The sequence below is a fragment of the Dasypus novemcinctus genome, chromosome 31 (genome assembly GCF_030445035.2).
Source record: "Dasypus novemcinctus isolate mDasNov1 chromosome 31, mDasNov1.1.hap2, whole genome shotgun sequence".
Taxonomy (NCBI): Eukaryota; Metazoa; Chordata; class Mammalia; order Cingulata; family Dasypodidae; genus Dasypus; species Dasypus novemcinctus.
In genome coordinates this window covers 31,404,862-31,549,040 of record NC_080703.1, presented here as the reverse complement: position 1 = coordinate 31,549,040, position 144,179 = coordinate 31,404,862, and the positions used below count along the sequence as shown (strand labels likewise).

The window sequence follows — 144,179 nt, the reverse complement described above, 5'->3', positions numbered from 1 at the left end:
AGATGTGTTTGTATAAGTATAGAAGCAATCTGACTGAAGTCTTGCCCTCCAAGCTTATTGTTGCCAGACATTGCTTGGGTTCGAAACATTTCTCCTTGTTTATTCAGAATTGGCACATCTAGAGTTCCTCTGCCCAAATCCATCACCAATACATGAACACTGCCTTGTGGAGACCATAGGCCACAGCTGCCACAGGAGGTTCATTGCTTACTCTCAAAGTTAGCAGCTTCAATTGTCGAGGTTCTCTGTTTTAGATCAGATTCTGCAGGTACAGAAATAACAGCCTTGGCAACTGGCATTTCAAGATATTCCTCTGCCATTTTCTTTAGTTTTAACAATAGTAGAGAACTCACATATTCTGGGGAAATGGTGCCGGTCTCATTATTTGTCTCAGAAAATGTGACCATTCAATTTTTGTTTAAAACCTTAAATGGGTACTTGCCAATTTTAGCCTCCAGTTCTTCAGGGGGTAAAAATCTAGCCTATAAAGCTTTTGGCATCATATATAGTGTTCTGAGGATTTGAATCTGCCAGCTCTAAGCTTTCATATTCCACGTATACATCACTTTCAGTAAAAGTCACAATGCTAGGTAGGCTGATATGCCCATTTTTCGCGTGGAATGACTTTAACTTTTCCTGTGCCCAGGAAAAGACACCCCAATGGAATAGTGGTGATCCCAAGGTCAATGCCAATCAATTTAGGAGTAAGCAATGGCAGATACTGTTGTTTCATATAGCCAGCCAACAGGAGAGTCAAAAAGCTAATCCTACATGGTCATCTCTCTGGCCATCACAGCCCCCTCATCTATTTTTTAAATTGACTTATTGAATAACTTTCATAAGTTTACATGTCCCCATTTTTAGTGCATAGTTTGATGAGTTTTGACAAACATATGCATCTGTGTAGCCAATCAAGATATAGAATAGTCTCATCACTCCAAAGAGTTTCCTCATGTCAGTTTGGGACCATTTCCCCACGCCTGGCCCCAGGTAAACACTGCTCTGTTTTATCTCACTATAGATTAGCTTAGTCTGTTCCAGTATTTCATTAAATGGAATCATATAATATGTTGTGCTTTGTTCCTGGATTCTTTCATTAATTACAATATTTCATGTATTCATCCATGTTAGTAGATTACCCTTTTTATTGCATAGTAGTATTCTATTGTGTGGATATACCAATTTATTTATCCATTTACCTCCTGTTCCCAGTTAGAAGCAATTGTAAATAAAACTGCTATAAGTATTCTTATTTCTGCATTTTTATGAACATACGATTTCCTTTCTCTTTTTTTTGTTTTATTTTGTTTTTGATTTTTTATAAAAAGATTCATATAGAGGTAATGGAACTCTAAATTATATACGACATATTAATGTAATTCTCAGTATTACAATTTTTTTTCACTCTAATCCATATTTTATTCCTCCATCCTGTGGTCCCTGGGATGGTGACATCCACTCCACCTCTAAATTGAGAGGGGGCTTAGATCCCACATGGCTAATGGATAGGATACTCCTGCTTGCTGTTGTAGACTCTCTCAGTTCCTTCGTGTGGTGGTAGACCATCCTCACTTCCTTGTTAGCTGACCTGGGTAAGTGCAATACATTGGAGAGTGGGTGTTGCAATGCTGCTGCGGCTCAGGGCTCAGTTGGCACATGAACAGTCCAGAGATTCAAGTCTCTTGGGCATACACCACTCCAGTGCCAACCACAGGTTCAGTAATGTAAGAGAAGAGGCATGCGTAGAGAAGTCACATCTGAGTCCAACTCCATAACACTCAGGAGCACAAATTCCAAAGTGGGCCCACTGGAAAGGCACTGAACTCCAGAGCCATCAGCCATGACCAAAGGACCTGGGGGTCTCCATAGCCCTCAGAAGCACTGCTACCTGGGGTTGTGTCTACTTTGGCTGTCTCTGAGATCCTGCTGAAGCACGCATAAGCATGACCCCTCTGATGAACTCCTGACTCATTTTGAAGTCTCTTAGCTAAATAAACTCATTTGTCTTTATCATTTCCCCCTTTTATTCAAGGTCTTTTTTCTAGTTGCATCAGTAGCTGTAGCTTGGTAGTAATCCCTTGGCACCAGGGAGGCTCAACTTTGGGATTGATGTCCCATGCTGGGGGAAAGATAATGCATTTATATGCTGAGTTTGGCTTAGAGAGTGACCAAATTGAGCCACATGGAGGCTCTCAGGAGATAACTCTTAGACACCCTGCAGTTCTAGACCAAGTTGAAATTTCAAGTGCACAGGCTCATAAGCATAGCCATCAGTATCAAGCTCCCATCATGGGATCATTCTTCTTCACTGGTCTTTGCCCCTGCACTTAGGGGATTGTTGCTGTTCCATTGGGGAATGCAACAGAGCTCCCCAGGATGGGAACTCATCACTCACTCAGTTGTTGTGTGAAACTCTACCCTCTATGTCAATACCCAATGAACATCTGAACATATCTATATACCCTATATGCATGCCTTGGTGAACTCCCTCCCACCCATGCATCCCCCACCAATGACAGCCCACACCAGTGCTCCTTCTCTGCCATAGTTGAACCCTCTGTGATACAAAACTTCTTCAAAAATGAAACCTAATACATTGCCATATTCAAATAATGGGAAAATGAAATAGTAATGATAGGGTTAAAGATTAGAAATAAAATACTTAGTAATTTAGAAAAACTAAAGTAAAAAAGATTGAGATATTTAAAAAAATAAATTTTTTGACGTTTTGCCTTTCATCACTGTAATAGGTGTTGTCCTGTATGTACAGTGACAACACAATCTCTTCTATTTCTTCCTCAGTGTTTTGCACCTTTTTAAAAAAATGTCTTCAAAAAAGTTTTAGGTCAGTGTGAAGTCACATATAGAATATAGGGGAGTCCCATAAACCCAACATCCTCCCCTTTTTCCCCTTCCCCAGCAATGATCTTTTTACATATGGATGTTACATTTGCTACAACTGATGTGCAAATGTTGAAACATAGCTACTAACCATGGTTACATATGGTTTACATTATGATTTACATTTTAGACTATACAATTTTATAAATTTTTAGTGAAATTTAACATGACCTGTATCCATAATTGCACAATCATGCAGAACACATCCATTGCCCCCCAGTTACCCCTCTTCTATATATTCTATTCCTCTCGCCCCTCCCCTCAGGGCCCCAAGCTTCACTGCTTGAAGGACAAGATTCATAGATATTTGCAACAATGCTGAGGGCTTGACACACTAGTCTGTCCCCACTGGGAGCCACCCATGCACTCAGGAGACACCCTCCCTCTGAGAACATCAGGCCTCCCCAGGATGGGGGTACAACACTTTCCCACTCATTGTATGGGCCTCCACCCACTGATATAAGACACTATGACAAGAGGAACACTCACACACTCCCCAGAAACCTGCACCAGGTGCACCCTGTGCCAGATGCCCCCATAAAACCCCTTAAACCAGTAATCCTTCATCATTATATTTTCTAAAGAATTTTCTCTATATTATCATTTCAACCACACACCTATCTCCCATGATCACCTGCTCCTTTCCAACTCTCCCCCCAATTCCATGGACCATCTGACCCATTCTCCCAACCCTAGCCTCCCTCAAGCCTACAAAGCCCAACCCAATAGTATCCTTATGCCCTCGTCTTATCCCTTCCCTGCAGAACTACTTACTTCCACTTTATCACAGATTTTGCCCATGTGGATGTTGGCTCACAACCTTCCTCTCCCCCCAGTATCTCCTGCAAGCCTATCTTCCAGTCTCTCGCTCTCTGAGACAGACTGATTTGCTTAATTCATATTAGAGAGGTCTTGTAGTATTTGTCCTCAATGCCTGGCTTGCTTCACTCAACATAAGTTCCTCACAATTCATCCATCCATCTTATCCTGTGTGTTAATACTGTATTCCTTCTTATAGCTGAATAGTATTCCATTGTATGTATGTACCACATTTTATTTATCCATTCATCTGTTGATGGGCATTTGGATTGATTCCAACTTTTGACAATAGTGACCATTGGTGTGCATGTATATTTGTTTGTGTCCTTGTTTTCAGCTCTTCTGGGTATCTATCCAGTTGTGGAATTGCTGGGTCATATGGCAAATCTATAACTAGTTATTTGAGGAATTATGAAACTGTTCTTCACAATGGCCGGATCCTTCTACATTCCCACCAGCAGTGGGTGAGTGTTCCCTTTCCTCCACATCCTTTCTAACACTTGTCCTCTATTTTTTTAATAGTTGTCAGTCTAATGGGTGTAAGATGATATCTCATTGTAGTTTTGATTTGCATTTTCCTAATAGCTAGTGATGTTGAGCATCTTTCCATGTGCTTTTTAGCCATTTGTATTTCTTCTTTGGAGAAATGTCTGTTCAAATCTCTTGCCTGTATTTTAAATGGAATGTTTGTCTTTTTATTTATGAAATATAGGATTTCTTTTTATATGCTGGATATTAGGCTCCTATCAGATATATGGTTACCAAATATTTTTCTCCCATTGGGTAGGCTGTCTTTTCACTTTCTAGATAAACTCCTTTGAAGTGCAAAAGGTTTTAATTTTGAGGAGGTTTCAATTATCTATTTTTACTTTCACTGCTTGTGTTTTGGGTGTGAAGTTCATGAAGCCATTTCCTGTTAAAAGATCCTGTAGCTGCTTCCCTACATTGTCTTCCAAGGTCTTTATGGTCTTGGCTCTTATATTTAGATCTTTGATCCATCTTGAATTGATTTTTGTATAAGGTGTGAGATAGTATTCCTCTCTTATTCTTTTGCATTTGGATATCCAGTTCTCCATGTATCATTTTTTGAAGAGGCCATTCTCTCCCAGTTGAGTGGGCTTGGTGGCCTTGTTGAATATCAGATGACGTATATGCCAGGATCTATATCAGCACTCTCAATTCAGTTCCATTGGTCAGCATGTCTATCCTTGTGCCAATACCATGCTGTTTTGACCACTATAGCTTTGTAATATGTTTTAAAGTCAGATAGTGTGATTCTTCTGATTTCATTCTTCTTTTTCAATATGTCTTTGGCTATTCAGGGCCTCTTCTCATTCCAAATAAATTTCATGGTTAGTTTTTCCAGTTCATTAAAAAATGTTGTGTTGATATTCATTGGGATTGCCTTAAATCTGTAGATCAGTTTGGGTAGGATAGGCATCTTAATCATATTTAGTCTTCCAATCCATGAATAGGGAATATTCTTCCATTTATTTAAGTCTTCTTTGATTTCCATTAACAGTGTCATGTAGTTTTCTGTGTATAAGTCTTTTGCCTCTTTAGTTAAATTTATTCTTAGGTATGTGATTTTTAAATTTACTATTGTAAATGGTATCCTTTCTTGTTTTCCACCTCAGATTACTCATTCCTGGTGTACAGAAGTGCTACTGATTTTTGTGCATAGATTTTATAACCTGCGACTTTACTGAAATCATTTATAAGTTCTAGAAGCTTTGTTGTAGATTTCTCAGGGCTTTCTATGTATAAGGTCATGTTGTCTGTGAATAGTGAAATTTTGACTTCTTCCTTTCCAATTTGGATGCATTTTATATCTTTTTCTTGCCTCAGTGTTCAAGTAAGTACTTCTAACATAATGTTAAATAGGAGGGGAGATAGTGAGAATCCTTGCTTTGTTCCTGATTTTAGAGGGAAAGATTTTAGGATTTCATCATTGTATATGTTAGCTGTGGGTTTTTCATATAAACCCTTTATCATGTTCCAAAAGTTTCCTTCTATTCCTATCTTTTGTAGTGTTTTTACCAGGAAAGGGTGCTGTATTTTGTCAAATGCTTTTTCTGCATCTATAGATATGATCATGTGATTTTTTTCTTTCCATCTGTTTATGTGGTATACTACATTGTTTGATTTTCTTATGTTGAATTATCCTTGCAAACCAGATATGAAACCTACTTAGTCACAGTGTATAATTCATTTGATGTGTTGCTGAGTACGATTAGCAAGTATTTTACTGAGGATTTTAGCATCTAGGCTCATTAGAGAGATTGGTCTGTAATTTTCCTTTCTTGTGGTGTCTTTGGCTTTGGTATTAGGGTAATGTTGGCATCATAGAATGAGTTAGGCAATGTTACCTCTATTTCAATTTTTTGGAAGAGTTTAAGCAAGGTTGATGTTAGTTCTTTACAGAATGTTTGGTAGAATTCACCTGTGAAGCTCTAACCCTGGGCTCTTCTTAGTTTTAATGACTGATTCTCTCTCTTTACTTGTGATTAGTTTATTGAGATTATTGGTTTCTTCTTTTGTCAATGTAGGTTGCTTAAATGTTTTTAGGAATTTGTCCATTTCCTCTAAATTGTCCTTCTTGTTGGTATATAACTTTTCAAAGTATCCTCTTATGATACTTTGTACTTCTGTGGGGTCGGTGGTGATATCCCATTTCTCATTTCTTATTTTGTGTATTTGCATCTTCTTCCTTTTTTTCTTTGTTAGTCTCATCAAGGGTTTGTCAATTTTATTTATCTTCTCAAAGAACCAGCTCTTTGTTTTGTTTATTTTTCTAGTGTTTTCTTATTTTCTATTTCATTTATTATTGCGCTGATCTATGTTCTTTCTTTCTTCTTCCTTTGGGATTCGTTTTTTTTTACTAATTTCTGCAGTGGGCAGTTAGGTCTTTGATTTTAGCTCTTTCTTTTCTTTATGATATATTAATTTATGGCTATGCATTTCCCTTTCAGTACAGCTTCTTCTGTATCCCATAAGTTTTCATATGTTGTGTTGTCATTTTCATTAGTTTTAAGGTAGTTACTTATTTCTTTTGAGATTTCTTCCTTGACCCACTGTTCGTCTAAGTGTGTGCTGCTTAACTTCCATATCTTTGAGCCTAATCTTATTCTCTGACTCTTGCAGATTTCCAGCTTCATTCCACTATGGTCAGAGGAATTATTTTGTATGATTTCAATCTTTCTGAATTCATTGAGACTTTCTCTGTGGCCTAGCATGTGGTCTATCTTTGAGAATGATCCATGTGCACTTGAGAAGAATGTATATCCAGCTGTATTTTGGTGTAGTGGTCTGTATATGTCTATTAGGTCCAGATCCTCTAATATATTACTCAATTTCTTTGTTTCTTTGTTGATTCTCTGTTGAGATATTCTGTCTAATGGTGATAATGGTGTATTAAAGTCCCCCACTATAATTGTAGAGGCATCTATTTGTCCACTTAGTTTTCCAGTGTTTGCCTCATGTATTTTGAGGAGTCTGGTTAGGTGCCTAAATGTTTATGATTATTCTTTTTCTTGAAAGATTACCACTTTTACTAATATATAGTGTCCATATTTGTCTCTCAGAATAGTTTTGCATTTAAAGTCCATTTTGTCTGATATTACTATAGCTACTCCTCCCCTTTTTTGGTTATTGTTTGCTTGTAAGATTGTTTTCCAGCCCTTCACTTTCAACCTTCTTGAATCCCTGGATCTAAGATGTGTTCTTTGTAGACAGCATATAGATGGGTCATATTTCCTTATCCATTCTGCCAGTCTGTGTCTCTTAATCAATGAGCTTAATCCTTTAACATTCATTGTTATTACTCTCAAGGAATTATTTACATTAGCCATATTTTCTTTGGATTTGTGTATGTCATATGTTGTTTTTATTTCTCTTTTTGTCTTTTTAGTTGTTCTTACACTCTCCTCCAACTCTGTCTCTCCTGTTTTTTTCTTTCACTCTGTAGAACTCCCTTTAGTATTTTTTGAAGGGCAGGTTGCTTATTGGCATACTCTCTTAGTTTCTGTTCATCTGTGAATATTTTGAACTCTCCATCATTTTTGAATGCCATATTTGCTGGATAGAGTGTTGGCTGGACATTTTTTTTTTTAGTACCTTGACTATGTCATACCATTGCCTTCTTGCCTCCATGGTTTCAGATGAGAAAACAGCACTTAATCTTATTGAACTTCCCTTGTATGTGCTGGTTCTTTTTTCTCTTGCTGCCCTCATTATTTTCTCTTTGTTTTGAGCATTGGATAATAATTTGACAAGTATATGTCTTAGAGTAGACCTGTTGGGACTTATACTGTTTGGGGTGCACTGAACATTCTGGACATATATACATCTGTCTTCCCCAATAGGTTTGGGAAGTTTTCAGCCATTATTTCATCCAATGCCCCTTCTGTCTCATTTCCCTTCTCTTCTCCGGGGATGCCTATTATGTTTGTGCATTTCACATTGTCATTCAAATCCCTAAGTCCCTGCTGGATTTTTAAAATATTTTTGTCTATCAGTTCTACTATCTGTTTGATTTCAGATGTACTGTCTTCCACATCACTAATTCTTTCCTCTGCCTCTTCAAATCTGCTGTTACATGCTGAGAGTGTATTTTTTATTTCTTTGTGCCATTCATAACTGTCATATCTGTTATCTTTTTGTGTATGTTTACAGTTTTTTGGTATGCTCTCCAAGTGTTTTCTTAATATCCTTAATCTCTTTCTTCACTTCATTAAGTTGGTCCATGATATCTGTTTGGACAACTTTGATTAGTTGTTCAATGTTCTGCTGCCTCTTCCTGGTTTTCAGTTTGTTCATTGGACTGGGCCATGTCTTTTGTTTATTGGTATGGTCTGTAATTTTTGGTTGCTGTCTGGTCTTCATTTTATCTTGATGTGTTTGTTCAGTTGATTAACTTTTCTCTCTAGTCTCAGGTTTTATTTAGTTGCTGTTTTTTTGTGTGTGCTAAATTTTCTCTTTGACACTTTGTTTTTCTTATTCTATTTCCTTTTTGTTGTCTAAGTTCCCTCGAAGAGAAAAGATTAAGGCCAGGGAAAGCAAAAAAAGAAAAGAAAAAGTATAATAGTAATATTGATAGGAAAAGTTAGCAGAAGAACCATATAAGACCTAGAAGAATGAATATTAACTCATATAAGCAATGTAAAGTTAGTTATAGGATAAAAAAGTGGAGTACCTATAATGAAATGGTAAAGTGAATATGGACAAGAATATAGTATGAATTAAAAGGCCAGCATAATGAGGTGAGTGGGAAGGAGAAAATAAAGGATAAAAGCAGAAAGAGTTAATAAAAGATAGAAAACAGAATATAAGTGTTAGAAATGAAAAATCAGAAAAATTGGAGGCTAAACAAAGAGATGGAATGTAAGGACAACTACAGAAGGTGAAAGATAGAAAGACGTAGGAAGGAAAAGAGATAGCATTGGTGTCTAAAATCAGTACACACACAGAAAATAGGAAATAGAGGAAGAGGAAACACAGCAAACAAGAAGCAAGCTGGCAGTACTTTGAGCAATCACTCTTTTTGTCACACCCTCCCAGATCGATGCCCTGAAGCCTGCTGCTTTGTCAGTTCCCAAAACAGCTCACTCAGGCAGGATTTTGCACCTACTCAGCCATTTTTTTTTGTAGGAGAGAAGATGTGGGTGCACTTACTCTGACACCATCTTGCCCCTCCTCCTCTCCTTTCTCTTGGGTAAGTATTAGGAGTATAACTGCTTGACCATGTAGTAAATATATTCTATCAATATTGATTAATTGCTTTAAAGAAACTCCATGCCTATTTTAATCTGAATCTTCAGTGTTCCATTGGGTAGTATATTGTTTTATATTTTTTAATTGCTTAGTTATTTTAGGTCTTTCTTCCCTGCTAGATTATAAACTGAGGGTAGGACCTACAAGTTGTTTCATTCTTTCATTTTTTTAACTTAAAAAACACATTGCTGTAGGCACATAATAAATGATTTCTGGGTTATTATTTTATATTTTATCAATGACACTTCACTAAACAAAATTACCCCAAGTTTCAAGCTCTTTTGGATGAATGTATAAAGTGGAGTTTCACCAGATGTGTTTCAAGTAGACACAAATAGCAACAAACTCCCTTTTCCTTCTAGGTTACAGGGTTACAAAGTGAAGGACACCTGTGGAAACTATATCAGGAAATGGGTTCTCATGTCCACTGGGGCTGCAAAGTTGAAAGAAAGTAAGCCTACGGTTTCTGTGCCCATCTTTATCATTTGGGTAACTTCTGCCTGAAAATAAAGCTGGCACAGAAGAAAGACACATTTTCAGTGATATCTTGAGGAACTGGATCAAACCATGTCATCATGATCCAGCAGTACCATGGCTTATGCAAGTTTAGGATGTGTTTTATGACTTCTTATTGGAATAATTCTGTCAAATACATCATATATTAGTAATAGTAGCTCTGAATTAGCATCAACCTATATTAAAAGTGAAACGAAACAGAGAGATATTTTCCTTTGAACACATTGCCTTGGCCTCAGAGTCAAGGGTAATATGTTGCCAATTGTCTTTATGTTCCACCAGCAGTTAAAAAATGTAAAAATTATAAAGACACTGGATCTGCCTCCTAATATAACTAAAAAACGTTCCTAAAACTGAATTTGAAGTGGCTTCTCAATGCTGAAAAATATCAATAAGTAAGTTTCCCCATAAAGTTGAAATTAAGCCCCATGAGAAAAAGTGGTTAAGCATTGTTGCTATGGTGACACATAATTATAGCTATCTTACACAAGAGTACCATTAATACCAGCAAGATTGCCACTCTAGTTTGCTTCTTTGGCTTGAGTTTGCCAAATAATTGTCTACTTCATATCGGCCATGGGATCTTGGCCAAGATGTTTATTCTTGTTTCCTGCCTGGATCACTGCTTTGTCATTCCATAGACAATAACTTCATCTCGATGTGAAAAGGTTGATAAGGCTCACATAATAAACTTTCATCATTGCTTTGACTGAGTATGCTGAACAATTCCATTGTGAACTAACAGTTTAGAAGGAGTGTAACTGTATTGCTGGGCAGAGAGAGGCTTTCTCATTTAGGCCAGTTATGCTGACCTATTGCCATAGTGACACTGGACTGTTAGAGATCTTTTTCAGGTGCTCATTGCTTTCCGGGAAAATTCCCATTCGATCTGATAATTGTCAAACCGGGTATCTTCCCTAGCCCTAAGGAAAACCTGTCACATTATTAGTCAACATGTTCTGATTGGGAGAGAGCTCAGTCTATTTTATTTGTAGCAGTAATCTTAGTAACATATTAGCAAACTTGAATAAAGGCAGCAAAAATAGGACTAGGTCCTCCAATGAGAGATGACATTTTACCTCCTAAAGCTGTACAGTCTGGGAGAGATCTTAGGTGTATTTCAGCTTTTCAACTTTAAATTGAAGGCACCTCCAACTCTAATATCTTGAATACCATTTAGGAAACTCCTTTGCATCCGTCCTTTGCTGCAAAGAGGCCAAGGAAGCTTTGTGGGATGATGGACATGTTCCATATCTTAAATGGTGTGGTTGTACAGGGGTACACTTTGGTCAAAACTCATCATATGAAAAAGGCAAGCAAACAAACAAACAAAAAACTTCATCATACTGAACACTTAAAATCTGTATATTTTACTGAAGTAAATTATATCTCTATTAACAAAACGTTATGAACTACTCTTAACAACCCACATTTTATGCGTGAGACAACTGGGGCACAGAGAAGTCAAGAGACGATTCCCCCAAGCCCATTGTGGAAAATGGAAAACCTCTATGTTCCAATGACAGTTGCATTTTATCTTTTGAAAAGTAGTAAGATTTTCACCCTAACAATAATTGTAAGCCTGATACAGCTGTACGTAATACATTAGAAGGAAGAAAAAAGTAAAGAAAATGTCCCTCACATCCTGCTCTGTTTACGTGTACATTTACATGTAGGAGACAAGAGATAACTGGCAATGAGTAACTGTCATTTCCCTGGGAAAGCAAAGACAAAGGCTGTGTAGGCAGGAGGTCACGATGAGGCCACTCCATCGGCAGTGTTTGGAGACATCTGCTGTGTAGAGAATCTCAGATAGATGTGTTTCTTCACTGAGGTGAAAAATCTGACATAACTGCTTTCACAGTCTGTGAAGTTGTTCCTAGATCAGCACTTCCTAAACAGATCACTTAGCATCGTGATAAAAAACACAAATCTGAATCAATAGGTCTAGAGCAAGTCCCACAAATTAACAAATTCCCAGGGGATGCTTATGTCTCTGGTCCTTGGACTGCAGCTGGGGTAACAACAATGAGGATATTAAAGGTGAAGTGGAATCTGGAATTTTTTAAGGTCTCAAATTCTAGTGGCCAGCCAAAACCAGAACCCATGCTTATGAGTCTCTGTAGTTCTTCCCCATATAAGTTAAGAAACAAAATAACAAGATCTAGAAATCAATGTAAATATGTACCATCAGGGTTAGAAATTTGTTGTAGCCATTTATTCAAATTGGTGATTTAGAATTTTCTGAATGTGAGCAATGTGTTTCATTTTTTAAATTGCATTCCTTCTATGTACAAAGCTTTAGGTTTGTGTCTTCCTAAATTCCAATCTAGAAGTCACTCTTCTAATCAAGGATACATTTGGTACCTTGGAAATTGTAGCATGAAATAATGAAACCATAAGGGTGTTCAAAGACCACAACACACTTGTACACTCACATAAAGTTAGTTGTTGGCGTTGCCCTCAATATCTCTTGCCTCCTGGAATCCACACTATTTTGTAATCCACTCCTATATGGAATATGACTAACCTGTGCAACCATTGTGATAAAAAGACAGGTCATAAAAAATACATTCTGGGTTCTGTCTTGTCCACGCTTAAATTTGTCACTCTGAGGGAATACAGCCACCATGTTGTCAGGATGCTCAAACAGCTCATTGAGAGGCCCAATTAGACAGTCTTCCAACAGCCATGTGAGTGAGCCACCTTGGAAGTAGACCATCCAGCCCCAAGCTTTTCAAGCAATAGATAACTGCTACTGTGCTTAAAAAGAGGGAGGAGCTGTATTTGGCATATATAATTTTGATTGAGAAGAATAGAGTCTGGAGTAGGATCCCATCCCATCTGAACTAACTTTAAGAGTATAGGTTCTTCTATTTCCATGGTTACCAAGGCCCTATCCCCAAATAATGGTCTTTCTAGTAGAAGAAACAAGACAGAGATGTAAAATTGTAATTTGGAACAATTATTTTTTCCTTAATGAAGACAACCAATCAGCTGCATGATTTATTATTGGGTTATTATTGGTATGCTCAGATATGACTTGGTAAGAGCCTAGGATGGGATAATGGCAGGCAGAATAGACAGGGAAAGATAGTGATGGATTATTTTGAATAATTGATAGGATATCATGATGAATTGATTTGGAAGACAAACAAGAAAGAAGAATTGAAGACACAGACAAGATTTTTTTTGTCTATTAGAATGATACATAAAATTAAATGAAATGGATTACTCGGAAAAGATAAGTCAGGTTTATAAAGATGTGGAAGAGGACATAGGATTGTATTTTGAGTTATACTGAGTTTCAGTTAACAAGAAACAGGAGAAAATGCTCTTTGCTTTTGATTTTTACTGCCCATTTGGAGTATATAATGGTGCACACATATATATGTATTCATTCCCAAATCCAATTCCTGCAAAATAGGTTGAAATAGCCACTATATTTATTTTAACTATTTAAAAAAAAAACTTAATTGTTATGGACCATAGTTGGTGGTAATAGTCTGATGATATTCTCTCATAATCTGTAACAAATATTCTACCACAATGTGATGTGTTGGTAAAGGGATATTGTATGGGAATTCTACACATGTATATGATTGTTTTGTAAATTCCCAACTTCTTTAATAAAAGTATATTTAAAACAATTTAGTAAGCAGGAGATTTATCAATATGTTCAATGCCTCTGAGTCAGGATCTAAAATCCAGGTTTTCCCCATATCAACCTCGGGTTCTTTCCAGAGCCTGCTGTGGATACTGCATTGTTTGCATTGTTTGCTTCTTCACGTTGGCTATTGGTCCAGACCCCTGATGTCTGTATTTAATCATTGTTTTGAAATGGGAAAATGTTTGACTATATATTTCTGATAGGGTTTTTTTTTTTTAATTATTTATTTATTTTTTAAAAATTACATTCAAAAAATATGAGGTCCCATTCAACCCCCCGCCCCCACCCCCCACTCTTGCACCTAGTAAGTACATCTCTGAGCATCACTGCACCCCTAGTCAATGGTCCACATCATAGCCCACACTCTCCCATGTTCCATCCAGTGGGCCCTGGGGGGCTCTACAATGTCCCGTAATTGTCCGTGAAGCACAACCCAGGACATCTCCTTGCTGCGGCTTGCTCGGTCGGTAGAGGTGGGGTCTGGCTGCGGACGAGGGGTCGGTCCAGCTCTGGACGAGGGGTCGGTCCCGCTTGAGACGAGGGGTCGGTCCCACTTGGGACGAGGGGTCGGTCCGGCAGCAGACGAGGGATCGGTCTCACAAGGGGTGGCGCGGTTCGGCTGACGGGGTCGCCCGGCGAAGCCGGCGACGAAGGGGTCGCCCGGCGAAGCCGGCGACGAAGGGGTCGCCCGGAGAAGCCGGCGACGAAGGGGTCGCCCGGCGAAGCCGGCGACGAAGGGGTCGCCCGGAGAAGCAGGCGACGAACTGGGGACAAGGGAGGCCAGGCCCTTGTCGGGGGCTCTCAGGACTGGAGGGCGCACGGCAGAAGAACCACCGCGGAGACAAGGTAAACACGCAAGTCCACTTTACTGGGGGAGAGGCAACAGTTTTATAGGGGCTGGGGAAGGCTGATTGGTCGAAGCCATGCCCTGTTCTGATTGGTTGCCGGCGAAAGGTCAGTGGGCGGTACTGGATGGGGGAGGGGTGGTGGTTAGGGATTGGCTGTCGCTGTTGCTGGGGGAAGGGGCAGGGTTTAGGGATTGGTGGCTGCTGTTGCTGGGGTGGAGGGCAGACTTGAGTTTCCCGCCCACGCCTGGCTGTTGCTGCTGTCGGGGGAAGGGAAAAGGGTGGGCTGGGTTTTTCCGCCCACACCTGGCTGTTGCTGCTGTCGGGGGAGGGGAAAAGGGCAGACTGGATTTTTCCGCCTATGCCTGGCTGTTGCTGCTGTCGGGGGAGGGGAAAAGGGCAGACTGGAATCTTCTGCCCTGGGCCTGCCCAGGGAGAAAGAAGAAGAAGGGTGCTGCCCCACAAGGCATTGTGTGGCGCTATCCGGGAGGAGGGGCGGCCGCGGAAGCATGGCCGCCGAGAAGGGGAGACCCAAGGGCACTCTGCGCCCATGCCGAGCTTCCTTCAGGGGTGGCGGTGAGTCCGACCAGCCACCCTATTATGGGGGCAGCGGCTTGGCCTGCCGCGGCTGCTCCCCCGCCAGGCCAGCAAACCACACTTCAGCCTGAGGGGTGACCGCATTTCCCCCTTCTTTTCAAATAAGCACCAGGATGGCAGCAGCAACAAGTAGCTGAGGCCCAAGAGGCAGTAAGCAATGAGGGAAGCGGGGCTGAAGAGGGAGGTGAGTATGACGGGGATAATGTACAATTTGGGGGGCGGTATCTTGCCGTTGCAAGCAAGGGTGGCCAATGTCCAATTCCCGTTGACCTCGGTGGCGATAAGGTCTATCTGTTGTTAAAAGTCCCGGATGATAGCGCATTACAGGTGGTTGATCTCTTCTTGGTGGCGAAGAGCGACAGAGGCAGACTGTGTGATGGTCTGGAGGATCGCAGTGGTGAGGACAAGTCGCGTCAGGGCACCAGCGACGGTGGTGGCAGCAGCGTCGGGAGTGGTGGAGACGTAGGCGAGGACAATAAGAAGGCCAAAGTCTTCACGGGTGCGAGAGAGGCCGATGTTAATGGGGCGGGCCGACATGGGGCGGCCCAATCTGCAACGCAGTAGGGGTTCAAGCGAAAAAAGGAGGGGGGCGGGGGATGAGAAAGGACGCTTTGGATGGCTGAGAAGAGGAGTGAGGTCGAGACAGGAGGAAGCTCCGCAGAAGTATGGGGAGCTGTTAAAAGCAGAAACGTTATTAGATGCTAGAAAGCAGGCCGCAGGCCGGGGAAAGCAGGTTGCGGGCCGTTTTGTGGGGCTGGAGCTGCTTGAGAGCGATGGCGGCATGGGGGGCCGTGGTTACAATCTTCTGGGGTGGTAGTGGCTAGACAGATGGCGGAAAATATTATCAAGAAAGCAAAGGTTATGAGGAAGAAATAGAGTATTAAAGGCTGTGGGGGAAGTGAGAAGATCATTTAGAGGATAGGGTTGAGAATGGTATGTTTAAGACAGAAGCTTTGTGGTTTGTAGGAGACTGCTTTATAAACGAAGGAGAATGAGGGCAGTAAATATAGTAACGATAGATAGGAAGATGACAGTGAGGAGGAGTCTTTGTTTAAGGTTCCAATCGTCCAGCGCAACAGTGGCTAGGCCTATAGCGAGGGGTGTTGCTAAATAGACAATGGCTGCAAAGACAAAATCATCTTCTGTTTCCTTAAGAATAACTTTTCTTTAAATACTTAGTAGCATGCAATATTAGAAACCGTTTCCTAAAAGCAAGTTGGTAGGGGAGCTTGGTTGCTGTTAATCTTTCCTGTTATAAAATTACCTTTTATTATTATTATCATCAATTTAGTTTTATATATATATTTAAGAATGACCTTTTGGAATTAGCCATTTAATACCTTAATGTAAACTATTGAAGATAAATTTTATCTTTACAGAACACATTCCCCCATGTAAAGTTATCACAATACCTTTTACACTTGCCGCATGCAAATTAAGTTTCAAGAGTTTATGAAAAATTAGCCATCTTACTTTAGGACAAAATACGTCTTTTTGCAAAACTTATTACATTTCCGTTAGCATTTTTACAAACTTTTAACCTTTTTAATATTCATATAAGTTTTACATTCTTCATATTATCCTGTGAAGAAAAATAAGTTATTCATTTTAATCTAGGCAAGAACAACTTTTTATGAAGACGTACAGTTAATTTTGTTAATTAAGACTTACAATTTTTTTTAATTGTAGATATCTTATTAACATTTAAACTTATGTATTAATATAATAAACTTAAGTATTAATATAAGCGCTTATTTAATTTTTGGCCATTTGAATAGAGCTCTTTTAAAGATTTCTAGTAATTTATATTTACCATCCGGAGGTATCACAATATACGTTGACATTGAACGAACAGACAGACAAACACAGAACAATTACAACACATTAACAGAAATATATAATTTATTTACAGTTGACTCATAACTCTTACTTTCTTGGTATAGCTGCTTTTAAATCCTTTTTTATATAGCATATCATAGATTATAAGCTGTTTGAAAGAGATCTTACACCGGTGAGTGTCTAGGAGACCGGCGAGAGCCCGAACTTGTGGGGCTCGCTTAGCAGATAGGATGTTACCCATTGCTAATGGCCTTTTGGAGCCGATAAGAAAAGGGGCCCTTACCTTGAGAGCGCGGCGATGGGAGCCGAGGTGCGCGGTGAGACGAGGGGTCGGAGCCGGTGGGGCTCCGACGGTGGTCGCAGGCCAAGAGAAGGCCCTGACGAGGGGAGGGCGGGACGACGAGCAGTGGAGCAAGGCAAAGGGGAGCAAGCACGGAGGGGAGGAGGCAGAGGTGAAGGCAGGGGTGGAGGTGCTCAGGCACGCGCTCCTGAGAGTTTTATTGGCGCCTCTTAATCATAGCGGGTCGGTATAAGCCCCCGACATGGAAGGAGAAAGCCATCCAGCGATTCTCCCAGACCGCCGTGGATCGTATGAGGTAGCCAAGGCTCAGGTAGCAGCAATGTTGCACGAGAGAAGTCCCACGGTGAGAAGAGAGGAGGGCGTAGGGCTGTGGTGGGATTACTTCAGACGTGCAAGCGCACGCTCCCGAGAAATCCAAGGCTCCTCTTAATCATAGCGGGTCGGTATAAGCCCCCGACATGGAAGGAGAAAGCCATCCAGCGATTCTCCCAGACCGCCGTGGATCGTATGAGGTAGCCAAGGCTCAGGTAGCAGCAATGTTGCACGAGAGAAGTCCCAAGGTGAGAAGAGGGGAGGGCGTAGGGCTGTGGTAGGATTACTTCAGACGTGCAAGCGCACGCTCCCGAGAAATCCAAGGCTCCTCTTAATCATAGCGGGTCGGTATAAGCCCCCGACATGGAAGGAGAAAGCCATCCAGCGATTCTCCCAGACCGCCGTGGATCGTATGAGGTAGCCAAGGCTCAGGTAGCAGCAATGTTGCACGAGAGAAGTCCCACGGTGAGAAGAGAGGAGGGGGGGGGGGCGTCAGGTTATGGAGTGAGGCTGTGGTGGAGTTGCCTTGCCCCACGTTGTGCTGTGGTGGGGTTGCCTTGCCCCACGTTGGGCGCCAACTGCTGCGGCTTGCTCGGTCGGTAGAGGTGGGGTCTGGCTGCGGACGAGGGGTCGGTCCAGCTCTGGACGAGGGGTCGGTCCCGCTTGAGACGAGGGGTCGGTCCCACTTGGGACGAGGGGTCGGTCCGGCAGCAGACGAGGGATCGGTCTCACAAGGGGTGGCGCGGTTCGGCTGACGGGGTCGCCCGGCGAAGCCGGCGACGAAGGGGTCGCCCGGCGAAGCCGGCGACGAAGGGGTCGCCCGGAGAAGCCGGCGACGAAGGGGTCGCCCGGCGAAGCCGGCGACGAAGGGGTCGCCCGGAGAAGCAGGCGACGAACTGGGGACAAGGGAGGCCAGGCCCTTGTCGGGGGCTCTCAGGACTGGAGGGCGCACGGCAGAAGAACCACCGCGGAGACAAGGTAAACACGCAAGTCCACTTTACTGGGGGAGAGGCAACAGTTTTATAGGGGCTGGGGAAGGCTGATTGGTCGAAGCCATGCCCTGTTCTGATTGGTTGCCGGCGAAAGGTCAGTGGGCGGTACTGGATGGGGGAGGGGTGGTGGTTAGGGATTGGCTGTCGCTGTTGCTGGGGGAAGGGGCAGGGTTTAGGGATTGGTGGCTGCTGTTGCTGGGGTGGAGGGCAGACTTGAGTTTCCCGCCCACGCCTGGCTGTTGCTGCTGTCGGGGGAAGGGAAAAGGGTGGGCTGGGTTTTTCCGCCCACACCTGGCTGTTGCTGCTGTCGGGGGAGGGGAAAAGGGCAGACTGGATTTTTCCGCCTATGCCTGGCTGTTGCTGCTGTCGGGGGAGGGGAAAAGGGCAGACTGGAATCTTCTGCCCTGGGCCTGCCCAGGGAGAAAGAAGAAGAAGGGTGCTGCCCCACAAGGCATTGTGTGGCGCTATCCGGGAGGAGGGGCGGCCGCGGAAGCATGGCCGCCGAGAAGGGGAGACCCAAGGGCACTCTGCGCCCATGCCGAGCTTCCTTCAGGGGTGGCGGTGAGTCCGACCAGCCACCCTATTATGGGGGCAGCGGCTTGGCCTGCCGCGGCTGCTCCCCCGCCAGGCCAGCAAACCACACTTCAGCCTGAGGGGTGACCGCATCTCCTCGTCCCGAAAACACCTCCACATCTCATCTCTTCCTCCCATTCCCCAAACCCAGCAGCCACCATGGCTACCCTTCCCACATCCATTCCACATTTTCTCTGTGGATATTGGATTGGTTGTGTCCATTGCACATCTATGTCAAGTGGGGGCTTAGATTCCACATGGATACTGGATGCACTCCTCCTGCTTTCAGTAGTAGACGCTCTAGGCTCCATGGTGTGATGGTTGGCATCTGTCCCTTGGTGGGGACCTGGTAGGGTTTAGCTTTTAGTTTTGTAAAATTACAACTCCTATGCTGTAAGTTCACCAAGAATTTATCAGGCTTTGGGGAATACTTTTAATATAGCCAAACTCATAGGTGACTGACCTGGGACTCTGAATGCCAAAATGTTAAATAATAAAAGCATACAAAATTCCAATAGCTGGAGTATTCAGGTATCTTCCCTGGGTTCTGCTTTTGGAAGTGACTTAAGCAACTAGACATTTACTTGGTGTCTTAGTTGGCTTAAAGCTGCCAATACAAAGTACCAGAAATATGCTGGCTTTTAAAATGGGCATTTATTCGGTTACAAACTTACAGTTCCAAGGCTATAAAAATGTCCTAATCAAGGCATCATCGGAGATGTTTTGTTACTAAAGGTCAGCTGCTGGTTGGATCCTGGGCTCCTGCCATGTGGAAAGGCAAAATGGCGGCTCTCCACCTGGGTCTGTGCCTTCTCCTCCAGGCTGCTTTCTCCACAGGCTCAGCTATGCACAATCAAGCACATGCAGGGCAGATTCTTAGACCTGAGCTGCTCTGTGGGTCTAGCCTCTTGGAGGCCTCTTTCTGTGCCTCAGTGCTCCACTGATTCCAGCCTTTGGCCTCTGGACTGCCCTCAGCCTCTTTGGGTTTCTTTGTCTTTCTGCCACTGTAGGCAATCGTCTCTCTCACAGAGCAGGGTCAAAATGGTAGCTTCCTTTCTTTGTGTGTTTCTGCTTTTAGTTCTTTTATACATGACCCGAACAAGAGGGTGGAGACACAACCTTGGTCACTCCTCACTGATGCAGTCCAGTCAAAGGGCTGCATACCTACAGGAATGGATTAGTTCTAAGAATATGATCTGGGATTCACAAAAGGACTTCAAATTGTCACACTTTGTAAACATAAAATTGGAAGAGACTCTAGTTCTATAGAACAAACCTTGTAAGCTGTGGTGGAGTTCCCAAATTATTTCTACAGAAAATCCTTTTCCAGCAATGTATATATTTATACGCCTTAATTACCTATCATTTCCCCTTGAACAGGGAAATTCCAAACAGTGAGTTATATAGCAAGTATTTATCAAGGAACTGCATAAGCCAGTATTTTAGGGGTGAGGATACAGTAGTAAGAATCAAGTTTTTACCTGTAAGGACCTTATATTTTAGTAGATCAACTGATATCTTGTTACTTTTCAGATCTCCTCTTCCAGTCATCAGATTTTTCTCTCCTCACATTACCTCCCTTAATGATTCCTAAAATCACAGTTTATCTTCTATTATTTGTATTTTTAGAATGCCCTCCAGAACAAAATTTAGGAAAACAAATATTTACAAATAGTACTTTGAGCTATATTACTTCAGGGATGATGATGAGATTGGCTTTCGTTCTTATATTTTATAATAATAGCTTTTTATTTTCTTGTTAGTGTGCAGGATGCTGTTAGTTTGAAAAGAAAGGGACCTTATTTGAGAGAAATGGCTAAACAAATAGCTGAATTACAAATACTCCACAGCATTAGGTGCCAACAAAAGTAGATGCTTAAAAAATTGGACAAATTTTTGTTTGACAACAAACTCAATTTTCTTCAAAACATTTGAGGCTAGTAGTCTAATTATATGTTGCTTGAGGGGTGATATATTTCCTTCAGCTGACTTATTGATTTGTTGCCTTTTGAAAGAAAATTATGCCTATCTAATTACAAAGAAGGGTTCAAATACTAAAAACTTCCCACCTAAGGTTTTCCATTATGGAACTGAACGATTAATGTTCCAACAGAAACAGCCACCCATGAACCCTTAGTCAGAGACTTGAAAATACCATGTTGCTAATAGGGGAGCTTAGAATACTCCAACCAGTTTTTCTTTGTCTATGAAAGCAATCTTAAAATTTTCTGCTAAATTGACCTGCAGTGCGGTGATCATTTCAAACCAGATCTTTAAACTTGGTGTGCTAAAAGTCACTTGGAATATTATACTTTTTTTAAGCAAAAGCTCCATTATGCTAAATATACTCATCAATGAAGTACAACACCCCTTCAAAACAAAACAAAACACTACTTTTTACAGTCAGTTTGATGGTCCTGAAGGGGAATCTAATCAATGGATGGATATCAGGGCTCCTGAGGAGTCAAGGTAGGTCATCAGATATCCATATAAAATTTCTCCTCCCACCCCTTCCAATTCAGGATTTGTAAAAAAGAATGTGACCTATTTTAGGGCCATGTAAGTTGATAGGACTTATTATGACTCTTATGTAAAACGCTTGATATGAGGAAGGCTACATTACATGCCATTTCGGGACATGAATCCAGAGCAAAGGGTAGTCTATTGGAGTTACCATTCTTTATAATATTTTCTCACCCAGTTACAGCCTTAAAAGGATGTCACTCTGAGAATCAGTCTTATTTGCTTTGGGACAGAAAGAGTTATGATTATAGGTTGAGCTGGGGCAGCTCCTGCATGGTGTTAGAACCCAGGTTAAGAAAGCTTATCAGCAGAACCAGAGAGTCCATTCACAGGATTCTGAGCCGATGTGGCATCATCAGTTCTTGGTGGCCATGGGTGTACTTGGTAGCAGAGGACCAGGGCTTGGGAAAGCTTTAGAGAGCAGCCTGATTAGCCGCTCGGAGATGGGGAGCAGGACTGAGGGAAAGTTTAGACCTAAGCATTTTGCTTTCAGGAAGAGAGCACTGTTATCTTGTTCCTACCAAAGAGAAAATAAAAATCAACTGCAATTTCACCACCCTTTCTCTGAGAAGACAACTAATTCCTGATGGTACATACTTTTAAAAATGTTTTTCTTGCTCACTCATTGGTTTTATTTCCTTCAACCACAGTGTCAGATTTATTTTAATTAAAGCTATATTATGAACTTTTGTCCAGATTATTATTCTTCCATAATATAATTTTTAGTGGCTGATTAATATTTATTTGTAAGATTTCACTATCTTTGGAAATTAAGGTCATTACCAAAAATGTTTTTATTGCAACGCAGGTCCTTGTGTCTTGTCAATAAAAATTACGCCCGAAGCATCTTCACCTCCTGAGCTCAACTCTCTTTTCTTTCCATGGGAGTTTGTGGGAAACACAGACTCTCAGCCTTTCCTGAACTAGAATCTGCATTTGCAATACTCAAGGAATTCATATGTGGGTAGAAGTTTGAGAAATACTACTTTAGTTGATTGCCACTAATTATCCTTTGATTACTCTATACCAGTGGCTCCCAAACTTGTCTTCATATTGAAATCACCATGGGAGCTTCAGAAAATGCTAATGCTGTGTCTCATCCCTAGAGAATGTGATGTAATTGGTCTGGGATGTGACTTGGTCTTTGGAAATTTTTAAAGATCCCCAGGAGATTCCAATGCATAGCCAAGTTTGGGAGCCACGGCCCTGTACCTCCTGTATTAACATCCTTGCTTGAGAAGTTTTCCCAGGGCTTCATCCTATCCCATTTGGGTTGTAAGTTTTCCTACTTAGATGTTTTTCTTCAATTCTATTCAATATAACTCATTTTCAGAAACCCCTCTAAAATTCTATTCCATTAATGGTACGTTTTCTCTTTATTCCCTAACACTGCTATATGTTTACATTTTGTGCTGTAACACTGTCCACGGTAAAATATAATCTAGGTGGGGAGTTTGCATATTGATTCTAGATTGATATGTCTTTTCCTCCATATTTCTTTTCTCCTTCCTCACATGGCCAGATTCCCCCAAATCTGACATGTCTTCACCATTTTACTTTCTTGGCGTATCATTTTGATTCCTCATTGTTTCTATTTCCGTTTCTGAATGATACAGCTACAGCAGGATTTCTCAAAGTGTCACTATTGACATTTTAGACAGGAAAAGTCTTTGTTGTGAGGCCTTCCTTGTGTATAGTCAGATGTTTAGCAGCAACCCTGGTTTTTACCTGCTAGATGCCAGTAGTGCCCTGAGGTGGTAAGAACCAAAATAGTTTGTAGGAATTGCTAATGTCCCATAGAGGGAAAATTTCCCTGGGTTGAGGATCACTGAACTATAAGGTTGTCAAGTTTTCTCAATGGCCAATAAACAATGCAGCAAATATATTTAAAAAATATTATTTCAGAAGTGATATAGTCTACTATTGTCATCAGTGTAATTTCTAAAATCAATTTTATTCCATATGCTGATGTTCTGGGATTGTCCAGGATTTATGGAATTTCCTTCTTTACTATTAAAATGAGCCACCACATATGGCATGAAATTTGATTTAATTGTTATGAATTTGTGTGACTTCATATAAAGAAATTCACAGATCTAAAAAAGATGAGGGAAAGATCATAGATCAGAGGTCCACATATTAGGATAAGGAAAAATGATCACAATAGTATAGTCATTGTTTGGGCTAAATTCTGGCTCAGATTCCCTTGGAATTTGGAAAACAAGAGCAAATTCACCTAATATGCTTATCTTTCACTTCTGTTCTGAAGTTTTAGTATGTTAGTATTCCATCTTAATTATAGCCTTTTGAGGTGAAGGAAACATACATTACAATGTGTCTGCATGTGTGGACTTACATTTGTTGAATAGACTGCTAAGGCCCAGCTGGCTGGGCTTGACAGCCTTGTCAAAAATATCACTTGACCATAGATATGAAGGTCTGAACCATCATTTTGGTACCATTTTGGTCTATGTGTCTTTTTTATGCCAGTACCATGCTGTTTTTAACTCTGTAGCTAGGTAATATGATTTAAAGTCTAGAAGTAAGAGTTCTCCAATTTTGTTCTTCCTTTTTAAGATGTTTCTGGCTATTCAGGGCCCCTTAACCTTCCACATAAGTATGATAATTAGGTTTTCCATTTCTTTAAAAAAGACTGGTGGAATTTTTATTGGGATTGCACTAAATCTTACACCAATTTGGGTAAAATTGACATCTTAACTTGATATTTTAATAATATTTAGTCTTCAATTCATGAGCACAGAATGTTCTTCCATTTATTTATGTCCTCTTGGTTAAATAAATGCATCCTTGATTACGTTTATTCCTAAATATTTGACTCTTGTAGTTGCTATTGTAAATAGAATTTTTTTTCCTGACTTCCTCCTCATATTGCTTATTACTAGTATTTAGAAACACTGCTGATTTTTGCATATTAGCCTTGTATTCTGCCACTCTGTTGAATTCATTTATTTGCTCAAGTAACTTTGTTGTAGATTTTTTGGGATTTTCTAGGTATAGGGTCATATCATTTGCAAATAGTGAAAGTTTTACTTCTTCCTTTCCAATTTGGATGCTGTTTATTTATTTTTCTTTCCTGATGGTACTAGTTAGAACCTCTAACACTATACTGAACAACAGTGGTGATTTGTCTTGTTCCTGATGTCAATGGGATAAACTTTCAGTCTTTCACCACTGAGTACAATGTTAGTGTGGGGTTTTCATATATGCCATTTTCATGTTGAGAAAGTTTTCTTTGATTCATATCTTTTGGAGTGGTTTTATAAAGAAAGGATGCTGTATTCTGCCAAACGCCTTTTGCGCATCAATCAGGAAGATGATGTGATTTTTCTTCTTTGATTTATTAATGTGGAGTATTTCACTGACTGATTTCCTTGTGTTGAATTACCCTTGCATGCCTGGGATGAAACCCACTTGATCATGATGAATAGTTATTTTAATGTGTTGTTGGATTCAACTAGTGAGTATTTTGTTGAGGACTTTTGCATCCATATTCATTGGAGAAATAGGCCTGTAATTTTCCTTTTTTGTAATATCTTTTTCTGATATTAGGGTGATGTCAGCTTTATAGAATGAGTTTGATAGTGTGTATTCTTGTTCAATTTTTTGGAAGAGTTTGAGTAAGTTTGGTATTAAATCTTAGAATGTTTGGTAGAATTCACCTGTGAAGTCATTTGGTCTTGGGTTTTTCATTTTAGGATGTTGTTTGATGACCATTTTAATTTTTTTACTTGTGACTGGTTTGTTTGTTGCAATCTTCTATTTCTTCTAGGGTAAGTGTAGGTTGTCTGTATGTTCCTAGGAATTTTTCCATTTTACATGAATTGTCTACTTTGTTGGTGTACAGTTGTTCCTAATACCTCTTATTAGCTCTTTTATTTCTGTAGGGTTAGTAGTAATGTCCCCAGTTTCATTTTTTATTTTATTTATTTGTATCTAATCTCTTTTTTGCTTTGTCAGTCTAGCTAAGCTTTTGCCAATTTTGGTAATCTTCTCTAAAAACCAACTGTTGCTTTTATTGATTCCCTCTAATTTTTGTTGTTGTTGTTATCAATTTCATTTATTTCTCCTCTGATCTTTGTTATTTCCTTCCTTCTGCTTTCTTTGGAAATATTTTGCTCTTATTTTTCTAGTTCCTCCAGCTTTGTAGCTAGGTCATTGATTTTACCTATTTCTTCTTTTTAAATATAAGCCTTGAGGGCTATAAATTTCCCTTTCAGCACTGCCTTTGCTGCAACCCATAGGTTTTGATATGGTGTGTTCTCATGTTCATTTGTCTTGAGATATGTATTGATTGCTCTTGCAGTTTCCTTTTTCACCTACTGATAAAGAGTATGTTGTTTAATCTCCATATATTTGTTAATTTTCCTTTTTTCTGCCTGTTGCTGATTTCCAATTTTATTTGATTATGATCAGATAAAGTGGTTCTTATAATTTCAATCTTGTTGAATTTATTATCTGTTTTGTGACCCAACTTATGGGTTATCCTGGTGAAAAGATCCATAAGTACTTGAGATGTATGTATATCCTGCTGTTTTGGGGTACAATGTTCTGTATACATCTTTTAGTTTTCATTCAATTATCATATTATTTAAGCTCTCTGTTTCTCTATTTATCCTCTGGCCAGATGTTCTATCCAATGCTGACAGTGGTGCATTAAAGTCTCCAACTATTATTTTAGGGACTTTTTTTTCTCCCTTCAGATTTGCCAGAGTTTGCTTCATGTAATTTGGGGCATCCTGGTTAAGTGCATACACATTTATGATTGTTATTTCTTCCTGGTTAATGACCACTTTTATTAGTATATAACATCCTTCCTTGTCTCTAATAACAATTTTGCTTTTAAAATTTATTTTATCTGATGTAAGTATAGCTACTCCAGCTTTTTAAAAATTTTCTTTTTTAAAAGTTTTTATTGCCTGTGTGGTATCTTTTTCCAGTCTTTCACTTTCAATCTATTGGTGTCCTTGGGTCTAAGGTGAATCTCTTGTAATAACAGATAGGTGGCTCATATTTTCTTATCCATTTCATCAGTCTGTATCTTTTGATTGGGAGTCTAATCCCATTAACATTCAATGTTATTACTGTAAAGGCAGTTCTTCACCCATTTTGACCTTTGGGTTTTATCTGTCATATCTTGCTGTCACTGATCTTTTTTACATGTTTAGTTACTTTTATTGATATATTCTTCATTTCTAGACTCTCTTCCAAGCTTCTCTCTCCTGTCTTTCCTTTTTGGGCTGTAGCATTCCCTTTATACTTCCTACAAAGCTGGTCTCTTGGTTACAAACTCTCTTAGTTTCTGGTTATGTGCAAATATTCTAAATTCACCCTCCTTTGACTGGGCCATATAGTCCTGTCTCTTGGTATGGATTGTATTTTTTCGCTGGTGTCTTTGCATCTGTTTTACTAGATATATTTATTCTGGATGCAGTTTCTCTCTTTAGTCTAGAGCTTTCTATTTGATTGGTTTTGCACTACAGCCCCTCTTTGAAACTCACATCAACTTAATTTGGAACTTTATAGTGGCTCATGTTTAGCCAATCTGAATTTTTTCAGCCTTTGTTCATGTGCTTATTGCCCTTCCTGCCTTGCTGGTTGTGTAGTAGGAGCTGAGGATGCAGTTAGCACTATAAGTCATGGAGGCTGAAGCTCCCCAAATTGCCCCTGGAACCACTGAAGCTTCTTCCACCTTTCTCCTCTGCCAGGGTAGGGAGTGAGCTGCAGACATGTGCAGCAATCCAAGCCGTGCAGGTCAAGACTATGCCTGTAGTTGCCCAGAGAGACTGATGAAGCTTCATACCTCTTCCTCCCCTGCCTAGGGCAGGGATTCAGCCATAGCAGTGGGCAACAAATTAAGCCATTCAGGTCAAAACTGATCACAGTTGCCTGCGTGTACTGACATAGCACTGGGCCCCTTCCTCCCCTGCCAGGTGTGAGGATGGAGCCTCAGGTGTGCCCAAACAATGTAATCCATGCAGGCCAAAATTGACTGTAGTTGTTCTGATAGAATGAGGGAGTAATATGCTTTCAGGGGTGGGGATGGAGCCACAAGCACCCAACAATATGGTCCATGTGGGTTGAAAGCACCTGCAGGTGCCCTGAGAGGCTGAGGGAGTACTGTCCCTTCTGCACTTTCTGGGGTGGGGATGGAACCACAGAAGCCCAAAAATCCATTCAGCATGGGCCCAATGTGCCAGCAGTTGCCCAGAGAGGCTGGTGCAGGTCCCTCCAGCTTCCTCCCAACAGAGTTGGGGCTGGAGCCTAGGCTAAATATTTTGGAATTAATGTATTCCTATTAGATGTCTTTAAAGAGAGGAAAAATAATTATGTTAATAATCATGAGGAAAATAATCAGTCTAACATCTCCCATTTGTCAGATACTTTCTATGTACTGTAAAAAGGGCTTTTCAACACATTACCATATTTTAATCCTTACAACAATGTTGATATTGTAAGTCCAATTTAGAGCCAGCCTTTCTCTACTACCTTCCCCAAATTGGACCCTGGAAAGCATGAAAAGTAATGTAGTCCTTCATTTTAAACATTCTTAAAAGGGAAGGGAATGAGCTTTGCACCTATATCACCAGTGAACTTCATGTAAAGCTTCCCCAGATGTGTTTCTTTCTCTCTAAATTTCATCTCCACAGCAGGTGCTGACACCCACTTCCCTTCACCCACATACTCCTCTGACCTCTCACAGTCCTACAAGGCTATACTATCTTCCTTGTTTTTATCCTGTTTCCTTGGTGCCATTATCCTTCTTCCTTTACCCACCTGCAACCCCCTGGGAAGTACAATTTGCCTTACTTTAGCACCCTTCTTTCAACCAAGAATTCTGTCAAAAAAATTCTGTACATTGTTATATATATATAGATAGATAGATAGATAGATAGATAGATAGATAGATAATATATTACATAGATTACATATTAGATATATTATCTATATAAATATACACACTTGAAGGAATGGAAGCAACGAAAACTGTAGTAATTTTCTTAATCAGCAGGTCTGGATTTGAACCAGGCTCTTTCTGACTCTAACAATTGTGTTCTTTCCATCTTACTGGTTTTCTTTACAATTCTACCATCTGTATATAATCCTGTTCATGTTAAGGCTTAATGTCAGATTTTATAAGTTTCCAATCAACATTATTTGGGCAGAGTCATTACTTGGCATCTGAGTTAACAAGTCCAAGTATGCCCAGAGGAGTTTAAAATGGGCTGAAAAAACTGATTAACTAGATTGCTATTTAAAAAGGAAACAAAAATCCCTTAGGTTATAAAGTTGGAATCAGCATAATTAAACAGGCATCCCAAGATGCAGTTTTAAAAAAGACTTTCTAAACTAAAAGATTTGTCTTCACTCACCTACACTACCTTACTACTCTGACTGATCTTCCTTAGGGAAATTGATAGTCATTCAACATCTCAATGTTTAGAGATGCCACTGGCCCCAGTCTCTACTTTTGTTTTGCCTCTTCCAGGTGAGAAACTGTGAATGGATAAGGTTATATAATTTTTTCTTTTTTTTGTTTTAAAATATAATGTATCCCCTCCTGGGCAGATACTTGCAGTTTTACCAAATGTTCTGATGGGGATTTTATACCTTCTCTTGTTTGTTTCACTTGTTCCTTCCAGAAATACGGACCAGATTCCACATCTCACCCACTAGTCAGAGATGGTTTATCTGGCTGCATATTAGCACCCAAGCTTTTATAAAATACTGACGCCCAGTCCCCAGTGCTGACAAATTAGGTCAGAGTCTCTTGAGGGTGGGGGAAGGGACAGGAGTCTATTGTGCATCTCTTGGGTCAGATGATCATTATATTTAAACTGAGTTCCTAAGTTCCAGTTAGGTTATGACTACAGCACCAGTAGATCAAGAAATTGCTGTAGAGGGAGCAGACATGGCTCATGTAGTTGGGCACCCACCTACCACATGGGAGGTCCAGGGTTCAGTTACTGGTGCCTCCTAAAGAATATGATCAGACATGATGGGCTGGCACAGTGAGATGATACAACAAGATAATGCAATGAAGAGGCACAGTGAGGAAACACAATGAGAGTCACAACAAGAAAGGAACAGAGGTGGCTCAAGTGAGTGGGCCCCTCCCTCCCACATGGGAGGTCCCAGGTTCGGTTCCTGGAACCTCCTAAAAAGAAGCTGAGCATACAATGAGCAGACACATAAAGCAAAGCAGCAGTGCAAACAATGGGGGGTGGGGTGGGGGAGTGGGGTTGGAGAAATAAATAAATTAAATAAATTTAAAAAGAAAGAAATTGCTGTAGAATGGGACTTCTCAGTTTCATCAAGGAATTTAGCCATTCTTTTTACAGTTTTGCTTAAATTGGAAAGTATTTAAAATTTTCTCACAAAAATGGTGTGAGACAAACCACCTTAAAATGCAATGGCTGTATTAGTCAGCCAAAGGGGTGCTGATACAAAGCACCAAAACTCTGCTGGCTTTTATAAAAGGTATTTTATTTGGGGTAAAAGCTTACAGTTACCAGGCTCTAAAGATCCAGCTCAAGGTACTATAAGACGTAATTTCTCACCCCAAGTCTGTTGCCTCATGTTGACGCAATATGGTGGGACATCTCGTGAGGGTTCAGCCTTCCTTCTTCCGCTTAAGGCTGCATGGTCCCAGCTTCTTCTGATCTCAGATGTAGGCTGGCATAGGCTCATCTTTTCCTCCAGGGCTTGTTTTTTTCTGGGCTTGGCTACGCTGGTCTCTTCCCAAGGTCAGCTGTAGACTGTCAGGCTCATCTCTCTTCCAGGGACCTCTGCCATGTCTAATGAGCTGTCTCTCTTCCTCTGTGTTCTTCTTCTGTGTGCATTGTCTTTGATTAAGCATCCATTTATAGAGCCCACAAAGTGTGTGTGTGGGGGGACAGGGACTCAAACTGAGTCATCCTAATGACATGGTCAAATAAAAGCCCTAATCTTGATTGAATAAACTTAAAGTGATACCTCCGAATCTAATACAATCTAATATGCCCAGAGGAATAGGCCGGTTTACAAACAATCCAATATCTATTTTTGAAATTCATAAATAATATCAAACTGCATCAATGGCTTCTATTGGGAAGCATTTATTTCTTGCTCATGGGTCTAAGCTAGATTTTGTTGGGTGGTTTTGCACCAGGCTTCAGGTTAGCTGCACTTCGCTCCAGAGGTGTTTGGTTTCAGGTCTGCAACACATACCTCTCATCCTCTCTGATCATCAACTATTCGGGGCATGTACATCTCACGGCAGATCACAGGTATGCAAAAGCCAAGCCCAATCATGCTTAAGACCTCTGCTTGTGTCATGTGCACTAATATTCCTTTGGACAAACAAGTTCACACATCCCAGCCCAATATTAGTGGAATGAGAACGTATAGTGTTTCCACAGGGAACAAAGAAGGGGATAAATATGTGCTGAATAAACATCCACACACTCACAAAGAGAAATGTGAACTTGTTGACAGTGTCTCAGAGTACAACTGACTAAAAAAGGACTGGCTATTCAAATTTTATGTAAATAAAAATTTTTCCCAAAATAAAAAGCTTATTAAAAAGTAAAAATGGAAAGTCTTGGCTGTCATGGGAAGTGGGGAGATAGTTCTAGACACTGGAAGTGTTGAAGCAGAATAAGGGATACCCTTTAGTGAGAAATGTGTACAAAGGAAGCAAACATTAGCTAATTATTGGATGCATTTGTATAACTGTTTTGGAGTTAATGAAGAGGGAGGAAGCAAGAACATGGCATAACAGATTTAAGATTCAAAATTTTTTAGATAAACTGCCAGCACCATGATAAAATTTCAAGGGAATAAACAGAATTTCCTATATTTGGGTTTCAAATATCAATTCTTTTATGCATACTGAATAAATTTTTTTCTATTAATAACTGGTACATGGTCTATATTTTCTTGAATCATATATCAGCTATGTTATTAGAATTTCTAATTGGGTTTCCTATAGCAGAAATTCTCTGCAGCCAAGTTTGGAAACTACTGCCCAGTATCTCCCATACTAAAAGGCTGCAGGGAAGCAGATATGACTCAAGCAGTTGGGCACCCACCTACCACATGGGAGGTCCCAGGTCTGGTTCCTAGTGCCTCCTAAAGAAGATGAGCAAGAAAGCAAATTGGTGCAATAGGCTGGTGCAGAGAGCTGATGCAATAAGATGATGCAATGAGATGACACAAGGAGACACAAACTGGAAACATAAAGAAAGACACAACAAGCAGAGAGCAGAAGTGGCTCAAGCACTTGGGCACCTCCCTCCCACATGGGAGGTCCCAGGTTTGCTTCCCAGTGCTTCCTAAAAAGAAGATGAGCATACACAGAGAGTACAAAACGAACAGACACAGTGAGCAGACAGCAAGCTCAAACAGTGGTGGGGGGGTTGGAGAAATAAAATAAATCTGTAAAAAAAAGAAGACTGCAGGTGGCTATAGATTATCTGCTGGCTGGTACTAATACTACTATGAACAAAAAGAACAGCAGCAGCTATTATCTGTGGAGTGCTTACTAAGTGTCAAGGAGAGCTAAGTGCTCTGCATGGATTATGTCATTTTCACATTACATCTCCATTTTATAGATGTGGAAACCGAGGTTTTGTGATTTGAAGTAAACTTTCCCAAGTCCCATAATTCATAACTGGTATTGCTGAGAGTTCAACACAGGGTGTCTGATCCTATAAGCCATGGGTATAACCACTATACTCTACTGCCTGTGAAGTTGCACTGCCATGCCATTTCGAATCCTAGCCCTTTCCCCAGGAGCCTGTTCCAAGGTGAGACAACATGTGGCCCAGGGACACTTTGCCAGTATGACTCATTTTTAGAGTCATCTTGAGTATGCTACTCCATCTACAGATCTGCTCTCTGGGGCTGCTTCATAAGTCTCTAGTTTGTGTTCCAAAAGCTGCCAAATATCAGGACTCCTTCCCCCAATCCAAGTGGCCATCCTCCCCATGCCCTCACCACCACCCAGTCTGTTTGAGACACATTCTCTGTTGCTGGGCCTGCCTCCTGCTTTGCTATTGATATTTCTACCTTGCCAGAAGGAGCAGTCAAATGAAAGGCTGGGATTTCCCAATCAATAGTCATTAGAGCTGCATTTATCAGGGAAGCAGTGACTTCTGGGGCTTGGGTGACACCCTTAATAATGAAAAGAAAACTTAAGAGCTCATTTTGGTAATATTGATGTCATGCTTTTTAGGAGGCAGATAGGTTGAGCCAAAGAAATGCACGTGCAGATGCCTCTCGTCTCTCAGTCATCATTGCCTCCTATGTAAGCACATCCCAGGAGACAGAAGCCCAGGATTGATGTCGAGAGAGGTGTGGAGCTGGACAGACTCTGGGTGGCTGGAAATACTGACAGCATTTGCAGGATGTGTGCATTTATTTACTTGTTCACTTTCTGAGCTGAAGGAAGGATTTTAAGTCACCAATTCATTTTACCAAGCTTGAATTGAACAAGGAGCAAGGGAAATAAAGACCTGAGAATAAATCTAGAAAAAAAGAAATATAGTGCCTTCTTTTGGTGAAAGTGAATGGAGAGGGGGCAGAAAACTTAGAAGGAAACCCAGAGAAAAGGTAATTTGTCAGAATTGAAGTAGGATGACTCAAAACATAGTGCCTGGTAGAGTAATTGGTTGTGGAAAGCAAGATGGCCTTAAGCAAGCAGAGTCCTTTTAAAGTGTCCTGAAATAAGAAAAAGGGAACAGAACACATTTTTATAGAGCCGAATGAATATGTTCGCTGTGATTCATGAGGTGGTTGTATCTCACAAGCTTACTCTTTTTTGTTTTCCTATTTTCAGCATTCACTCAGCTTTTCCAGAGTTACCTGTAGGGCTCTATGACAGAACAGGCTATTTTAAGTTTGTTTGGGTAATGAGCTCCCTGAGATAAAAGGGATAAAATACACTTCCACAAAGAGATGGAAAGCCCATGTTTACTGAAAGGTAATCCTTTAGGTCTTTAATTAGCCTTCTACTTCCTGTCTCCCTTAGCTTGCTGGGTTTTGCCTCCTGTGTATTTGAAACCATTTCTTATTTAATCTAATTGGCCTTTCACCCTTAGAGAGGTCTTTGGGAGGTGTGACACCTGGAATACCTCCAGATTGAAGTTACCCAATGACCTCCTCCTCATTCTCAAGTCCAGAACCAGTCACGCCAACCTTAGTGCAGCAATTTGCCCCACTACTGTCCCACAAATACTGTTATCTTTGGTTTCCACATTAATCAGACCAATTCTTGAAATAGCAGGAGAAGGAAACTCCAAGAGCAAACACAGACCTTGGGGGTGAGGGTGTTGCCAATTAGTGGCCAAAGATCTGAGCCTGACAGTTATAAACAGTGGATTTCATTAGTTCCTTTAACATTGATAGAGAGCAATTATGCTTGTCCTTAAGCCATCATTCAAAGAGTGGAGCGAAATATAGTGATACTGTGTAAGTGCCACCCAAAAGCTGGAGAGCCATTTGGAGTCATGGTGGCTATTGGGGGAATTCGGGCATCACTTGGGGACTGGGTTACTTGGTCTTTGATTTCCCCCTCACCCTAAGATTTTATGATATTTCCATGCATGTCAGCTTGACTTCCAACTGCCCGCCCGTGCAGCTCTTTGCCTGGGGACTCTTCTTGCTAGCTAGAACCCTCTCAGCTGGATATCAGGGAAGATTGGGGGAATCAAATGATGTCTGATGGAAACTTATGGATAAAATCCCCAGCTCCTTTACCATGACTGGAATAACCTGGGACATGTATTTTGTGATTTCCCCAGCTGGATTAAGCACCATTTGCTCACAGTATTAATTTGCTTGATGAAACCCTTAATGAGAGTCTTTCTTCCTGGTCTCATTTCCTCCTTCTCTTAAACATAAATTTTAGGACAACTTCCCAAAAGAAATTGCCTGCCCTCAAAAGTCAACCAGTGTAAGACTCCTGTTAGTCAAGTGTAGCATTTCCTAGGTGGGGCCATTTGCAGCACATTGAGTCCCTTTAGTGGTGCGCTGTTAATGTTAATGTTTAGGAACCAGCTGTTCAAGGGGGAAAAAAACAACTTCAATGTGTGGCATTTGCCCATTTCTGTGTAAATGCTGCCACCATGGCCAATTTCAAGCTACCAAAGCGAGGTCTTTGAACCTGGAATTGGCTCCAGCTCTTCACTGAGTATCCCCAGCAAGAAACATCATATCGATCAGGGAAGTGTGTTCCTTCTTCAAATTATGATTTCATGGTGGCCCGGGAAGGCAGATCATGCAGGAGCAAAAGACTCCACCCTTTGATGCTGCTAAACTGGGCCCAAATCACCCCCCCTGTCTCGCCTCCACCACGGCCATCGGGGGAAAATGAGTGGCACTGCCTTTCTAATTTCCATGCTCACTCTTCAGACTTCCCTCTGGTGACCTTCACCCCAATATGCATTAAAAAAATGGGAGCGAGTGGGCGTATGATACCCTTGGTACGTTGTCCCTCTACCCCCCTACCAAACCTACCCCTGCTTTCCCCGGTTCTTGGAGCTTGCTCAGCTTTTAATGTGCCCTGCTGAGTGGGTTGTGCTGCCTCCGTCACCCCACCCACTGCGTGTTCCAGAAGCTTCTTTGGGGCTTGCTGTGAACCAAGCACTATTTTGAACACTTTCCCTCTATTAAGTCCTCATATCTTCCCCTCAAACTGAGTGGGTGTGGATTCATATTGATATCCCTGATTTACGAATGAGGAAATCTAGGCACAGAGAGGCTAATAACTTGCTCTGGGTCACACAGCCAGTTAAGCCTCAAAGCTGGGATTTGAATCCAGCCAGGCTAGCTCCAGAGTTCCCACCAGAAGTGGGAAACAGTGGGAAGTTTTCTCAACACCTCTTGAGCTCTCAGCAGAACAGTATATAGAAATATGATAACTTGTCAGGAAGGTATTGCCCTAATAGATGAAGCAGACAAAGAAAGTATAACAGGCGGTGGACTTGGCCCAGTGGTTAGGGCTTCCGTCTACCACATGGGAGGTCCGCGGTTCAAACCCCGGGCCTCCTTGACCCGTGTGGAGCTGGCCCATGCGCAGTGCTGATGCGCGCAGGGAGTGCCCTGCCACGCAGGGGTGTCCCCCGCATAGGGGAGCCTCACGCGCAAGGAATGCACCCCGTAAGGAGAGCCGCCCAGCGCGAAAGAAAGTGCAGCCTGCCCAGGAATGGTGCCACGCGCACAGAGAGCTGACACAACAAGATGACGCAACAAAAAGAAACACAGATTCCTGTGCTGCTGACAACAACAGAAGCGGACAAAGAAGAGGCAGCAAATAGACACAGAGAACAGACAACTGGGGTGGGGAGGGGGAAGGGGAGAGAATAAATAATAAATAAATCTAAAAAAAAATGTATAAGAACAGATCACTTTCAGCGAGAATTTTGGCTCTGCTGTGAGGAAGGCCAGGGATCAAATGGGCTCATACAGTCCAAATCCCATGGAAACAGAATAATTTGATACTACTCATTCATTTTACCACCTAAACTCTTACCTGGACAGGGGCTCCAGCCTGCCCGTTTCACTTCTTAAATAGGAAAACGGACTGGCATTCAAGGCTCAAGATTTTAATGGCTGTCTATCTTTCCCAGTTTAAATACACATAAAACCCATTTGTCCTATCTATCAAACAGAGAGTAGCATAAGGCATATCATTAACCATTGTGGCAATGGAAAGTATCTTGGTTTGCAAGCTCAGTCAATGTTAGCGCTCCATGGGGAGACATTTCCAAGTTCACTGGTCAATCCAGGCCAGATTGGAAGTAGCCTATTAATGTGGCCTAAAAACCCACCTATTCCTATAGTAATAGAAATAGCAGGGAAAGCTCATTTATGTGAACTCAGCTTCCTAGCAATGGGACTTATTTGCAGCTTTGCTAAGAAAGATAAGATGAAACCAGTGTGTAAGTCTAAATTAGGATCAACCGCATGTAAGAGTAAATGCAGTGTAATTGTGGCTTAAACACCCAAGGTTGTAATTTTATTTGATTTAAACTAAGTCTGGAGGTGAGCAGGTTCCTGTGGGCCCGGAGGCCCATTGTCATTAGCAACCCAGGCTCCTCCTAACTTTCTGCTCCACCATCCCTAGCACATGGGCATCTCAAAGTCTAAAATGGCTGTTGGGTGCTCCAGCCATCATAGCCACACCCTAGGGAGGGCAAAGGGCACACGCTAGCTGTGAGCCTCCTTCTGAGGACCCTGCTGGAAAGACTCATCCAACACTTCCACTTCTACCTCATTGGCCTGAACAGGGCCCCACGGCCCCACCTAGCCATAGGGCAGGCAGGAAAATGGGGCCTTTACTTGGGTGCAGTGTTGCCCTAAGTAAGATCAAAGTTGCTGCTTAGGTAAAAGAAGAGAAGAGGTGATGGGTCGGCAACTAGCAGGCTCTGCCAGCAGAAATCACTGAGCTGCCTAATGAATGTGGCACAGCCCATGTCTTTTCCTGATTAAAGAACCCCAAGACTCTCACACAGAAATGCTTGGATTCTTCTCTTTTTTCCTTTTTTTTTTTGAGCTCAAACACTCTTGGGCTTGTGCATATGATTAAGGTACTAATTTTCAAGTTGCTTAAGGAGAAACTAAATGCAGATACTTTTCCTTGGAAATGAGGAAAAACAGACTCACACGATGCAAGGAAAAAACCAAAACAAAACACAGGAACATCTCCCAACCTTCCCAAAAGGGAAAAGAAGGAGCGGTGGGATCTCCGGGACAAGGATGGACTAAGGTACTGAGAAGGGGAGTGGACCTCGTTCCCACTTCCCTGGGAAACAGCGTCTTTCCCTGGTGTGTCAGAGGGCAAAGAGCAATTCCACCTGCGCGTTTGAGTGGAGACAATGGCAGGGCAGGGACAAGCTGGGGGAGCTGTGCCCTGGCTGCCCTGGAGGAAAAGGCCTTAGAGCTCTCGCTTGATGGTGCCCTAGCATGAGTAATCCTGGATCTTATCAAGCACTAATTGACAAGTAACTGACCAAACATTTTAAAAGCTCTTGCTAAAACACTGACGCCCCCTTTCATGTCAACCACAACACATGTGCCTAAATTCTACCTGCACTGCCGGACCAACTTGCACCAGTCAGTGCTTCATCATATTTAAGGCCCACAGGCTTTAATTAATTTGGGCACATTCTCATCACCAAAGGAGAAAGTTTCAATTAAAAAAAGGCATCTGTTTAGAGGGGGCAGAGGAGCCTGAACACACAGTTGCCTTGTTACAAAATCTAGTAGAGATTAGAAGTAGACAATTAGGAGAGGGGGGTGCTAGAATAAGTACATCCCAAAGAGAATGTGACCACTGGTAGCTTGATACCAAAAGATGAATACAAAGACCTATGAAAAGTGGTAGATGTCTATATGATTGAAAAATTTCAAAATAAATTATTGAAAAGGATGGGCAGATTAAATAAAAATAAAATATGGTTTGGGATCAGTTAATGTTGGACAAAGTATCAGTAGACTCTGAATCATCATCATGAAGGTTAAAATTGATGTTTAGAAAAATCACTTCTATTTATCTGTACAAAGTTAAATTACATTTGAATACATATCATTTAAGAAGTCAGGGAAGTATTTTTAAAAATTAGAAACATTTCATCCCAAATTGTTTAAAAAACATATTTTAAATTATTGTTTGAAGGAATGATAAATTTAACCATGACTCACTTACTAAGAGTACTCACCTACTAAAATTTTACTGCAGTTATTTTTGAGGAGCATAAAGAAATTTAGCAAGGCTATTAAATCACATTACTTGCTTTTGCAGACTTTTGATGGATTATGCTATTAGAGAGCACTATACCGATTTTGTTGATGGAAACTATTGACCAAACTGTTTAAGCAAATTCTTGAAAATTGTAGAGAACCATGATGATAAAACCAGAAATTACATCTCCTGAGTAATACCTGAGTATGACTTGCATTTTCTGACAAACTTGATAGTTTTACCTGTTTCAGTTTTAGAGAGAAAAACACTTTTTTTTTCCTGATTTTACACATTTTATTATGCAAAGTATAAGTGTACCTTAAATCCTTTTTGGAAGTGGGTATACTATAAATCTTTAAAAAATATGTTATGCTTAAGATACACCTTAAATTGAATAATCTGTTTAGAAAATCACATTACAATAAGCCTACATTAATAGAGTACCAGTTGAGTTTCTAAACTCTAAATGAGCTTACAAGAAATTAAAGCTATATGGAAAAGTACCCCACAATTGCAGGAAAGGATATAAGTAATAGATTGAAGGCATTATACACACAAAGATACGATTTGAATAACCTTATGTAGTGGAGATAGAAGCAAATGAAACAAATGGAGAGAGAGGGACTGAAATACTCCGCAAGGGCACGTCACAGAACCAGTTGGTTAAAACTTGATTATCAAGATCAGATCCATGAGAAGGACACAGGACCAGCAAATGGGAAGATGATTTCTTTTGAACCAAAGGGACTGGCAGCCCCCAGGAAATATTTCTCTGCTGAATGGACAGTCCGAGAAGTGAAGGGTTGGCATAGATGGGATCTCCAGGTCTCAAAAATGTCAGTGGCAGGGGAGGAGACTGACCTTGGGATGGGTCCCTGGAGAGGGGAATGGAGAGCTATGGTAATAGCAAGCCTTTTGGAGGAGAATGCCAACTAGAGCCACTTCTCTTCTTTTAGCAAATTTTAAGAACTAAACCCCAGAACACTTTATTAGGACCTTATTGCTTGGGAAGCAGAGGTGGCTCACGTGATAGAGCTTCTGCCTACCATATGGGAGGACCTGGGTTCGATCCCTGGGACCTCCTGGTGAAAAAGAAGAAGAGAAAGCTTGCCCGCGCAGTGAGCCAGTGCCTGCGTGAGTGCCGCACAAGTGCCTGTGTGGTGAACCAGTGCCCATTGCAAGTGAGTCACACAGCGAGATGATGACACATCAAAAGAGACAAGGGTAGAGTCAAGGTGAAGCACAGCAGAAACCAGGCACTGAGGTGGAGCAAGTGACAGGGAACCTCTCTCCCTATCAGAGGTTCCCAGGATTGAATCCCGGTGAATCCTAGAGGAGAGAAAACAAGATGGGAAGACAACACAGACAGCAAAAACAGCAGGGCAGGAGGAGGGGAAGGGGGGAAAACAGACAAATAAAATAAAAAACAAAAATACCTTTTTGCTTATGTGGTTAGAGACGCTGATTGAGCCACGTAGAGCTTGCTCAGGCTGTTGGGACCTGGGACACTGTTAGGCAGGGGCAGGACCCAGAGAGAGGCAAGAAGGAATCCCCTAGGAGTCTCAGAGGGGACAGTGGGCTTGGCTGAGCAGAGAGATGAGGAGGGGAGGCTTAAACAAGGGCCAAGAGCAACGTTCCCTGAGATGAGTTGAACCGGTCCTCTCTGGGATTTCCAGGAAGAAGGCTGAGCGTGGGAGCAATACAGTGGCGGGAGCTGGGGACACGTTCCAAGTGCCATGGAGCTGGGGGCGCTTGGCAGAGTGGCCTGGACGATGGCTGTGTCATCTGTGGCAACTGGGCCTTCTTGAAGGACAGTGGGGAGTGACCATCCCTTACGGGGAAGTTGTGCACCACAGCTGGGTTGGCACCAAGCTTGGGGCAAAGGGCCTGCTGGAGTGACCACGGGAGGCAAGGAAAGCCACCTGGGCCCACAGCCCTCTCTGGGCCACTGCGTTAATGCAGGGTGAGGTGTGGGGTCTCTCTCAACAGGGGTAGTCATTCCTCAGTCTGGCACTGATGCTCCCTTAATTCCTTATCGGGAAGGACTTAGGGGTGTAAAGAGTTTTAGCCAAACCCACTCCTCAAGTCTCCCAGGGTAGATTTCATCCACCATCCTCCAGAGAGGGACTGGCTGCACTCACCTCCCAGCACTTGCTTCAGGGCTGCTGGGGGCGGAAGGCTGGGAGGGGGCTCTGATGGGGGCGCCTAGTCTACAGGGCCAGGGGCGGGAGTTGGGGTCCGGGTGGAGGTAGCCAGGAGGCTAGCAGCTGCCACAGGACAGGTGTACTGCCAGGCCGGGAAGAAGGCGGCTGTGGGCTGCAGGTGCAGCACGGCTGCTCACAGCACGACCCGGAGCCCCAGTGAGCAGGACACAACGAAGAGGCATGTGAGGTCACGTGAGTGGTCCAAGTAGCACCTGGCTCGGCACCGTGAGAGCTGCCCATCCTGAGAAACCCTGCAGGAGGCCAGGTCCAGGACCGGCACCCACAGGCAGACCTGGGTTCGAGAGCATGCTGAAAGCATCTCAAGGGCAGGCGCAGCCGCTGCCGCTTTGTGAGCAGCTCTGTGCACGGGGGCACCGAGTCTGAGATGAGGCCATAGAGGAGGAGCAGCAGTCCCAGTGGGACACTATGCAGGGGGGCCAGCAGCAGCTGCAGGATGGGCCCAGGAGGAGTGATCCGAGGGTCCCAGAGGCCCCCAGCTGTGGAATAATTAGTAGCAGTAGTGCTAAGCCCTGGCGGGCATAGAGGGACCAGAGCAGCACTTTCAACCTTGGGACTACACAGCCCCTGACAGCTGCTGGCGTCCATGCAACACTGAAGGTAGACCCCTAGATTGTAGTCAGCACCTAAGGGGACAGCCTGGTGCCCAGTTAGGACCCTTGGGGGCCATGCTTGCCAGCCCACCAGGGGCACGGAAGAGTAACTTGGTCAGTTCAGCCCACAGCAAGGAGGGCCAGAAGGGCACTCTGCCACCCCCATGGCGCAGTGCCAGCTGTGGAGCAGGGGCTCCACACACTGCACTGGCCAGGAGCAGTATCTGTCCAGTGGGCCTGCGTGGGATGCCCCAGCCTGGCACACCCCCAACCTCTACACTTTTATTTTTTCTTCAAAATGGTGAGACTCTATTTCTATGGACTTTTTGGAGTCGGATAAGGTGCAAACTTTGAAGCTTTTCCCACATTTGGGACGTCTATAAGGTTTCTCTCCAGTGTGCGTTCTCTGGCATCTCGTGAGGGTTGCACTCAGACTGAAGCTTTTCCCACAGACGGGACATCCGTAAGGTTTCTCTGCAGTGTGGACTCTCTGGTGTTTAAAGGGGTCAGAGCGCGGTGGGGGGTGTGACACGTTTGGGGACAATCTAGTTCTGGAGCCAGTGCCAGGGAGGCAGGAGCTGAATTCTGGGGCTCAGAGCCTGCTGCAGATGCTGCAGTAAAGGCTAGGAGAGGAAGGGCTCCATGGCCCTTGAAGCCAAAGTCCACAGGGTTAGGGAGGAGGGAAAGAGTTCTCAAGTGCAGGCTAAGGAGCCACTGTCCACCGTCTGCAGGAAGGGAAGCAGGTGGGGGTGGCCGGAAGGGTGCAGGCAGCCAGGGAAGTGGACCCCATCTACTCATCCTGCCTCCCCACGGGACCCAGAGCTAGTCCAGCCCTTTACACAGCGACCACAGATAGTCCCTCGACGCCTTCTCCACGCTGGGCACAGCGTGTACTTGAATTGTGTAGATCCCAGGGCAGATGCCCATGGCAAAGCCCAGTGCTGCGAATGCCCTCGATCTCACCACCACGTAGGCACGGGAAGGACAGGAGCGAGCCATCCCGGCCCACACACTTCTTGCTTTTCCTTCCATGTGCCGCTGTAGGTGCTCTAGCTGATTCCCGACCAATGCCAGGTCCTTCAGCTTAGGCAGCAGATCCCCGTCCTCTGTCACCTTCCCCGCTACCTCACCTTCTCTTTTGATCATGGTGCTAAAGGTCCAAACCCTCATGGCTTAGGATTCACAGTTGTGTGGTGTCACGTGGGATACAGCATCCCTTCAGTGATGACCCCAGAACACATTGTCTGAAAACCTCAATCCTGGGACACTGAGGTTAGAGACCTGACCCACCGACTAGAGAGGTCTCTACGGAACCCCCTAGAGACAAAAAGTTTCATATGTTGGAAACCAAAGTCATTCTTTCTCCCCATAGCCATTCTTTCCCATCCCCACTGGAAACCTGGGGATTGCCCACCCATCTCTCCTCTTACACCCACCTGAGCCAAGCACATAGGAGTAGCAGTCTGTCGCCTGAACAGCTTCTGAGCCATCCCCATTGGCCCCTTCCTTCAGCCTTTCACCTTTCCTTTGCCTTCACTGTGGCTCTAACCTCCTACCTGCCTGTCAGGCCTTCCCCGCTCCCATCTCCATTGCATTCATTTTGCCTCTAATAGTGTATTTTTCTAAGCCTCAAATCTAATCACTTCACTCGCTCACTTAAAAACCTCCCCGTCAGGAAGCGGCTGTGATTCAATCCATTGGGTTCCCGTCTACCATATGGGAGGCCCTGGGTTCACGTCCTGTGGCCTCCTTGTGAGGGCAGGCTCACCCGTATGCTGCAGAGAGCTGCCGGCCTGGGTGCTGTGGAGTGCCGCCCGGCCCGCAAGCCCCACAGAGTGCCACTGGGCCTGCAAGAGCCGCGGAGAGCCGACTCAGCAAGGTGATGCAACAAAAAGGGAGACAAGCAAAAATTCAGAAGAACGCACAGCAAATGGACACAGAGAGCAGACAGCAAGCAAGCCTCAAGGGGGGGTAGATAAATAAAAATAAAATACAGACACAGAGAGCAGACAGCACACAAAAAGCCACAAGGGGAGGGGGGGATAAAAACAAAAACAAAAGCAACCTCCCCGTCTCCTTATTGTCCACCCAAAGCTCATGTGATCTAGGAGGACATTCGCTACTTTGTCCCTGACCTGCCCCCTGGCTTCATCCCTGCCATCTTTTTTGGTACTTGCCCTACTCTTTCACCCTGTCCTGACTTTGTGCATCCTGTTCTGTCCATCTTTTTCTATGTGGTGTACTCCCAACAGTCTTTTACTCTACTCGACTTTGATCCTGCTCAAGACTTCCCCTACTCCCCAGGTGAAACTGGCTGTAGTAAGCACCTTAATCTCTTAGTTTCCTGGCGCTGCTAAAACAAGTACCACGAGCTTGGTGGCTTAAAACAATAGACATTTATTCTCGCACAGTTCTAGAGATCTGAAAGCAAGATATCGGCCGGGCCATCTCCCTCCAATGACTCTAGGGAACGAGCCTTCCTTGCCTCTTTGTAGCTTCTGGTGGCACCTGTCAATCCCCGGCAATCCATGGTTGATGGTGCAAAACTCCAGTATCTGCCTTGTCCCCTGTGTGTCTCTCTTGGTGCCACTTGTCCCCTTCTCATAAAGCCGTATTAGACGAAGGCCCACCTCATTCCAGGATCACTCACCTTAGCCAATTACATCTGCAATAACCCTATGTCCAAATAAGGTACATTTTGAGGTGTTAGGGGTTCAGACTTCAGCAAATCTTTTTGCCAGACACAGTTCAACCCATAACACACTACGAGCATTATCTGTTAACTCTCCATCCATCTATTATCTATGTATTCTTCATTTATAAATCTTTCTCCTCCTAGACTTAGAGCTTCGTTAATCTCAATATCTCCAGCACACTGGCACAGGAACTGGTACGTATTAAACCTTTAGTAAATGTCTTTTGAATGCATTTATTAATTTATTTTATTCCAGCGCCTTTGAATAGTGAAAGAAAAATGCTTACTCCATCTGAATCCCTGCCTGATAAAGAGCTTAATTTTCTTTTGGATCCTATATTACAATTAACGGTGAAAAACATCCATATTTCTTCTTTCTTGACTTCCTATTATCATCGAATTGAAGGAAGTGAGCTGATACCGCTGCTCTATTATTAGCTATGCCCCATAATTGGTCAGAAAATTCACTTTTTATTAGCACAAGTTTCTGCACCTCTCCCAGTAGCATGAATTATTAACTGTTCAGTATTCATGGCCTGTGTGGCCAGGAAAATTATATTTGGCATGCCTGAAAAAGAGAGACTATCATCTTGAAGTTGGGTAGAAAATAGTTAGAATGAGTGAAGGGTATTTAAATATGTAACATATCAGAATTCATTTCCTAAAAGTAGCCATGAGACCCAAGCTCTCATCAAGTTGATCTAAATATAGTTCCTAAATAATGTTATCTCTAAGTTTTTAAGTAGCAGAGCAAAATTAGAAGCGGCAAATGTTGGACAGTAAAACATTTCTTTTTAAGTACTAATCACACATGAGCTAATTAGGTTTATTCCAGGAAATCTCTGGCAACGTTTAAAGGCATATTAAAGAGAATCAAGGTAAATAGGGCACATTTTCTAGATCTGGAATGACAAAATAAAAATTTGTTAAATCAGGCAATTTCTTCCACTGTGTTTTTGCTTTTAACTCTATGGAGTTTTAGATATCCAGAAAATATAGTTATATAGTTTACATCCAGGAACTTTGAATGCCTCTCTCTCTTTAATCCAATGTTATATTCTCAATCAAGTATATTTTTATATAATTCCTGCTCATATCTTGTTATGTTTATTCCTAGGATAATTGGATGATTAGTTGGATGGGCAGATGGATGGCTATTTTAGATCTCTGATGGTGCTCTAAATGGGATCTTTCCTTTCAATTTTTAATTGCTTGTTAAAATATAGCTTATTCACAAATTTACTCATATGTGCATAATGTAGATTTTAAACATTATTGATAGAGCTAATATGAACTTCCTAGACATGTTCATTTGAAAAAAGAAAAATAATAACTTTTAACCTTTTACATTAAAAAAATCCATCTATCCTGCTAATTAAACCATCCTTTCCAGTGATGCTCTTGTGGAATAATTTCCATGTCTCTCTTGCCTCCATTTCCTTCCTGGCTTCTGCATTGATGGGAGAAATGATGATTATGGGACCTCACGAAGAGGATGGCCACAATCCCCAGACATGCTCTTCTAGGGAGGTGTCTCTGATATAGCTGTTTGCTGTTTGTCCTGATGGAATTCCCCACTGTCATTGGTACCGGGAATTTATGACGTGTCCCTCTCAGTTTGGTGAGAACATGGTAGCTTCTCTCTAGTGACTGAGCCTACCTTTGGCTTGCTCAGGCTCCCAAGTCTATGCCATAGTCACACACAACATTTTTTTTTTTTAAGTTGAGAAGTTGAGTGTCTTTATCTGAAAAATCTTCATAGAAAATTGTGGTTTGGTTTAGCTCTCAGCAGCCCGCCCCTGAGTTCTGAGGAAATTTGCCTTCTTCTGAGCTACCCAAATCTTTCTTTTGGGACAGTTCCACCTCTTCTTTTTAACTCCTTTCTTAGGCTTTTTTTCTCGTAAATGGGATTCTCTGGTAAGCAGCGTGGGCGTTTTTTTACATCTCCTCCATTGTGTCTGCTGTTACATTTTTCTTTATGTATTGAGAGACCTGTTCCTGTAAGCATCTTCACCTTCTTCCATTAGGTAATGCATATATTCCGCAATTTTCTGACTCATGATGTGCCTCCAATGTACTTCTGCATTGAATGCCTTGCTTTCTGATCAAAACCAGGGAATTGTTTCATACTGTGAGGGACAGACAAGCCTTCATCCACAGCCCCCATCAAAACCCCCAAATCTATTTCCAGTGGTAGTTCTGGCAAGTCTTGCATCCAAAAAGCACCAGGTTGACCATCGATACTTTCCACATGTATTCATCTCCAGGTACTTCCTCTTGGCCTTCATAGATCTTGTTCATGAGGAGACAAGATTTTAGCAGCCTGAGGGCCAGCAGCAGGCCAGGACAATAGGCTGCAGCATAATTTTTAGGCCAACCTTCATACTGTTCTTTGGGAGATCATGAGCATAAGCTGTGTAGACTATCATCCCCTTCGAAGGCCCATAAGCAGTCTGACAAATGTACTTATGTTGGTTGCACGAACTTTTGTCCTGTATTTGGATGTGTTGTGCCTACTTTCATCCAGGACTGGCAAGTGTTCCTGAGCATTGGAATCAGTTTTACCCTCTTGTCTTGGTATCTCTTGAAATAGGCCTTATTCATAGCAACTTTAATAAACCCCATCCTGCAGAACAGAAGGAAGCACATATAACTTCTTTGAGGTCATCTTCCCCTCACCATGGGGCATCCCATGGCAGGAATGGTGACTTTCAACTTGATTGGCTTCTAAATCCTCCTCCAGGGCTGAGGGACATTCTGAATCCTACCCCTGCACCCAGGAATCAAGAAAGCTAAACACTGGGACTTTTGCCTGACAAGTTTATTTGATGCTTCCAAAGATGGGAAATGTTGCTATTGAAATGGCTTCCTTATTTCACTGGGAAATTAGGACTCTGGGTATAAGGACAGATACAAATTGTCTGAGAAATGCCTAGAAGGGAATGTTTCCATAAGAGTAGCAAAGCTGGACTATCAGATTGGATTGGTCCTCAGAGACTTTGGGAAGTAAGTAATAGAGGATGGATTCACTATTCAAAATAGAAAGCCAGTCCATTAAAGTCTTTGGTCTGAATGACTGCAAAAGAAAAACAACAACAACAACCCTGAGGAGAGAGCTGATGTGTGTCCGCAGATTCAGAGCCTTTTAATGAAGTGGAGATCAGGTCCGCTTGAGAAAAGACCATGTTTGAATATCTCAAGTTTGCAATGTGACTCTCCTAGATTTCTTCAAGGGCACCTGAAATCATTTGCTAATAGGACTCTGCCTTGGGGCAAGGGACAGAGTTAGACTTCAGAGACCACACTGCAGGCTCAGTTTGAATTAATGTCAATTCTTTGGAATTCCTCCTACTGCTGTGGTCCACTGGCCGTAGGGAGGCTCATGAGGATCAGGTGATTAATGGAGCTTTGATCCCACATCTATCTTGGAGTGGATTCAACAAGCCCATGAAACAATTCTGTAGACATTTTTCAAGATTCCGAATGTGTCATTTGCACAATCCCCATGTTAGCTCACTGAAGAAAGAGTGTTTATATTAGGAAGGAGGAAATAGAAGCTTCTGGATTGTCCTTTTCATATAAAAATCATCACCTAAAGTGGTTCTACATCTATGGGAGAATCACGGACATTGGGCAACCATTAAAGGCTTGGAGGAAGAAAAGGAGTGAGAAAGAATCTCTTTCATGTTTAATTTCCCTGTGTGTCCTCTGCTAAAGCATAAGGATTTTGAAGAATGATAGACTGTTGAAAAATGAATAGTGACTTTAATAATAGCAATTGTTTCAGATGTGGTTTTTCTTTTTGCTGGAGAAATTCATACACACCCTGGTGCTAAGTATTCTGCTATAGAAAGCAGAACAAAAGGCTTTGTCTCTACTCCAAAAATAAGAGAAAACCAGAAACTCTATGTCCATTATCTCTTTAAATATTGTTTGCACCCAATTCTCTCTCTCCTTCTCTGATATTCCAATTACAATACGTTAAAACCCTTCTCAAAAGAAAAATATCCATGGAATTGTACAACTCAGTGAACGCAATAGTACTATTATAAAAATGTGCTTTCCTCAATTGTAATAAATACACTACACCAATGGAAAATCTTAAAAATAGGGTAAAATATGAGAATCCTGCCATTTTTGCATGATTATTCTGTAAATCCTACAACTTCTCTAATTTAAGAAAAATTACTAAAAAAAAGGCACCTTTCTCCAAGTCTTATGTATCTCTCATATGCCTCATTTTCTATTTTCTATCCAGTTTGGTCTCTATGCTGCAGTCTGGATGCTCTACTGATCTTTATTCCAGTTAACTAATTATCTCTCTAAAACCTACTATAAAAATCATTTATTGAGTTCTTAATTTTAGGTGTATTTTTCAATTTCTAGAATTTCCTTTTCAGTTTTTGAAAAATAAATTTCAATTCACTCATAAAATCTTCCAGAATTAATGCAGAAAGTCTGTGTCTTTACTAGTTATTAATTAGTATTACTAATAACTGTGTCACCTGTGAGTATATGGCTAACATGTACTTTTTTTCTCTCTTGTTCTCATTTCTTGATATATTTCATAATCTTTTATTTAAGTCTGCACCTTGAGTATGAAAAATTGTGAATATTCTGGATGATGTTATCTCTCTCTAGACTCTAACTGTGCATCAGATGAACTTAATCCAAACAAGGAATGAGCTGACAGGCTAGATCTTTGGAAAGCTCAGGCTATCTCTGATTTGCCTTTATTTTTAGAGTGTAACCCTCCAGGTTTCCCACCTGAGAGCCTAGGGCCACTCACCCTTTGGAAATAATTCCCAAATTCCAATTTTTATCTCCTCAGCACTAATATGGCCTGTGCATAAATTCAAACTTATTCTATATCCAAGTTTGCCTAGTTCCCTGGAAAGCCAATTAAGTGACATAGGCTCTATAGGCTTTGGATATTCAGGGAGGACTCGGACTAAATATGTTAATTCAAGCTTACCTGGAATGTGGGGGGTATGTGTTAGTTCAAGTTTACCTGGAGGGGCATAACCTATCTGATACTCAGATAAAACACTTGAAGAAACTAACAAAAAAGTCCTTTTGAATATAAGCACTGTTTGACTCCCTCCATCCTCTGTATAAAAGGGACCCAAAAATCCTATTTGGGGCTTGGTTTTTATTAGGACAGTAGTCCGCCAAGTCCTGCCAGGTGTAATAAATCTTCCTTCTCAGCTTCTCACGTCCTGGCCTTCAATACCTCGTACACTCGACTTCTCTCTGCTACAACAGCACCATGAGACTACTGGAAACTCCTCTTTGCATTTCTTGGGCTTTCTGCATGAATTTTTAACCTTGTAACATGCTTAAGAACTCAGTTAATGTCTTTGGAGAAAACTATTGCATGTTACTTCTCTGTATCACCTCTGTCTGGCAGGATCTTGGCCCCTCCAGTCCTGGCTATTTCGGCAGCTCTGAATGCTAATTGTTTCCCCCTCAAGCCTGTGAAATTAACAGTCTTGTCATTTTCTCTCCCTCTTTGTAGCATTCATTTGCCTCTATTCCCAGGTTTTTGCTTCTGCTCCATAAATCAGCCATGCCCCAAAGGCAAAGCAAAATGCAGAATTTCAGTGCCCCGCCCAGGGGTTTTCTTCTCTCTGGTACTTTGACCCTTCAAGACCTGGCTGCTTAAGAACCTCGTCAATGCCTTCAAGCAGAAGTATTTATATTATAGTCTGTTTTCTCTAATCCTTATGGTTTATTATCATAATGGGACAAAATAATAAGTAAAAAATATTATTTTTCCACATGCTACTTCCTCATAGCTAAATGCAGAAGTCCTGATTTAGTCTGCATGGGCTTTTTGCTTGCTTTTAGACATACCAGATAATTCTCAAGTGACGTTTGAATTGAACTACATGGTTTTTCTTTTACCATGTCATCTGTGGTCAATTCTAATGAATTACATTTTCATAAAAACAGTTTAATTTTCATCCATTTTCAAATTAATATACATACAGTTGGTTAAATTTATCCCAGTCATTTCACATTTCTTTTATTCTGTAGTTATTTTCCTGTTCTTGCATTTTAAATATTTATACTTGTACCATCTTTTATTGATTAATTCATTCATGTTGTAGTTTATCTTATTTTATTTTCCAAATATTAGATCATTAACTCATTATCCTTATTTTTTCTAATTCATTATTTCCTGGTTTTTAGCTTTATTAAGTCTTCTGCCTTGATTAGCTTTATCTTGTTTGTCCTAATTAATTTAATTGAATATTAATTAAAGTACATTATTTCTTATTAACTAATATAAGTATTTAGGCTATGCATTTTTCTCTGAACATGGATTCATCCATAAGTCATCTGTACTGATATGGAACAGTTTCATTTTCATTATTTTCTCTATATTTTGAAACTTTGGTTATTTTCAGTTATTTGGCCCTTAGTGATATGTCCAGAGGATTTATATTAAGGAAAGCACTGAAGACTTTACGAAGACTGTCTTATTCCAGTGCTGCTTTTGAAAGGGGAAGTTGCCGTAGTTTTGTAAAATAGGCATTACCCTGAGTGATGAGTACAGAAGGGAACCAAATGATACTGTGCAAGAAGACTGGATTTTAATTTTAGCAGTCTTTAAAAAACAGTACAGGCCACCATTAATAAAATAGTGTAAGTTTGCTTTTATTTTCTCTTCTATATTGGTAGTACCTGGAAATAGCTAAGCTACCTAGGAGCTAGAATTCCATCACAGTCAAGGGAAGTTAACCTCAATGGTTTCTGGAAATCCCAACAAGCATTTATTTCCAAAGGACTAATAGAAAATAAGGGTTTGAGCTAAAAGTCATGTTTACTTCTCACTATTGTTCAGTCCTTGTTCTTCAGTAACTTACAGATCCCTGGAGATGAATGTTGATTGAAATATATTGATAAAAAAGAACACAGATTTCTTTGAAAGGGAGGAATAGAAGTCATAGAGGGATGCATGATTCCCTGAGGATTTTGGCTCATTTATCATCAAATGATTTGCCACCATATTTCCTCACTTTGTTTCTTTCTACCTAACAAATCCATGTGTTTTTTAAATTTTTAGTATTTCCCAAGGCAATTCAGGTTGATAATATGCTAAATTTTACTTTTACTACCTTGGTTGCTATGGAGCATATGGCATTAGGGAAAAGGGAAGGAAAAAATCAGTTGCCAGGGGAACAGATGTAGCTCAAGTAGTTGAGCATCTGCTTCCCATGTACAAGGTCCTGGGTTCGATCCTTGGTACCTGCTAAAAACAGAACAAAACAAACAAAAGAAAAACCCAACTCTCATTGGGGAGCAGATGTAGCTCAGTGGTTGAGCACCTGCTTCCCACGTGTGAGGTCTTGTATTCAATCCCTGGTACCTCTTAAAAAAGAGCAGCTGCCAAAGCGTAAAACAAAGGGAAAAATAGACTTTCAAATGGTTTCTTACCCAGGGGAAGAAACAAAAATAGTCACTGCTTAATCCAATCTAAGGCACACTCATAATTGACACGGGAGAGAAGGGCATTTTTTTTTTGGTCCCAAGTGGTTTTATTTTGGGCACTTTTCAGTTGGAACACTAATTCATCACTTTCACTTTCAGAAGCATGTTTGGCCAGAGGTTGGGCAATGATATCATATGGAAGGAGTCAGAAACGAGAGTCCTTGGAAGAACAAATCTTGTTTTTTAAGCTATTTGCACATTTAGATAGCCTATCTGTCATTACACTAATTCCTGAGGAAATCAAATAAGACAACCACTCAATTTACTCTTTAATTTACTCATCAAGATACGCAGGAAGAGACTGAAGGAGATCACTGGGTCTGCAGGGATTAGGGAATCAGCTTAAAAGGAACAAAGTAATTCTCCTTCTCAGGAAAGCTTCATTTGCTCTTTCAAGATTAAGCTATAAAAATGAGTCCTGTTGAGAGCTTAGAATAGATCCTACCAACACAAAAGCCATTTCTGGAGGCCCTAGAACACACAGCCACCAGTTAGACTTCTTTGCTTCTTTTCAATTCCAATATATATGAAATTACATGCCATGAGTTAAGTAGTTAAAAAGCATATTTCTTTTGCTATTACTGTGGCCATGTTAGTGCATAAATAATTTCAAACCCTCTTATTTATGAACTGCCTTATGCTCCTATAGCAGAGTTTCTGGAAAATCCCTTAAGGTAGTATCTTTTCCAGCTGTGGTGACAAATAGCACACATGGGTTGGTTTAACAGCAGGAATTTATTAGCTCCTAGTTTCAGAGGCTAGAAGACTTACTTCCTTCTAAGGTATTAGTGTTCTGGCTGCCAGAAATCCTTGGGTTCCTTGGCTTTCCTGTCACATGGCAATGTCATTGCCTTTCTCTTTTAGTTACCTTTGACTTCTACCCTGAGGCTTTTTTTTTCTATAAAAGCCTCTTGTAATAGGATTAAGGTCCACCCTGATTCAGTTGGCCACAGCTTAACTTAAATTAACATCTTCAAAAGGTCCTGTTTACACTGGGTTCACACCCACAGGAGTGGGTTAAGATTAAGAGCATGATTTGTTTTGTTTTGTTTTGTTTCTTGGGTACAAAACGTAATTTTCCAGAGGGGTCAAAGTCTTCATTGAGCATTCAATGTGCATTTCCTAAGATCTACTCTTAGCTTGCAATTACGTAGAATGCAAATGTCCTCTCCACTGCTTGCCACCCACCCGAAGGGCCCAGATCATAATTTTGCAGTGCAAGCCCAACTTGTTATTACATGAAGTGGCAGTATTCTCCTCTCCCACATGACAGCTTGTAGAATGCCATTTCTATGAACAGCACCTTTTAAACTAATTCTTACATGACATCTATCAAGCATGGTAGCTTATGAATGCTTAGAATTCCCAAGTACCCTCAATATTTGGATAACCTTTCCCTTGCTTTAACTGATTCTTGGTCCTCTACATAGGAACAGGGTAACGTGAGCCATTTCTTCCTGATTTTCCTAAACTCTGCCCATTTTTATTTTTGAGACTTTTGTCAGTCTCCCTGACTTTCTAAATTTGGTCCTGGCAAACAGCATATGCTTGTTTTTTTCTTGGAGACAGGGAAATAAAAATGCTTTTAGATTCATCCCAGTCATATCATTGTCTTGACTTTCTGCAATAGTCCCCATTGCACACTTCTCTCTCCCTCTCTTTCTCATTCTCTTTCTTTCTGCCCCTGTCTTTCTCACGCTCACCAAGTTCCAAACATGGCTCTTTCCTGGAGTCAGGGCCAGGGACTCCCTTCTTAGTGCTCCCAAATTACACATACATAAATGACACGTGCTATCTCCCAGCAAAGCTCATCTTCCAAAAATGGATGTGATTTTGGAAAACAATCAAATGTCATTAAAGCTAACTCTATAAATGATTCCAGTGATTAGGCTGAGTAATTCCATCATTTAGTTGGTTTTTATTATGTCTAAAAGGCATTTATTTATAGAATATTGTTTGAGTTCCAGGTGCTGTGCTAGTGGCTAGGTATAAAGTAGTAAACAAACAAGGATGGCATCTGCACCTATGGAGTTAATGATTTAGAGAATGTGCACAAACATAAAAATTAGGCTATTATTTGCAATGGTTTCTGCTGTCCATATAATGGAATCCTGATATCCATGCCTTGTAAACCAGTTATTTACCAAACCAGCAGCTCTGACACCTTCCAATTCAACTCTGATTTATTTACCAGTACAAGTTTCGAAAGCTAATTTAAACAAAACATGGTTCTATTCAACCAGAGCTATTGCTTTCATCTTAGCTGTAGGTTTGCAAGGTAATTTGTTATGCTACATGGTCATTTTGCTTTATTTTGTTTTTGTTAAAGCAGAAAAAGGTGCATGAATAGTTAAATCTATGCATTTGGACTTTTGCAAATGGAGTGATTTACCTGGGTAGATAAGTGCGTTGTATTAATGTTTTCTAGGACAAACTGGGTAAGAAAGAGACTATAAGGGGCAATGGGAATGATATCAAATATTTGGCTCTTTAAAAGAACTTGAGTATTTAGCAGAGCATTATTTGATTTATTACCTGAGATATTTTCTGACCCGTGTCTGTTGGGTTCTCTGAGAGGCAGACGCTGAGGTCTCAGTGGATAATACCTGTGAGGGATAAAGGGCAAGGAAACCAGATTGTTCAGGGAGAGCCTCAGACCACAGTGCAGGGTGATAAGGTCTTGGCCAAGCACCAACCCAACAGGGCTCCGGAGCTAAGGCTGTCCTTAAGAGAAGTCCTTGGGGAAGAGGTAGACAGGGCCTAGTCCACCCCACCGTGATCAGTCATTGGCTGGGGACTGTGAGAAGAGCAATGCCATCGATCCAAAGTAGACTTCCTGGTGTTCTGCTATAGACTTATTGTGATTCTAGCAATGGGAGAACTTTCGTCATTCATTTGCAGGCAGTGGCCACTGGAGGTTCTGAGGGCAGGGTGAGGGAAAAACAGGTGTAATATGGGGGCATTTCGGGACTTGGGAATTATCCTGAATGACATTGCAATGACAGATACAGGCCGTTACATATCTTGCCATAACCTACAGAACTGTGTGAGATAGAGTAAAACTACAAGGCAAACTCTAATCCATGCTTAGCGGCAATGCTCCAAAATGTGTTCATCAATTGCAATGAATGTACCACACTAATGAAGGATGTTGTTAATGTGGGTAAATGGGGGCAGTGTGAGGAGTGGAACATATGGGAATTCCCTATATTTTTTATGTCGCATATATGTAATCCAAGTATCTTTTAAAAAATAAAATAAAATAAAGTAAAAATACATTAAAAAAAAAAAAGGTGAGGTGGCTGTTGTAGGCGCTGCTTCTGGAGGCTATAATCTACCCATTGTGGCTGAATGGAAGGTTCTTCACTGAAGGCAGATGGGAGCCTTATATCCCCCCAGTTGCCACAGGCCCCAAGTATGGCCTTTAGCCTGTGATCATTTTTTTACTGGGGCAATTAGACTTTGCAGCATCCCTTGCTTGTTAGAGATGTCACACAGGAATAGCAAGAAAGAAGTAGTCTTCCTTTTTTATTCCCAAATAGACTATAGAGGTGCATGATTGTGACAATTGTTTGAGGGAAAAGTCTTTGTGTTTGTCAAAAACCTGAATCACAGCCAAGTGGGGAATTCTGTGATCTGAGAAAGTCATTGCCTTACCCAGATGGGGAGGAGAGTGGAAGTGGAAGAAGTGACTGGAGAAACTCAAGCACCTGGGCTGAATGCTGGTGGGAGAGGGACAGAATGAGGAAATTCAGACAGATGAGGGATCTGGGAGTATGGATTGGGGACAGCACTTCTATACGTGGCAGTGAAGCTAAGCCCTATATTTGGGGTCTTGGCTGAGAGGATGACAGTGGAGCTGAGATCATCAGCCATCAGACCAGGGGGAAGAAGCCTTCTCTTAAGCAATCTGCCCAAAGGGTACATCTGAACAATTTATCCACAAAGAAGGGACACTCGTTTCCAGTCTGCACAGTTTCCTTTCACACTCGCAGGGCCCCTGCCAATGAATTGCTTTCTAGATGGAGCCTGAGAAAATGACAGTCTTGGAAGCTTCTCCAGCCAAGCAGGGTGTGAGCAGGAGAGAATAAGTGCCAGGTGGGGGGTTTATGACGATGGGACACCCGCCTCCTCACCAGGTCCTGTGCTCCGGCCCAGGGCCAGAAAGTCTAGACTGTCTCTCTCTGGGGTCCAGAGGAGTGCTGAGATGGTACTGAATTCAGAAGACCCGAAGAGCCCTGGAAATGGAATAAGGAGCTTCTCTAGAGGAGGGGGAACTCTAATCCCACGCCCATGTGAGCATCAGTGAACGGCAAGTGGGTCAATACTGTTGATGGAGAGTCCATTGCCCACCCCCCCACCCCCACCCCCGCATGCAGTACGTAACCCCCTGGGACTCAGGGACAACTCTGACGAGATATGAAGAGGATCTTGAATTGTCTGAGAATCTCTTATATGAGCACAGTTACTTAAATCCGAGGTTAAATTTCTACCCTTCTGAGGCATAGAAGCCCAAAGTAGGTGAATAGGGGAAAATTAAAGGTACTTCTATTTGTTTCAACGACACCATTTTGTCTTCCTGATTTAGTTTGTGGCCTGAATTTAGAAGCCCCTTTACATTCGTAAATAACCCAGTTCCAAGTTGAAGTTAGTTGCCCAAGTTCTCAGATATACTGAAGTAGGAACACAGGACTCTGACCCTGGCTTTCAGGTTTCAGCGCCATTGTTTTTTAACTTAGAGCTTCACACTTCCTTTCTGCCACGATTTAGGAAGCCCAAATAGTACTGTGTGGTGGTTTATCAGCACACAGCAGGTGCTAGATAAATGCATGGTGGTGAATGTTAATTGACTCATTTGCTGCATCCCTGAAGGCCAGATTAGCAGCACATGCAAGGCTGAGAGACTTTAATCCTGTGCTTTGATTAGCAAACCAGGATGAGCCTAAGCGAGTTAGAGGAAGGGAGAGAGGCAGCAAAAACTGGGATTTTAAATGATCAGAACCGCTGATCTGTTTACACACATGATGCCAGAATCTTGTTGATGAATGTTACAGGAGCATTGCAACAGCCAAACGTCTGTGCATAGAGTTAGCACCCTGCATTGGTAGCTAGAGCCAAGTTTGCATATCTTTCTTGTGAAGCTATCACCTACTATTAAGCCCAGACAGCAGGTCTCCATTCTATGGGGCTCATTGGGCACACCCTTTCCTCTCTGACTGCCCACCCCACAACCAGGAAGTCTGGGAGCCAGAACGATTTATTTCATTTCTCAAACTCAAAGTGTTTTATGATCTTCCATTGATTCACAAAGAAATATTAGGCTTTAACACACACGTACAAAGCAAAATGTGCATTTGCTGAGAGATTTCCTAATTTATGGATCCATTTTGTGAGCTGAAAATTTAGTGCTTCAAAGAAAGCTCTACAAAAAGGGCAAACAACCCAAATGCCAACAACGAGGGCATGGATAAGGGAGCTGGGGTGCAGTCACACATGAAATGCTACTCAGCAATAAAAAAAAAAAAATGGATATACATACAGCATCACGGATGTATCTCAACAGCCTTCGGCTGAGCAAAAGAGGCCAGGCACACAAAATAATAGTAATTCATATAAAAATTCCACATCAGGCAAATCCAAGATTTGGTGAAAAGTGTCAAAAAAGTGATTGTTTTCAGAGCAAGGTCTGGAAAAGGGCACAAGGGAACTTTCTGGAATGATAATATTGTATATTAGAGATCTCTGTGTTTTAATATATGGATATTATACCTCGATGAAACAAATTATTTGAATTTTAAAAAGTGAAGTGCTCAAATGACTGAACAAATGGCTTCAGATAGAGATGTCAAGGGTCCACATTGGTGACTGCCATTGTTTGCGTTGTCTCCAAGATCACATCTATTTTCCTTGGCAGCACTGGACTCCATTGAAACAAGTGCTGGATGGTTTTCTTAGTGAACAGACATTGGGGTAATATAACTCTTTGAATAATTGGTCATCGGCTATATAGAGAATATTTTAAGTTGTTTTTAATAAAGAAGGCTTATTAGGTACTTTACACAACCAAGACATATATCAGATACATGCCATAAAAATGGTGAAGTATTTTTTATAAAATTTCTCACCATTCCTTTTTCTAAAGAAGCTTGGAGTCAAAGATTTCAGCAGAAGTTGTGATATTTCAAAATTATGAGTTAACCCTTGTTCATTATTTAATTTATGGCATTGTGTATAATAATAGTGACTGAGGAGGTTGTTATAAAGATCAAATCTAGTGTCATATATAACAGAACCTTGTAAATCATAAAGCACTATATTGGTGTATGTTATTATTGCTGTGATTACTATTTGAATTAATGGAAGCCTTGGGCAGACTTTTTAATCTTTAATTTAGAAGAAAGCTGAGGACAAAATGTGTCAAATTGGCATAATATCCTCCAACAATGTCTTCAACTGATTTTCTGTAAAAATTGTGACTCTTTATATTTGGCCATATATATTTTCCCACCCTCATCCCACATTCTAGCACATTTTCCATTCACCCTAATCTTCAACAATCACCAACCCAAATATGCTATTAAAACTTTGCCTAGGAAACTAAAACACAGCATATTTTGACAATCGCAGGCTACTTGGTGCAGGGCAGATGCAGGGATCGATGAGCAAGGGAAGGGATAAATTTACCTCTTTAAATCACTGCCTCAGCTTGTTTCAGTGTAAAATACCTGGGACTTTCTTTTTGCTGAGTAAGCTCTTTTCCTTCTCTAATTATTTTCTGATGGCTACATTTGCTGAACGAATTTTACTTTAGCTTCATAAAAATAGAAGTATCAGGTAAATAGAATTTGGCACCATCTGCTTGGAACTTAGTCATGATGCCTTTTCCTAGATGATAAAAACTTGGAAGTGCTAAATGCACATTGAAAGCAATATTGCAGTAGTTTAATGTACAGGTGTCTAAGCCTCTGTTGGCAAGATGGACAAGGGAACTTAGAGGCTGAATGTAATTGCCTTAGGCTTTAGGAAATTAAAGAACCTGCGAGAACTTCCTTCAGGTTTCTGACTTTTTGTTGGGAATCCGTATTAAGTATCTCAGAGTCTACTTAGTGCAGATGATTTGTTGGCTGTTTCTACAAATTTCAGAATTAGTTGAAGCAAACAGATTTTTGTAGTGCATTTTTAATCTTAAGCACTCCCTTCATAAGAACAAATAGTGTCCATATTCAAATGTTGAAGATTTTCATTGATAACTTGGCAGAAGGGGAGAGGCAGTTTGGCAATAGTGTTTTCAAGTGTGGACTCTGAAATTTGAAAGAACTCTCTTTATCATTTCCTAGGTATGTCTTCTGTAACCACTTAAACTTTCCTAAGCCTCAACTTTCGGATTGATAAAGTGCAAGTATTAGTAGTAACTATTTTGGTTATCAATCGTGTAATAAACCACCTCCAAACTTAGTGGCTTAAAACAATTTATTACATGATTCTGTGGGATTACTGGGTGATCCTTTTCTTTCATGTGGTATCAGCTGGGGGTGCTAGGAAGCAGCCTAGACCACAGGCTCAGTTAGAGCTTCTGACTGGTGGTCCTTGGTTTTCCTCCACATGGCTGCTGGAGCTGCCTCACAACATGGTCACCAGGCTCCAACAATCCCAAGCATATGAACCCAAGAGAGAGACTGTGGAAACTTTCAGGCCAGTTAATTCTGATTAGGTCCAGAATTGTCACAACACCATTTCTACCATGTTCTCTTGTTTAATTGCAAGGAGTAAGTAAAATAAAATAAAATGGAAGCATTTTAACCCAGAAACTTAGTAGATAGCAAATCCTTATTGAGTTGTTGCTGATGTTGAAAGTAAGTCAGCATCTATTACAATTTAGATAAGCAGGATAACGACACTGGAGGGGATGGCATTAGAACATTTGTACTGAGGCTTGGGAGAATGAAATTTATGGAAGTACCATAAGAGTAGCATCTTTAAAGTTCATCTGGTCAACAGCCCTCATTTTACAGTTGGGGATCCAAAGAGTGGCATGACTTCCTTAAGGTGACACTGTTCATGGTATAGTTAAGTTTGCAACTAAGCTCCTACCAAGCCTGTTTTCTTTTCAGTAGGAAAGTTTCTTCCCTTTTCTGGGGCCTCAGTTCTTTCATCTGTAAAAAGGGGCTAAAAATAATATGAGTTTGAAAATGCTATATCAGTGAATTAGTTCTCATTACAGAGCCTGACATGTAGTTCATGCTCAATAACTGTTCGATGCTACTTTACAATAATTCTTCCTAGTATTACCATTATTGCCATTCTCATGCTGTATTAATTGCTGCTTGAGCACATCTTATTTGGATTAAAGTTTTTCTGGATTTCATGTCTAAGTAGCAGCTTCTGAAATGTAAAAATAGGAGGTTGGTGTAGCAGTTTTGTGGTATTTATGAATTTAAAAAGCAGATACTAGATTGTGAATTGGTCTGTTCCTCTGGGTATATTAGATTGTATTGCATTTAGAGGTTTCGCTCTTACTTGAATCAATTATGATTAAGGCTTTGATTGGGCCATGTCAGTAGGATGATGAGTCCCCACCTACCCCTTTGGTGGATGGGAACTCACAGAGAAAACCACAGATAGAGGAGTTAATTGGAGTTTTGATACTGGTGCCCCAGGAAGTAAACACACAGAGAAGCAGGTATGCAATGAAAGAGAGCAGGCTCCGTTAGACGTGGCAGAGGCCCCAGGAAGAGAGACGAATCATCAGCCTGATAGTCTACAGTTGGCCTTGTGGAGATAGCAGAGCAGCTGAGTCCTGAAAGAAATGATCCCTGGGAATGAGACAAATCTTATCACAGCCTACATCTGATATTGGAAGATGTTAGGACCATGGAGCCTTAAGAGGAAGAAGCAGCCTGAATTTCTGCAGATGTTTGCAGCCATCTTGCTCCAACGTGTGGCAATAGATTTTGGTGAGGAAAGTAACTTAAGTTTTATGGCCTGGTGACTGTATCTTTCTACCCTAAATAAATACCCTTTATAAAAGCCCACAGATTTCTGGTATTTTGCATCAGCACCCCTTTGGCTGACTAATAGAGTTGGCATTGTTTGAAATCCACTTTACTATTTTCAGCATGCTTCAAAACTCTGTATCATTTATTTCCTGTCTCTGAAGAGTCCACTGCGGTCACCCCTCGGGTTGAAGTGTGGTTTGCTGGCCTGGCAGGGGGGCGGCCGCGGTAGGCCCAATTCCAAGCCGCTGCCCCCATAATAGGGTGGCTGGTCGGACTCACCGCCACCCCTAAAGGGAGCTCGGCATGGGCACAGAGTGCCCTCGGGTCTCCCCTTCTCAGCAGTCATGGTTCCGCGGCAGCCCCTCCTCCCAGATAGTGCCACACGATGCCTTATGAGGCAACACCTTTCTTCTTCTTTCTCCCTGCGCAGGCGCAGGGCGGAAAATTCCAGTCTGCCCTTTTCCCCTCCCCCGACAGCAGCAACAGCCAGGCGTGGGTGGGAAACTCAAGTCTGCCCTCTACCCCAGCAACAGCAGCCACCAATCCCTAAACCCTGCCACTTCCCCCAGCAACAGCGACAGCCAATCCCTAACCACCACCCCTCCCCCTTCCAGTACCTCCCACTGACCTTTCTCCGGCAACCAATCAGAACAGGGCGTGGCTTCGACCAATCAGCCTTCCCCACCCCCTATAAATCTGTTGCCTCTCCCTCAATAAAGTTGGACTTGTGTGTTTACCTTGTCTCCATGGTAGTTCTTCTGCCGTGCGCCCTCCAGTCCTGAGAGCCCCCGACAAGGGCCTGGCCTCCCTTGTCCCCAGTTCGTCGCCTGCTTCTCCGGGTGACCCCTTCGTTGCCGGCTTTGCCGGGCGACCCCGTCAGTCGAACCGCGCAACCCCTGTGAGACCAACCCCTTGTCTGCTGCCAGACCGACCCCTCGTCCCAAGTGGGACCGACCCCTCGTCCTAAGCTGGACCGACCCCTTGTCCGCAGCCAGACCCCACCTCTACCGACCGAGCAAGTTGCCGCAGCTGGCGCCCAACGTGGGGCAAAGCAACCCCACCACAGCCTCACTCCATAACCTGGCGGCCACCCCCCGCTTCCTCTCTTCTCACCGTGGGGCTTCTCTCGTGCAACATTGCTGCTACCTGAGCCTTGGCTACCTCATATGATCCACGGCGGTCTGGGAGAATCACTGGATGGCTTTCTCCTTCCATGTCGGGGGCTTATACCGACCCGCTATGATTAAGAGGAGCCTTGGATTTCTCAGGAGCACACGCTTGCACGTCTGAAGTAACCTACCACAGCCCTATGCCCTCCTCTCTTCTCACCCCTATCTTTTCGCTCTGCATTGCTGCTCCTGAACCTTGGTGACCTCATACGATCCACGGCGGTCTGGGAGAATCGCTGGATGGCTTTCTCCTTCCATGTCGGGGGCTTATACCGACCCGCTATGATTAAGAGGCGCCAATAGAACTCTCAGGAGCACGTGCCTGAGCACCTCCACCCCTGCCTTCACCTCTGCCTCCTCCCCTCCGCACTTGCTCCCCTTTACCTTGCTCCACTGCTCGTCATTCCGCCTTCCCCTCGTCGGGGCCTTCCTTTGGCCCGCAACCACCGTCGCAGTCCCATCGGCTCTGACCCCTCGTCTCACCGCGCACCTCGGCTCCCATCGCTGCGCTCTCAAGGTAAGGGCCCCTTTTCTTATCGGCTCCAAAAGGCCATTAGCAATGGGTAACATCCTTTCTGCTAAGCAAGCCCCGCAAGCTCGGGCCCTCGCCGGTCTCCTAGACACTCACCGGTGTAAGATCTCTTTGAAACAGCTCCAAGTATATTGGGACCTTCTTCTCCCCTTTAATCCGTGGCTTACCACGTGTCAGCTCTGGGACCCGGATACCTACACTCGCCTTATAGATAGGGTCACTTCTGCTGTGGAGCAGGAAGGTAAAAGATTCCCTCCTGGCTTATTACCGGCACTTTTTACCATCCGCTCCTGCCTTCAAGGCGCCCCTACCATCGACTCCTTCCGACCGCGCCACTGCCGCCGCCGTGATTGTCAGGACGGCGACTTTAACCGGGATCCTAATCGGGATCCTGATGCCAGCTCCGACTCTGACTCTGAGTCACTTGTCGAGCGCCTTAATAACGCGCTCGAAGATTGTCCCCCTAAACAGTGTAATCTTGCAGTGTCGAGCGCTGGTGAAGATGGCGAACTTCCGCCTTCTTCCTCGCTCGAAAAGGGGAGGCACTCTCAAGATGGCGAACTTCCGCCTTCTTCCTCGCTCGAAAAGGGGAGGTCCCTTTACCCCTCCCTCCCCCCAATGACTTCCTGCCTGGGTGGGCCGGAAGCTCCCTCCCCGCCATTTTACCCCTCCGCGCAGGGCGGTCCGCGACCATCTTGTAGCCCACGGCCATTTTGTGGCCCGCCGCCATTTTGTAGTACCGCTGGGGATGGCCCGCAGCCATTTTGTAACACCGTATGGGCAATGGCTCCTCTTGCGCCCTCCGCGCCAGCGGCCCCCCCCAGCTCCGCCTCCCCTGGGCAGCCCCCTCCATCCGATCCGTGGCAAGCTGCCACACGCATGGCCCCCTCTAGCCTATTTTTGGACCCGTATTCCTCCCCTGCGAGTTCTGTGAGTCCCATGCCCGGGCTGCTGCCCTGGACTTTGCCCGCCGTTTCCGCCTCTACCTGGCCTCCCACCCCCAATATGCGGGGCCGGGGGCTGAGGCTGCCTTCTCCCGCCGTTTTGCTGAGCTCTTCCTGCAGCACTTTGAAGCTGAGGTGGCCCAGGCCTCTGGCTCCCTCTCACCACCCGTCTTGGTTCCCCTGAGTCCTGGAGCGGAGATCCCACCACATGACCTGTCCCTTGAGAGCTGCAGGGTGGGTGGACCCCTGGCTGTGCTGGGCCCTTCTCGGTCATCTGAGGACCTGGCCAGCCCCCTCCCTTCCTCAGTCTCTTCCTCTTCTACAACCTCCTCGAAGCCGAAGCTAAAGAAACGCTTCTCCCTCCGCTCAGTGGGTCGCTCTGTCCGCAGTTCAGTCCGTGGAATCCTGCAGTGGCGGGGGACCGTTGACCCACCCTCTCCAGCTGGGCCCCTGGAGACCTCCTCAGGCCCCCCAGTCTTAGGAGGAAACAGCAACTCCAACTCCTCTGGTGGGGCTGGGACCATTGGTAGGGGACTGGTTGGTGACGAGACGTCCCCTGGGGAAAGATGGACTCACCGTTTTGAGAGGCTGAGACTGAGTCGGAGATGGGGGGCCTGAAGGATGGAACAGGGATGGTGCAGAGGGAAGAGCTGCTGAGTTTCATGGGGGCTGAAGAGGCAGCCCCTGACCCAGCTGGAGTGAGCCAGAGAGGAGGGGCAACCGGGCCTACCTCAGGGGGAGGAGGGCAACCTCAGTGGCAGAAGTGCCGCTTACTGCTTCGGAGTGAAGGAAAAGGAGGAGGAGGAGGAAGTCGCCTGGAGTTCTTTGTACCACCCAAGGCTTCTCGGCCCCGACTCAGCATTCCCTGCTCCACTATAACAGACGTCCGAACGACCACAGCCCTGGAGATGCCTGACCGGGAGAACACATTCGTGGTTAAGGTGGAAGGCCCCTCAGAGTATATCCTGGAGACAGCCGATGCGCTACATGTGAAGGCCTGGGTGTCTAATATCCAAAAATGCCTGAGCCCAGGACCTTGCCCTGCCACCAGCCCCCGCCCCATGACCCTCCCTCTGGCCCCTGGGACCTCATTCCTTGCAAGGGAGAACACAGACAGCCTGGAGCTGCCCTGCCTGAATCACTCAGAGAGTCTGCCCAGCCAGGATCTGCCGCTGGGACCCAGCAAGAGCAATGACCGCCTGTCACAGGGGCCATATGGAGACCTCTCGGACCGCCCCTCCACATCCATCTCCCCCAGTTCTGCCTCCATTGCTGCCTCCCATTTTGACTCAATGGAACTGCTTCCCCCAGAATTACCCCCTCGCATCCCCATTGAAGAGAGACCTCCAGCAGGGACAGTTCAGTCCCTCTCAGCTCCCTACCCTCCCCTGGACACTCCAGAAACAGCCACAGGGTCACCCCAGCAACAGCAGCCACCAATCCCTAAACCCTGCCACTTCCCCCAGCAACAGCGACAGCCAATCCCTAACCACCACCCCTCCCCCTTCCAGTACCTCCCACTGACCTTTCTCCGGCAACCAATCAGAACAGGGCGTGGCTTCGACCAATCAGCCTTCCCCAGCCCCTATAAAACTGTTGCCCCTCCCTCAATAAAGTTGGACTTGTGTGTTTACCTTGTCTTCGCGGTAGTTCTTTTGCCGTGCGCCCTCCAGTCCTGAGAGCCCCCAACAAGGGCCTGGCCTCCCTTGTCCCCAGTTCGTCGCCTGCTTCTCCGGGCGACCCCTTCATCGCCGGCTTTGCCGGGCGACCCCGTCAGCCGAACCGCGCAACCCCTGTGAGACTGACCCCTCGTCTGCTGCCGGACCGACCCCTCGTCCCAAGTGGGACCAACCCCTCGTCCTAAGCTGGACCAACCCCTCGTCCGCAGCCAGACCCCACCTCTACCGACCAAGCAAGTCGCCGCAGTCCACAGCTAAATAGTGCAAAGTCTGACAATTGAGAATGAAGCTTGTTTGCTTATTTTCCACAAACATGAGGCAAGATGGCCATGTGATCTTAAACAACATCTATACATCAGCAATTCCTATGTTACAGATTCAGTCCGGAGTTAAGTATCCACCTGTCCATTTAGCAACATTATTAGGATGTCTAAGAGGCATCTCAAATTTAACATGGTCAAAATCAAATAACTGATCTTTCCATTAAAACTGCTTCCATCTTCCACATTTCAGTTGATGTCAACTCTATCTTTCCATTTGCTCAGGCCAAAAGATGAGAAGCCAAAATATTTAGCTTTATCCTTGACTTTTCTGTTTTTCTCATACTCCATATCCATTTTTAAAAAAGAATATCTACTGACTCTACCTCCAAAATATATTTGGATTAATAACTCTTACCACCTCCATGTATCACCCTGGTGTAACCCATTGGCATCATCTCTCTCAAAGATTTCTGCAATAGCTTCTCACTGGGTCTCCTGTTTTCCACCCTTGCTGCCCTAACTCTTATTCTCAATATAGTACCCAAAGAGAGCCTTTCAAAACATAGGGCAGATCTTTTCACATCTCTATTGACTCTGTGCAGTATTCCCTAGAGTCAAATCTTAAGTTCTTTCAGTCTCACTAGGCTTTAGGTGATCTGCTTTTTTGCCACTTTGCAACTTCCTCTCTTATTACTCTTCCCCTTACTGTGCTTCTTTCCAGGCATTCTGGCCTCCTGGCTGTCTAGTAAACATACTTGGATACTTCCACCTTGGAAAGTTTGCTTATCTGATCCCTCCACCTATGGCATTCTTCCACCAGGTATTCATTTGTGCATTTAGATAATTCTCTCACCTTCTTCAAGCTTCACTTCACTCTCATCTTCAAAATGTTCTCTCTCCTGACCACCCTATTGAACAATGTAACCTGCTCCTATTCAACTCTCTCCCACATTGGTCATCCCCTTTTCTGAGCTGCTTTCTTTTTCTTTTCTTCATTTTTCTTTCTTTCTTTTTTTTTTTTTTTTTTTTTTTTTTTGCTATAGCACATATCACCTGCTAACATTTTGAATACTTTGGTGATTTATTTTACTTTGTCTCTTTCTCCTTGCTTGAATATAAACTCCATTAGATCTAGATCATTTACCTACTTTGTTTACTAATATATTCCAAATGCTTAGAACAGTGCCTGAAAGACTGATGGTTTAATAAATATTTGTTATTTAATGAACTAGAGCTAAACTAAAAGAAGCTGCCATTAAACTAAGATAGCTGCCTTTAAATTCTTGATGAGCTCTTCCACTCACAGGGCTTTCATACAAGGTCTACAGGATGACTTCCAAAGCTATTCTTTCTAGCTTCCATTGCCTTCTCTCACATACCTGACTTTAATATTCAGCTTCTGTCAGATATTTCCAAATAGACTGAAAGTTGAAGTTGGTGGATTTAATACTTGTTTGAGGGTGAGAGCTGGAAATACATGCTTGGAATTTTGATTTTGGAAGTGGTACAGTGATTGGTAATAATATATCTAGGTTATGGAAATGGACAGTAGAGGAGGAATGGAAGAAAAGAAAATTGGAGGTGTGAAAGTAAAAATTGGAGAGGCAAGGACATTGAATATACTGTTATGTACTAATCAACCTCATCAGGGCCCTTCTTGTAAGACATATTAGTGGAGAGGCAGATGATAAGCTGGATGTAATTTTTCAGTGGCTAGGAGAGAGTGATTAGGATCCGGTGTATAACTTCAGACTTCCATAAACCAAAAGATCACCCTGAACTCCTTAAATCTAATCTTTTCCAAGATCTACTGATTTTCCTCCAGTATAGCTCTAGAATCCATTCACCTCTCTCCATCTCCTCTGCTACTGCTTTACATCATATCCATGTAATTTCAAACCTAGATAATTGCTACAAACTCTTAACTGTAATTCTAAACCTCCAGGAGACCCAAGTGGCTTTGTAAAAATTGAGGTAATTTAATAAAATATTAAGTAAATAAATGTCATTTGTCTTAGGATCAGTTAGTGATAATATAATATAATGAACAAAATTGTTTTCCTACCACAACATCCATTGCCAACTTCCTTCTTTCTAATAGCAAAATCCTTTTAAAACTTTGTTTGGGTATCCACTTTCCTCTCTGCAATCCTGTGCTTAAGGCAAAGCTGATTCCATTCCCTGATTTGGAGAAAGCCTTATTAGCTTAAGAGCAGTGTTTCCTGAAAATGGATCTCTTGGCATTTGGGTGGGACCATGCGTCTTGGTACAGGACTATTTGTGTATTGCTGGACAATTAGCAGCCCAGGTTTTTCCCACTGAATCTCAGTAGAGCTCCCCAGTCATTTTCACAACTCAAAATGTCCCATGGTATTTTTGCCTCAGTTGTGAACCACTAATCTAAGGGTTCAGAGCAGGCACATGATTCCATCCTGAACATCAGGAAGTAATGAAAATTTTATTGAAGAGCACCTCGGAAAAATTTATTCACATTGTCAGTAAGCCCACAGGTTTTCCTCTGGATGACATCAGATGTATATTGGACACCTTGAATTGATATCTTGTACCATGTTGGAATTGAAGCCATTCTCAGGCATGGTAGAATAGATGGTCAGCAAAACCCTGGGCCCTTGACCTGCTAAATTAATCAACCTTGAAGTCCACATTCTCTTTGTATATCCTTTTGCATTAAAGAACACAATTTTTAGCCCTTAAGCCTGTTTGAGCTGGGGTTTCTTTTACTTGCAGCCTAAAGCACCCCAAAACTATATCCGGTCCTTAAATCTACCTGGATGAAAGGAACCAGATAGCTCATTACTTTTGAGTGGCAAAACTAAACTTGTATTAGAAGGCATTTCTTTCTCCTTATCCTCCTAATCCATTCAGAGAACTGATTTAAAAGCAGAGAAAAGCCATTTGAAGAAAGCATGCAGCTTTGTTGGTTAAACCAAATACATATTGATTTCCTTGCTAGAGGGAAGGAAAAATAAACTTCTGTCTCCTAGAGCTTAGTGGTACGATCTGTCCTTTGCTATTTTTAGACTGATCTATTAATTTTATTGTTTCCTTTTTTTAAAGGAAGGAGATTGCTTTTTGGACAGCTGGACTCAGGAACCAACCAATGGATCAACTTCACATTTTTAGGGATGCATACAATGGAAACGTTAAAAAAACAAAACAAAACAATACCAAAAAACTCCCAAACCTTCTAGATATTACAAGAAGGAACATTTCTATCCAGAGAACATGCTTTCTGCATCTATTAAGCAGAATAAAGGAACAGTAACCAGTCTTTATGACCAATTTAACCATTCAGGTCTGTCTTCTAATAACCACAGGTTAGAGGAAGGGGCAATCTGTGCAGCAGAAACAAGAGAGAAAAGTAAGGAGAGAAAGTTGGCAAAAAGTAAAGAATATTTACAAGGTCAGACATTTTTCTGGGTAATTCAAGGTGTAACTTACTTGAAAGTACTGATTATACAGCTGACTCGTTGTTTCAGAATTTATGCAGAAATAGGAAATGCATCTCTTTGATGTATTCCTTTCGGACAGGCCTTCATCTAGTAGATCACAGTAGACAGGGTTTCAATTCTCCAGGTCTTGATTCCTTCCCTTGAAGACGATAGAAAATTGGGCCGTAAACTTCTTCCGGAACATGGAGATGAGAGAAAAATCTACATTCCTTTGAAGTCTGTTTGGATAGTCATTATGAAAGCCTGAAAGGGCACTTAGACAATCGAAATTGCCTGGCAGTGAAAGGAGGTAGAAGGAGTGGGAGCAGGTGACTTGAATGACAGGGATGAGGACTTCAGGGGGTGTTGATGGACCTGAAATTGGCCTCCAGTCTTTCTCCCACCCTTTTCTGCCACACCCCACACAGAGAGTTTCCTAGTAAGTTTAATCTACTGTTAAGCATCAGTACCAATCCCTAGCAACTTCTATGGGCATCATAAGCAAACTACACAAAATCCCATGCTATGACATAGTAGCCCTCTGAGCTTTTCTCATATTGCTTCAATATTTATCTGGGTAGAAATTAGAAGTTCCTTATGTTGTTTTTGTAAACAATGATTTATTTTCTCCTTTCATGCTTCAAAGCATTAATAGTATCCATTGTCTCTTTTAAAACTTTTAGTGGACAATAGTGTTTTTCTAACTGCCCTGCATCTCAACCTCTTTCCCATGATTAGAAGATTCCAGAGTCTACTTTTCATTGTAGAAACCTAATATTGGACATCCATGCCTCCTATTCACTCAATCTCAATCTCTCTCCCTCCCTCCCCCTCCCCCTCTCCCTCTCCCTCTCCCTCTTTCCCTCTCCCTCTCCCTCTCTCTCCCTCCTTCTCCATCAACCCCCCTCCCCCCCTCTCCCCTCCCTCTCTGGGAGGTACTGGGAATTGAATCCAGTATCTTGTACATGGGAAGCAGTTAACCATCCAATAAGCTACATGTATGCCCCAAAATTGTCTTTTTTCTTTTTTTTCAATCTCTTAACAAGGGTGCAGACTATAGACTTGTGACCTGCAGTAGACTTCAAATCCAGAGCTAGTCACTAAAAGAGGGTGGTAGAAGAGAATCCCACTGTTGATCTACTGGAATCCTTTCTTTGATGTACCACTGCCAGTAGCAGCATCTGTGTCCTGCTCCAGCCAAGTGGCTGTGTAAGGTGGATGTTCAGTATTTGACAGCAGTGGCTTCCACGCCCTGGGCTGGTGCTCTGGCATGTTTTGACCTATGAGCCTGGCTACTTATCTTACCTTATTCCTGCCTGTTTTCTGAGTCTGATTCTTCAAACTGCTATGCTTAGGAGTGCAACATAAATCATCTTCTTATCCACCAAAGTTGATTTCCTCATCATCCCTGGAATTCATCTTCAAAGAAAACATGCCAAATTTACTATCTCATGAAGATACTTTAAACCCATGGTTCTTATCCATGGATGATTTTGCCCCACAGAGGACATTTGGTATTCATGGCTGACATGGTGCTACTGGAGTCTAGAGGGGGACAAAATACAGCCCCCACAAGAAAGAATTAACCACCCCAAAATGTCCATTATATCAAGGTTGAGAAACTCTGCTGTAAAGACAGATAGTCCTGGGTTTCTGTCTCTGGTCTGGTTTTTATCAGCTCTGGGAATTTGGGCAAGTCATTTAAACCCTATGAATCTCAGTTTCCACATTTATAGAATAGAAATAGAAAATGTCTTCCATGATTGCTCTTAGTATCAAAGGAAACTCTTTGGAAGGCCAGGCTCTCGCAAAACCCATATTCAATGGGTGTTGGCTGCCTACTCCCCGTCCCAGCCTTCCTCCTTGGTTTTCTCCCTTGTCCTGAAGGAGTTGGGAAGTTATTCTAAAATCTTTTCTCTCAGGACCCTCCCTGCTATTTGAATAGTTCTATTCTTTGTAACTCAATTCCACCTTCACAAACATTCACAGCTTTCAATGAGCTCTCTTTTTAATCAACTTCCAATGAACCAACACATAGTACATAGTTTTAAATTTCACTGTTGCTTTTATTTGTGCATATCCCCCAGTTAAAACCAAACTTCCATGAGAGCAAGGCCCTTATCTGCTTATATCATTGAGCCTAACATTTTGCAGCAACATATGATGGGTACTGATAAATGTTTGCTGATAAATCTGTTGAATGAAAGATTGCGTTGGTCGTCCCTAAGTGGTGGTACAGTGCCTGAATTGTGTAATTGTTCTGGCAAAGGCAAAAGTTAGGAGAGACAATTATTTTTTGGGTACCAACTCTCTTTATGGCACTTCCTGTTTTTTATTCTTTCCCTCCCACTTACTGCTCTCCTCTGTCTGATCCCACTTTCTCCAGGTACCATTTCATCACACTGTGTTGTGGTAATTAACCTAAAAAAAAAAGACTAATTCATAAAAAAGGATGAAATTTCTTCTTTTTGCCTCCCTCTTCACCAAAGCCAACTCTCTATCTCTTCAGTTGTAGCCAGCTAATTTTAAAAATGGCCTCCTCTGTTTTCTAAGGGTTGATTCAAATGGAGATGGTTTTAGGCCTGGGAAGGAGGTGGCACCAGGATAAATTTGTTTTGTGAATGGGCCCCAAGTGGGCTCTAATTATTGTTGTAGTTTTGTTTACCTGATTCCTCCCACTACTTCCACTCCTCCGTTCCAATCTGCAGCTCAAGTTCTGATTTGCCTCTTAAATATTTAATTCTCAAATAGTGTCCTCCTCTCTATTTCCACCACATCTAACCTCTCTTGGATCCCATCAACCACACATAAATTCTTGGGAAAAAAAAAAAAAGCCTTTTAATTGGTCAGATCTACCTGCCACTTTGCTATGGTGCTGATCTTTCTGAACTAAAAATTCATATCACTCCCTTCCTGAAAAATCCTTCAATGGAGTGTCACAGTTTTGGGAGGGTGAGGGTTCTATAATTAAATTTCCTACTAGGCTTTCTAAAATTGCTCCTGGATTCTCTCTCCAACATCATTTATAAAGTCCCTGCTCCATCTGAGGTTTTCCAATTTAGTAGCACTGTACTTTTTTATTATGCCTCCCACATATTCAGTGCACACACACACACACATACACACCCCTCATGCTGTTGCACACCTAATGCTTTGCAGGTGCTACTTTCTCTGCCATGAACATCTTTCCATCTCTTCTTGGCTGAGAAATTCCTTGTTCATTCTTCTCGCCTAATTCAAGTGCCATATGCTCTATAACTAACCCCACCACACATTTAGCTAAGCACCTTGCTTTGGTACTAAAAATAATAATTTCCTCCCTGGTAATGAAATGAATTACTTCAGAATCTGTCTTCCCTTCTAGACTATGATGTGGTTAAAGACAGGGACCATGTTTTTTAATTCAGTTCTAAGTTCCCAAGTGACCTGCCAGAAACTCAGACAGTTTGTTGCGTGGGCTGGGGGCTGGGGTCCTGCTAACGAATGCTTGGTTCTGCAGCGGGACCTTCGGTCTAAGTCTTAGGGCAGTGACTGTCTGGGGCACAGTGTAAAGGAATCTAGTACCATGATCGATTGGTAATGTTGTCTCTGGGCAGAAGTACAAGTGGCAGGTTTGTCAGTGTACTCTCCAAAGGTCACGTTGTTGGACCCCAGCCTCTTTGAAAGATTTGCACACTTTGATCAAAATAATATCTCCAATTGCCCTTTCTCTTCTCTTGTGACTGGTTTCTCCCCCATTCCTGTGTGTCAGGAGTGTAAAAGCAGCCTTAAGGAACCCTTTCTTTTTGGAGTGCTGTGCTTCTTCTTGTCTGGAGTCCTGTTAAAAATCAAGGAGGAGACGCTCATTCTCAAAATCTTATGGTGGGAACATCAGAGACTTAGTTTTGTGTTTTGAGTCCAGGCATTCTGAGCCTCAGGAGAATCCTGGACCCCAGGTTAAGTCTTCACAATCTCTCAGAGGAGAGAAACTGGAGTGGGTCTGTGTTCACCACTTTTGTTCTTATCCTGCAGCACCTACCACTGCCTTCTGCCCACTGTTCAGAGCTGCCTAAGTATGCTAATTCATCAGATAGCCGACGATAACTAAACCAACCAGCTTTCCTCTACCTACTGTAATGAGGAATGGCTATTTTCACTCCTTTGCACAAATTTCCCTGAAAATTGACATAAACTAGTGAGCTGAGCTCCAAAAGTCTTTACTTCAAGGACAGAAGTAAAGGAACATAATTACTCTTTCTACCATTGTTATGTTTCCGTGTAATATTCAAAACCATGGGAAAGGATGCGACTTCAGCCTAAAGGGCCATATACTGGACAATAAGTTTTTTGTTCACACCTGGAGGAAGACAGCATCCAGAAACAGTAGACTCTTGAGAAAACAGGAAGATCCACCCAGTATGCACAGGAACACTGCTAGGTGTGGGATGCAAAGAAAAATGAAGCTATCTCTTACCTCATAGCATTTGTATTTTAATGGTGGAGTCGATGCATGAACACAATTATATTGTAGTTGCAGCGCAAATAAAATGCTGATGGAGTACAGTGAATGGAAATTGTGGAAGCATTTAGAAGGAGTTATCTGTTGAAGCTTTGGTAGTATTTGGAGAAGCTTTGAATATGGAATCCTGGATGGAAAAATATCTAATTAGGGGTATAGAGGTTTTAGCTCAATTCTTAGACTACTTCCCAAGTGTTAAATATTGTGCTAGTTCCTAGGGATAAAAAGATGGGAGTAAAACATAATTCCTAGAATCTTCAATATTATGGTGAGAAAGTCCATAACATGTTTATGGAAACTATTTAGACTGGTTTGGCTGAAGGATAAACATAAAAGTGAGTAGTGGAAAGAGAGAGCAGGAACACAGAATAAAAAGCCTTCAGTGAAAAATCAAGGAGGGGAGCATTGTTTTATAAAAGCAATTAGGTTTTAGGAAATGCAAGTGAGACAATACTTTTTATTTGTTTTAATTGCATGGTATCTTGAAATCTTTTGATGAAAGCTAATTAATAATAATACTAAAGTGTCATTGATTTGGATGCCATTTTTACAAAATAATTCCAACAAGAACTCGACTAAAATTTACTTTTACATTATCTAAGAGGAAAGGATTTGATTTTCTAAATGAACAAATAGCATAATTAAGATTCTTGGAAGAAAATTTTTGTTTCAAACTGGTGTTAAGAACCAGTTTATGTGCGCATGGGCAGGGCTTCATTAAGGCCAAGTTAGTTCAACGTTACCATAACAAGAAAATTCTATCATCCAGGTTCTTAACTACTTAAGACACCATCATTTCAGGGGGAAGAAAAAGAAAAGGAAAAAAGAATTCATCTGACTGGTGTTTTCTTCCCGCATATCATTTCAGATATGACCCTTTTGGGAATTTATGTCCAGTTTAGAGTTAGGATATAAAGAAAATTTTCCATTCTTTCCTAGAAAAGCTTTTCCTAAGGGGACATGTGGATCTCACCTCAATGTTCTCCCACATTCTACCATTATTTAGACTTCTCCAACTACCTGTGACTATCATGGTCATCAGCAATTGGGCTTTGGGGCATAATACAGTCAATGTTACATTCTGGAAATAACAGCCTTTCCTAATCAAAAAGGGATCAGATTATCCTATTATTCCACACTAAAATCCTAAGGCTAAAGCCCACTAGCATCATATATCTAATATCTAACAATGATCCAGAGCAATCCTTCATACTCTTATTAAAGTGTAAGCACCTTGAGGACAGGAATTATGCCTTATTCATCTTTGTAACACCACATTCTAGCATGTCATTTGGAACAAGATAAATGATTAATGAGCAATGATTTGAACTGAATTCACAAAGTGATCAGAATGCCTGATTAACTTACCGAGCATCTTCCACCGGCCAAGGAATAATAGTCAGACGTAATTCTCTACCTTGGATTCCCAGAAGAACAAAGGCTTTGTTCTCATAATTTTGATATGTGCAAACTATCATAGTAAACAGAGCCCTAGGAAAAGAATTTACGTGAAGTTTCTTGCTCTCAAATTGAATGTCAATTTTCAAAAACCTTTCTCAGAATAAGTCCAGTTCCTCGTTTTACTCTTTAGGACAACACTTTAGTGGTTGGAAAAATGGTGAGAAATGCCACTCTGCATAAAAATTATGACTCTTGAATTGTCACTGGAAAGGGGATGTTTCTGCTCATAGCTGGTGGCAGTGAGGACACTAGACAAAATGCATCCTCCAAGACTGTGGTCACTCTTCAAAGAAATGGACAAATGGTAAAATATTTGACACCAAAAAAATGAATGTTTTAGGAAACTCAACAATTGATCAACAGAAACTGAGCAACTGCTATGTACATTGCCGTTAAAGTTCAAAAAAGGAACTTGCAAATGATATTGAGGTGAGCAGCACCAATAAATGGCATAAAGAAAGTCAATGCTTCTCTTAATTTTTCCATTTGGTCTTTCCCCCCAAGGATAGCATTTTTATTATGGTTCATATGAGAGGGAGGGGCAGCCTTATGATAAATGGTTCCAAAGACCTCCATTTCCTTTACAATTTTCTTTTATTTTGATCATTTTAAGTAGATCAGGAATTGTACATCTCCATATTTGTTGTGAAAGACAAATGTGATTTTAATGTATAGATGTGCTCCCAGGAAAGACATACTGAGTGGCATGCCTGGCATCAAGCCATAGGGGCATCATAATACCATCTGGGGTTCTCAAGATTGGCTTCCAGAGGCTGCACGTGTGGTGTTTCAAAGATAAGAAGAAGATGGGGTCGCCATATTTGAACAGCCCAAGTATAAACTCCAGTGCTTGCCACACCCACCATCCTTCCCATTATTCAGTACTCAATAAGTATTCAGGTTTTAGAAATTTAACTTAAAAGCAGAATTGAGCAAAGTACAGTGGGAGAACGGGTGAATTGGGACTTGCTTCTGCAGTTAACTGCCAGAGGTTTGATGTTATCTTAAAACAGAGTAGACTGTATATCCAGCTTTCTAAATACTTTGTTTCTTTCTTCCTTTTTTCCCCTGTGGATATAGATCGTTTTAAAGATTATCCTCATTAACATCCCATATTCTTTTTGTTTATAGCATTTTATGGAGTGCCTAATCACATCCTGCTCCCTCAGTACACAAAAGATATATGGGAGTCATTAAAAAGGGTACTGACACTGCCTCTAACAAGTTTAAGATGGTCAGAAATTTCTCAAGGTGCATCATGTTTTGGGTATCATATAAAATATATGGTTTTGAAACAGACAAACATCAACTACCTCCTCCCTGCTTCCCCCATCCCCAACCCCACCTCTGCCCTCAGCCCCTGCTTCCACCAACCTAGTAGAGGTGGAGGAACAGGTTTCTGTGTTTTGTATAAAATGAGCCCAAATGTTATCTCTTTTGACGAGGAGCTTTAAATGTTACATTGATCTTCTTGTGATGAGTTCCCTGGCCTCACAGGGTCACATTTTTTCCTTGATGCTATGTACCCACATTTGAACAATGATGATGGGAGGTCGCTGAATTGGGAAAAGAGACTGTGACTCTACAACTGTTAGGAGGCTGTCACCCTTCACTACTCCAAAGAGAAATGTCCTACCCCAGTGTTAACTACTTTTCATGGTAGGTGGAGCTGCTGGCTAATATGGTTGGCAAGCTTGGTGCGTTCATTGGATCTCCTTTTACCAGTGGGCCCAGGCAGGTCTCACACTTGGAGTCTGCTCTGATGACATCGATTTAGGAGAGAAGGAAGCCTCGTTTGGTTTTGCAAGACCGAGTTTGATACTCAAGCAATACTTAGCATAGAACACCCTCAGGGAATGTTTGTTTGCCCAGTCATTAAGAAACTGGTGTTATCGTTCTAGTGTTTGTCACCCATTGACAGGAGCAGCGAGGGAAGCAGGTTTGACAGGCAAGGATAAGAAACTAAAATACTGATAGTAGTGTGGAGAGAAGTTTGTTCCATTTGAGCCCTGATGAATCTGTATTCTTTTGAAGTGTGATGGCAGTACGCATTGTCAACCCTTGCAGTGTCAGCAGGCATGCTGAATTCTATAACATTTCCTAAGACTCAGGAAGCCTGACTATTTTCTGCCTTCACAATGTTACCCCTGACAACTGGGTGGGTTCTATTTCTGGTTACACAGACATTTGAAGTTGTAAACATGAAGAGCATGCCACTCACATTTGAGGCAAGACAAGGAAAACATACAAATAAGTAGAATTCAAGGAAGCATTCTTCCTTTGTCAGATGAGTAGCAGAAAAAAACTGTGTTTTGAGTTCAAAGGAAGGGGTGGTCTCTTTGAACTAGGGTGGGAGAAAAGGATTGATTCACAGAAATCAACTAGGTTACTATTGGTGGGAGTGTAAGTTGGTACAGCCACTTTGGAGAACAATCTAGGAAAATCTATGAAAAATATAAATTAAAAGAAGCATAAAATTATATATATATATATACAACTCTAAATAATTATAGGTCTATTATAATTATAATTTTAAAATGATAAATAATTTTCCATCCAGCTTCTTGGAGGTTACCCAGAGGAAATGTTCACATACATAAGGAAAGATAGCCAAGGATATTAATTGAAGGAGAAGTAGATGTAACGTGCAAATTGGGAACAAACTAAGGATATGGCTAAATGTATAAGCTAATGCATAGACACACTACAGAATCCTATGCAGCAATGCAAAACAAGCAGATCACTCTACAGTAGAAACATGGAAAGATATCCAAGACATAATCTTAAATAAAGAATGGCACATACAATATGATACCACTTATATATTTTTAAAAATGCATAAAACAGCATGCATGTATATGCAAATAGATACAAAAACATAAGGGAAGTCGTACCAAATCATTGGCAATGGGCAGGTGTAGGAGGGCTGCTAACATTGCGCATGCGTTGAAACGGGACATAAGCCTTAACCGTGTATGCACTTGTATTCATTCATACAATTAAATTTTTATAACTTTTTTTTTCCATGCAGAATTCAAATAGGCAGAAGAAGAAGATGGAAAGAGCTTTTTCAGGTGCACAGAGCAGCAAGGTACTTGGGAAAATATGCAAATGTGCACTCAGCCCCTAAACTGATCCTTAATTCCTTATTTCCTACCCTTTCAGTCTGGCTTCTCTCATGTTTTATATACATGATTGGGTTACTCTCCTGCTGAAAAGTCTAAACTCCTTAGCCTGCCTTACGTGGACCTCAAAAATCTGACCTCACTGCTCCAATCCAGTTTCATCTCTCTCCAACCTCTTTCCTCCATCCTCAGCGCCATCTGAAGCAAATCCCCTGCAGTTTTGTTGCCTGCACCACACTCTTTATGCCTCCATTACTTTGCCCATGCCACTTGGAAAGATCTCCCTTGCTTTGGCCACTTGGTAATCCTTCAAGGCTGTCAAGTCCAGGGTGAAGATTTTTCTGAGAGCATCACCTCTCTCATTGTGAATCTCTATCTCCTTCTTTCTTGCCTGCATTGTGGCCTGTATGTACCTCTATGACCTAAGTTATGACCTCGGTCTTATTTCTTCCATGCCTGTCTCCCTTTGATAGTTTAAATTCTTTATGGATAGGGACAATATATGATAGAAACTCATGCACACTTTCCTTCAACATCGCGTGCTACATTCCAGTCATTGCGCTGGGAGCGGGAGAATACAAAATTGAGCAAAACATGTTTTTCATCCTCTAGAATCTTACAATCTAGGAATAAAGGAAGAAATAGATGGAGAGGTAAGAGAAAAATCAAGATGGTGTTTTTCCCATGCAGAGCAAAAGAGCTTCAGAAAAGAGGATGTAGTGGACATTTGATACTACTTTGCCTCCATCCCTTCCATTTCCCAATAGCCTTCTGATTTCCTTTTGGGAATGACATCACCCAGGTTGGGTCCTGTTGCCTCACCCCAACAGCAGGCATGTGATGTGATCCAAGCAAGACTAAACAGACTCTCCACACCTGTCATCACCATCTTGAGTAGAAACAGGAAGAACAAACATTTTGGTTGCTTCTGAGGTGGTGACATCCCTAGGCTGAGGAAGCTCAGTAGTTCCTACCAGTATCCAGTTTCCTGTTTTGTTTCCAGTCCCAGATACCTGCTTTCTCTCCACTCGGTGAGGTGTCAAGCATGCAATCTTATTTCCTTTCTTGGTGTAATTTACCAAGGAGTTAGTTTCTGTCATCTGTAACAAAGGACATTAACTGATGAGCTATAGCAGATGCCACAAAGTGGTCAAGTGTCCAGAGACTGGAAAATGGCATTTGAATTCTATATTAAGATCACTGGTGACTCCCTTTCTAAGAAGGAATTCAGATTTTTGGTTGGGTCTTAGGCTGATGATAGGGGTGCAACCAGTCAGTGGGAATATGAATGCAAGGAGTGGCACTCAAAGACCTCCTCCAAGCACCATGCTCCTTCTCTGTGGTCATTTGTATTCTAGAAGATTCTGATACACTTGGGGATAAAAGAATTCCAAGGAACTAGTTTCTCCATAGGCTGAATGGGTCTATTGATAACTGGCAAACACCATTATTTTAGTCAGCCAAAGGGATGCTGATGCAAAGTATGAGAACTCTGTTGGCTTTTATAAAGGGTATTTATTTGGGGTGGAAGCTTACTGTTACAAGGCCCTAAAGAGGCCAGCTCAAGGTACCATATGAGGTACTTTCTTACCAAATGTCTGTTGCCACATGTTGAAGCAAGATGTCACGCGATGTCTGTGAGGGTTCAGCCTTCCTCTCTTGTCTTAAGGCTCCATGGGCCCAGCTTCTTCTAATCTCACCTGTAGGCTGGCATAAGGCTTTTCTCTCAGGGCATCTCAGCTGTTCTGGTCTCTTCACAAGGTCAACTGTAAACTCTCAGGTGAATATCACATCTCTCCTGGGTGGTCCAGCATCAACACCAAGTTCTCTCCTCTGCCACATCTCTTTCTGTGTATCTACTTCTCTGTTCTTGATTGACCGTTCATTTATATAGCCCACTAAGAGGGCAGAGATTCAACCCTGCAGGTCCTGATGACCTGGTCAAATCAAAGCCGTAATCTTGATTCCATAAAGCAAAAGTCAAACCTCTGAACTTAATACAATCAAAGGGGTATCAGACCCAGAGGAACAGACCAGTTTACAAACATAATCAATGTCTCTTTTTGGAATTCATATTTACTTTTTCTGCAGATATTACTAACCCAGGATCAGCAAGCTCACTTTGTAAGCTCCTCTTAGATGCTGAAAGTCTCTGGAATTTTCTTACCTGAATAAGTACTTATTTTATTTTATTTTTATTGGCTGCTTTATTCACTTTGGCTTGCTTTGGGAATCAATTATTAATATGGCTTTAAAATACCTCATGAATCCCACAAGGCCATGGGCAGAAGGGCTTGAATTAGCCATCCAGTCTTGCATTTGTCTTCTTTGCACCTGTACCTGAGGGGAGAACAGTGGCTAGGGCTGTATATAATGAAGTTCAAGTTTAACTAAACTAAAACTAAATTAACACCAGGAAAAGAAACTTAAATGAATGAGTTTGTTTCTCAATAAGTGTTGATAATCAGTGAAAATGGAAACACTTTGTTCTGCTAAGCGAGCTCCCTCCTGCCTGCCTGTCCCAGAGTCAATCCATCAAGCCCTGATGCAAAGCTCTTCTCTAGGAAATGTTTCTCGATCCCACTACCAGGTAGGTATGATCCCCCCACACATACACATACAAATGCACACACACTGAACTGTCAAAGCACTTCGTGCTTCTCTTTTAGGACCTTTACAATGCTGAGGTGAGCAGCTCTAACTCAGGAGGCAGAGGGACCTGTGCTGAAATCACTGGCTCTGTCACTGCAGTGCTGTGTGACGTTGGGAACTCTCTTTATCTTTCTGAATCTCATTTTCATCTTGTGCAAATGGGTATCCTAACTAGCTCAGAGAGTTTGTTTCGACAACTAAATAATATAGGTGAAAGGCACAGTTTTGAGTGCATAGCAATTTACTTAATTACTGATCGTTGATTTTGATGTTTATTATTTAGTACTCATCAGTACTGATATTTATTAGTGCTCTTGTTTATAGCACTTACCAAAATCTATAACTTACCTATTTATTTGTTTTCTCCCCCAGGAGAATGCAATTTTCATTTTTGTTTTGTTCATCAGTATATTCCCAGTACCTGCAAAAGAGTCGGGCTAATATTCTTAGAATTAGTTTTTGCTACTGCTGTTGTTCTATTATTCTATTATTCTGCCTTATGTTATTGCTTTTTTGGATCATGAAGCCAAAGTAATTCATTTATGCATCCAGAGCTCCTAGCCAGTGTTTGGAAGGATATAGAAACTCAACATCCATGACTGAATGAAGAAAGAAAGAAAAGATGTATTTGTCTCAATAGTCCTTCTAAACAGAAACTTTCTTGATGGAAGGGACTGTGGCTTATTCATCTTTGTATCTATGAAAACCTAATAGGTATCCTGTAAACATTTGCTGGATTTATTCTGTTAAAATTGAGCGAAAGGATTTGTGACTTAATTACAGAATTGGGATGAGCTGAGCTCATTTCGGCTAGCCCTTCTATTTTCTGACTTGGTTTATTTCTAGTCTCTTTTGTGGAATCTGGCATGAGACCCTATCAACGGGAAGACAAGAGGGATTAGCTCAATAAGAACTGAATTATTGTTCCCAATAAGACCAAATGACAGCCCTTCCTAAATCCTGCTCCGCACCCACAACTGCAGGTGCAAGAAGTAATCACATCGTGTCCCTGTGCCCTCACCCGCAGTAAATTTGTTTTTGCTGGTGAAAATGAGCATTAAGGCCACACTGAAAGGGGAACAGAACTCACAGAAGGGTAATAGGCTTGGCTTTAACTGGGAGTGGTGGGGCTGTAATGGGCTGATGGTAGAAATTTATCAGTCTTGTGCCCTTTTAAACACCAGTTCGTTAAGCTGCCCTCTTTCGCCCAGAGTGCTTTCTGAAACTGTGCTGTGTGGAAAGGAAGGGAGAAGTCTGACAATGCAGGGAGTTCGCTGGTTGCTTTGCCCATGAAATACCCATGAAATGACTCCATGATTAGAGTCTCTCCTATGCTCTCCTGCTAAGACACTGCTGGAGGAGTAACCGAACAAGTTCCCCACGGCAAGGAGCAGTTCCCGAAGATGAGATGCCTGGTTCCTAATTGTGATTCAACTTGGGACAAACACCCACAGACATCTTATATGCTAATGGGGCCCCTGTTTGACCAGTGGAGCAATAAAGGGCTTTAGCCATCCCTCTCATCCCCTCGGCCAGGCATTTTTGTGCAGGAGGGCCTGAATAACACAAGGACTTGGATTTTAATCCTGATTCTTCTAGGTCTTAGGATCATTACAGGTCCCTTCTTAGCTGTGTGACTTTGGGAAAGTCACTAAACCTCTCTGGATCATAATTGTAAGTATCGTGCTCTGCCTGTCTGTAGGGTTTTGAGTTTGGGCTTGGGTCTTTCGATGTTTCTTGTGACTCTCAGATAGTGACATTATGAAATGTTTCAGATAGCATAGGCTAGTTGTTGGGTGTTAAACGGGAACATATTGGTGATATTCTCACGGTTGACTACTCTTCTTTAAAATTTCCCCCAAATCTTTGTTTATGTATAGATATAAAAAAACGTCTTTGCAGAACAATAAGCAGGTTGATAAAACCTGGAAGCCATAGAAAGATCTCTGGGCAAAAAGTCATTTCTCTTGTGCCCTCTCCAGAAGACAACAGAGAACCTTAAAAATGCTGAAATGACATGTACAGGAATATTCAGAGCAGTAGAATCTTAACAGCCAGAACCTAGAACCAACCACAATGTCCATCAACAGAAAAAAAAGAGAAATTGTGATATAGTAATACAACAGAATACTACATGGCAAAGATAAAGAGTGAACTATCGATACATGCAACCACATGGACCAAAATCTCACAGTCAGATTGAGTGAAAGGAATTTGGGGGGACGAGGAAGGTTGTGAGCTGGCACCTACGTGGGTGAAGTCTATGATAAGCTGGAGGTAAGTGTTTGTACAAGGAGGGGATAAGATGGGGGCATAGGGATACCTTTGGGTGGGGCTTTGCGGGCTTGAGAGGGGTTAGGGTTGAGAGGATGGGTCAGATGGCCCAAGGAATTTGGGGGAGGGATGGCGGAACAGTTGAATATGTGAGACTGTCAGGTATATGGTTGAAAATGTAATGTTGAGAAAACTCTTTAGAAAATATAATAAGGAAGGATTATGTGTTTAAGGTGCTTAAGGGGGGCATCTGGTACAGGGGCAGGCTTCTAGGGAGTGTATGAATACTCATTTTGTCATAGTGTGCTATATCATTGGGTGGAGACCCATACAATGAGTGTGAAGGTGTACCCACATCCTGAGGAGACCTGATGTTCTCAAATAGAAAGAATTGTGTCTCTCGAGAGAATTGGGGCTCCCAATTGGTTAGGGCAGTCTAGTATGTCAAGCCCTCAGCATTGTTGCAGTATCTGTAAATCTGGTCCCTCATGTAGTAAAGATTGATTGTCACTGTGGGTCCTGAGGGGAGGGAGAGAGGGGTATAGAATAGATGGAAGCAGGGTAACTGGGGGGCAATGGAAGTGCTCCACAAGATCATGCAATGATGAATATAGGACATGTTAACTTACACCAAAAGTGTATAAAAGTCTATAAGCTAAAATATAAACCATAATGTAAAACATAAGGAAACTAAAAATTTAAAAACATGTACAATCTAAAATATAAACCATAATGTAAACCAAAATGGAACCATGTTTGATAGCTATGTTTCAAAATCTGTACATCAGCTGTAGCAAATATAGCATGAACATGTAAAAAGATCACTGCTGGGGAAAGGGGAAAAGGGTTTAATGTTGGATATATGGGAGTCCCCTACATTGCATGTGTGAATTACTGTGATCTAAAGCTTTTTTGAAGATAAAATTAAAAATTAGGGGAAAAAAAAGGATGTAGACACTGAGGAAGAAATGAAAGAAAGTGCCTTGCCACTGTATATACAGGCAACACCTATTAACAGTGATGAAAGGCAAAACATTAAAAACAAAGCTTTAAAATATTTTTCATTTTTTAATACACTACCTTATTTCTACTTTATTTTAGTACTTCTAAATTAGTGTCTATTCTATTTCTAAACTTTAAACCCATCACTATATTTCAATTTCCTATTAATTGAATTTGGCAATATATTAGGTTTTATTGTTTAAAAAGTTTTGGACCACAGTGAGGTTCAACTATGGCAGGAGAGGAACACTAGTGTGGGGTGTTATTGATGGGGGACACATGTGTGGAAGGGAGTTCTCCAGGGCATGTATATAGGGGGCATAAAAATGTTCTAATATATGTTGGGTATTTTCATGGTAGTTACAGTTACAAACATCAACTGAGGGAGTGCTGAGTTCCTGCCCAGGGAAGCTCTGTCACATTCCCCAATGGAACAGCAATAATTCCCCAAGTGTAACGGCAAAGACCAACAAGGAAGAATGATCCAGTAATGAGCCCTTGATACTGATGACTATGCTTATGAGACTGTGTGCTTGAAATTTCAACTAGGCCTAGAGATGCAGGGTGCCTGAGTTACCTCCTGAGAGCCTCCATGTTGCTCAATTGTGGCCACCCTCTATGTCAGACTCAGCATCTAAATGCATTACCTTCCCCCCAGTGTGGGACATGACTCCCAGGGATGAGCCTCCCTGGTGCCAAGGGATTACTACCATGGTGATGCAACTAGAAAAAGACCTTGAATAAAAGGGTCAACACAGACTAGCAGAATATCTCAGCCTACATGTAGGATCATGGGTTAAAACTGCTTTTTGACCTTGAATGAAAGGGGGAAATGGCAAGGACAAATGAGTTTATATTGCTAAGAGGCTTCAAAAAAGATTCAGGAGGTCATCAGAGGGGTCACACTTATGCACACCTCTGTAGGACCCCAGAAAAAGCCAAAGTAGATACAACCCTAGGTACTGGTTCTCCTGAAGGTCATGGAGACCAATGGGGTATATAGTTCTGGCAGTTGGATTTGGAGTTCTGTGCAATATTAGAGGGCCCTACTTTGGAATTTGTGCTCCTGAGTGTGATGGAGATAGACTCAGATATGACCTTTCTACATATGCCTCTTCTGTCACTTTTACTGAACCTGTGGTTGGCCCAAGGGATGGTGTATACTCAGGGGACTTGAATCTCTGGACTGTCCACATACCAGCTGGGCCCTGAGCCTCAGCAGAGTTGCAACTCCTACTCTCTGGTTCATTGGATTTACCCAAGTCAGCTAACAGGGAGGTGAAGGTGGTCAACCACCACACCAGGGAATCAAGAGTACCTACAACTGGAAGCAGAAGAATTGCATCCATCATCCATGTGGAATCTAAGCCCCCTCTTAATCTAGAGGTGGAGTGGACATAACCATCCCAGGGTCCACGGAATGGAGGAATAAAATATGCCTTAGAGTGGACTTACTGATATTCTACTATAAAAATATTATGACTAGTAATAGAAGAAATTGTAGTATTGAGGTGGAGAAAGTGGCCACAATAGTTGCTGAGGGCAGGGAGAGGGAAGAAAAGATGTGATGTGGAGGCTTATGTGGGGCTTTGAGTTGTCCTAAATGATATTGCAGGGTCAGATGCTGGACTTTATATATCCTGCCATAACCCACTGAATGTACTGGGGGAGAGTGTGAACACAGGGTAAACTATTATTCATGTGGTACAGCCATACTCCAAAATATGTTCACTGAGTGTGATGAGTGTGCGACAATGATGGGGGAGGTTGTTGGTGTGGGAGGAGTGGGGTGAGGAGGTGGGAAGTATACAGGAACCTCTTGTGATTTTTAATGTAACATTTTTTGAGATGTATATATCTTCAAAAGATATAATTTACAAAAATGATGGGGTGGGTGGGGAGTGGGTTATATGGGAACCTCTTATGTTTTTTAATGTAACGTTCCTTGTGATCTATTAACTTTAATTTTTAAAAGTGTAAAAAAAAAGAACATAGTGTATGATACCATTTCTGTGGATTTCAAGGACAGGCAAAATAATTTATAGTGATAGAAATTAAAATAGTGGCTAGCTGGGTGGGGCTGGAGAGTTGTGGATATTGGCTGGGAACGGTATGCAGTTATATTGGGCATTTGGAAATGTTCTGTATCTTGATCTGCTGAGTACTTGTGAATTGATGTGTGTAAACAATCATTGGGTTATATACTTAAGATAGTTCATTTTATGTACACTATGTCCCAGTAAAAGTATTTGTATTTATACATGTTGATATATTTATTCAGTGATTTGGTTTTACATAAATATTTTCGTTTTCTTTTTCCCATGAAGGAAAATATAAAGGGGGAATAAAGTCTCTGAACAAAACCCACAGTAGCCTTATTTTGTACTTATGAGGAGGCTAGTTTGTCCTTATGATTATTAGGAAATCATGTCTGAGAACGGCGAGCCCCTATTAAATTAGTAATCATTCTGTGACTGGTGTACTTGAAGGTAGAATATGAGCCAATGAAATTTATTTCGATGGAATCGAGTTGTATTGACATCTCAGTAATGGACTCTGTGCCTCCTTAACTACCACGGGAAAGGTTGTAGGAAATGATCAATCACTAAAGTTCATTTAGAACTGTATTTTAAAATGTGCAACTCTTCTCCTAAAACACAGTGAAGTGCATTAATTCAGGAAGCAGTGGGCCTATCTCTTTTTTTGAATCATGTGATTTGATTATTTATCCGTTAACTCACAAATTGAGGCCAAATATAAAGAACATTATTATTACAGCCATAATTGTTTTCAAGTATTTAAAAATATATGTAGATCTGGACTTTCCTTTTCTTTTTTCTTCTTTTTGTATGTGGAGAATAAACTATAAAACAAAACAGAGCAACAACATGTGATAACAAAAGCTTATAACTTATTAATTAGAAAATGCACTGAAATATCTCTCAATGGCAGGATAGACTTCGCTGGAAAAACTTGTTGGTTTACTTACATAGTTTCCACAGCAATAATTGAGTTGAGATGGGACTACTATATGTGTTTGAATTTCCAATACTATGCATTTCCCTTTCTACCAAATTTTTATGATTCAGCATTTATTATGTTCATCAGTTTTTTAAGCGAGAACAACAACAAGAGCAACAAAGAGAGCTGGTAAGAATTGGCTTAATAAGGGCCAGGTAAAAAAATTAAGTAGAATTTCTCTCTTCAGCCTAAATGTACATGGTATAAAGTATTATAGCTCTTGATGGGATGTGTTGGATGGAAGGAAACATCAAGAGAGCTACAATATTGCGTTGAGTGCAAACTGGAAAAGTACAATTTTTAATAAGAAGGCCTGGGGAACATGCTTTATTTCAGTCCACCTAATCCTAGTAAAATGTGAAACCAAAGGTCATTATATAGTAAATGGTTTTGCACCAGCCACTTCCAGGACTCCACAGTTATTGGAAAGGCAAGCTTCTCCATACCCCGTTTTTTAAAAAGCACCAAGGGCAAGAGAATAAGAATGCTTTTCCTCAAGACGAACACATTATAGAAATGTTAAGAAAAAAGAACAAGGACAGCATGCATTTTTCCTAACAAAATGGCCTTTTGCAATGCCTTATGTTAGTGTTCACTCTTTGTGTTACGCTCATGAGGAATGCAACCGCATTTGCATTGAGGAAATAGTAAAATCATTGTTAAGATAATTTTTCACTCTTTTTTTGATAGAAAAAAACTTTGGAAGGGGGTAAAATCTCACCCTTGTTTTGCAAATGAGGGAGCTGAAGCCAGATGAGTAAAGCTCTCTGCCCAAGGTGATCCTAGTACACTGATTCTCAGAGCATCCTTCTAGAACCAGCAGTATCAGGGATAGAAAAACAAGCTCCCAGGTCCCTCCTCAGACCTACTAAATCAGAAGCTCCAGGGTTGGGGTCCAGCAGTCTTTTTAAACAAGTGATTTTGATGCAGCTAAAATTTGAGAATTTGAGGACCATTCCCCTTATCTGGTGCTACAGTTGGGATGGGAATTTATCAGCTACCAGCTAGAACCATGCTCTCCTCCCTGGAAGTCTTATTTTCCAGGATCCCAAGACTGGAAGCAAACAGAAATTTATTCTTGACCTTTACTTACACAATCTCAGGAAACTCCCTTTACTTGTATTGTTTCAATGGCTTTTGGGATAGCATGGGCTCTCCATTCCAATAAGAAATGGTTTATAGGAAAATACAAAAAGTGTCAATTTACCTCAATCTTTGTAGGTTTGGGAAATGCACCTTCTTTGTTTTCTCTTAGCAAGTTCTATTTAGGTTACTCAACATCTACCAACTCTAAAACACTTGCTCCCGGCATTTCACTGATTTTGCTCCACTGATGTGCTGTGGGCTGACCCGTCGTCTTTCTGAGTTCCCCAACGGGGGCCAGGCAGGTGCCCAGAATGAGTGGAAGACAAGCAGCGAATGCGTAGCTTGCCAGGCACTGGAGCCCCAGGCCGAAGCTGTAGCCGCATGGGAACACAGACCTAGCATTGGCCAAATCTTCCGGTTTTTCAAAGAAGCCAGAAATCTGAATTTTATTTGAAAGCCCCTGATTTTTAAATTTTAGCAACAAATTCATATTTCAAACAGCATGCACGCCAAATAAAACATGTCAGTGGATCATCAGTTTTGGCTTCTGTTATGGAACACATAACATATTGTGTTTACTACATTTGCCCAGCGGGTGCTGTCCACCTGGGATTAAGGCAGGCAGTTCGTTGAACAAGTGGCCTCAGTTTACTAAAACTTTCCACTTGGCCCTGGAGAGCTGGACGTGGGCCAGGGGGCGCTCTCTGTTGGTGTAGCTGTGTATGGGTTTCACTGTGGGGCAGACTATCTCCCTCTACCTAGCCAACAGCACTTTTTCAGGATTTCTTCTTTTCCCAGCCGTTTGTATGGTTCTTAGACCAGTTGGATATTACCTTCCCTGGTGCTAATTCTAGTGTCACTGTCTCAAAACACCTAAGGATTGTCTTCTTTTTCAGGCTGCTATGACAAATACCTTTCAATGAGTTGGTTTAAACGACAGGACATTTTTGGCTCTTGGTTTGGAGGCTGGAAGTTCAAAGTCGAGGTGTCAGCAAGGTGATGCGTTCTCGTTCAAGTCTGTAATGGTTTGGTGCTGACTGCCGGTGACGCTTGGGCTTCCTTGGCTTGCTTCCTTGTCCCACAACGTGAGCAATGTCCTCCTGTTCTCTTTAGGTTTCTGCTGACTTGTAGCTTTCAGCTCCTCCCGGGGGTTTCCTGACTCTGGCTTCTAGGTTCTTTCTCTTTGTAAGGCCTCCAATAATCTGGATTAAGAGACAACCTCCTTCAGCTGGGCCACATTTTAACCATACATAAAATCTTCACGAGATCAGTGGACCGACAGTGGAGAGCTGCTCTGGGCCAAGCACCCTCTGCCCAGGTAAGGACACAGGTGTGGGAGATCCAGGGGCTTGACTGGTGGTAACACCTAGGAGGGGTGGAAACTGGGACCACGCCCTCTAGTCTAAGTCCTGGTCCTTTACAGCTGACCATGTGATGCCATCTACACTACTTTGAAGAAACTATAGAACCTTCAGAGTTGCGTGAAGTCAAGGGTTCTGATTCTGAACACCTCTGAAGCCATTTCCTGTAAGTTTCTGATGCACAAAGTAAAGAAAATAATAATTCAATAACTCTCCTCAGACATGAGGGAAGAATTAAGAGGTAATGCTAACTTTCTGAAAAGGAAATGCGTTATTTAAATTACCATGAATTACCAGCCTATTTCTTGTCTTCTGTGTCATAATTTTATTCACAAAAACACAATAAAATGCCACATATTTGTTGATGCTGAAATCATCACATTTCAATCTTTATTATGTAGGAGAATATTTTGGCTTGTGTTTGTTTCCTGATAGGTCCATTTATGTATTATACTAAGAACAATTGGTCTTGCATATTACATTTTCTAAGGGTCATTTCATTATTTTAATAATTAACCTTTGACTTATGAAATTTTACTGATCAAAGGGATATGTGTACTTCTCTCCTTCAATGTTTTCCCACGTTTTAAATAGGGAAGCCATTCTTTACACAAACTGTCATGAAGCTGCCCAATATATAAAACAGAGCTGAAGAAGTAGAGAGGATTCTGGAGTCTTTCCAGCATCATCTTCCCCTAATCCTCTTTCATATATATATATTTTTTACTGCATAAAACCACATAATCTCAGCAATTTATATCTACAGGCATTTGGTCCCATGAGATTTGGCTGATCTAGACCACACTGCCACTCTCCTTCGATTCACCTGGTTACAGGTGAAAGGGGCAGGTACCACCAGGGAGAAGCTATTCTCGTGGCAGGTAATGGAGTGTGACAGGGTAAGCTCTATCATCACGCACATTTCAAGCCTCTGTCCGGTAAAAACAATTCACGTGGCCAAGCCCAGAGTCAAGAGACAAGGAAAAGCATTCCCCCCCCCCCCCCCCCCACCAATCGTGAGACCGCTGCAAAGCTGTATATGTAATTCTGTTCCAGGGAATGCCGAATTGGGACCATTGATTCATTCAACCACACAATCCTGCACAATGGCAGCTCTGTGCCAACTCTGAGGAGCTCATAAAACAACATCAAGCTGTTCAAAGAGCACACACTGAGTCCAACTATCCTATGTGACCAATGGGAAAACTGAAGTTGAGAGAGACTTGGGGCCTTTCTGGTTGTAGCTAACAGAGCTAATTAGTGGTGATGTCTGGAACGCTGCTAAACTGACTCCAACTTCAGGACTTTCTCCACCAAAATGCAATATGTCTACCTGCAAAAAAATTACCCAGTATTTTTATTATATACTTTAATTAAATAGCAATATTGTATATATGATATGAATGAGCCGTCTTTATTTTGCTGGTAGATTTAGAAGTCTATTTAATAGGGAGACAAGGAGGCAGCCTGGGCACAGCCCAGGTAATGGCTCTGACCCTTATTGACAATATGACCTCACACACAGTGTTTATATTTTTAAGTGACTTTCTTTCTTTTTTTACATTTGTTAAATAGGATAATAATGATGCCCTCTGAGTGTGGTTGCAAGAATGAATTATCTGTATTACGGACTGGATACTCAATAATCATGAGTTATTTTTCACTGGTTTATCACTCAGTAGCCAAGAGCTACGCCTTCCTTTCCTTGTGTACTGATATTTTGTTTTTATGGAGGGTGTTCTCCTTACTGAAGATTTAAATATTGCAGGAAGAGGGCCAACCAATTCTTCATGCAGCAAAGGGGAAAAGGTGAGAGAGGAATTAAGAGACAATGCTAACATTCTAAGAAACCCTCCCCCCCCCCTTTTTTCCTGATATGGACTATCCTTTGACTCAAAGCAAAATTGAAAGGACTGTTTTGAAGTCAAATTTATAACATGCATTTCATAATTACTATCAGAGAAAGCAGAATTCAAAAAGCTTATATAATTTATTCTACAGTGGAATGCCAAAAAACCATTTGATCAGCAGGGTGCCCATTTGACACATGGTCAGTGCTTCTCCATTTTCTCTTGATGGTCAGATGGCATAATCAGAACCTATGTGACATGTTTATCTATCCTGAATGTTTTATCATCTTGCACTGCTCTTTCATCTTGAAACTGGCACTTGTCCTGCCTTGCAAATGTATCTATGTATTCATTAATCTGTCAAAATGTCTATAAATATTAGATTGTTTTTGAAGAGCAAGTGCCTAATTTTGGAGAGAAAATATTTTTAAAAATTTTCCCTACAGCTTCTTTCTGCAAGAATTTTGATAAATGCAACTGCATTCTGAGGATATATTACTACCAAACAAGTTTAATGACCTCAATTACCTGGCAATTGAAATGTTTTGTGAAATCACTCTGTTGGTTGAAATAGAAGAAGTCATGATGGAAATTGCTATAAACAACTTTCCTTAAAATACAAATACATGTCTTAATGATTTGTAAATAGCCATGCATCCTGGTTTTAGCATTAATATCTGTTACCTAGAAGTATGAGTTCAAAAATAGTTCCTCTTCCACCTGAGAATTTTCAAAGTCCCTTCTCTTTTCCTTCAGTTTGATAACAAAATTTCATAGAATGTTGGGTAGAAGGTTATCCAGTGAATTTTTGAGAGGTAGTATTTATAACTGCACATTTTTCCCTTAGTTTATATTACATAGAAAGTAGAATGTTTTTGGTAAATTAAAGGAAATGGTAATATCCAAGTCAGTTTCCAATATTGACACTTTCTCCCCCTGCCCCCATATTCATGTGCCCTCTACTTCTTCATTAATTTTTTTCTATCTTCCGTTGGCCCCTTAGGACCTGTTTACAAGCAAACACATTCTTCTTGGGGTTCTACAATTAAGGGGGTCAAGGGGACTTCTGCCCCCCAAGTTGATTTTTGTTGTTTCTTTTTTAGTAAAAATGTCCTTGAAGTCTAACATACACAAAGAAAACTACATGATTCATAAGTGTATCACCTAACGAATTTTCACAAAAAGAATGCACATTAGCAACCTATCCAAAGATGAGGAAGCAGAAAACCAAGAGCCCTACGAAAGTCACCCCATGCCCCTGCCACTTACAAGCTCCCAAAAAGTAACCACTGTCCCAACTTGTAATTCTATGGATTTATTTTGCTTTTAAGTTTCTATATGTCCTCTTTTGTCTGGTTTATTTTGTTCTTTTTTTTTTGTATGTGAGATCCACTCATTTTATTATCCATAACACTAACTGGCTGGTTCTCATTGCCATCTAGTATTACATTGACTAAAACCATAATTGAATTATCCATTCTATTCTCAATAGACATTTAGGTCGCTTCTAGTTTTTTGGATTATTTCTTGTGGTTCCCAAATTACACTATTAAAAGTGTCCTGGGGCATGTTTTTGTGAACATGTATGAATTTCTGTTGGCTATGTATATAGGAGTTGAAATGCTCTATCATGAGGAATGCATGTGTCCAACTTTAGTGAAGCTACTGTATAGTTTTCTAAAATGGACAAATCAATTTACACCCATCCTAGTAAAAATAGATAATTCTTGCTCCACACAATTGTCAATGCTTGGTATTGCCAGTCTTTTCATTTTAGTCAATCTGCTGAGTGGTATTTCTTGATGAATATTAAGGTTGAGTATCTCTTCATGTACTTACAGGTTGTTTGTTATCTATCCTCTTTGTAAAGTAACTGTTTAAGTCTTTTACCTATCTTTTCTATTCAGCCGTTTGACTTTTTCTTAGTAATTTATAGGAATTCTTAATATATTCTGTATATAAATCCTATGTTGGATATTTACCATGTGAATATCTCCTACCATTCTGAGGATTGGTTTCTTGTTCTCTTGATGGTGTCTTTCAGTGAAGAGAAGGATTATGTTTTAATATTTTATTTATAACTCTTCCTTTGTGATTATATTTGTGTCTTGTTTAAGAAATATTTACTTCCCGTATCATCATAATGTTGTTTGTTTTTCCTAGAAGGTTTGTCGTTTTCCTTTTAACATTTAGATCCCCAATCTAGATGGAGTTGATTTTTGTGTTATAGAGTGTGAAATAGGGTTCAAGTATTACTATTATTTTTTATTTTTTTATTTTTTTACCTCTGGATACTCAGCTGACCCAATGATTGTTCCATTGGTCTATTTGTGACTCTTGTAGCTTGTACCACAATTTCTTAATGTAATTTAAAAATAAGTCCTGATAACTAGCTGTGTGAGTCCTCCAGTTTTTTGTTTGCTCTTTGACATTGGCTTGGCCATTTTTGGTTCTTTGCATTTTGATATATAAATTTGGATAGAAAATTTCAAGAACTACAAAAAAAAAAGTGCTAAGATTTTATTAAAGTTGATCAGAACCTATAGATTAACCTGGAGAGACATAATGTCTTTAAAATATTGAGTCCTTCAATCTAGATAATACGTATATTTCTTAAAATTTTCTCAATAATATTTTTTAATTTTTGGTATAGTATTCTTAAACAAGTTTTGTTAGATTTATTCCCAGGCATTTGATGTTTTTGAGCTATTTTAAATGATGTTTTAACAGCTTCATTTTTATTTCTTTTTCAGGTAAGTAAATACAATTGATTTTGTATATTAACATTTTATCTAACCACAGTGTTAAATTTGCACATTAATTCCAAGTTTATAGATTCATTTGGATTTTCTATGCAAGCAATGATGTATCCCTTAGAGCTTTATGTTTTTAATTTCTTTTCTTAGCCTTATTATACCAGCTAGAATCTCCTGATGAATAAAAGTGTTAATAACACAGTTGTCAAGTTCATTTTCAATTTCAGAGTAAATGCTAAAATATTACACTCTTAAGTATGATGGCTTGCATAGGACTTTTTAGATAGTAATTATAAGGTAAATTAAGTACCTCTTTATTATAAAAAACTAATTCTACAAAATTTTAATGTATATGACATTAGTTTTCATACTATCTTTAATTTTATTAACTTTTCCCATTGCCCTTTTTCTTTCTTTCATGTTTTGATCTGTGATCATTTTGCTTTAAGATAGTAAACATCTGCTGACAACACGTTCTTTCAGTTTTTGTTTATCTGTAAATTTCATTTTGATGGGCAATTTCATTTCTTACAGAATTAAAGATTGGCAGTTATTTTCCAACAATCTTTTAAAGATGTCATTACATTGTCTTTCAGTTCCCATCATTTCTGCTGAAAATTCAACTGAAGAATTTTTTATGGCTCTAGTTAAGCTTATGTGTCTTTTATTTCTGTGTACTTATAAAAAAAATTTTTTAATTGAAATATATCACTCATACATAAACAATAAATATGTAATAGTTGTGAACTTACAAAACAAACATGTAACATCAAACATTTATAACATCTCACCCTACCACCAATAACTTGCATTGCTTTTAAACCATTTTAACTAATGATTAAAGAGCATTGTCAAAATAATACTACTAAACAAAGTATTTTTCCCCTAACCAATCTGATTATTATCTTTATATCATTTACATATGAACAGACATAAACAATTAAGTGTATAGTAAAAGTTGTGAACTTACAAAGCAAACATGCATAACATCATACAGGGGTCCCATACATCAACCCTCCACCAATACCTTGCATTGTCATGAGACATTTGCTACAAACTATGAAAGAACACTGTCAAAATCTTAGTACTAATCATAGTTCTTATCTTACATTTGGTGTGTTTTTCCCCCAACCCACCCTGTTGTTATTTTTATAAATATATTTTTTATGACAGAAGTTGTAAACTTATAAAATAATCATGCACATGTGCAGAATTCCCAAACAACACCCCTCCATCAACACACCACAATGTGGTGTGTCATTTGCTACAGATAAAATAATATCATCTGATTATTGCCATGTCCATAGCATACATTTGGCTCACTTTTTCCATACTGCCTCAGTATCAACACAGTACATCTTCTGCATAAATGCAAGAATATTATATTATTACTACTAACCACAGTCCAGGTCATTCAAGTTGTATTTTTCCCATGCTTCTCCACAATCCCAACACCCTGCAGTAGTGATATACATTTGTTCTAGCTCACAAAGGACTCTCTTGCATCTGTACCATCAGCCACAATTCTCACTCACCTCTTCGTTTACTGTGCTATCCAGTTTCTAGAATATTCTCAACCATTCTGTCAATTGGCATTTACATAACTAGACTACCATTTTCAGTCACATCCCCATTTATAAACTAGCTGTTACTCACTGTGTGTTACCATCCATCTATACATTTCCACAATTTTATAGTAAAGCTAATTAAAACTTCTACATACATTAAACATCAGTAGTTCACTCAGTCCTTCTCTTATCTCCTTTAAGAATCCACCACCTACCACCAGGTCTTGAAGATATTTTCCAATAATTTCTTCTAGAAGTTTTATGGTTCTTGCTTTTATTTTTAATTTTTTGATCCATTTTGAGTTAATTTTTGGATAAGGTGTGAGATAGGGGTCCTCTTTCTTTCTTTCAGCTATGGATGTCCAATTCTTTCAGCACCATTTGTTGAATGAATTATTCTGCTCGAGCTGTGTGAGTTTGACAAGCTAGTCAAAAATTACTTGACCATACCTGTGAGGGTCTTTTTCTGAACCATAAATTTGGTTATTTTTGTCTATTGTGTCTGTCTTTAGCCCAGGGCCATGCTGTTTTTACTACTATAGGTAGGTATTATGATTTAAAGTCTGGAGATGAGGGTTCACTTTTTCTTTTTATGATGTTTCTGGCTATTCAGGACTTCTTACTCTTCCAAATAAACTTAATGATAGGATAGCGTTTTCAATTTTTTCTTTAATGCTGGTGGAATTTTTATCAGGATTGCATTAAATCTGTATATCAGCTTGAGTAGAATAGACTTTTTAAATTAATTAATTTTTTATTTATTTTCTCTCCCCTACCCCACCCCCACCCCACCCCCACCCTGGTTGTCTGTTCTCTGTGTCTATTTGTTGTGTCTTCTTTGTCTGCTTCTGTTGTCGTCAGCCACATGGAAATCTAGGCTTCTTTCCATTGTGTCATCTTGTTGTGTCAGCTCTCCGTGTGTGCGGCTCCATTCCTGGGCAGGCTGCACTTTCTTTAGCACTGGGCGGCTCTCCTTATGGGGTGCACTCCTTGCACATGGGGCTACCCTACACGGGGTCACCCCTGCATGACATGGCACTCCTTGTGTGCATCAGCACTGCACATGGGCCAGCTGCACACGGGTCAAGGAGGCCCGGGGTTTGAACTGCGGACCTCCCATGTGGTAGACGGACACCCTAACCACTGGGCCAAGTCCACCGCCAGAATTGACATCTTAATGATATTTAGTCTTCTAATCCATGAGCATGGAATGTTCTTCCAGTTATTTAGGGCTTTTTTAATTTAACATTGAGTTGCAGTTTTCTGAATGCAAGTCCTTTACATCATTGGTTAAGTTTATTCCTATTTGAGTTTTATTTGTCATGTTTTATTTTCACCACTCCTTTGACACTTTTAGTTACTTTTATTGATATAAGCTTCACTTCTAGACTCTCTTCCAGGCCTTTCTCTCCTGTCTTTTCTTGTCAGGCTCTAGCACACCCTTCAGTGTTTCCTGAAATTCTGGTCTCTTGCTTAGGAATTCTCTCAGTTTCTGTTTATCTGTGAGTATTCTAATATCACCCTCAATTTTGAAAGACAGTCTTGCTGGATATAAGATTCTTGGCTGGAAGTTTTTCTCCTGTAGTATCTTAAATATATCAGACCACTGTCTTCTTGCCTCCATGGTTTCTGGTGAGAAATCAGCACTTAATCTCATTGGATATCCCTTATATGTTATGCATTGCTTTACTCTTGCTGCTTTCAGAATTCTTTCTTTGTCTTTGGTCTTTGACATTCTGATGAGTATGTGTCTTGGAATTGGTCTATTTGTATTTTTTCAGATGGGAGTATGTTGTGCTTCTTGGACAGGGATATCTATGTCCTTCAATAGGGCTAGGAAATTTTCTGCCATTAGTTCTTTAAATATTCCTTCTGCCCTTTTTCCCTTCTCTTCTCCATCTAGAACACTCATGACACATATGTTTGCATGCCTTTTGCTGTCATTTAGTTCCCTGAGACCTTGTTCAATTTTTTCCATTCTTTTCTGCATCTCTCCTTTTGTATGCTCACTTTCAGGGGCCATTTCTTCAAGCTCACCAATCCTTTCTTCTGCCTCCTCAAATCTGCTATTATATGATTCCAATGTTTTTTTAATTTCATTGATTGCACCTTTCATTCCCATAAGATCTGCTATCTTTCTATGTATGCTTTCTAATTCTTCTTTGTGCTCATCCAATGACTTCTTAATATCCTTAATCTCTTTAGCCATCTCATTGAATTTATTAAGGAGATTTGTTAAAACATCTATGATGAGTTTTCTCAACTCCTTTATGTCATCTGGAGGCTTATCTTGTTCCTTTAACTGGGCCATAGCTTCCTGTTTCTTGGTGTGGATTGTAATTTTTTGTTGGTGTCTTCGCATCTGGCTTACTAGACTATTTATTCTGAGTGCAGTCTTTCTCTTTAGTTTAGGGCTTCTTGCTCTTTCTCCCTTGCTTGTTGTGCAGTAGGAGCCAAGCATGTAGTTGGTGCTGTAAGCTGTGGAGGCTCAAGCTGCCCTCATTGCACCAGGGACCAATGAAACTTTTTCCAAGTTTCTCCTTTGCCAGGGGTAGGGACAGAGTCACAGCTATGTGGAATAATCCATGTGCGGGCCTAGACTGTAGTTGCCCAGAGAAACTGATGAAGCTTCACATCCTTTTCTCCCCTGCCTGGGGTGGGGGTGGAGCTGCAAGTGTGGGCAGCAATCTATGCAGTGCAGGTCCAAGATAGACTGCAGTTGCCCTGGTAGACTTCTGATTTTCAGTCTATGCCAGCCAAATTTTCCTGTGGTTACTTGTACAGGCTGGTGAAGGACTCCTCAGCCTTCTCCCTGCCAGAGGCAGGACTGAAGCCTAGGCAGGCTGCAGGCTGATCTGCATGAAAGAAACTGGTTCCAGCTGACATTGAGAGTTTCAGTCAGCCCGGCTTCCACTCAGGCTGGGGCAGAGTCAGAATGGCAGCTACTGGCCTCTTTCTGACTTGGGCTGGTTCACACCCACCCTGTTCCCAGGGTTATCTCTTAACCAGCCAAGTCTCCCAATTTATACCCGAAATTGGCAGCCAACTGTTTCCTCCTCCCCTGTTTCTGGGAAAAGGAGCTTCCAATTCCTGTCACAGAGCAGCTCCTGGGGTGGCTCGTGCTGCCAGAGTAGGACAATCACCAGCCTCTGTGGCTTGGCTGGTAATTTCCCAGAGAGGCTGGCGCAGGTCCCCACAGCTTCCTCCTTGCTGGATGTGGCACTGGGACCTCGGCTAGACCTGCAATATGAGAAGAAGCCAGTCCCCACCGGCACTGGGATCCTCAGTCTGCCCTGCATTTCCCATGCTAGGCGCGGAGTTCAGATGGCGGCTCCCTGCCTCTTTCTGACCTGGACAGGCTCAAACCTTAGCTGTTCTCAGCATCATAATGTAGCCTGCTGAATTTCCTCATCATAGCTGAAATGGGTGCCCAACTATCTCTTCCTCCCCCATTTTGGGGAAGTGGAGCTTTCAATTCCAGTCGTGGAATCGCTCCCGAGGTGGCTTGTGCCTCCAGTGGAGGATTGGCACCAGCCTCCAGGGCGGAGAGCCTCTACTTACAAGTCTTCTCTGCAGATGGACAGTTTCCTCCTTCCACACCCCCAAGGACATTGCAGGATGCTCTTCTGGCCTCTTGGAGCCCCCAAACAGGTGCTTCAGCTAGCTCCAGAGAGATCTGAGTATTTGCTAACTGCCCTGTAGCAGGAGCTGACTCTAGAAACATCTTACTCCACCGCCATCTTGCTGGTTCTCCCTCTCCGTTTACTTTTAAGAGTTTCTCTATTTTTTTTCTTCATAGTTTAATTATTTGTTCTTATGCTCCCTTTTTGTATTTATTCTTGGAGTTTACTTTTTTAAAAAAATCTGCAGCATGTCTTTCATCAGTTTCGGAAAATATTTGAACTTTTTTCTAAGAATACAGTCACAGTTCCATAGCTCTCTCCTCCCCATGTAGTTCTCCAATTACATACATGTTGGACCTTTCCACAGTTTATCATCTATCTTTTATGCTCTTTCCTATATTTCCAATCCTTTTATTCTCCATAATTCAACACCATGCCTAGAGTCAGTGAATACTTGAGGGAGAAAGCATCTTGTAGAATGGTGAATTATCTCTCTGCAGTTTTCTTTCCTTTGGAAGCTTGACTCCTCAAGTCCTGGCTGCCTCACTAGCTATCTGAATGCCTTTGAACATATTTTTTCATGGTTTTGAATTTTATTCAATTTTTCTTATTGCTCTCAGTGAGGGTGTTGGATTGTTGGAACCTACTGCACCATAGCTAGAAGCACAAGTCCCATGTCCTTTCAACTCAAAAATTCAATTCAGCACACATTTATTGAGCTCTAAAATTCTACGAATCAATTCTAAGTACAAGAAGACTCCCTCTGGTATTATTCTCTATCCAGTTGCATAGTACTATATCATTCTCTTAGAAATGACAGAAGTCATGACAATTCTCTTTTTTGAATTAGGCTTTACTTTGATGTTTTTTAAATGAAAAGAGATGGAAGTAAAAAGAAACCAGCAAAACAGTAGCTAGTAAATAATCTTTTTTATCCACTATATTTCCCCACTCAAGACAAAGTATGCCACTAGGATTTGTCCACAAATCACAAGTAAGTTGGGAAGGAGCATTACAAGGTGATGACTTTAAAGTGAGGAGGTGTTCTAACCCTTTATTACCTTACTTGTGGTAGAAACGATGGGCAATATTCAATTATAACTCTTTTACCTCATTGGAAGCACCAAAGGAGAGTTTCCTTTCAATTCTTTCTTGGAAACATTGAATAGCTAGTGAGACCCATTTCCGATAAAGACGTTTTTGAGCTAATTTCTTTTACACATTACAAATTCTCTTTCCTATGGCATTAAGTATACTTAATTTCTGGGAGGTGACACACAAAACCTGGTGTAGCATAAGAAAAACATTGGCTGCTCTTTGTCCCCAGTTCTTTAGAATTTCCTGTGATATCAGTGTCCTTGGTCCCCAACAGCTCACCTGATAGAGCTAGAGGTTGAGTTCCACCTTGTGGGCCTTGAGTCCACCAGCCACGCCTACTGAAAGCTCAGGAGAGCTTCCATAATTGAGAAGATGTGCCTCTGAGCTGGAAGAGTGACATGCTCTTACTATGCCTTGAGAGGACATTGAGCTTACATTTAAGACTCTCACAGACCTTGTTCTATGTGTCTCTTTTGGCTTCTTATTTGTATCCTTTTACTATTAAAAAAACAACAACAACTATAATCATAAGTATAGTGTTCTTAATGAGTTCTATGAGGTCTTTCTAGTGAATTTTCATATCCAAGAGGGAAGTTGGAAACCCAAATTTTTAGCCAGTTAGTCAGAAGTGTGGGTGGGCTGAGACCCCAAATTTGTGATTGATACCTGCAAGACAATTTTGTAGAGGATTTCTCTTAACCTGTGGAGTCTGGCCTAAATCCAGGCAATTAGAATTGGATTGACTGAGTTACTGAAGTATTTGTAGCTGATGTCGAAGATTGTTGAAAGATGCAGATTTTGATTCCCTTTACACTTGATATAACTTGCTTGAGAGTTACAGGTAAAGTAATCCTGTCTTCTTCCTTAGTGAAAGAGGACAAATAACTTGTCAGCATTCATGATTTTTCTGACTAATGAAAAGGAATTTTGACTGGGGGTGGGGGTGGGGAGGAGCTCATTCAGCAATCAGCAATAAAACTGAAAGCCTGATACAGATTTAAAGAAAGGGTCTTTTATGATTGATTCCTGGTTTAAAGACATTGTTTTTAATTTTCCAATTCATTACAAAGTATCAGATCTAACAATGTTTTCTTATTTAGAAAGAAAATATCTCTCTTGTTTGGTCAAAAGGAAGAAAGCAGTTTTTTAAAAATCACAGTTTCAATTTTTACTAATATTATATAAATGAATTACGCTGAACTGAAAGTTTTGTGAACATTTTTAGGCAATTTTCATATAACTGATTTTAATTAAAATTGAGAAATGTCTTCTACTTGTGTCCTATTGTAATAAGCTCAGCCACCTGGGACAAAGCCATAGTTTCTGATTTCCTAGGAGAGAGTTATGTTTAATTGATATGTTTTGAATCTCAAGATGGCACTTTGTCATTTTAAAATGTATAGCTACCTTTTAACCAACAATAATAATTTAACTTAAATTGCAAGAGAAAAATATAAAATACATAAAATACTGTATTCATGTATCTATTTTACTTTTACTGTATTTTAATCACAGAATATTTCAAATGCAATGAAAAGTATAGAAAAGAAAGTGATAGGTATCCACGAGCTCTCCCTCCACCCCCAATTTTAAAATATTAATATTTTGTAACATGGCTTCAAGTGTCTATAGAGAAAATCTTACATCACAGAAAGGGATGCCTGTACAATAACATATGTTGAAGCATTCTTGTTAGCAGTGAAAACACAGAGGAGCTCATTTATCTATCCCTAGGGGAATTAATACTAAACAGTGGGAGAGTAGGAGAGATCAATTTTCCTAAATGTGAGAAAAGAGAGGAAATAAGGATATGATGGTATGGTGGAACTTTTCCTCTCTATTTCCATTTTCTATTTTTACCTAATTCACTTTATAAAAAGTAAATTATTAAAGCAATACAATATTTATTGCAGAATTTCTCAGAACTAGATAAAACAAAAGGAAAATAAGAAGAATCCCCTCTAATAAATGTTACTACCCAGAAAACTGTTACTATTTTGATGTATTTCATTCTACCTTTTCCTATAAATATATATTTAATTATATGTATATATTCTGCTAAATAAAATGCTTTGCTAATGCTTTGCTATATATATAAGTATATAGATTGATATGATGACTTTAACTCAAGCATAAGAAGGCAATACACAGACATATATTTGTTTTATTAAACTTCTGTTAATAACTGGGAGAATATAAAATAAGCAAAGGCTTGTCTAAACACAAGGGTCCAATAGCTGCATCATAATCCTTTACAATATACGTATATATAGATACAAGCTTACCAAACGAGGGGACACACCGATCAACCTGGCCCATGTCCAGCCAGAGTCTCAGTTGGATGCAATATAAATACATATTCATATATTTAGTTTGTGAATTACTGAAAGAACATGAAATAAGCAAAGGTCGTTTATAAACGGGTCCAACTGCCCTATCACCAAATAGAGGTGAGATAGAGGGTCACCAAACCAGGGGACACCCCAACCTACCTGGTCCACATCCAACCAGAGTCCCAATTGGATGCAATATATATATATATATGCATATTTTAATAAGTCTATACCAAGTATTAGAGTGAGAAACAAGAATAACATAATCAGTCAAAAGATTAATATTGATCAGAGGCACAAAATGACAGAAAAATAGAGCAGTCTGACATACAAACTCACCAACATCTAGTTCATGACTGGGAAGTCCCAAATCAGCAGCTGATATCAGAGCTTTGCTTGATAGCAATAACTGTGCAGAGCACCCTTTCCCAGGGTGGGACTTCAATTGGCCTGACCAGTGACTGTCCCTTTTATTGAGCTCATAATCAATGAACACTATACTATAGATGCCAAATTGGGAGTATTGGGTCAGTTCCCGAAAAAGTGGCCAGCCTCCTCAGGAAAGAACACAACGCTCCCCAGGCAGTACGTTCCAAGGTTTATGCATCAATTCCCGAGAAGGTGGCCAGCCTTCCTGGGGAGGCTACAATTATACTCCCTGGAATGTACCTTATCTGATCTTATTTGTTATAGAATGTTCCCCAATGTGCCCACTGCTCTAGTTCTCCTCATTCCTCTTGAAATATGAAAAATGCTGACCAGCAAGGCAATGGTGTGCTGATTAACAAAGCTTCCTGCGTGATTTTTCACTTTTAGGTTTGAACAATACTCACTAACTTTTTTCTCAATACAGTATATATCTGGTAAATGGATGGATATGGATAGTGGATGGATTGATGGATAGATAGATAAATAGGTAGATAGGCGGATAGATAGATAAATAGATGCATCAATCCATAGATAGATAATCCTATACAGACAATGCTAGGTCTATTTTTACACATCATTTTTCATCCACCTTTTTTCACTTAATATTATTCATGAATATTTGCCTTAACCATATTTGATTTTCTGATATAAAATCTTGATTTTAATGGTGGCATAACCATATCATATGGACATTTAACCATTCCCCTGTGATTGAATATTTATGTTTCAATTCTTCATAAAGAACTTTGCACATTAATCTTTCTGCTCACCCTTGAGTAATTCTGTAGTATAAATATTAAATGTGTAATGAGTTGGTTGAAGGTATGAACGGTTTAAGGTTCTTGAACTATGTAACTAGAAGGTTATAGTGGTAAACAATCTCATTATCTCTTCATGAGAATGCCCCTGTCACTCATCTTTGATAACAATGGGCATTTTCAATTGACTTTGACTATCTAATAGATGTGTACTTATATTCTTGCTTATTTGAATGGAAAAGTTAGGCATGTTCTTCCTATAAGACATCATGTCTAACATATTACAATGTTAAGAATATCTCTCTTCTGTATGGAAAAACAAGCTATCTACGTGTATATGGGGAGACTGGGGTGGGGGGGGGGGCGGGGCAATGTCACTTTTTTCCAAAAGAGAGGTGAGCAAATATCCATATAGAAACTCAAGAAGAACATTGTCACCTTGAATTTAGAGGGTTCTAAAAGACAGATTATTCTCTATAGAGAGTCACATTCCAGTTGACACTTTCTTTTCTCCATAACCTTGGAGAAAAACAAAACATTTTATTTTTAACTACATTCCGCAAGGAATAGAAAAATAGTTTTAAAATTACTGTGGCTTCCAAAGAAAATGTAATGAACTTTACTGTCTAGGTACCTGTTGCCAGAGGTGCTGGGAATACAACTGGTTTGTACAAAGCACATTGCACAAATACAATACCCTAGTTGTTCATAGATGTTTATGGTCGGAAAGAGTGGGAGTTTAATGAAATTACATAACTATCCCAGAGTCTCTGGTACAATTTGTGAATATTGCTCAGCTTTTCCCAAATCTTGAAGTTACTATTTCTACAAAAAAATGCAAGCACAATAAAAAAAAATCACTCGTACCACCATCATAGGTCAGAGACCCTTGGGTGAGACATAGAGAGTGTTTAGGGGTAAAAGTGACAAGGAGAGGCACAATTGCCCAAATTATCTCGCAGATTCAAGGATGCTCATCGCCAGTTAAAATAGGCACGCATACAGAGAATGTCCCAAGCAAGGAGAAACTCCTTAAAGGAACTCACCCCTTGTAAGTTACCCCTTCGTAATATTTTATTGTGTATCTGTACCTGTCCATATTTTATTCTTTACTCAAATAATTCTATACATGCACATATACACAAACCTGTAGTCAAAGATCTATTTGATGATTAGTAACATTAAAACAGTGGAATCACATGGGATCATATTATGCACACTTCCCTGTTTCATGCTTTTCCCATGAAACGATAAATCGTAACAATTCCTCCAGTCATCTGATACAGCTCTACATGGTTTCATCAGAGATGACATAATCATATATGGTATGGCTATGCCATGGTTATTCAGCCATTCCCCTAATTGGTGGCCATACCTCAATCCAAATTTTGCCTGGCATGTATATCCTTACCTATTCATGCTTACATTTCTATGAGATAGATTCAAAGGATATAAATAGTTTACATTTTTGTAGCTATTAGCAAATTGCTTTCAAATAAAGTAAGAACTAATATTTCGATGAGCAGTATTTTCTTTCCATATACATGGAAGCCCGTATGTATGTATGTTCATCTATACCTATGCATATTTTACATTTAAATGATCATTTCTGTATGGTGCAGATTTTTAACATTTTAATCTTGTTATAAAAGTCTCTGTTAATAGAAAACTCTAATGAAGGACATCTGAGATACTTCTTACCTCATCCCTTGTCCCTATCCTTGAAGAAGCTGGCAAAACCCTCACAATTGGACTATGGTGCTGGAGTTTGTGCTTTTTGTGGAAGAAATGAGGGGGTTTAATGTCCCTTTTTTTGGCAAAAACACCTCTTTTCTTTTTAGATGTTTCTATTGCTTAGGGAGATCCCTTGGGGTTACTCAGGACCCTCCGATGGGGTTGAGGTACAGCACCATGTTGATTACAAACTCAACCCAGTTCAGAGTGGGGTCTTAGGGAGAAAAGATCAGGGGAACTGCTAGGGTGCCTTCTAAAAAGAGAAAAGGAGTGCGTGGGGGTAGCTCCTCAGGGTAAGCAGACCAAGGATGGATTTGTTTCAAAGCCCCATCCAGGAATAAATAGCCTGGGCTTACCTGAAGTGTCCCTTTCTACTCATCTCCTTGAGAAGTGTGGCAGCGGCAGTAGCTGGCTGACCAAGGACTCCAGTGTTTGGTCATAGCCTCTGCACACTGTCTTACAGAAGTAGCATTACCAGTCTTTATAGAGCTTAAGTTGGAGAACCCCACCTGATGACACTGTGAGAGACGTTTGAACTAGGTGGGTGCCATTTGACCACCCAAGCAAGGTTACAGTCCCAGAGGGCACAGGGTATTTTCCCAAAGCTGCTGTACCACAGTCTGTTTTAGTCTAGTATCAAGATCCTTTTCTTTTCCTCTAGGAATATTAACTTTACAAGGTCCTCTGTATATTAAAAATGATAAAGGGGGGGTGTCTGATAATGAAAGAAGTGCTCAGTAAATCAGATGTTTAGTTCAATGTCTGGTTTGCAGCCCAATTGATGTGCATTCTTGGACCGTGTTTGCTACTAACTGCCTGCAAAAATGTGGGGCCTCGATTTCCTCAAAGGCAAAATGATGAAGATGGACGTGATGGTTTCTAAAATCCCCAAACCTTCTGTTTTACTTCTGAATCAGATAAATATTCTATTGTTCAATATGATGAACTCATTGTCACGTAGATATGACAAACCTGTGACCTATAATAAGCACCAACTATCACTCCTGTGTGTTTTCCTTTTTGGCTCGTCTCTGTTATTTTAAGAAAATTGGAGGTCAATGTAGCATTCAAAAATCAGATTTTATATAATGATTGGATTTTCTTTCAAAATCAAAGGCTCTGTTCATACTAGGCCCCCATTCCTGCTTGGCTGGCAGACAGAGGTCTCCCCTTCAGGCAGACCAGACCCCCTCCACCGCTGGTACTCTGCAAATGGTGGTGCTGAGGGCTTAGTGCTATTTAGCATCTTCTGTGTCCTGTTGTTTTACTAATGCCATGTCTGCTTCACTCATTTCTGTTAAATGTAGAAACAAGGGTTTCTGCTCTCCTTGATAGCACTTAGTGCTGGTTCTGAAAACTAGAATAACCCAAAAGGATTTTGTGTCCATGTGGACCATATAATGACTAAACAAAGTTAAGCATAATCAGATTATCTAGATGTGATTGGATTAGGGAACAGCTGAGGGTAGAAACTGAGCAAAGACAAGAGGGGATAGAAAGGTTTTTCTTCAGCGAAAGACCTCAGTTTTGGATCACTTTTTATCTTCCTTTCATACTGTCTTTGACTTAGGTAGAAAGTTTAACTCTATGTAGCACTAGATTGTTCATCTTCTGTTTTGCTGCTTTGTTTCTTCACTGTTAGTTTCCTTAGAACTACTGGGTGGGTGTAAGAGAAAAGATGGAAGAAAGCAAGAGAAAAAGGAAGAAGTGCAGTCACCCCTCTGGCTGAAGTGTGGTTTGCTGGCCTGGCGGGGGAGCAGCCGCGGCAGGCCAAGCCGCTGCCCCCATAATAGGGTGGCTGGTCGGACTCACCGCCACCCCTGAAGGAAGGTCGGCATGGGCGCAGAGTGCCCTCGGGTCTCCCCTTCTCGGTAGCCATGCTTCCGCGGCCGCCCCTCCTCCCGGATGGCGCCACACGATGCCTGTGGGGCGGCACCCTTCTTCTTCTTTCTCCCTGCGCAGGCGCAGGGCGGAAAATTCCAGTCTGCCCTTTTCCCCTCCCCCGACAGCAGCAACAGCCAGGCGTGGGCGGGAAACTCAAGTCTGCCCTCCACCCCAGCAACAGCAGCCACCAATCCCTAAACCCTGCCCCTTCCCCCAGCAACAGCGACAGCCAATCCCTAACCACCACCCCTCCCCTGTCCAGCACCGCCCACTGACCTTTCGCCGGCAACCAATCAAAACAGGGCATGGCTTCGACCAATCAGCCTCCCCCAGCCCCTATAAAACTGTTGCCTCTCCCTCAATAAAGTGGACTTGCGTGTTTACCTCGTCTCCGCGGTAGTTCTTCTGCCTTGCGCCCTCCAGTCCTGAGAGCCCCCGACAAGGGCCGGGCCTCCCTTGTCCCCAGTTCGTCGCCTGCTTCTCCGGGCGACCTCTTCATCGCCGGCTTCGCCGGGCGACCCCGTCAGCCGAACCGCGCAACCCCTTGTGAGACCGATCCCTATTCTGCTGCCGGACCAACCCCTCGTCCCAAGCGGGACCGACCCCTCGTCCCAAGCGGGACCGACCCCTTGTCCAGAGCTGGACCGACCCCTCGTCCACAGCCAGACCCCACCTCTGCTGACCGAGCAAGCCGCTGCAAAGAAGAATGAAAAAGCAGTGATGGGCCACCGATTGCAGAGATGAATCAATGGGCTTGTATTTCATCAGTGGCTCTTCAAGACTATTTACCAAAAAAGAAGATAAGATTGCCCCCTTTCTGTGCCAGTTACCAAGGGCTCCCCAGGGTTTTGTTTTCCTGGTAACGAAAGATATTCTTCATTTCTGTTCTCACCTTTTGTAACAAGACAGTGCATTGACCTGAGGACTTGATTTTTAAATATATTTGTCAATCTCTAGGAATATTCAAGTGAGAAACTTCATCTGTAATTAGGAGGTTACCAAATCACAGTCTGTATTTAGTCCATTGTTACACAAGTAGCTTCCCTCACTTCAGTCCTGTCTTTACATGTGTTTATTTCCTGTTCTAAAATGCAAGTACATCAAATTTCCAGTTAAAAATGTCTCTAGAATTCCAAGAAATACAAGCTAGGATTGCTGAAGAGAGCTAGTTTATCAGAAAAATTTAAGCTAAAAAAAAAAAAAAAAAGACTAAACCCAAGAGTACAAAACAAATTAAATGGAACTCCTATGAGAACTGCTATTTCACAGTATAATTTGTGATACTTATTTTATCCATTCTTTTTTAAATAACCCACCAAGAAGTGAAAGGAATGTTCCCAGAATAAAATTTATTAGTAACTCAACACTCAAGAGTGTTAACCATCAATATAAAATCTTCAGTCTGACTTGTTGCCAGGAAGATTCCTATAGAGAATTGTTTGAGAACAAATGTTTTCATGCACACATTTATGTCCATTCAGATGTAGGCAAGACCAAATTGCCTGCGTTGTATCTGAGACATAGCTCTCTATCTTCCCACTACTCTTTCTTCTCCTCTCCACCCAAGTCCCAGTATATTCTAACAAATGGCTGGTATGCAAACAAGTCTTTAGTATATAATTTTGAGCATGTGTTGCTGAGTTGAGTGTTGTGCCATAGTTTGATTTTGTTTTTATATTTGTTTCATGGTTTAAGAATTACAGACTGGCTGATCAGATTCCCTTGGTTTCTTTTTAAAGTACATTGTTTTCTTATTTTTTAAGTATGGAACATTTAAACGCATGAATTATTTTTAAAATAGGGAGACGAATAAGACAAATTCTATCTCTTACAGTTAATAAATATACAGCAGAGTGTGGTGAGACAAAGGGAAAATCTTGCGGGTCTGGGTTAAGGCTTTTTCACTGATGAATTGCATGAGCTTGTGTAGGAATCTTTACCCCTGCCTTACTGAAGTCTTTGATGGTGGCACTAATCTCAGGAATCCCCAGTGAGGGGGCACTTTCAATGGCTTATATTTAGCCATTCCTAATGTAAGAAGCCATTATCCCATGGTTTAGAGATCCAGTGTGAATTCTGCCTATTTACTAAGTGTTCCTCTTTTCCTGGAAGTAGGGAAATAGTCTTAGGTTATGCTCATGGTCTGCCTGGACCCACTGTTAGATCTTGAGATTTTCATAAGCCTCTACTCTGACCTGTGAACCACATGGGTATTTAGGCTCTCCAGAGCTTATCATAAATTCAGAACCAATTTCTAATAACCCCCAAAAGGCCAACCTATGTCCTTTTAGAGCATAATTACCCTGGCAAGTGGGTACAGGGTCCTCTTGGAAAAGTTTAGTGAAAGGGTCATGATATACATGATTTGTCAGCTTGCAGGATTCTTTCTTCAAGCAGGCAGGACTCATCTCCAGTCCAGACTGGTTTAGGTCTGGAAACTAGTAAGAGAACAGAACCAACCCCCGCCCCCCCTCCTTGATAACTAGAATTAGATTTGTGCTTAGGCAGCCAATATTTCCGTCTATATGTGTCCAACAGTACCTTCATGGACTATCAGTGTGTTTCAATTTTATGGCTCCTGTGATCAATTAGCTATATCTGACCTGTGAGCAAGAGAGATAAGAAACTTCTTTAGAGGTACCAAGGAAGACCTGTCCATGGGTGTGTACCTTTTAATGTCTCTTTTTTCCTACATTTGCTTTCTAGGGCCATAACGAGCCAGATGACTCCACAGCTTTATAAACCTTTTCGTTCTCTTAGTGACTAGATATCACAGGTGCATGATCTCCCAAAGCCATGTTCTCACCTGCACTGGTGATAAATAGACTGTGATTCTATTGCATGCTATGGACCACCTAGTTTTCATTTTCTCCAGCAATAGGAATCTCTGTGTTCCTCAAATATATGAGCAACACCATACTAGAATTCCATTTTGAAGTCCTAGCCTCTGACCCCTCTCCTAAGTATCAACTTACAGTATTAGTCAAGGTCCCTTTAGCAAGCAGATGGCGTAGTCAAATGAGATCACTTGAGGAGGTTAATAATTTAAAAGAACGTAGGCAGTATGTAGCTAAGAGGGGCCAGTTGTTGCCTGGTTTGGTAGCACTGGGGTGATATCACTGGATTTCAAATATTTGGTATACAGAATTTCAAACCACCTCCCTTTTACCAGAGGCTGGCTCACCTCTGCTTTCCACATTTCCTGGAGCCTTAAATGCTGATTCTCTTGGGATTTCTATAGAACAAATGTATTCTTTTCTCATCTGGTTCTTCTAGGGTAGGCACTTAGGCAAAGCCGTCTTGATTTTGCTACAGAGATTACCACTCCTTCACTATCTGTCCATGTCTAAACTCCAGAACATTCTCAGCTGATGTTGGTTCCTCTCAATTCTCTGTTTTGGTTGTATAGCAACAACCTTTTAAGTCCACTTACTATCATTTTGCCCAGGATTTTAGAAGGAGAAAAGATTTTTTCTGTGGTTCATTGGCCATTCTGAATATGGGCTTAAAAGAAGGAAAGAATATGGGCTTTTGTTTTGTTTTAGAAAGTTAGCCTCCATTGTATAAAAAGATTTTTACTATTTAGATTTCAACTCTGTAAAGTCTGGTGACTTTGGAGCCTTAAATATTTAGTAATAGATCTGGAAAAATTGGACTCTATTCTTGAACTCATAATGTTCTCATGTAAAGTGTATGGCTGCTCTTGGAGCAACAGATCAAGTTCAGCGTGACAATGTCTATTTGACATGAGATGGAGGTGATGTTCTAACCTCACTATTGGAAAATCCAAGTAAAGCTTTGTTTGTATGTATGAGCACATGCTCACAAGCACTAGGTTACATTTACATTATGTTGCTAATGATTGAATGAATCCAGAAGTGCCCAGTGTGTCACATAGTAGGAACTTTCGATGCAGTAAAGATGATTTTTGTTTCCTCTATTCATTCCCTTAATCTGTAGTGATAGGATGATTATTTTGTCTTTATTTATTTATTTTTTAATGTTACATTAAAAAAATATGAGGTCCCCATGTACCTCCCCACCCTCCTCACCCCACTCCTCCCATAACTACCTCCTCCAACGTCATGGGACATTTATTACATTTGGTGAATACATTGCTGAGCACTGCAGCACCACATGGTCAATGGTTCATGTTATAGTTTACACTCTCCCCCAGTCCACCCAGTGGGCCATGGGAGGACATACAATGTCCAATAACTGTCCCTGCAGTAAGTTAGGTTGATTTTGATTACCAACTGTAGCCATTAGAATACGGAAGTAGTTACATAATCTGGATTATAAGGGTGAAATTCTCACAGTGTTGTAGAGCATTTATTAGAAATGAATTTTGAGAAAACTCTAGTGAAGGTCATCAACTTATCAATCAGTCAATACAAAACCAAAAACCAACATCCAAAATAGCACACATATTTGAGTTAATCCTCCAGTCTTTTAATGCCTATTATACCTCAAAGATTTCTGGTAATTGTTCTATTAGTTTCAACAGAGAAGCTAACAAAAAAAATGGAGCTATGTATTCTCTTAGACAGTGATGAATAAACCATAAAATATTGGAAAATACAGTGTAGTAAATAGATTGGATTATAAACTCTAAAGCCTGGTTGTATATGGAACATGGTCACTTTTCAGCTGTAGTAAAAGTATTAAGATATCACAGCACTGAGAAATTATAACACCCAGAATTATCTATATGTGCAAGCCTATTCCACTTGGTATAGTGGAAAAAACAAGGTAAAATGTCCTTGTTTTGGTTTTTACTGATAAAGTAGCTTTCGAAATAAACTGGTTTTCTGTGCAAGACTTCTTCAAATGTTTGGATTTTTAAAAAACACAGCATTTATATAACCCAGCTTCATTGTTTTACATATGAGGAAAGGGAGACCTAGAAATGCTTCATAATGTGAGTAACCCAAAATTACATGATGAACTTACTACAGAACCTATTTATTTACCTACTTATTTACTTATGTATTTACTGGCTTACTAATTACTTCTTTATTCATTCAACAAGCATGAATTGAAGTCTTAGTATATGGAAGCAATTAAGCTACACTGGGTACCATATATATTCCTTATTTCCAAGGAGCTCAATATTTAATGTAAGACAGACATATAAATACATGATTACTTATGATGAGGTATGCTTGATGATTGTTAGCTAGATTCCATGTATACATGCCACAAGGGAAAGAAAAATTTCATCTTGTTCAACATTTATAGCCCCAGTGCTTGCCACAGAGAAGGCACATGAAAATTGTTGGTTGAATATTAAAGACAGAAAAAGGTATTATGAAAATATAGATGTAGAGCATCTAAGGCAGCCTGCCTCTGGGAGGGTGATGGAAGGTTTCTAAGGGAGTGTCGACTAAGATTTATTCAAACGACAATATACATGGAGGATATTCTAGTCTTGGAAGACTTCAGAAGCAAAGGGATTATACACATTTCAGAAATGGTAGTGTATAAAGATGAAGCCAAGTGATAGGAGCTGGAGAAGAGAAAGAGATCAGATAATAGATGTTATGGTTGGAATTTTAAGGAGCATATAATCATAAGTAGTTGGAAAATATATTAGTCAGCTTTTGTTATATTGTACTATATAACAAGCAACCTCAAAACCTCAAAATGTTGTACAACAGTTTTTTTTCTTAATTACTTTACGTATTGGTGACTTCAGATCATCTACAGTGGCTCTTGTTCTGGCTGTGCATTTCAAACTACTCCACAGTCAAGAACCCAGACTCAAGGAGCAGCCCCTCTCTGGCTTTTGTCCTTCTCATGATAGAAGGCAGAGAAAGAAATGTACAATTAAATGTAAAGCTTCTTCTTGGACATGACCAAGTCTACCAGCAGTGGGGAGGGGAAGCATACACTTCTTATGGGGCATGACAGGGGCATGCTGTAAAATCTTCTTAATGGAGAGAGACAAAGAGGGTTTCCAGTAGGCAAATGGCTGCCACTTTAACAGTTACATGGAAATAGATTTAGAGGAAATAAAGATTTATTTGGAACTTACTTCAATATATGTGCCATATAAGACTTGAAGTGGGCAAAGATTAAATAATGATCTTATCATTATAAATAATATAAAAATTATAAATAATGATAAGTTCTTTCATTAATAAATGTTAATTAATGAAAGTGTGATATTCAGTGGTGTTATGAAACAAGTGGCAATTGATAGGGCAATGTGGGAAGGGGGACCTGTGTCTAGTTAAGTCCTCAGTTCAGAAGTAACTCCTTTTGCCAAAAGGAATTTATTTTTTTCTTTCCAGCTCCTTAGCAGGGCAGTGTTAGGGCAGAATCTGCCCCAGAAGGCAGAGAAAGAAATGTACAATTAAATGTAAAGCTTCTTCTTGGACATGACCAAGTCTACCAGCAGTGGGGAGGGGAAGCATCCACTTCTTATGGAGGCATGACAAGGGCATGCTGTAAAATCTTCTTAATGAAGAGAGACAAAGAGGGTTTCCAATAGGCAAATGGCTGCCACTTTAGCAGTGCAGAGTCCTCTCACTCAGATTAAAGAAACCGAACGTACTTAGGCATGATGCATCTCTTGGGTTAGAGTGAAAGAGACCTTGCTGGGGTCATTATCAGAGCAGGCTGCAAACATGTTGGAAAGACAATCCATTCTGTAGGGAAAGAACCCAAGCTCATCGGTCATGTGGTGACTGTTCTCTCATTAAATAATCCTTTTTTCTCTAATGTAGATTGTTACATGCCTGGCATGCTTCATGAAGTAGTCACTGAAAAAATATGAATATGGAAAGAATGGTGGAGTTATCCTGAATATGTGTACACCCTTAAGAGTATATAAACTGTTAGAGAAAAATGGCTCTCAGTGGGACATGGAGACTGACATGATTGCAGGCAGGAAGTTTATTGGGAAGCTCTCCCAATGGAGGGGGTCTGAAGATTAGACTTTAACCCCCATGCTGACATGGCAGGGATCTGAAAAGAGACTTCAGCCTGCCCCAGGGAGAGGCGGTCATGAATTTATACATTACATCTATAGGCAGGAACATGCTTAGTCAATGGAAGAGGGTTGGGGCTTGGGAGAGATCTGAGGGCCAATAGGGATGGCTGGGGGTGGGTGGGCTAGGGGTAGTGAATTCTAGGGATATGGGAGGGGTTGGTGGTGTCATGTGGCTCCTTTGTCTATTTATGTGAAAAAATGAACTGTATCTGAACACGTAGGCTCTGAATGGGGGGCTGCTCTGTGTCACAGGAATGCAAGTCACTGTTAACAATTGTAAACCTTGTAATCAGTAGATCATTATAAACCTTGTAAGGGAGAAACCTCTAACACAGACCATGACATGTATGTTCATTAAGATCCTGGGTATTGGAGCCAGAGACCTGGCTTTACCCTATATTAGCTGTGCAATGCTGGGTAAACTATTCAAACCATTCAAATCCTCATTTTCTCCATCCGTGAATTGGGCATAATAACAGCATCTTCACTAACCTCCATTGGTACAGTCATTAGAAGGAACAGATGTGATGTGCATGTGCAATCTGGACAGAATGGAAAATAATAATTCATTGATATCTATTACCTAGTACAAGCACTATGACTGCTACTAATCCACTGACTATCAGTGCTGCCTCTAATAGCAATCGTAATAATAGAGGGCTTTGAACTAGTTACTATTCCCTTGTATTAGAGCAGGTTGCAAACATGTTTCACTAGAGGTGAAACTCATACATGAAAAATGATGGAGTGGCAACAGCCCAAGACTAGAGTCTTTATTCACGTTGCCTGGCTTCAAACTTGGCTCTGCCACTTACTTGTTGCATGACCTTCAGCACACTTTCTTAACCTGTCTGTGGTCAAGAAACTAAGAATATGGTTGTTTTGAAAAACCAATATTTAAGTGTTCTAATATAGGCCATTTTTATGGTTCTTAGTCCAGAGCACCATATTTGTTTGAGTTCATTTTGTATATATCATCAACCATGGACTACCAAGTGTGTTCAGGAATAGAATCATTGAAACTTACACTTTTTTCAATATCTTAATATTAATTCAACATTTTGGTAACTCATCTTGTGTACTTGCTGTTGCCACGGGTTGTCAGGGTGCTCGTCACTAGGGACCGGTCATCGCAAGCCTGGTCTGGGCTGAGCAGCAGAGCCCGTATGCCTGCCGCCTCAGCACAGCGGCAGGGGTAAGCAGGCAGAGTTTTAGTCACACAGACACACAGTCACACAGACACTCTGGCAGCCAGGGCGGTGCGAAACGAGACTCTGGAGACAGCTTAATGGGCAAAAGCACGTCCGTTTATTGTAAAGGGGGAGGTGATTTTATACTCTCTTTTTGAAGGATCGTGTAAGAGGTTGATTGGATGATACTGAGTGAGATGAGATGCACGTCAGAGCTCTAGTGCTGGTTGCCGTGCCCTTATTGGGTCTGTGCTCACTCGGTTTCAGTTGCCTATTCCTGGAAATGGGCTGGCTTCCAGTATATGCTGAGTCATTGCCCCAGGCGCTCTTTTGTTACTTTTGCACCATTTATTTTCGCGCAGTTTGGTTGAGACTTTCGTACTCTTTGTTCTTTCACGCCGTTTGGTTGCCCCAGGCACCATTTTGATAGCTCTAGGTGCCATCTTCCGTTACGGACTTTCCAGTGGGGGGAATTCCCACAATTCCTCCCTTTTGTTTTTAGGCAACTCGAGGAGACTTATGTCAAGGTGACCATGCCTGTCTTAAGTTGTCCTCCTCTGAGGATCTTACCCGTCATTGGCTACCAGCCAAGCTCACCGACCATCAGACCTTAGTTGGGGGCTACCAAGCTTTGAGTGGTGGACATATGCATCTTTGATTGACTGTATGTTCACTTTAGGCAGGGCCAGTTTTGGGCATGTCTATAAGGGGGTGTCATATTGGGGATCTGCTTGTGGGAACTGTTGATAAGGGGCTAGCTGTAATTGAAAAAAAGTTAGTTTGGAGATGTCTTGTAGCTTCTTCTGGAAAAAATTGATAAGACAGGGCGCTATAAGGAGAAGAAATATGATTAATATGAGGGGGCTGAGTATGGGGGCAATCCATGTCATAAGCGGGGAGGTGAACCAGTTTAGGACTGAACTCTGGCTCCGTTGATGTCTGGTTAATTCTTCCCGCAACTTGTGTAATTTTTCAATATTTTGTTCTATAATTCCCGATTCATTGACATAGTAACAGCATTCTTCTTGGAGGAAAAGGCAGGTTCCCCCTTTTTCAGCTGTAAGTAAATCTAAAGCTCTTTGATTTTGAAGGGTTACTTGGGCAAGAGAGGTTAATTGCCATTGCAGGGAGTTGAGAGACTCTGGGGTGGTCTCTACCGCTAATTGTAATTGGTGTTCGAAGTTTTGGGAGGTGATTATGTTGTGACCTAAAGCACCACCAGCAGTGGCAGCTGCAGCTGCCACTGTAAGACTGGCTCCTACTAAAATGGGGAGGAAGGTGGCTCTTTTTACAGGATGGGAGGAAAACAACCAGGCAAGCTCTGGTTCCCCATAGAGGGCGAGTTGTAGGGTAATTGCAACTAGGATGCACGGTCCTGTGAGACTAGAATTAGGGCAGGTTGTTAAGGTGTGACTGCACCAAAAGTGATGCCCTGAGGGTGCTTGGGTTCCCTGAGGAAGACTTATATTATTTGTGCATCGGATGGAGGGATCATTTTTGTTGGTAAGAAAACAGGAGGTGTTCTCAGAATTTACATTCCACAGGGGGATGTCAGGTATCGGGCCTTCACAGGGGAGAGTGCTTGTAAGATTACTGTTATTGGAAGGTAGGGGTATTGCAGCTAGCAATGGGCGATTGAGGGCAGCACAAAGGAAGCAGTGGGAGGGGCTGCGGAGAATGCTGGACTTATTGAGGAAGGAGAGAGTATGATTAAGGATCGGAATCCAAGTGAGGGAGGCATCATAGAGGGGTTTTGGGCGATATTGGTCGAGGGTTACTTCAAGAGTTTTTTCTGCTTGCTGAATTTTATCTCGAGTTTCCGGGAGGAGTCGAGAGGTATTATAGAGGACATATTGTCTATGAATTTTGAGGGAACCAGAAGGAAGGGAAATCCAGGGATTTGCATACAGTTTTCCTCTAGTTCCTATGACCCACCTCTGATGCCAAGGGTCGGGTATACGGATGAAGAGGGATTGCCCTTTATAGTGAAAGAAGCTGTTTGTATTTTTTACAGCTTCGTTATAGCAGCAAGAAAAATAGGGACAGCCTCCATAGGTTCCAGTGAGGCAATAGGATTTTGATTGCTGATATGGGAAACAGACATATGGATACTGGCGAGACCAGCCTGTAACAGACTTTGGCGATATTGGGATGGTGATAGCTGCAGAGCACCCCGCTACTGGGCAGTATTGGGTGCCGATATTTTCATTTACTATACGATGAGCGGTGGAAATAGTTTCTCATACCTGAAATTTCCAGACGTAGGTATCTCCACTGATGTAATGGAAGTAGATGAGGAGGAGAGCAAGGTTCTTCATGTTGTGGGTAACGAGGCTGTGAGTTCAGTCACAGCAAAAGATCGGACATGGTGGCTGGGGATCCAGACAGAGTTCTCCGAACTTTCAGGAAAGACACAGGCAAACCCTCGGCCCTGAGTTAGTAGAGAGTGTGGCCCTTGCTATTTATTAGTGAGTGGGTCTTTCCATTGGACAAGGGGTAGATGGGTTGGGCTGTTTCTAAGGCCTCCTCAGTGGCGAATGGCTGGGGAGCAATGTTCATTGTCAAATGTGAGGAAACTTATAGTGATTAGAGCTCAATTCAGAACATCTCTGGGGTTATCTTTAGGATATTCTCCCTTTAGCTTTTGATTTGTTGTTTGAGGGAGAGGTGAGTGCGTTCTATGATAGCCTGGCCTTGGGGGTTGTATAGGATACGTGTTTTGTGCGTGATGTGCCATGAGGTACAAAAGTCTTGGAAAACTTTGGAAGCATAGCAAGGTCCACTATCAGTTTTTATGGTCCATGGTATGCCCATTTGGTTAAAAGCTTGAAGATAGGCAGTGATGACATGTTTTGATTTCTCTTCTGTGATTGCTGTGGCAAAGGTGTATTTGAAAAAGGTATCTACTATGACATGGAGGAATTTTGTTTTTCCAAAGGTAGGTATGCGAGTGACATCCATTTGCCAGATGGCGTTGGGGCACAAGCCTCGAGGATTCACACCTTGTGGGTGGAGAGGTCCCAGGGGAAGGAGGGGACCGCACTGTTTGCAGGCCCGGATGAGATGTTTACATTGTCATGGGGTGAGAGAGGGGAGAAGGTATTTCAGGGAGTGAGCGGACATATGAAATTTTGCATGTAGTTGCTTGGCTTGTTCGAGGGGGGATGAGGGGAGGTAGAAGGCAAGGACAGAATCTGCTAAGTCGTTGCCAGCAGAGAGAGGGCCGGGTAAATGGGTATGTGACCTGATGTGTTGTATGTGCCAGGGGTGTTTGTGATTTTCGAGAAGGAGTTGTGAGTTAGGAGTGTATCCTGTGGCATGCGTTTAGTTTTTAAAACTGCATATGGAAGAGCACAAGTGGTGTTGGTGGCATAGGAGCTATCAGAGAATATGTTTAAGGGGATGTCTTGGAGGTGTAGGAAGGCCAGATAGATGGCGAACAATTCACCCAATTGAACTGACCCCAAGTGCTGTTCAACTATAATGGAGCTGGGGCTCCCTGGTGTTTTAATGACGACTGTGTTTGTTAGCATCCATGAAAACTGCAGTGGTGAATGGGATAGGGGTTTTCGTAGGAAAGGTGTGGGTGCCGAAAACAATGGGGAGAGCTTGTGGCGCTGCGAGTAATTTGTGTTGGGGGAGATGGTTGTCATCCTGACCAGTGTATCCAGCGAGGAGGATTTGCACGATAAGGTTAGTCCCTGTGAGGGAAGTAATTTGTTCAGTGGTTAAAGGAAGGATAATGGTATTTGGTTCGATACCAAAGAGGTGAACAGACGTTTTGCAGAGTTGCCTGTCGAGAATGCAGAGAGCATCCACGTGGGAGGTGATTTTTCCTAATTGGCTAAATGAAAGATGCACCCAATAAAGGGGAGAATTTTGGAAAAGTACTCCGGTGGGGGTGTTAGGAGTGTTGAGTATGACAGCTGCGAGTGGTCTGGAGGGGTTGAAGCGCGCTAGAGAAAGTTGCCCTAGACGGTCATTAATAAGAGAGATGCAAGCAGAGGCTTCTTCTGTTAGGTATGTGAGACTAGTGGGTGTGGGGTCGCCCTCGAGGAGGGAGAATAATGGGAGAAGCTGGTGAGAGGAAATGGAGAGATGTGGCCTTATCCAGTTAATTTCCCCGCACAATTTTTGTAGGCTGTGTAAGGTAAGGGATGGGGGGATTTGTAATTTGGGGGGTGCAGGGGTAACAGAGTCAGAGATATAGTACCCCAGGAAGGAGTAGGGAGGATGAAATTGGATTTTTTCTTGTGACACTGCGAGATCTAATTGTGTAAGATTATCGAGCAGAGTGCGGACACAGTCACGTAGGCAGTCGGGGGTTTTATGAGCAAGGAGAATGTCATCCATATAGCAGATGACCTGGCAAAAGGGTACAAGAGGGCAGGTGGCGGCGGCGATGAAGAGCTAACAGACGGCTGGACTGTTTTTCATACCCTGTGGGAGGACTTTCCATTGAAAGCGTTGGGAGGGGAGGGAATTATTGGTGGAGGGAATTGAGAAAGCAAAGTAGGGGCGGTCATGCGCATGAAGAGGGATGGAAAAGAAGCAGTCTTTGATGTCTATGATTGCTAGGTGATACTCATGGCAGATGGCTGAAGGAAGAGGGAGACCTTGTTGTGGGGTGCCGATAGGCACCATATTTTGATTGATAGTATAAAGGTCATGTAGGAGACACCATTTGCCACACTTTTTCTGTATGACAAAGATTGGAAAGTTATGCGGGCTTAGGGAGGGTTCAACGTGTCCTAGCGTGAGCTGTTCTTGTACTAGGAGGTTTAATTGTTGCAATTTTCGTTGTGGAAGTAGCCACTGATCCGTCCAGACGGGATTACAGGTTTTCCATTGCAACTTAATAGGCGGTGGTTTAAGAATGAAAAAACAAAGCGGAGCAGTGGCTGTTAGAATTGGGGGTGATTGGGTGGTTCACTGGGGGCTTGTAAGGGAGAGAGGGGTAGGAGAGGGTTTTTATTTGATGCTAGGACAGTGCCTGTTTGTTGGAGGACGTCCCGACCCCACAGAGAGTGGTTTAAGGTGGGGAGTACTAGTGGGGTGAATGTGCCAGTGATACCATCAGGGTCCTTCCAGGTAAGGGTTTTTGCCACACGTTTGGCGGGGGATTTTCCGGAAACTCCCAATACGTGGGGGCCGGGAATTAGTGGCCAGGAGGGAAGGACATCGTTCGGGCAGAGCACGGAGACGTCAGCACCAGTGTCTATTTGCCCAGTGATGGGGAAACCATCAACGTGGAGGACTAAGAAGGCTTTTGTTTCAGTGATGGGGACAGTCCACATGATTTGGGAGAGTTTGGGGGGGTCTCTCTTACTGGCGGGGCTGAGAGTTGCCCCCGAGGGAAGTTTAAAGGAGGAAGTGGATGGCCATGGATATCCGTAAAGGAGCGGCACTCTCTTTTCCAGTGGAATCCCTTTCTACAGCGAGGACAGGGGGTGGCGGGAAGAGGTGGAGCGGATGGCGGGAGGGGGGTGTGGAGTGCGGGGCATAGTAGGGGGGGATTAGGGCACTCACGCGCAGTGACCAGGCTGGCGACAGCGATAGTGGACAGAGGATGTCTGTTGGGAAGGATGGATGGACAGATGCGCGGCGAGGGTGGCGGTGAAAATTTGAGTGGTGGATTGCATAGCGGATGAAGCAGCTGCTGTGCAGCGATGGTGACTGCGGCTGAAGTGGAGCCTGGATCTCTACAAGCGAGTATCCAATCATCGGGGGTTTTATTGCGGATGGCGTTATGGTTTGGCGGCGCTCGGTGTCGGCGCCTTCCCATTGGAGGCCTTTTAAAAGGGCGTCTGCAGCCGCCGCGTGGCTTGGCGGTCAACTGCCATTTTGACGCGGTTGTAAAACTCGGCAAAAGGCTCGTTAGGGTTTTGCAGGAGCTGAGAGAGTTGGATTGGCTCTCCCTGGGGGTTTAATTTTTGGAAGGCCATTTTTGCTATAATACGAACTTGGTCGAAATAGGGAGGAGGGCCCGCGGCCTGGATCTCGGGGAGCGCGTATTGATTTTCACCCTTTAGCGCATCAGCGGGAAGTTGGGTGAGGGTTGTTGCGTCTGTTGGTGAGGCCGGTGCGTTCACACTCGTCATTATAAATGGCCTTCCAGGTAATGTAATCGCCCGGGTAAAGAATGGCTCTGGCAAGGTTTTTCCAATCAAGGGCGCAATTGTTGGCCAGCGCCAATGTATCGAGGCGCATTTGGGCACAGGGACTATTAAGCCTGTCCTCCTGAACAGCTTTACGAAGGTTGGAAGTGGTTTTGTGGTCCCAAGGAGACCAACTCGGTTTGGGTTTTGTGTCTTCCTTTTCACCATCAGAGGCATCAGAGCCATCTGCGGCGGGAGCGACTGGAAAGATATGGGAGCGGCGAGAGCGTGGGAAGTAAGGCCATTTGGGCATTCAGCGAGGTATGGAAGGAAGGAGGGGGGGTAGTGTGGAGGTGGGGGGTCGAGTAGAGGGTTCAGCCGCGGAGGAGGAAGGAGTTGGGGTGTTAGCATTTTGCACGGGGTTGGTGGAGCTAACAGGGGGGAGATGATGTGGTGTTAGGAGGTGGTGGTGGGGAGATGGCAGGGGGATCAGTAGGGGGTACGGAAGGCGAGGCTGATACTGGAGGGGGAAGAGCAGGAGGGGGAAGAAGAGGACCTGAGGAGGAGTAGGGGGGCACTGGGCAGTCTAGAAGGGGAGGGCTGTGGCGGGTGTTGGAGGGAGGGAGGTCAGTGAGAGGGATGGGGGGCTCCTCTGTGGGGGCGCAGGTGAGGGATGCCTGAATAGCGAGGAGAGCTGGAAGAAGGCCGAGAGGGAAGGTTTTTCCTTCATGAGTCTCGGCAGCACGAACGCGCTTGATCAGTTTTGCCCAGGTACGTGGTTCCCACAGGGGGGCAGTGGAGAGCCACGGGTTGAAGCAGATTACTATGTCCCAATATTGACAAGAGTTCCTTCTCAGAAATGTTTACGAGTCGGCTAGCGAGAAGGGCGTGCAGAGCGCGAGCTTGGGGGGCATCAGAAGAAGAAAGATTTCCCGTTTCTGCTTGCCTGAAGACGGTGCGCCCCAGGTTAGGCGCCACTTGTCGCAGGTTGTTGGGGCGCTCATCGCTAGGGACCAGTCATCGCAAGCCTGGTCCGGGCTGAGCGGGAGAGCGCGTATGCCCACCGCCTCTGCACGGCGCGGGGGTAAGCTGGCAGAGTTTTAGTCACACAGACACATAGTCACACACTTGCCACTTCGATGGTAATTTTTTTAGTAACATCGACATTTTCTTACTTATTCATCCATTCATTTATTCACTAGAGATCACCTAATTAAAGTTCCTAGTTTTAGAAATATATTTTTGTGCTCCTCTTCCATTTTCCATCTTTTTCATTCATTTAAATTACTAAGTAGTATTTAACTTAAAAAAAAAATCGCACCTTTAAAAGTTACTTATACTTTATCTTAACAATCAACACTTATCAAGTGGAGTGAAATAAGTAAATTTGGGAAGGGAGGTGTGATGGGCCTTAGAATTTGATGATCCTAGTGCAGGTTCCCACCCAGCCTTTGACTAGCTTTCGATAAATTCTGAATCCTTTTCTTGAGCCCTCAGTTTCATCATCTGCAAATAGGGTATCTTGTTTGTGAACCTGAACAGAAACTTAAGTACTCAGAGGCCTATTTCAAATACAAGAGACACTACAGCACAAGGACTAAAAGGCAGAATGCCTAGAGTTGAATCCCACTTCTGACACTTACTAATTGAATAGCCTTAAGAAATTTCTTTCATCTGTGCCTCAATTTTCTCATCTGTGGAATGGGTTCCCTATAAAGTTTTGTGAAGGATTAAATGAGTCAATACATGTAAAATACTGCAGCATATCTTAGCAGCTAAACATCTTGACTCTAGATTATTGAGTCAGGGAATTATCTTAAGCCTAAGGGCCTCAAAATGCAGAGATATTTGTTCCTAGCCCCTGAAAATTGTTATCCCAGAAAAAAGTTTAATTAGCCATGCACAGACATTATAAATAGTGTCTACGATATAAATTTTTATTCACCCTGCATAAGTGTCCTTTGTGAGAGCCCATATATTCCTGTGCGAGTCTTAAGTAATCAAAACCACAGGGGCTTGCAAGCTTTGTTCAGCACCAAGGACCTCTTCAGTTGAAAGATTAATTATTTTAGTTGTTGCCTTTTCAGCGCTTTCTCAGATTTCTCTCTTTTTTTTTAGGTTATACTATGTGTAATTTCACTGGCAAATAGCCTTGCTGGGTAGACAATGTGAAAGGACTGCTACACCTCTGTTTGAAGTAGGCATTGGAAAGTGAGAGAAGCAATTAAATACAAATCCTGGCATCTAGGTCATTTTTATCCTTTTCATATTTCGTATAGATTCTGTCACATGCTGAGAATTTATTAAATGCATTAAAAGACCACACAGCACTAACATGCAGAACATTTTTAAACCTAGCATACATTTTCACTGTTTCATCGGACAAAAATGATTCTCTTAAACTCTGTCTCCTTGATCAAACAATTCATGAGTACATGAAAACAAGGATTGGACATCCACATCATCCTATCATATTAGGAAACTGTTCTCTCTGCCGGTAGGGCTAGTTTCCCTGTTGGTCTTTGTGTGAACAAAAATGCTGATCCTCCTTTTTTAAAAAATCATTGCTACTTTTGTCCCAAAACCAAATGAGTAAGCAAGTGAAAAGACATATTCTCTAGCAAGACCCAGAGCACCTGGGGCCTTTCTTATGATCTCCAATCTATGAATTATTATATACTATATGGTAAATGGCCTGCGAATCATATTTCTTTTTGGAAAGATTGGCTAAAAAAGGAGGAGCAGTTTTCAGCCTTCATTGGAGAATTTTTTATGTTGATGTTTTTTTCCTCCCTTGAAAACAGAGTAAAAAACCACAGTTTAGGTAGTGAACCTGTTTTTCAAAATACTTGTTGAATCAAACTATAATTTTATATCTATCAAGAGAACCCAGTAAGACGTATGTTCTGATTAATTAAACTTCTCTCCTTGAGTAAGATAAAATGGTTGGACCAGTAGTGGTGGTTAAAAGCCCCCATCTACATTCAAAGAAAGTAAGTTATGCTGCGATCACAAGCACCTTCAAACTCAGTGGCTTAATATAACATTTATCTTTCTGGCTCTTGAAAAATCTGCAGGACTTGGTGCCTCTCGAGGGCAGTCACATCCTATGCAGTGACTCAGTCAACCAGGCTGCTTTGATTTGGTGGCACCTCCACCTCAGCATATGTTTTATTCTTTATTTTATTTATTTATTTTGTTCAGCATATATTTTTATGTTAAGTGTGCCAAGGGAAGAATATGTGAAGAATTGGTCAGAATTAGTTACATGACTCTACTGCAAAGAGAAGTGGGGAAGTGTAACCCTTCATGTGTCCAGGAAGGGAATGTGTGGTAGGTTGATTATGTATACCAATTTAGAAATGTTCTTAATTTTTTATTATAGAGAAGTTGTGGGTTTACATAAAAATTATGCATAAAATTCAGGGTTCCTGTGTACCACCCTACTATTAATACTTTGCATGGTGCTGGGAAAACTGGATCTTCATATGCAGAAGAAAGAAGGTGGACCTCAACCTCACACCATATATAAATATTAACTCAAAATAGATCAAACACCTAAATATTGAAATCAGTACTATAAAACTCCTGGGAGAAAGTGTAGGAAAGCATCCTCAGGACCTTGTGTTAGGCAATAGTTTCTTATACTTTACACCCAAAGCATACACAACAAAAGGAAAACAATTAGAAAATGTAAAACTTTTGTGCATCAGAGTAAAACAACCACCTCCAAAATGGGAGAAAATATTTGGAAACCATATATCTGAAAAGCATTTAATATCCAGAATTTATAAAGACATGGTCTTAATCTTAATCCACATTCCTGTGAGTGTGAACCCATTGCAAATAGGACCTTTTGAAGATATTATGTTTTAGGCTTAGGATATATCCCAACTGAATAAAGGTGGGCTTTGATCTGGATTACTAGAAGCTTTATAAAGAAAACCCAGAAGTCACAAAAGCCAGAAAGGAGAGGACATCAACATGTGATAAAAGGCTCAGACACAAGCCAAGGAACCCCACAGGTTGCCAGGAGTCTGCTGAGAGAAAGCAAGCCTTTCTGATACTTTAATTTTAGACTTCTTCTGCCGTCAAAACTGTGCACCATTAAATTTCCATTGTTTAAGCCAACCCATTGTGTGGTATTTGTGACAGTAGGAGCTCTGGCAAAACAAAATGGAAGAGAACTGGAAATATTGGGAATGTGGTATTTACTACATGGCCCCTCTTGTGCTAAGGTGTTTTACTTTCCTGGCTTCTGAAATAAATACTATGCCATGGGTTGGCTTAAACAAAGGGAATTTATTGGCTCATGGTTTGAGGCTAGGAGAAGTCCAAGATCAAGGTGTCATTAAGGTGGTACTTTCTCCCAGAACACTGTGGTGTTCTAGGGCTAGCTACTGTGTTCCTTGGTCCTTAGTTTTTCTGTCTTATGGCAATGAACATGGTAGTCTCTCCTGGCTTCTCTGAGTTCCATTGACTTTTGGCTTCTTCCTGTGGCTTTCTCTTGGTATATCTGAATTTCATTCTCCTTATAAAGGTCTTCAGTAACAAGATTAATGCCCATCCTGATTCAGTTAGGCCTCACCTTACCTGAAGTAACCTCATCAAAAGGTCCTGTTTACAATTGATTCACACTCACAGGAGTGGATTAAGTTTAAGAACATGGTTTTTGGGGTGCTTTGCTCCAAAGCCAAAACATAAGGCTAAAGAGGAAATAAGCCAAAGAGAGAAAAGTCCCTTTTTGCTATTAAAATTTTGGGTTGGAGGGACCAATAGAAAGATTGCTCAGCTCTGATGAAAGGGAGTGGTAAAACCACACTAGTGGTTTCATCTGCTTTTACAACCATTGTATTAGGATGGCATTCTAAGACCCAGGCTTACTTGTGTGCCACCCTCTGGCAGGAGAAGGAAGGAACCATTACCATCAGGTCTGCATCAGGCCAAGTTCAGTCTACGAGAAGATATGTGGTGGCCTGGGTGTGGTCTACACTAGGGCCAGGGGTAGGGTCCTGGAAAAGGGTGCTGCATGGCCCATTTTGTCTTTTATCCCATTTGACCAGATATCCACTAAGTAGGCTCCTTTTTGATGTACATTCTTGGGTATTTAAGAAAACTGGAAAACACCAAAGTGTGTTGTAAATTATTAGAATGAGCTCCCAGAAGTCAGTGTTGGCCTCAGTCCTATTTGGATCATAAAGGAGTACTAAAAGGCACAAATCGTTTCCCTTTCAATTACTATGAAAGCTTTGTGACATGTTTTCACTCATCCCATTACTGATGGAGCTACAAAGATGAGTTTGGCAGAGTCCCTTGCCTGAATAAGATCATAGAGGAGGGCAGAGACAGGCACACTCAATAAAACAATTAATACAAACAGAGGAATAAGTCCAAGGTGTTGAGATGATGAGGAATAATGAATTAACTCTGAGGTTGAAGACTTCCATAGGAAGGTTTGTTAGATCAGGAAAGACTGGACTTGAGGGTTCTATGGTTACTAGAATTTCTGGCATGGTGGTCTGTGCATCATGCTGTGCATAAGAGACATTTCTTTCTAGTCTCAGAGAAATTTGATTTTAAGCTGCAAGTTAAAATGAAGTTTGTAACTGTTTATGCTCCCTCCTTTGTATTAGCTTTCAGGAAGTACAGATACAAATTTGCTGCCCCAACCACCAATTGTACATACTTTCATGGCATGAAACTTTACCTCTGATTTAACCTTTATTTCCCCTGCCTTTCCCTCTTTTCCCCTTCTTCATCCATTTTTTAAAAAAAATCCTGTTGTATATTTCTCTCTAAGACATACCCAATCATTTTTTGAACAAACTACAAAGGAAAGAATAATATGGTATTTTGTAAAATTCTGTATGGTTTGATCTTTTTGGAGGGAAGGATAAAAAAGGAGTGGCAAGATGCATTAATCATTGGCATAACATGGGAGATGGATTGCAGGAAGATGAGGCTAGAGTCTGTGAAATGTTAGGAAACTTTCTTTGCCATCTGTAGAAATAATAAAGGCTACTGCTAACATTGCATGTTAACTTGCTCTGGTAACATAAAGGAAGTAAACTAGATTTGAGAGGTAGTTTGAAGGTGAACTGTGCAAGACTGAGGACTGATTGGATATCAAGAAAGGCATGCAGATATTTGGCTTTGGTTTTGGGTAGGAATGGGGCAATTTATTGAGGTAGAGAAACAGAAAGAAAAAAATATAAGCATAAGGGATGTCCTTTGGAAATTTTGAGCTTGAGATTCCCCTGGGAAATCCAAGTAAAGACATCCTAGAGGCAACTGAATACATGACTGGACCTCAGGAGAGCGATATGGCTAAAAGATATGCCAACATATCTGTGGTGATTCAACTACACCTAAGGCTTTGTTGACTCATGGAAAGTTCATACCTGCAGGTCCTCCCATTTCTCTAATCCTTGCTTATACTCTAATGAGTCCTGGCCATCATGGGCTTGCCAGAGCCTTGGTCACAGAAGGCTCCATGGAGGGCACAGGAATGTGTGGCCTTGGTGAGAGGGGTCAGGAATACTCTTGCTTTCAGGCAACAGGGGTCCTTGATGAAGACCAATGATTCCCTCAACTGGAAGGCCACAGGGGGTGAATTCTTACCCCAGCACTCTGTAAATGGCCACTTGTCCCATGTATCCCTCCAGTCAAGGTCACCTCAGAGTGGACACTAAGGATATTTTCTTTAAATGGATGTATTTTATTGTATGTGTATTATACCATAATGAATTTGATTTTAAAAATAATTAAAATAAAAACTGCTTTGCAGTACACTAAGGAATTAAAAAATTAAAAAGACCCAAGGATATAACATTATAGGCAAATGTGAAGGAGACTTAAGGTATACAAGAAGTGGAAAAAAATGAGAAAACAGTGGTGTCAGGAAAGTTAGGGAGAAAGAAAGTTCCGGGGACAGGGAGAGGCCAAAGTAAGAAAAAAGAGCAGTTAAGTAAACTAAGTACTACCATGAAGGATGTCCATTGGATCAGTCATGTAGAGGTTGATGCCGATCAACAAGAATACTTTCAGTTGGGGAGAAGGAGATAAAAGATAATATTGAGAAAAGAAACCAAAGAAATGGTGGCCAAACATGCAGCAATTACTACAGAAAACTTGACTGTGAAGGAAAGCTAAGAGATAAGAGAGTAGATAGAGGGAAACACAAGCTTGAGAAGATGTTTTTATTGTAAGGTTTGCAAAAAACTTGAGCATGTTTATAGATGGAGGGGAAGGAGCCTGTGGAGAAGGAGCTCAACAAAAGAAGTGGCACTCCAGAGGTCCCAGATCAAGCAAAGGTGATGGGAACAATTCTCCCTGCTTAGATGACTCACAAGGCTGGTAAGTGGACATATGGGATGAAGTATATGAAGGTGTATGGCCAGGGCACTAACATAAGGCGGTGTTACTGGTTTTGAACCAAAATCAAATCCCCCATGTTGATCATCCTTCTCACTGCCAGACATTGGCTCAAAGTGGCTCAAAGTGGCTTAAGATTAGTTTGTCCTATCATAAATAAAGGGTAAAAATTTTGCTGCCATGTTGCCCCATGAACCATAAAAGTGTGCCAGGCAGTTCACTTTGCATTGGTATAAACAAGGCGCACTTCTTTGTAGGAGGATATCGTATGGAAATAATATTAAAAATTAACATGACAAATGAGAGAATTTAATTCAAAATTCACATATATATTTAAAATAAATGAGACTTTATGGACATTTCAAGATTTAAGTTTATCCCTATGTGCTGCCCCAAGACATAATTTTAGGGAAATGTGGTTTGACTTCTCTGTGACCACTAGGATGCCTACACTGAAAAGGTCTGTACGTTCAAATTCACGTGCTGCAGGTGCTGGTGGCAATTCTGAAGGACAGTGCCAAAGTAAGTTGACCAATGAGGACATTGATAGTGTAAGTGGACAGCTTCCTGAGGTACAGACACTGAAATGACCAAGAATCCTTTGGAAATGGGATTGCTGGGAAGTTTGTGGAAAGCATCAGGCCCATTTCCATACTCACACACTAGAAATAACCTGAAAGACTGTTAATAGTGGGTTAATTAAATTATGGCCCATCTTTACAATAGAAGATTATTGAAAGCATGCTGTAGACATATATTCAATTATATGGAAACAGTACATTAATTTTTACAAGGATGTCAATAAATAGTATTTCCTATAAAACTCAGTTACTGTTCATATGTTAAATATTGTATGTTCATAAGAAAAAAATCAAGAAACATACAAACCAAGATTCCACATTGGCTATTTTGGAGTATGAGGAATTTGCATGTGTGTTTAATTATGTGTCTTTTCTTTCTATCAGTATTTTCTAACTTGTCTATAACAAGCATTTATTAGTTGTGTGATAAATATAATAAAGAAAATAAATGGAATGCCTATGGTGTACTCACTACAGTTCAGTGTTCCAGGAAGCAATTTCAAGGAAAAATGGAAGTTAATTTACATGGGAGGGGGGCTGGTGGGTGACGGAATCAATCAGCCCTTTCTCCACCCAGCCTCTCAAAATCCTATCCTGTGAAACCACCGCGCAGCCAGTTGTAGAGTACAGTTGACTCTGTAGGTATAGTATTCCCAGCTGACCCTGCTCTTACCGTGCTCTGCAAACTGTACAGAATATCATCTCTGCTGACCTTTGAAGGTCATGGCTAGATTGCCATTATCTAATACACACTGGTCTTAGGCTCACGGGTTATGCGTTTATTTATTTATTTCTGGCTCTGCTGAGGATTGGAGTCTTGAGAGACCTTCTTAAACTCAGCTGTAGAAGGAGGGGTTGCTGTCGTTTGTGAATGTGGTTAATTAGAATAACATTTGCTTTTAAGTATTCGGTGTTTGGCATGGTTATCAGACTGAAAGGTTATGTTGTTCTGTGAGATAAGCTGGGCCCAGAAGGAGGTCTGTTGTCTCCCCAGACTGGTGCTGGCTAAACATAGGAAACTTAGAGGAATGGGAGGAATTGCCTTCGATATTAAATCTCCACATCATAATGAGGCAGCTTATCTAAGTCTTTCATGGTATTATTGACAAGTAGATTTCTTTTGTATGGACAACTGGGTCATTGCTCAAAAACTTTCTTGGACATGCAGGAGGGAAAGATTGATTGCCTTGAGCACACTGGGAGCTGTAATGGGTCAAGGTGGCTGCTTCAGACCAGAAAAAAGTCCAACTGGTTTACACAAAGGCTATTTGATTTCTGCCAGGGATTGACATACATACTTAAGTTTCTGGCAAATTAAACTGCCCAATGAAAAGAAACAATCACCGTAGTGAACGTGAACCCCCAGCATTCCCACTCATCCACCCCCAATTTCAACCATCAGCTGCATCTAGCCAACCAACTGCTGAAAGCACAGTGTACATCTGTGCTGGGAAAGATCTTCTGGACCCCCTTTAAGGGTTTGCTGAGTTAAACAACCAATAAAACAGTGGCCAAGGTTCAGTGCCACTTGGTTCCATCCATCAGGTGGAAATGGTGTGGAAGCGCTCATTTCACGCTTTAATATAATTGCCTGCTTTGGAGGGCGAAAACCCACAAAGGAATGTGTATGTTTGGTAGGGGGTTGGGAGAAAGGACTGAGGAAGCCAGTATGGGAACAGCGCCTGCTGCCTCAGGCTGAATTCTTGAGTTATTTTCCCACCGTGAGGAGCCCACATGTATGGACAATTTCACTCAGAGACTGTGTTTCATTGTAAGAGCTGGAAGATGCCTGAATAACATTAGTGATCATGCTCAGTGGAGCCCAGGCTCATAAATAGCTTTAAATGAAAGCCCTGGTTGCTTCAATGACTTCATTCATCGTGTTCTGGAGGAAGAATTGTGGTGTTCTGAGGATCTTTCTGTTTCAAATCTTTGGCTTAAGTAAACCATTTCCCTGATTCTCGTGACTCCAGTTTCCTCTCCTGATCCTGGCATCCTAGCCAGTGTAGGGATGAGAGAAGGGTTAAAAGGAAACTACTTACTGCTTGAGAAGCTGTTTTCAATATATTTGTGAAGCAGGCTAGTATGATAGGGAATAGAAGGATCTGGAACCTGACAGTCTACGTGGATATCAGAAACCCCTAAGATGGCTGCTACAGGAACCTCACCGCTGGGCTTCTGCTACCTAGAACAAAGACTTCTTCCTGGGAACATGGACAAGCCCAGATGTTCCCTAGACACTTTATCACTGGGTCCTCACTAAGGAATTGTTGGGTGGGGTAATCAATCCAAACAGCAATCAGCTGAAACCCCCTCCCCCTCCTTTAGCTAAGGGGCAGAATAATTAACAGTTTAAAAGCCAGGCACAAACCGGAGCGCAGACTCTCACCCTGCTCTCTCATCTCTGGACCCGTCCTGCCCTCTGTGCGATGCTGTCACCGTTTTTTTCTCCGCCACGTGGCCAAGCAGGTAAACCTGGGGATTTATAATCTATAAAGGGGAATTGTAGCTTGTAAATCAGTCCTCTTCATCACTCACTTTCACCCCTTTTCTCTCTACCTAGGACCCCTGCTCTGTTACTTTCTCCCATTGCTATTCCCTCCCGGCTTGAATAAATTACTGGCCTAACTCACCCGGCATGCTTTTGAAATTCATTTCTGCAGCATAGCCAAGAACCTAGACAGAATCCGGTAACAGTTGGCTGATGTCAGAAGGTCTGAGGCCAAAGAAGCTGCCCTTTCATGCTCTTGAACTCGGTCAATTACCACAGGCCTTCTATGCTTCCAGGGGCTTCTCCTCATGACTCGACCTTTCCTGCAGGTTGGGAGTTTTGTAACTGTTAGATAAAAATTTTATTGAACTTGCTGTGTTCTATGAATGGTAAGGAATTATCCAAATCCTAGCCCACCCCTAAAGAAAGTTACAGGCCAAGTTGGCTTCCTCACATATGCACTTGGAAATGCAACTAATAGTTAAAGAAAAAACAAAACAAAACATGATAGCCAATATAAGCTTAATGTAAACTAATAAATATCAATAATTTGTTCTGGAACTTCCCAGGAAAGAGAAAACCCTAGTTAAGAAAACTACTTTCCTGTCAGAGTCCAGAGAGAGAGGCACTTACATTATTAAGAATACGCCTTCTCTCTTGACATTTACTTCCTGCAGGTCGAATGGCATATGCCCTGAGGCATTTTTGAAGCAGGGGGTGGAATTGATTCCATTTTTTCCATTGTAATGATTAACATGAGAAAAGGACAGAAACATTGGGCTTGTTATGCTGTTGTAGAGTGGAAGATACAGAGAAATCAGGTGACCTTGGGACAGGTTTCATCTGCTGGCCAGACCCTATGGAGAATTGGAAAGTAGTTGAAGGTTGGAGGACAGCACGGTAGCATTTTGGTGCTCCACCTTTACCAAGACTTCTCTTCCCAATGAGTTTGTTTTATCTATATACTCTTGTATTAGTCAAGGTTATCTAGGGAAACAGAATGGACAGGAGAGAGCTGTTAGTATTGTGAGATTTTATAAAATTGTCTCAGGTGACTGCAGTGGTACAGAAGTCCAAATTCAGCAGGGCAGGCTGCAACCCGGAGCTCCAGTGAAGGTCCTCAATGAATTCCCTTAGAAAGGCTGGCTGGCTGGAGGAGAGATGAGAATTCTCTCTTCTGACTGCTGAAATCATTAAGTTCTCCTTTCAAGGCTTTTGACTGTGTGGATGAGATGTCTGTCACCACAGAAGGCAATCTCCTCAGTTGATTGTAGATGTAATCAGCCAGAGATGCAATCAACTTACTGATAATTTAAGTCCGTGAAATGTCCTCACTGTAACAATCAGCCCAATGCTTGCTTGACCAAACAACTGTGCACCATCACCTGGCAAGCTGACACATGAGCCTAACCATCATGACCCTGCTTCAACCCATGTCCTTTCTCCTGTCTTCCTTACCTCTTCTTTGCTTCTACTGCCCTTTGTAGTCTACTGACTGCCCTCTTTTTTTCTCCACAACAGAGGAGTAGATTGTCTACTCTTTGGTTATCTATTGCTATGTAACAAAATACTCCTTAAAATCCTAATTATTTTATTTGCCCTGATGCCCGGAGTCAGGGGTTTACATAGGCACCCTGGGGAGGACTCTGCTATCCCTCTGATGTCTTCAGGGACTGGAGTCCTAAGAAGGTCTCCTCACTCACCTCTCTGTACCTGAGATAAGACAGCTGGAATGAATGGGGGCACTGGGACAGCTGGACTGGGGTCACATGTATAGGCATCTATTACCCCTTTGGGCTGGGTTCCTCATTTCTCCCCCAAGTAGTCAAAGCCTCTTTTTCTATGTGGTCTCTCTATCATGACTTTCCCGTAGTAGCTGGACTTCTTACATGACGGCTCAGGGCTGCGAAGAGTACGAAACATAGGCTAAACCTGCAAATCAGTACAATCATTTCCATTGTATTCTGCTGAGTAGAGAAAGTCAGTTGGCCAACCCAGATTGAAAGGGAAGAGATTGCACAGAGGATGAATACTCGAGTGGCTATTGTGATTGAAACTCCAAAGATATAGGTCACAATCAAAGGTGGGCCATTCTTACTGAGTCCAATATTCATTCTAGGCCACCAGCTAATCTGTAGAAAATCACCTCTCCCTTGGGCATCAGTCTGACTGTGGCTCTATTCTAATGCAGTAAATGAGGTTGGGATCTTGTAATATGAAGCATGAAAATCTACACAGAAGGTATTCCTCCAAGCAGCGTTTTCTAGATCAGTATTGCTGGCATAGAAGGTATTCAGCATTTCATGAGACTTTCTTAGCAATGGCCATGAACCTGGAAAGGAAGTCTTCTTTGATTTGGACCTCAGAGAATACTACGGTGTTATAATCCAGGGATTCAGAGATAACTGACTCCAGATTTTTTTTAAGCCAATGTTTTTGTTGGACTTGTTGTTGCTGGTGTTTTAACTGCTTCAGAAAGTCAGTAGGGAATTTTTATTCCAGGAAATACTGGCAGGTCCCCCAGAATTCTATTCCTGTGACTTCCACCCAACTCTGGTCAGTTTTATTGGTACATTTGGGAGTAGTGATGCCTCTTGATAAGCCAGTTAGCATTAGGCAATTTAATTTGGGGGAACCTTGAGGTCAGATTTATAAATACTCTAGAAAAACATTCTTAACATGTTTCCCATGGTGGTTTACATAAAGGATGTCTAGAGTCACTCTCTACAATTCTCAGTAAGCTGATTGTACCTCCACCCTCTTCCATTTTGAGAAAGCCTGTTAGAATGCAAATGTGAAAGATTAAGATTCTCAGAGAAATAACCCTAAATCTGCTCTAATGTATAGATTATTGCTTTAGCTTGCCAAAGGCCACCAATGCAAAAATACCAGAAATGGGTTGGCCTTTATAAATTGGGTGTAAAGCTTCCAATTCCAAGGCTGCAAAAATGTTCAAATTAAGGCATCATCGAAGATGCTTTCTCCACTGCTAGCAGATCCTGGAGCCCTGCCACGTGGTGAGGCAAGATGGGGTCCTCTGGGTTCTACTTTGTCTTCAGGCTCAGTTGTAGGCGACCGGGCATCTCTCCCCGGGCCTCCTCTCCTTGAGCCTCTCAGAGCTTCCCTTTCTGCAGTTGCAGGTAAACTCGGAATCTTCTCCCTCACAAGGCAGGGTCAGAATGGCAGCTCTCTTTCTCCGTGTGTTTCTGCTTTCAATTCTCAGTTTATATAAGACCCCAGAGGAGGACGGAGACCTAACCTGGATTACACCTCGCTGATGTAGTCCAAAGGCCCTAAAGTGATCTAATCAAAAGTGATCTAATTAAAGTTCCCATACCTGAATCTAGTCAAAAGGCCCTATCTATACTGCATTTACAGCACAGCAATGGGTTAGCTTAAGACCATAATTTTCTGGGGTCCACAGAAGACGCACAAGGACATTAACAAAGAATGGATAAAAAATGATGGACAATTACATATGTTTTTGCTATTACATATTACATACATATTACATATCATTTGCTAACCTAGACACTGCCACTGTTACTAGAGTCAAAACAAGGTAGGGAGGCAGATATGTAGCTCAGTGGCTGAACACCTGTCTACCAGGTACAAGGTCCTGGGTTCAATCCCCAGTACCTCCTTAACAAACAAACAAAACAAAACAACAACATTGTAGCTGTTAAGAAGACAGACTATAGTCAGTTTTCCTATGTTCACAGCCATATTTCAATGAATTTAACAAGTTTTTTTTTCCAGGTTTCACGGTATACATGAATCACCTGGGGATGTTGTTAAAATGCAGAGTAATAGTCAATAGGTCCAGGGTGGAATCAAAGATTTTGTAATTCTAACCAATTCACAAGTGAGGCTGAAGAGCTAGGGCTAGGGACCACAATTTTCATAGCAAGACAAAAACAAAATGACCTATGTATTGAACCCTTCATTTGTTTGTTTGTTTTTATCACAGACATTTAAGGTTTACAGGAAATCATGCAGAAAATACAGCATTCCTATATACTGCCCCCACAGTGTTCCCTATTAACATTTTTCATTAGTGTGGTACATTAATTGATAAAAGAATTTTATTAAAATTATACTATTAAAAATAGTCCATAGTGTACATTGGGGTTCATTGTTTGTGTTGTATGGTCCTTTCTATTGTTTCTAAATTTTTAAAAATCTAGTAACATATATGAAAATTAAAATTTTCCCCATCACTGCATTCAAATATATAATTCATTGGTGTTTATTACATTCATAATATGTGTTACCATCCCCACCATCCATTACCAAAGTTTTCCATCACACTAAGCAGAAGCACTGTACCAATTAAGCATTAATTCCCCACTCCCTGCCCCAACCCTGCACCCTGCTAGCCTATATTCTAATTTCTGGCCCTATGAATTTGTTATTCTAATTATTTCATTTCAGTGAGATCATACAATATTTTCCTTTTGTGCCTGACTTACTTCACCCAGCATGTCTTCAAGGTTCATCCATGTTGGGATAAATATCAGAAGTTAGTTCCTTTTTATGGCTGAATAATATTCCATTGTGTGTGTGTGTGTGTGTGTGTATATATATATATATCATACACACATATATAAGTATGTATATGTATATCACCTTTTGTTTATTCATCCTTCTATTGGTGGACACTTGGGTTGCTTTCATCTTTGGCAATTGTGAGTAATGCCACTATGAACATCAGTGTGCAAATATCTATTTGAGTCCCTGCCTTCCGTTCTTTGGGGTATATACCTAGAAATGGGATTTCTAAATAAAATCGTAATTCTATACTTAATTTTTTTTGAGGAACTGCTAAACTGTTTACCATAGCAGCTCCACCATTTTACATTTCTACCAACAAAAGCAGGTGCTCCTATTTCTCCACATCCTTTCCAATAATTTATTTTCCCTTTTTAAATAGATGCCATTCTCGTGCATGTGAGATGATATCTTATTGAAATTTTGATTTATATTTCCCTAATAACTAATGATGTTGACCATCTTTTCATGGGCTTAATGGCCATTTGTATATCTTCTTTGGAGAAATGTGTATTTCAGTCTTTTGCTCATTTTTTAATAAGGTTTGTCTTTTTGTTGTTGAGTTATAGGATTTCGTTGCATATTCTGGATATTAATACCTTTTTTGATACGTGGTTTTCAAATATTTTCTCCTATTCTGTAGGCTGTTATTTTTACTTTCATGATTAATTCCTTTTTACTTTCATGATGAACTTTTAAATTTTGATGAGGTCCTGTTTATGTATTTTTTCTTTTGTTACTTGTGCTTTTAGTATAGTATCTAAGAAACCATTGCCTAACTCAAGGTCCAGAAGATGCTTCTCTATGTTTATTTCTAGGGTTTTTATAGTTTTTATTCTTATATTTAGGTATTTGATCCATTTTTGTTAATTTTTATATAGTGTGAGGTAACAGTCTGACTTAATTCCTTTGCAAAAGGGACATTTCTTACCCCAATGAGTGGACATGTCAACTGTGTCAAAAATCAATTGCCTATAGATATGAGGGTTTATTTCTGCACTATTAATTGAATTCCACTGATCTATCTATATATCCTGTGCCAATATCATGCTGCTCTGATTGCTGTAGCTTTGTAATTAGTTTTAAAACCAGGAAGTATAAATCCTCCAACTATATTCTTTTTCAAGATGTTTTTCAGTATTTGGGGATCCTTACCCTTTTATATAAATTTGATGATTGTCTTTACCATTTTTACAAAGAAAGCTGTAGGAATTTTGATTGGCATTGCATTGAATCTGTAAATTGCTTTGAGTAGAATTGACATCTTTCTGATATTTAAACTCCCAATCCATGAATACAGATTGTCTTTCCGTTTCTTTAGTCTTCTTTGATTTCTTTTGTCAATGTTTTGTAGCTTACTGAGTACAAGTTTTTTACATCCTTGGATAAATTCATTTGTAGATATTTTATTATAATTTTAGATGCTATTGTGAATGGATTTTTTTTCTTGAATTCCTCTTCAGAATGTTCATTACTAGTCTATACGAACACTCCTGGGGTGTGCATGTTTATATTGTACCCTGACACTTAGCTGAATTTGTTTATTAGCTCTGGTAGCTTTGTTGTGGGTGTTTTAGTGTTTTCTATGTATAGTAATATGTCATCTTCAAATAGAGTTTTATTTCTTCCTTTCCAATTTAGATGCCTTTTATTTCTTTCTCTTGCCTAATTGCTCTGCTGGAACTTTCAGTACAATGTTGAATAACAGTTTTGAGAGTGGGCATCCTTATCTTGTTTCTGATCTCAGAGGGAAAGCTTTCAACCTTCTCCATTGAGTAGGATGTTAGAGGTGGGTTATTATAAATGTCCTTTATCATACTGAGGAAGTTTTCTTCTATTCCTGTAATTCTATGTGGTTTTATTTTCAGGAAGGCATACCGGCTTTTGTCAAATGCCTTTCCTATGTCGACTGAGATGATCATCTATCCCTATGAAGTAGAATCCCCCTGTCCTGACTGATCTGTTGCTTTTCTTAAATTGCTTTTTTCTTCATTATTTTTATTTTTAAAGAAGTTTTAGATTATATAAGTGTTACATCAAAAATAAAGGGGATTCCCATATACCTCACCCCCTCCCCCTCCCTCACTTTCTGCCATTAACAACATCTTTCATTAGTTTGGTACATTTGTTACAATTGATGAACACATATTGAAATATTGCTATTAACCACGGTCTATAGTTTACTTTATGGTTTACACTTTGCACCACACAATTTTACAGGTTTTGATAAGATGTATAATGGCCTGTAGCCATCATTGCAATGTCATGCAAGACAATTCCAGTATCCAAAAAATGCCCCGTGTTCCACCTATGCTTTCCTCTCTCAGAACTTCTGGTGGCCACTGCCTTTATATCAATGTTACAAGCTCTTCCATTACTGTTACATGTCTACTTTAGTCCATATTTACTTGCCCCCTTTATGTTTGTTCATTTGTCAATCTTGAGGATTTTGGGGTGGTGATACCCACACTGCTTCCAGTTCAGATGGGGCTTAGATCCCATGCAGCAGAAGAAAGGAACTGTCTGGCTTGCAGATGTAGATACTCTCTGTTTCTTTGGGATGGATGTTGCCCATCATCATTCTTTTGTTAGTTGTCCTGGGTGAGTTCAGTGAATTGGAGAGTAGGTTTTGGCCACAACTCTGCTGAGATTCAGGGCTTAACCAGTAAATGAAGAAGATTTAAGTCTCTGGGACACACATTTAATGTGTATAGTGCTAATTGTAAGTTCAAATAAAAGGGGCATAAGAACGATGTGAGGAAAATTATGAGTCTATCTCCAATACAATGGGGGGATAAGTTATCATATATTCTAGGGTAAGGCCAGCTACAGGGAGCCAAATTCTTGGGGTTATCTGCCTGCCTATAGTGTCCAGATGTCTCTAGAGCTCTCAGGAGTTACCGCCACCTGCTCCCCCATCCCCATTTCTTGCTTGAGGCACCGTTTAAGACATGCATAAGGGTAACCTCTGGAATGTCCTCCCGATTCACTTTGAAATAACTCATTTGTAACTGAAATTGTTTTTAATCAGTTCTTTTTTACACTGCTTTAACTGTCTGCAAGCTGCTTCAGTCTGCAGAGCAAGGCTCTGGGAGGACAAAGCAGAGAGCAGTTTCCTGGCTCAGGCTTTTAGGCTGCCACCCGATCGATTGGTACTGACATACAGGCACCTCCTTTATGTTGATGGGGCTACTCTGTTCTCCCCAGAACTAAGCCACAGACCCACAGTGGGAGTGCATGCTGGTTTCACACTGCTCTGAGCACCACAAGCGTCTCTTTTGTTTTTTCCTTTTTTATTATCTTTTTTTAAAGATACATAGGTCACACAAATGTTACATTAAAAACTATAAGAGGTTCCCATTACCCCACTCCCCACACCTCCCACTCCTCCCACATCGACAACTTCTTTCATTCATGTGGTACATTCATTGCAGGGAGAGGGAAAGATAGGTATGATATTCGGGTATTTTAGGGAGTTGAAGTTGTCCTCAAGGATATTGCAGGGACAGAGGCAGGACATTATATATCCTGCTATAACACACTGAATGGACTGGGAGAGAGTATAAACTACAATGTAAACTATTATCCATGCTGTGTAGCATTGCTTCTCTATCATTTTTAAAGCAGTGTTTTCTTGACTTGGCACTCAGGTACTGAAACCCTAGTTGTTGCCAGTCATTCAAAGATTCTGCTCAGGAACAGCATCCTGGAGTGTCTCACACCGTCATCTTGGTTGACAGAAGTCGTCGTATTGAACTCTTATATGATAGTTCAAGGTACTTGAGATAGATCAATGATTTTTTTTTTAAAAAGGAAGAAGCTTTTAAAGAAACACAATCTCTCATCTAGGAATACTTAAATTCTAGCAAGAAAAGAAGGACAATAAAGCATAAATAAGTAAATATAGTATATTGGGGGTGTATGTGTGGTGAAGTGTCATGGAAACAAAGAAAAAATAAAACATAAGTAAGCTGCCAGGGCCAGTTTTGCTTTTATACCAGTCGATCCCCACATGATATTGACTCTCCATTCATTTGATAAATAATTATAGAGTGCATCCCATGTGCCAGAGGTTGTTCTCATTACCTGGAATAAAACAGCTGACTGAAGGGAACTGGTCTCTACTATCTATCTTTAGTCTAAAACTAGAATGATCCTATGTTGTTCCATCCATATTGTCCTTTTATGTAGTGTCCTTTCATGTAGAAGGGGAGCATTGTCCCCAGTGAAACCCACCTGCTGGAGTTCACATCCTTGTGGAATTCTTTCCACTTGAGCATGGGCTGCATCTAGTGACTTCCTTCTAACAAATAGGGTATGGCAAAGTAATGGCATGTTACTTCTGATCTTGGGTTATAGAGGACTGACTTCTGTCTTGTTCACACTCTCTTTCTTGAAGCCTTTGCTCTGGGCAAAGCAAACTGCTCTGTTATGAATAGCCCTATGGAGAGTCCCAAGTGGCAAAGAACCTCTGTCTCTAGCCAGCAACCAGTGAGGACCCGGATCCTGCCAAAAGCCGTGAGTAAGCTTGGAAGTGGAGTCTCCCCCCTCGAAGCCTGGAGATCACTGCAGGACCTGCCCATACCTTAATTGCAGCTTTGTAGATGGCCTGAGCCAAACCACCCACTTACGCTGTGCCAGGATCCCTGAATACAGAAACAATGAGCTAATACATTTTAAGCCACTAAATTTTGAGTAATTTGTTGCACAGAAATAGATAACTAATTCACAGGCCACCTACTTATTCAGCAGACATTTACTGAGAGGCTGCCATGCTGACTCAGTATGTCTGGAATGAGCCTGGGAATTGGCATTTCCAACAGGGTCTAACAGAACTGCTGGTGCTGCTGGTGAAGGGACCACAGAGAGAACAATTTCATGATGGTAGTCTGGGTCATGGTACAACCTACCCTCTATAGCCTACCACTTTTCTTTCTTTCCTGTGTAACTTGCCTCCTGATTTTTCTTGCATATATGCTTTATTTTCCACCAAAATGAAATACTTCTCTTCTGTTGAAATTCCTGGAATTTTTCCAAAGCGAGGGTTAAGAACCATCTACCTGGAATGGCCTAGAAAGAAGGAGATGGTCCAAGTGATAGATGAACTTCCTTTCCTGTTTGCCTCCATATATTTCCTCTGAAATGGTCTATACCATGGCGTTCACCAAACCTGTGGCTATTGCCTAGATGCCACTGCACTCACGCCAGTCCCAGACAGATTTGATGAGTGGGGACTTTCCCATTTCCAACAGATCTCAGCTCATATCCATTTCTTCTGCTAAACTATTTATACTATACAGATGGCTAGAATCATCCACGAGAGTCACACGTTGAAATCTGGGGAAAGCAAATGCACTGGAAGATCTGGCCATTTTCCACTGTGTATTATTTCCCTATATATCTTTTCTCATGTTCTTAGTGATCTCTTAGTCTACTTTTCCACAATATGTGACCAATTCCTCAAACCTCCGTCTAAGTAAATTGCAGCATATGCCGCTTGCCATATGATCTTTCTCCATTCAGAACAAACAAGACACAGGACTGGGAGGTACTGAGGATGAGTATGCCTGGTGTTGAGTGGCCTTCTGGCTTAAGCAGTGAGCAGTGGGCAGAAGTCTGGGAAGTCAGTGTAACTGATTTTGGTTTCCCTTTGTTCTATCTTGCACAAAGGCTCTAATCACTCCCTTCACAGCACTGACCTTTCAAGCCCTCATTATGTTTAATACGTGATTTAACAAAAGAAGTAAAGAACCATGGAGGCATATTTTTAAGGGATTTATTTAAATGCTTATTGAGATGAAGACCTGCAATGACTGATATGAGGCAGGGATTTCAACTCGTGGGTTTTTTGAAGTAGTAGCTGTTTTCAATTAACAATCTTCAGTTGCAGCTGTGCATAGGACTACCAAAGACGGGATGGAGTGTCAATATACATTAAGCAAATGGAGACATCGATTAGAGGTGATGTTATTTATTAAGCACCAATCTCATACCTGATTCCATAAAAATCAGTTACATTTGATCAAGTAACTTCAATATCTATTTAATTATAAGGGTGCATGTTGCTATAAGAAAATCCATTATGTAACCATTAAATTTTCCTTAGCAGAAGATTTGAGTTGTGATTGTTCTTTCTGAAAAATGATTCTGAGTATAAAAATATTCCTATAAAAAGAGAATTTAGCCTAGTGCATTTAAATGTTTATTTATAGAGGATTAACTATTTGACTAAGAGGTGGGACAGGACAATACTTGAAGCTAAAATGATTAATACTTGAAAATGATGATAGAGGATCTCTGAAATCATGGAGAAAGTTTCTGGCTATATATGATATAATTCTCAAATGTTAGGTTTATGAACAACTTTTCAGATGTACCTCTGCTGGGAAAGGTGAAGTATAACTTGAATTTGAAAGTAAGAAACCACTGAATATGGCATTATTTTCTGGTGGACAATGGAGGAATAAAGTTTTCCTCCAGTCACTTGTTAAGTACAGGATCTATTCTCAGTAATGTGCTCTTACATTTCAGGACAATATTAACTTCATTTTGCTTATGTTAGAAAAAATTCCAAGTTGCATACTTCATTTTTCACTATCTTTGAAAAAAGAACAAGACACATCAAGGTATTTCTTGGTGTTGAGCTAAGAAAACCCTTCTAATGAGAACTGAAAATTCTTGGTAAAGTTTCTTCTTAACAAGTTTCTAATAATAAGAATTTAGGGACAGGAGGAGAGTGAAGGGACAAATGATGTCTACTTAAAGGCATCTTTCTTCTCTGCCATACAGTGAAGCAATTACTGAAGAAATTGCTAGAATGGTTCTGAGAATTGCCCAGGTCCTCAAACTTTTTATTTTAAATCATCTTAGTGCTAATGGTTCTCGTATGATAGAAAACGAGGGCATATGTGTTTGGAAGGGAACAAAATGACCTGGTGGCACGTTCATCTCTGGCTTTGAGTTAACAAAGCTACTTTAAAGCCACATCTTCCCTCACTTGAAGATCTCTTTTATAAAATAAAACTCTGTGAGGGAATGCTGCAATGATTCCTTGAGAATCCAACCTTGTCTCTCAACTTTTGGTCCTTAATATATTTGGTGCTATGTTGAGCTGAAAGGGATAAAGTGCAAAGTATTATACAAAGAGAGAAAAACCAAACTTCTTCCAGGACACTGTGAAGCCATTTAAGTGTATGAAAAGCCATTTGTTAAAAAATATCTAAATGGTCTTCATTTTCCTGTTAACAGCAAGTACTTCATTTAATTTAGGAAAGTCTTACAGGGAAACATTGATTGCAGTAGATCAAGAGTCCTTTGCTTTATCTTCTCAAAGAAGAGTCAGAAGCTTCTCAAACTTCTTATTCTATAGTCTCAGGACTGCAAACTCTCTCTGCATATGAGCCCCCAACCTTCTTAGATGTATGAGACCTTATCATGTATTTGGTTTTCTGACATGCTCCTCTTTCACTCTTAAAAAAAATAGTGTGCGTAACTTTTAGAATAAAATGAATTAAAATGAGATTATCATAATACCTGCAAAAATAATTGCATGCAATCAACAGTATTTCCAAAATGGAATTGGTAGAAGATTCTTAAATATGACTTTTCAGATTCATTTTAGCTTTGCCCATTGATTTTAGCTACAGTGAAACAAATGGCTCATCTCGGTATATTTATAATGAGCAAAGACAGGTTCCAAGATGAAGCCTTGAGTGGCTTACAATGTACCTTTCATTTGTGTGTGTTGGCCTCTAACATGGGTTCTTTGGCTAAGTGAAGTTTAAATACTCATAATCTCTCATGTATTTTACTACCAAAATGAAGGGTGCTTCTGTAGACAGTGTTTGGGCCATATTTTCCAGAGATAAAGCCTTATAGGAGGCATATAAATAACCCAGGACTGGGTAAACAAGCTTTCCTTTGGGTTTTTTCTTTTCG

The 144,179-nt window shown here is 41.4% G+C and overlaps 2 protein-coding genes and 1 pseudogene across 2 annotated transcripts; 1 reads left to right on the top strand and 2 right to left on the bottom strand.

Annotated features, from left to right (window-relative positions):
- LOC101440411 (heat shock 70 kDa protein 13-like) overlaps window positions 1-3,583 on the bottom strand; it is a 4,915-nt pseudogene extending 1,332 nt beyond the window's left edge.
- Window positions 3,584-42,041: 38,458 nt separating this feature from the next.
- On the bottom strand, window positions 42,042-42,365 carry LOC111759443 (SLC35A4 upstream open reading frame protein-like). Its single transcript, XM_023583494.1, has one exon. The coding sequence runs from the start codon at window positions 42,363-42,365 to the stop codon at window positions 42,042-42,044; it is 324 nt and encodes a 107-aa protein (XP_023439262.1).
- Window positions 42,366-60,271: 17,906 nt separating this feature from the next.
- Window positions 60,272-115,760, top strand: LOC101441286 (SH2B adapter protein 1-like). Its single transcript, XM_071212845.1, is given in 5 exon segments — window positions 60,272-60,365; window positions 62,410-62,591; window positions 63,035-63,656; window positions 63,659-64,466; window positions 115,649-115,760. Coding segments are annotated over 5 exon segments (1,818 nt in total).
- Window positions 115,761-144,179: the final 28,419 nt, after the last annotated feature.

Coding starts and splice junctions, on each gene's coding strand:
- LOC111759443 (XM_023583494.1), bottom strand. CDS start 42,365: ATGATCAAAAGAGAAGGTGAGGTAGCGGGGAAGGTGACAGAGGACGGG.